Source organism: Tachyglossus aculeatus, chromosome X1, assembly GCF_015852505.1.
Source record: "Tachyglossus aculeatus isolate mTacAcu1 chromosome X1, mTacAcu1.pri, whole genome shotgun sequence".
Taxonomy (NCBI): domain Eukaryota; kingdom Metazoa; phylum Chordata; class Mammalia; order Monotremata; family Tachyglossidae; genus Tachyglossus; species Tachyglossus aculeatus.
The window spans coordinates 121,942,594-122,056,367 of record NC_052101.1 but is presented as its reverse complement, the minus strand read 5'-3'; the positions used below and the strand labels follow the sequence as shown (position 1 = coordinate 122,056,367).

At 47.4% G+C, this 113,774-nt stretch overlaps 3 protein-coding genes and 1 non-coding gene across 6 annotated transcripts; 2 read left to right on the top strand and 2 right to left on the bottom strand.

Moving 5' to 3' along the window:
- Positions 1-6,380: 6,380 nt before the first annotated feature.
- Positions 6,381-51,595, bottom strand: MAU2 (MAU2 sister chromatid cohesion factor). Its single transcript, XM_038740255.1, has 19 exons — positions 51,329-51,595; positions 41,709-41,726; positions 41,396-41,461; positions 36,235-36,330; positions 33,514-33,608; positions 31,278-31,305; positions 30,565-30,720; positions 28,651-28,797; positions 27,363-27,453; positions 27,060-27,163; positions 26,365-26,442; positions 21,554-21,619; positions 20,205-20,288; positions 18,774-18,823; positions 18,219-18,296; positions 17,026-17,137; positions 11,671-11,761; positions 8,656-8,783; positions 6,381-7,796 (listed from the first exon to the last, which is right to left on the bottom strand). The coding sequence occupies exons 1-19, from the start codon at positions 51,593-51,595 to the stop codon at positions 7,722-7,724; spliced, it is 1,830 nt and encodes a 609-aa protein (XP_038596183.1). The 3' UTR covers positions 6,381-7,721.
- A 291-nt stretch (positions 51,596-51,886) lies between these two features.
- On the top strand, positions 51,887-89,686 carry SUGP1 (SURP and G-patch domain containing 1). Of its 2 annotated transcripts, XM_038772563.1 has the most exons (15): positions 51,887-52,009; positions 53,431-53,602; positions 56,445-56,537; positions 58,806-58,909; positions 64,654-64,881; positions 65,900-66,023; positions 66,353-66,456; positions 67,447-67,570; positions 72,577-72,929; positions 83,926-84,032; positions 84,566-84,743; positions 84,973-85,079; positions 87,934-88,079; positions 88,815-88,944; positions 89,491-89,686. In XM_038772563.1, exons 1-15 carry the CDS (start codon positions 51,988-51,990, stop codon positions 89,515-89,517), a joined length of 2,019 nt encoding a protein of 672 aa, XP_038628491.1. In that variant the 5' UTR covers positions 51,887-51,987; the 3' UTR covers positions 89,518-89,686. The 2 variants fall into 2 exon arrangements, with proteins under 2 accessions (XP_038628491.1, XP_038628492.1); XM_038772564.1 differs by lacking the exon at positions 56,445-56,537 and having other exon boundaries at positions 51,985-52,009.
- LOC119920169 lies at positions 86,558-86,695 on the bottom strand. Its single transcript, XR_005447933.1, has one exon. It is a non-coding gene; the product is annotated as a small nucleolar RNA SNORA7 (small nucleolar RNA).
- Positions 89,687-101,929: 12,243 nt separating the features above from the next.
- Positions 101,930-113,559, top strand: TM6SF2 (transmembrane 6 superfamily member 2). 2 transcript variants are annotated; one of them, XM_038739864.1, is made up of 11 exons: positions 101,930-102,135; positions 103,215-103,292; positions 107,243-107,346; positions 108,159-108,253; positions 108,350-108,453; positions 109,274-109,356; positions 109,914-110,038; positions 110,532-110,633; positions 111,554-111,646; positions 111,820-111,939; positions 112,837-113,559. In XM_038739864.1, the coding sequence occupies exons 1-11, from the start codon at positions 102,044-102,046 to the stop codon at positions 113,044-113,046; spliced, it is 1,206 nt and encodes a 401-aa protein (XP_038595792.1). In that variant the 5' UTR covers positions 101,930-102,043; the 3' UTR covers positions 113,047-113,559. The 2 variants fall into 2 exon arrangements, with proteins under 2 accessions (XP_038595792.1, XP_038595793.1); XM_038739865.1 differs by lacking the exon at positions 103,215-103,292.
- The last annotated feature ends 215 nt before the right edge of the window (positions 113,560-113,774 follow it).

The window sequence follows — 113,774 nt, the reverse complement described above, 5'->3', positions numbered from 1 at the left end:
CCCTTCCCATCGCCCACTCCCTCCCTCTGCCCTACCCCCTTCCCCTCATCACTTGTGTATATTTGTACATATTTACTACCCTATTTTATTAATGTGTATATAGCTATAATTCTATTTATTCTGATGGTATTGACACCTGTTTACTTGTTTTGTTTTGTTGTCTGTCTCCCCCTTCTAGACTGTGAGCCTGTTGCTGGGTAGGGACCGTCTCTATATTTGGCCGATTTGTACTTCCCAAATGCTTAATACAGTGCTCTGCACACAGTAAGCACTCAATAAATACGTTTGATTGAATGAATTCCCATTTTACAGATGAGGTAACTGAGGCACAGAGAAGTGAAGTGGCTTGCCTGAGGTCAGTTCTGCCACTCATCTGCTGTGTGACCCTGGGCAAGTCGGTTGACTTCTCTGTGCCTCAGTTACCTCATCTGTAAAATGGGGACTAAGACTGAGCCCCATGTGGGCCATGAACTGAGTCCAACCTGATTCGCCTGTAGCTACCCCAGTACGTAGTACAGAGTCTGGCACATATTAAGCGCTTAACAAATACCATTAAAAAAAATGAGAACATCTTAATCTGGGGTTTCTCAGAGAGTAAGTGCTCCCACAGTCCTGGGTGGAGTGTGCTAGTTAATTCCTCTTTTTTAGTTCCTAGAAAATGAAGAAAGTCGAGAATCACCTCAATGGGGGAGGGGACCCCACCCCATCAGGTGAAATGACTCAGAGCCAAACTCAGGATGACTAATTTAAAGTAATTCACATTGGTTTGCCAAGTGGCTCCGTACAGCTCTGGTGGATGCCTTCCTCCCAGAATCCATCATGGGTAGAGTAATGGCAGAAAGGGAGAAGACAAAAATCTTTGAACTAAGTGACAAGGTTGTCCCTGCCCAGTGGCCGATGGATGGTCACTCAGATCCAAATGCCAGATGGCTTCTCCCAGGTCACGGAGTCGTGATGCTAGGACGTGACCACCTCTTAGCATTAGTGCCACAAATGCATTATGAAAGAGATCTCAGCATAGGCCTTGTCTACATGGGAAACATGCTACTTATTGTGGGCCCCGCTGCAGCTAGAGTGCGCTGAGTTAGGCACTGCTTCTCCCCAAGAGTAGGCCACAGGAACTCCTAAAGCAGCAGGAAGGTGGAGGGACGCTGGTCATCCTTCCTGTCTCACAAGCCTGCAACCTTGGTGTCATGGCTCAGTGGAAAGAGCATGGGCTTTGGAGTCAGAGGTCTCAGAGGTCATGGGTTCAAATCCCAGCTCTGCCAATTGTCAGCTGTGTGACTTTGGGCTTCAAGGCTCTCCATCACCTCGCCCCCTCCTACCTCACCTCCCTTCTCTCCTTCTACTGCCCAGCCCGCAACCTCCGCTCCTCCACTGCTAATCTCCTCACTGTACCTCGTTCTCGCCTGTCCAGCCGTCGACCCCCGGCCCACATCATCCCCCGGGCCTGGAATGCCCTCCCTCTGCCAAGCTAGCTCTCTTCCTCCCTTCAAGGCCCTGCTGAGAGCTCACCTCCTCCAGGCCTTCCCAGACTGAGCCCCTTCCCTCCTCTCCCCCTCGTCCCCCTCTCCATCCCCCCACCTTACCTCCTTCCCTTCCCCACATCACCTGTATATATGTATATATGGTTGTACATATTTATTACTCTATTTATTTATTTATTTATTTATTTTACTTGTACATTTCTATCCTATTTATTTTATTTTGTTGGTATGTTTGGTTCTGTTCTCTGTCTCCCCCTTTTAGACTGTGAGCCCACTGTTGGGTAGGGACTGTCTCTATGTGTTGCCAATTTGTACTTCCCAAGCGCTTAGTACAGTGCTCTGCACATAGTAAGCGCTCAATAAATACGATTGATTGATTGATTGACAAGTCACTTAACTTCTCTGTTCTTCAGTTACCTCATCTGTAAAATGGGGATTAAAACTGTAGCCCCCTGTGGGACAACCTTGTCACCTTATAACCTCCCCAGCGCTTAGAACAGTGCTTTGCATATAGTAAGCGCTTAATAAATGCCATTATTATTATTATTATCCTTGACCCCGCTCTCTCATTCACCTCACACATCCAATCCGTCACCAAAACCTGCTGGTCTCACCTTCACATCACCACCAAGATCTGCCCTTTCCTCTCCATCCAAACCGCTACTTAGTACATTCATCATATCCCGACGATGACTGCATCAGCATCTTTTCTGACCTCCCAACCTCCTGGCTCTCCCCAATTCAGTCTATACTTCACTCTGCTGCCTGAATTACCTTTCTACAGAAAAACCTCAGGGCATGTGACCGCCCGCCCCCCCCCCCAAAAAAAATCTCCAGTGGTTACCTATCAACCTTCGTATGAAGCAAAAAATCCTCAACATTATTGGTTTCAAAGCTTTCCATCACCTTGCCCCCTCCTACTTCACCTCCCTTCTCTCCTTCTACAGCCCAGCCCACACACTCTGCTCCTCTGCTGCTAACCTCCTCACTGGGCTTGTGAGACGGGAAGGATGGTAGTGACGTGTACAGTGATGGGAAAGTCAGGGAGAGGACAGGGTTTGGGAGGGAAGATAAGGAACTCAGTCTTGGACATATTGAGTTTTGGATGGCGGGCAGACATCCAGATGGAGATGTCCAGAAGGCAGGAGGAGATACAAGCCTGGAGGGAGGGAGAGAGAGCGGGACGGAGATGTAGATTTGGGTGTCATCAGCGTAGAGATGATAGTTGAAGCCGCGGGAGTGAATGAGTTCACCAAGGGAGTGAGTTTAGACAGAGAATAGAAGGGGACCAAGAATTGACCCTTCAGGAGCCCCTACAGAAAGGGGATGGGAGGGGAGGAGGACCCGCAAAGGAGACTGAGAATGAACGGCCAGAGAGATAAGAGGATTTGATACTGATGCTTAGTACAGTGCTCTGCACACAGTAAGCACTCAATAAATATGATTGAATGATGCTATTGATGCCTGTCTGCTTGTTTTGTTGTCTCCCCCTTCTAGACTGTAAGCCCATTGTTGGGTAGGGATTGTCTCTGTTGCCGAATTGTACTAAGTGCTTAGTACAGTGCTCTGCACACAGTAAGCGCTCAGTAAGTATGAATGAATGAATGAATTTATAACCTGGTTTGGTGAGGAGGTGAGGGTCTCAAGATTGGAAAGTGGGGTCAGAGGAGGTGACAGCAACGAGTTGCGATTGTACTCACTAAATACCATTCATTGCTTGATGGGATGAAAACACTGGGGGAAAGTAACTTGAATGAGGAAGCACAATGGAGATCCCACAAACTTAATTAAACAGTGGCAGGAAGGACAAACAAATTGGAAGGCCAACATTTACTTGGATGCTCAAAGCCAGAAAGTTTGGGGACTACTGGACGAGTCGTAGACGATACTAGAATTGACTTCTTCAACAGGCTCCCGTTTAAACTGCTTGTTCCCTGGACTCCAGAGCCCTAAAAACATGGGGATTTTTTTCCAGTTACTTCTAAGACACCAGAATCAAATTAACTTTTATTTTAAAATTCCACTTAACAGGAGAGAAACCAAATGCAAATGACAAGACGATGTTTAAGGTTATACCTTATTACATAATAACACTATTCTATTTACAAGTAGTTTTTCAGACTAAAAGCACTGACGAAGTTACAAGCACTGTCCGTTAACTATGGGATACCACAAACCTATAAAAATGCATTTTACTGAATACACTGACCATTAAAAACTCTTATTTTAGGAATTATGCAAGTGTACAAAGGCATCCACCATAACAGATAAAAGTTTTGATTTATCACTAAGGGTATGGTCTGAACTAACAAACGCTGAAGATACGCTTACTGCCCCCAAAGCATTAATAACATTCCTCCCAGCTTTCTGAATGCCGATGAAGATTCGGTCAACTGGTGGGAGAGTGATCAGCAAACCTTAAGGTTAAGTCAGTCAACAGTATTTACTGAGCACATCTTCTGTTCAGAGCACTGCGCTGCAGGCTTGGGAGCATAAAATACTAGATAATAATACTATGGTGGGGGCGGGGGGAACAACCAAACAAAACCTTGGTTGAATTCCAAGATCTATAACTCTAACCTCTGCTGGCTCCTGGCACTGTACATCACAGCTCTACTACTGTCTGTTAAAATGGAAATAAAAAAATGCAAGAGGTTCCATTGGAAGTGGGTTTTTTCCTGTGGAAAACAATTTAAAAATACACTTTAAAATACCATTTAATTTTGATAATTTTTTATGCTGAGCAGCTTGGCTCAGTGGAAAGGGCCCGGGCTTTGGAGTCAGAGGTCATGGGTTCAAATTCCAGCTCTGCCAATTGTCAGCTGTGTGACTTTGGGTAAGTCACTTAACTTCTCTGTGCCTGTTACCTCATCTGTAAAATGGGGATTAAAACTGTGAGCCCCCTGTGGGACAACCTTGTCACCTTATAACCTCCCCAGCGCTTAGAACAGTGCTTTGCATATAATAAGCACTTAATAAATGCCATTATTATTATTATTATTGTTATAAATGCAGAAGTACAGGAATCTATCCAGCTGGGAATGAAATTCAAGAGGGCAAACAGTACGTGCAAATGGCACATGTTCTGTACAAGTTTTTGTTTTTTTTTAACACTACATGACAGTGTATTAAATTCTTCCATGGAGATTCTGTTACTTAGAGAAGCAGCAGGGCTCAGTGGAAAGAGAACGGGCTTTGGAGTAAGAGGTCATGGGTTCAAGTCCCGGCTCCGCTGTCAGCTGTGTGACTTTGGGCAAGTCACTTCACTTCTCTGGGCCTCAGTTCCCTCATCTGTAAAATGGGGATTAAGACTGTGAGCCCCCCGTGGGACAACCTGATCACCTTGCAACCTTCTCAGCGCTTAGAACAGTGCTTTGCACATAGTAAGCGCTTAATAAATGTCATTATTATTATTATTGTTTAAAATGGTCAAGATGAAGACAAAAATGTACTTTCTAAGTGCTTAGTACAGTGCTCTGCACACAGTAAGTGCTCAGTAAGTACGAATGAATGAATGAATTTATAACCTGGTCTAGCTGGCCAAAAAATTAGGCCTCAAGAAATCTGTGAAAGAGTTTACATAAAATTTAAAGATGAAACTATGAGGAAATAGGAAGACCGTATATAGACACAAGATGTTGTTTAAATAAAGTGATGTGGCATATTAAATATGAGTACTGAATTTAACTGTAAACTTAAGCTTTTATCCTTACCGTTACATACTCATTGATAAGATAGGCCCTAAAAGCACTTTAACATTACGAAGACGGTATGAAGTCCTTATTTCAATCAGTATTACATACAAGATATACTAGAAGCAAATAAAAGCACAAATAAATATACATGCAGTCAAAAATGCTGTACAATGCAAAGTAGATATACACCGGGTTTCAGACAGGATAGTTCAACTCTTCCGGGTTTGAGTACAAACATTTCCAGGCAAGGAAGAGGAGTGAGATGGGAAGGGAGGGGAACTAATACTTCTGAATTGAAAGAGGACTTGTCTTCCAGTGAGTGACTCTAGGAGGGGAAACAGCTGGGGAACGTATGAGTCAGCTTGGCTGGAAACGCCTTGGACGTCCAGACCGAGTCTCAGCATCACTGTGGTGTTCCTCTCCCATATTTCAGAGCTGGTGGGAGGGAGGGAGGGGAATGCCTGGGAGGTTTGACAGGGTGAGGGTTTACAGAAAGCATTTCTGCAAAAGCCTTAGTCCTGAAGGTGGACAAAGACAGCAGGTATGATTCCCGGGGAGGGATCTCCACTGAGACTAGACCAGCGCAGAAACTGGACCCCACAGCAGCCTAGGAGAACGTACATACATGACACCAGCACCAAGTAAAGACCTGAGTGGAGACGGCCACTGTTCACATGGACTTGCTTCTTGGAGCCCGCAGAGGGGACTCCAGAAGACTGTCACCCTCCGTTCCAATGGGAGTAAACATGTCTCACCGTGAGTGAGACTCCTTAAGTTTCCAAGTAAAAATATACTTATTCCTACATCAGGTATTGTATAATATGGACAGAAAGGATGGGCCCAGGGGCGGGAGCCAGAACAGCCCCCAGGCCAAATCGTCCAAAAATCCAAACTGAATAAATTCCTATGGGAACAGCTGAAACAGAGATTGCAGGGAAAGTTCTCCCCAAGGAAAAAACTCTGCTTCTTCCAGCCCACACCATTCCTTCTGGTCAAAAGCCAGCATTTTACCAAACTCTCAGTTCCTAAAAACACAAGAGAAAAGTAGGCTTACATTCTCCTGACATCTTCTGATGCTCTCAAATATATACACATAAATATAAAATATATTTACATATATTTTAGAGTATCGGAAGGACCCAGGTTCTAATCCTGACTCTGCCAATTGCTTATGGTGTAATCTTGAGCAAGTCTCTTAACTTGTGCCTCAGTTTCCCAAACTCTAAAATGAGGACTAAACAGATGTTCTTGCTCCTACTTAGTCAACCATATTGACTGCCTGACTTATGACAAATTCAAATCCAGTCCTGACCAAGGACAGTTCACTCTGTGGTTGGGGAGGGCAGGTCTTCCGAAGACCTAGGGCCAGGCTGAGTTACTATACATGGGATATGTCCCTGCCCTCCTGCTGCCTTTGGGATGGTACGTCTCTGTTACCAGCTCCCCAGATCTCACCCCTGCAAGAAAACGTAAGTCTTCGTGCAACTACAGCAACTTGGGGAGCTGGCCAAGAACCCAAAGTCTGTGGGAACCAGGTTAACCTGAATTTTTACATCAGTGCGATTGAATGGCCCAGCCGCTGTCCTGGAAGCCAAAGAGTGAAGATGCCTCAAACCAGTCCCATCAGGCAGAGGCCGGCAAGCGCACACCGAGCTGTTTTCAGCCACTGCTCGGAATCTTTGATGGGTCTGGTAGAGGCCACACTGCAAACTAATCTGCATAGAAATAATCCAGAGTTCAGTTTGTGGACGCTAAGCTACCTTTTGCAAAGTGAAGCTTCTTCTTGGGCTGTTGAGTCTCTTGACCCAGACCAACCGAGGCCTGCTACTGCCCTCAGCACACTAGAAGGGCAGACCAGCGGGGGGGAGCCGGGAAACCGGGGGCTTCCCAACCTTTGTCCCCACAGCAACTTCTGGACCTTGGGCTTATTGAGAGCTTGAGAGTGCAGCCATCTGTCCTCTTATCTCCGGGGCTGACGGACGCTCGCCACTATTGTCCTGTGAATCCTTCGCGATGGCATTGGCCGAGGCCCAAACATCCGCAGGGCCAGGCACAAATTTGCTAAGACACAAGGGGAACGATTCAGATCTAGAGCAGAGTCCTTAGGTCTTCACACTTGGGAATAAATCCATCCATTTTCCAGGAGACATGCAATGGTACCAGAAAAACACCACCACACACAAGAAACCAAAAACAACCCAAAAGTCCCCACCCCTAGCTAGGTTGAAGAGCAGGTTAAATCAACTTTCTCGCTAACCTCCGCCACCTCCACTTCTCCCCACAAGTAGGGCATTGAGGGAGAACGACAGCCTGAGGACATAAGCTTCTTGCTAAGATTATATATGTTTATAATTAGAGAGCATAAAGGGGGGGAGCAATGGAGAAAGAGAGAGGTGAGGCAAGCAGAGAGAGAGAGAGTCCTCATATAAAAAACAGTTTAAAATATCCTGGTAGTTTATCGATCTATGAAATGTGTTGTCCTCATGAAAGCCCACCATGCATAGTCCTCCCTTCTCCATGCTTTCGCTGATATTCCTCCTCACAGGAGACTGGCTAGGCTGGTGGTAGGGCCATTCTGGGCCTGAAACTGTACAGGAGGTGGGCCGTCGGTCCACTGAAAAGCAACAAAACAAAAACAGGTTCTATTTTACTGTCTGTTGGTCTCCCCCATAGACTGTAGGCTCCTTGTAGGCAGATTTATTGTATTGTGCTTTTCCAAGTGCTTAGTACAGTGCTCTGCCCATTGATTGATACTACCCAGGGAGAGAAAGGAGAACTACAGGAAGGTCTTTCTGGGAGAAGAAAATAATACTAATAATAATGATAATAACTGTGGTATTTGCTAAGTGCTTACTATGTGCCAGGCACTGTATTAAGTGCTGGGGTGGATATAAGCAAATTGGGTTGGCTACAGTCCCTGTTCCACATGGGGCTCAAAGTCTCAATCCTCATTTTATAGATAAGGTAGCTGAGGCATAGAGAAGCGAAGTGACTTGCCCAAGGCCACACAAGTGGCAGAGCTGGGATTAGAATCCATGACCTTCTGACTTCCAGGCCTGTGCTCTATCCACTACGCCATGGACAAGGCCTCCGAACCAAAGGTTTTACTCCTCGACCACGTGGCGTGGCTCAGTGGAAAGAGCATGGGCTTGAGAGTCAGAGGTCATGGGTTCAAATCCCAGCTCCACCGCTTATCAGCTGTGTGACTTTGGGCAATCACTTCACTTCTCAGTGCCTCAGTCACCTCATCTGTAAAAACAGGGATTAAGATTGTGAGCCCCATATGGGACAACCTGATCACCTTGTATCTTCCCCAGTGCTTAGAACAGTGCTTTGCACATAGTAAGCGCTTAACAAATAACAAAATTATTATTATTATTATTATTATGAAAGCGTGGCATGGGACCCCAAGTTGAAGCCTACTCATCTTACAAAAAAAAAAAAAAAAAAAAAAAAGACGGAGCCCTGAGTACCGTAATGAGGTTGTGCTCTGGAAGGCTACATGCTTCAATGTGATCTTGGAGAAGCTGCTGGGAGAAGTTCTGATGCATTTGGGCAGCTTCGTGAGCATCCATGGCATTCCCACAGGCTTTGTTCAGATCTGAAAGAGAGAGGGACGTGGACACAACAGCAGCAGGATCTGTCAGTGGAGGTCAAGGTGGTCTGGCAGAAAATGAAAACCTCCCAAGTATTTTGAGGACCACTGGGGTTCACATGTGGCGGACGAGCAGCACAGCAGACCAATAAGGCAATGTGGCCTGGTGGAAAGAGCACAGGACCGGGAGCCAGGAGACCCAGGTTCTAGTCTCTGGTTTAGTGGCAAGAGTACAGGCTCAGGAGTCAGAGGTCGTGGGTTCTAATTCCGACTCTGCCACTTAGCTGTGTGACTTTGGGCAAGTCACTTAACTTCTCTGTGCCTCAGTTACCTCACCTGTAAAATGGGGATTAAGACTGTGAGCCCCACGTGGGACAATCGGATTACCTCGTATCTACCGCACTGCTTAGAACAGCGCTTGGCACATAATAAGCGCTTAACAAATAATAATAATAATAATGATAGTGATAATGGTCCCGGACCTGCCGCTTGCCTATTCATTTATTCAATCATATTTATTGAGTGCTTACTGTGTGCAGAGCATTGTACTAAGTGCTTGCTGTGTGACCTGCCTCAGTTTCCACATCTGCAAAATGGGGCTACCTCCTCTTCTGGGACCAGGAGCTCCATGGAGGACACGCTCTGTGCCCAATCTGATTATCTTGAATCTACCTTAGCACTTAGCACAGTTGCTGGCACACAGTGAGCCCTCCATCTTATTAGCTCTTTTGTGCTGACCTAGCTGTGCAAGCACTTCTGCCAGGTTCCAGGCTTTGAAACCCAAGGGCACCGTTGGGGTAAAGTCTACTGAGCATCGACACAACTGAAATGAGTTGGCAGCGTGGCCACTCCAGTCCAGTTCTAGTTTCAGACTCTTGCTGTGGTGAAATGTGAACATCCCAGACTGTGATTTTCCATTCTGTTGGTTCACTGGCTAATCAAAGGGTCTTAAAAGTTTAAAATCAAAAATAAAGTCACTCGGCATTTATAAAGTAAATTCTTCCAAGGCCCCCGACAGGCCACCAAACACCCCAAAGGAACAACACCACCCTGAAAATGTTGTTTCTCACAGGGAGAACACCTCAGGGGGGTGGAAAGCATTCTGAGTGGCCAAGGCTCTTCTTAACTTACTTGGTTGTTCTCGGGCCCTGGGGGCAACTGGCACGATTTCTGGTGCTTTCCCAAGGCCACTTTAGTTTTATGAGGACAAGGAGGGAAACGTTCCCTTTGGGAGGCTTGAGAAATAGGAACAATTTCCCAAAGCCGGCAGAGCAGATGGCCCAGCCCTAGCTCTTCAAGGCTCTGAAAATGGTGGCTGGCTGTTGGTGAGGACGCCTGGGTTTCTCTCGCACTCCAGTGAGGGGGCCAAATGCCAAAACCCCCAGGGGGCAAGATGGCCCCGCCAGAAATCAACTGTGGAGGGAAAACAAGGTACTGATCTCTTTGTAAACACTTACAGACCACAGACCAAACCAAAGCGCAGGGTTAAGATTTGGGCCAGAATGCATTCTGGATTGAACAGTTGGTAGGAGCACAGCAACTGAAACGTGCAGGTTGTCCACTAAGAAAACTTGCGTGGTTGGTTCCCTACAGGCCAGGGCTTTTACTAGGACAAAACTACATTTCCTGAGTGGTTGACTTTTCCATCTCGCTGCTCGAGTTTCTGAAGTTCACTCCCAGACTTGAAAATGAAGTGGAAAACAAAAATTGGTCAACAGGTTGAGTTAATCTGAGGCAAAGTGTTTACTATCTGCCAGGCACTGTTCTACACGCTGGGGTAGATACAAGCTCATCAGGTTGGGAACAGTCCGTGTCCCACATGGGGCTTACAGCCTTAATCCCCATTTTTACAGATAAGGTAACTGAAGCAGAGAGAAGTGAAGTGATTTGTCCGAGGTCACACGACAGATAAGTGGCGGAGCTGAAATTAGAACCCAGGTCCTTCTGACTCCCGGGCCTGCGCTCTATCCACTAAGACACACTGCTTCTCCGAACCTAGCATCCCTCTCCCCGCAGCCCTCGAAGGCCCTAAATGGACCTGTCGGGGAAATGACAGGCATGGCAACACTTCCTCCCACCCCCCCATCACCTATTTAATTTTTTTTATAATCCAGAGCCTCAAAACATGTATAACGTACTGTTGCCGTGTCCAAGTGCTTTGGAGGAAGCCAAAGATGATGACAGTGGCGTTTGTTAAGCCCTTACTATGTGCCAAGCACTGTTCTAAGCACTGGGGTAGATGGAAGGTAATCAGGTTGGACACAGTCCCTTGCCCACCTGGGGCTCACAGCCTCAATCATTATTTTCCAGATGAGGTAACCGAGGCCCAGAGAAGAGGAAGTGACTTGCCCAAGGTCACAGAGTAGATAATTGGCGGAGCCAGGATTAGAACTCACAACCTCTGACTCCCAGGGCCATGCTCTTTCCATTAGGCCACGCTGCTCCTCTGATAAATGGCAGCTCTAGCACGGAAAACAAGAAAGTACAGATCTCACCAGGCCCGAGCCCCACTGCTTCCTCTGAATACGTGGCTCAGTGGAAAGAGCCCGGGCTTGGGAATCAGAGGTCATGGATTCTAATCCCAGCTCCGCCACTTGTCAGCTGTGTGACTTTGGGCATGTCACTTCACTTCTCTGGGCCTCAGTGACCTCATCTGTAAAATGGGGATTAAGCCTGTGAGCCCCACGTGGGACAACCTGATTACCTTGTATCCCCCCAGCGCTTAGAACAGTGCTTGGCACATAGTAAGCACTTAAATACAATAATAATAATAATTATTATTATTATTATTACTACGACCCCTTCCTTTCCTGAGCCAGGGGAGCAAATTCCCACATCCAACGGGGTCCAGCTCCTAGCCGTTGCCTGACAAATGGTCACCGAGCAGACTCACCTCTCAGCAGCGCTGAAGACCACAACTGCACGGACATGTCCGGGATCTTGCTGGCAAGCTGCATGGCTGGCACCACCATGTTATTACTCTCCTGGCCAACGACAGTCAAAAGATCAAATGTTACTCCTTGAAGAGGACGACCATGTGCCCATACTCAGCACTGATCTTGTAGGTCAGACACATGCTCCAGAGAACAGTCTTTCATTCGACACAGTAAGACGCGACCGGCAGGGGCACTTCTGGACAATTACAGCCTGCCTTGGGGCAAGGGAAGAAACAGTCCTGAATCTGCTGGCGCATTTGAAATCCAACCGACAATACACACCAGAGCTATAACAGCATAAAGTGCAGCAAAGAGGGCACTAACTGCCCAAACCAAAACGTTAAGCAGTCAATTCAAAGCAAGATGGCTGTTCCAAGGCTCCCTCTCGATGGAGTTAAATTTTAGGTTACCCATTTATGGTAGGTAGATTAATTCATTCAATCGATTTATCGAGTGCTTAATGTGTGCAGAGCACTGTACTAAGCACCGGGAAAGTACAGTTCAGCTACAAATAAAGACAATCCCCACCCACAATGGGGCAGATGTCATCCAGGCATACTACTCCAGAAAAAGGTATTGGGGTACTTAGAAGTTGGAAGAAAAACACAAGTTAGAGAAGCACCGTGACTTAGTGGAGAGAGCATGGAAGTCAGAAGGATCTGGATTCTAATCCCAGCTCTGCCGCATGTCTGCTGTGTGAACTTGGGCATGTCATTTTACTTCCCTGGGCCTTGTGACCACATCTGTAAAATGGGGATTAAGAGTGAGAGTCCCCCGTGGGACAGGGACTATGTCCAAACCTGATTAACTTCTATCTACCCAGTGCTTAGAACAGGGCTTGGCACAGAGTAACTGCTTAATGAGTACCATACTAATTACTATGGCTAGCTTATTTCTGAAAAGAAATGCAAGTAAAAAATACCTGATGCCAAATTCTGAAGGCACAAGACAAAATAATCTCTTCCTTCTACAAATAGTTACCTTTTGAAAAAAAAATAGAACTTATCAGTGGTATTTATTGAGTGCTTACTGTGTGCAATGCACTGCTTTAAGCACTTGGAGAAGGACACTACAATGGAGTTGGTAGACACGATCCCTGTCTACAAGGAGCTTACAGTCTACAGGGGGAGATGAACATAAATTACAGATAGGGGAAAACAGAAGTGCTGAGGGGCTGGGGAGAGTGTCAAAGCACTTAAGTATATGTGATACAGAGGGGAGGGTGGATAGGGAAAATGAGGGCAGCCACTCTACAAAGCTCTACATCCTCTGGATCGAAAAAGTTTCAAATATAATAATAATAATAATGATGGCATTTATTAAGTGCTTTCTATGTGCATAGCACTGTTCTAAGCACTGGGGAGGCTACAAGGTGATCAGGTTGTCCCACGGGGGGCTCACAGTCTTAATCCCCATTTTACAGATGAGGTAACAGGCACAGAGAAGTTAAGTGACTTGCCCCAAACCACACAGCTGATAAGTGGCAGAGGCAGGACTAGAACCCATGACCTCTGACTCCCAAGCCTGTGCTCTTTCCACTGAGCCACGCTCCTTATAAGCACTGGGGTGGATACAAGCAAATCGAGTTGGACAGTCCCTGGCCCACGTGGGGCTCAGAGTCTCAATCCCTGTTATACAGATGAGGTAACTGAGGCCCAGAAGGTGAAGTGACTTGCCCGAGGTCACACAGCAGATAAGTGGCAGAGCCAGGATTAGAACTCATGACCTTCTGACTCCCAGGCCTGTGTTCTGTCGGTCCACCATGCCATGCTGCTTCTCTGGACTGTAAGCTCCCTGCGGGCAAGGAACATGTCCACGAATTCTGTTGTACTGTGCTCTCCCATTTGCTTAGTACAGAGCTCTGCACGTCGTAAGTGCTCAATAAATGATTGATTGAAGGCACTTAAAAAGAATTTCAAAAATTTCCTCTTTCCAGAATGGGGTGCTAGAAGGGAAAGTTAAACTACCCATAAAATTAGAAGTTATTCGATGGCATTAGACACATTACTCAGAGGAGATTTAATCAGAGAAAGCAAAAACAACAGAGCCCAAGTGCCAGGAGCTATTTCGGATAACTGTCATTTACCTTTCAAATGGTTGGGTAACCGGAAGAGGACACTGGGGCATGAGAAAACGTGCCTGGGGAGCTGGTAATTTCCCACAGCGCTTTGAGAGAGGGGGAAAAGTTGTAAAGACATGAAGTTTCAAATAGTGAGCCAATGGCTCTTGCATGGTGGTCTCCATACTGTGGGACCTCAGTCATCCTAGCCTGAATTGAGAAGCAGCATGGCCTAGAGGTTAAAGCATGGGCCTAGGAATCAGAGGACATGGGTTCTAATCCCGGCTCCACCACATGTCTGCTGTGTGACCCTGGGCAAGTCCTATAACTTCTCTGGGCCTCGGTTACCTCATCTGGGTAAAATGGGGATTAAGACTGTGAACTCCATGTAGGACACGGTTTGTGTCCAACCTGATTAGCTTGTATCTACCCCAGTGCTTAGTATATTGCCTGGCACACAGTAAGTGCTTAAACACCATAAAAAAAAAAAACCACACACACACACAAAAGTGGATTTAGAGTCTAATTGGGGCAGAGCTTTTCAGAACAGACGCAAGGAAATCATCCAAAGAACCAGACGCAAATGGGAGATAAACATAGCTCGGAGCCTGGCACCCTGATCTTGCACCTGCATATAGCGCTCATCTTCTGAACACACTGGCTCTGCTCAATCACTAAAACTGGCAGCCCCAGTGGACAAAAAGAGAGGTCTACCATGCCACATTCAATAGACAGTTGTCCTGCCAATCAGGCTATCATTGCACAACTGATGTGCTTTGGAGCTCGAGTTGTGCCAACAAGAGCTTATTTGGGGCATTTTGTTTTTTTTTTTTACATCTGGGTTAAGTTGTGCAGCTGCACTGGGGCCAGGACAGAACAAAGTCTGTCTGGGGGAACTGCTGCCTCCCGACTGCTCAGACTTCACTGCTGTTACTGAACTTGGAATTTCCACTGAAGACCCATCTCCTGGCCCTGCTGACATTTTCCAGAAGTGGATTAGGAAGTGGAGGTAGCAAACAAAGGGAATAATATTCGAGGGATTGATGTGAAGCTACGAGTTGCTGGAAGGCCACTTACTAACCAAGGAAAGGGTTTATTCGAAGGGTCTCCTGTAAAAGACATTTCAAGATCTTGCTGTTAAGGAAAAACAGGTTTAGTACATTTTTTGCCCCCCCACCCCCTCACCCCTGGAATAATGGAAACCATTTAAGATTGAATGCTCCCATAGCCATGCATTCCCTTATTTATTTCTGAGGTCCTTATAGGACTTGCAGAGGGCTGTGGAACCCATATGGGGTAAATATAGGTAGACTGCTATAAGGGAAGCAGCAAGGCCTGGTGGGTAGAGCATGAGCCTAGGAGTCAGAGGGACCTGGGTTCTAATTCTGACTTCACCACTTCTCTGCTGTTTGACCTTGGGCAAGTTGCTTAATTTTTCTGTGCCTGACTTCCCTCATCTGTAAAATGGGGATTAAGATTGTGAGCCCCATGTGGGACAGGGACTGTGTCCCAACCGATTTGCTTGTATCCACCCCAAAGCCTAGTACAGTACCTGGTATATAGCGTTTAACAAATGCGACCATTATTAGTGTAAAGAGCATGGGCTTGGAAATCAGGGCGTCTGGGTCCTAATCTGAGCTCTACCACTTGCCTGTTGTATGACCTTGGGCAAGTCACTTAACAGTTTGGGCCTCAGTTTCCTCATTTGTAAAATGGGAATTCAACACCCGTTCTCCCTCCAATTTAGACTGTGAACCCCATGTGAGACAGGGACCACGTCCAACCTGATTAGCTTGTATCTACCCCAGCACATAGTACAGTGCTTGGCACAAAGTAAGTGTTTAACAATTACCACAGTTATCATCGTCATCTGCAAAGGGCAAATCATGAATCGCATGGCTGTCCTTCACACTCCGCCAAAACGTTCCTGGCAGCAGCTGCGACTTCTTGCTGTGAGCCGCAAGAAGCCCCAAACCCTGCTCTTCTAACCGCAGTACGTCAGAGCTTTTGGTATTGTACTTTGCCCCGTCCTCGGCCTAATGTGAAGCAGTGTGGCTTAGTGGAAAGAGCACGCGTGGGCTTGGGAGTCAGAGGTCACAGGTTCTAATCCCAGCTCCGCCACTTGTCAGCTGTGTGATTTTGGGCAAGTCAGTTCACTTCTCTGTGCCTCAGTTACCTCATCTGTAAAATGGGGATTAAGACCGTGAGCCCCACATGGGACAACTTGATTACTTTGTATCTACCCCAGTGCTTAGAATAGTGTTTGGCACATAGTAAGCACTTAATACCATTATTATTATTATTAATAATAATGTTCTTAATTGTTCTATTTTTTCCCCCTCTACATCTGTTGCAATTTCCCTTTTATACTGGGATTGGGAGCCCCCCCAGGGCTGTGGACTGTATCGAATTCTCTTCTGTGCATTCTTTCCCACCTGTCCGTACAATGCTTTGCATCCAGTAAACGCTTAATAAATACCATTACTACTACTCTGATGTATCCAGTGACTTTCAAAACAAACAAATGTAAATGAACAATCTTTTCTTTTTTTTATAGTGTTTCTTAAGCACTTACTGGGTGCCAGGTACTGTATTAAGCACTGGGATAGATACAAGTTAATCAGGTTGGACACAGTCCCTGTCTCCCAGAGGGCTCACAGTCTTAGTCACCATTTTACAGGTGAGGGTCAGAGAAATGAAGTGACTTGCCCAAGGTCACACAGCAGACAAGAGGCAGAGCCGGGATTAGAACCCAGGCCCTTCTGTCTCCATGCTCTATCCACTAGACCACGCTGCTTCTTTACGATGGATTTCTATCAACATGTCAAGTGCAAATCCCACTGGGACTAAAAGCAAAATAAACAAAACAACAAAAAACCACATTAGCAACCAAGTGGATTTAGTTAGGAAAATAACCAAGAGGAAAAAATCTGCAGCCCACAGTGAGACTATGTTTTCCAGGGGACAAAATTTTTTCAAACACTATTAGGAAATGTTATTTGGGCACCGCTTTCCAGCATTTACTTAGGAAAATGGGCTAACATCTTATTAATAGTCAACCCAATTCTACTCAATCTGATTCTATTTTCAATAACAAACACAAGAGAGGTATGTTGTAAACATCTCAACGGTCAGAGCCATGTCTCCTACTCTTACTGGCGGCTCCCAAATGCCTAGTACAGGGCTCTGCCCACAACAGGCACTAAACAAATATTGATGAATGAATGCACGAACAACGTGAACAGTGGCTCACCCTGTGGTTTCCCAAAACGTAGAATATATGACCCAGGAGGACAAGAGAACAGGCGGTTAGTCTGTTCAAATCTTCTGCATTTGACATCTTCAGTGTCTCACGCAAAAAACGCCTGCATATGTTAAAAAAAGAAAAAAAAGGCAGATCCACCGTTATTGTGAGAAGATAGCATACAGTTTCATGCATTCACCATTGAGTTTAGATACCCAGAATCCTTTCACCTTATCATGCTGTAAGTGAAAGTAGCTAGTGAACAGGAGAAATGTGGCTTGTTACACATTCAGAATTAAATTCCAACAGAGCTTTCTGCTCTTGGGAATTAGCTGTAATATGGCATAGTGGAAAGTATATAGGGCTGGGAGTCAGAGGACTCGGGTTCTAATCCTGACTCCTCCACTTACCTGCTGCGTGACCTCGGGCAAGCCGCTTCACTTCTCTGGGCCTCAGTTCCCTCATCTATAAAATGGGGATTCAAAGCCTAAGCTCCCTCCTAATAATGGTATTTGTTAAAAGTTTACTATGTGCAAGGCACTGTACTAAGCACTGGAGTGAATACAAGCTAATTGGATTGGATACAGTCCCTGTTCTATGTGGGGCTCATGGTCCAAATCCCCATTTTATAGATGAGGTAACTGAGACATACAGAATTGAAGTGATTTGCCCAAGGTCATACAGCAGACAAGTGGCAGAGCCAGGATTAGAACCCATGACCTCCTACTTAGACTGAGAGACCCATGTGGGACCTGAAAGTCTTATATCTACCCCAGTGCTTAGTACAGTGCCTGGCTCATAGTAAGCACTTAAACACCATTATTATTATTATTATTATTACTACTATGTGTACATCGGTGTTTGGTTCCTGAATTTTGCACATGATTTTTACTGGTTGGCTTGCTTGACTGCAAAAATAATAATAAAATGCTACTGAATTTTTTCCTTACGCATATCATACCTGGAAGCCATTTTAAGCTACTGGCAGTATAATCTAAACTCTGGGAAGAAAAAGTGGGACACTTTTTCTTTCGATTTAATTAAAACCAAGTCTGAACTCTTGTGGAGAATCATTATCAGTACAGTGCTGAAGGGGGCTGAATTCCTCTAATTCCACATCTCTGCTCTACATTTTCTTGCAGAAAAGCACTTTGGGGACAGAATCTGTTCAACAGGGAATGAAACTCTTATTTGATACTCACTTTGCTTCATTGTATCTTCCTTGAAAGAAAGAGAAGAGCCCTCGGATGTAGAAAGCAGCTGCCCTGAGACAGTGAGAGCTGTAGACAAAAGCAACAAACTGAGCTGAAAGCTTTTTATAAAGCACATTATAAAAAGGAGAATGATAAATGGTTGTGTGTTGTTTTTTTCACAGCACATTTGAAAGTAAATACCAACATTAATCCACTGCTTATGTGCTTCTGCAACTAGGCAGTCCCACTGAAATCTGAGCATTACCACGGGAAAGGATGGAGAAAAATCAGGGATCAAAATTACCCAAGACATAGTCCACAAATGCCTCTTCTCAGCTTTCGTAATCAGCTTCTAAAAACAGGGTTTGTTCACAGTAATGGTTGAAAAATTTTTCTGCCGTATTTACAATAAAAGCCCATTTTACACCTTCCTAGTATATGACATCAATTCCATGTGTTGCCAGGGGCAGTTTGGCTTTTATACAATACAATATCTTGCACGGTGAGAGTCAGAAATCTTTAATACCCTTAAAATAGCATTCAATTACCATCCAGAGTTATTACCTTACAGGAAAGTTGTGGTCTGGATTTATCCTTTCCAATAAGCTGTACAGCTATGGGTGAAAAGCAGAAACAGAATCAATCCTGTGTTTTTTTAAACATCAGTCATTTCCCTTACTGGGGCAGCATTTTGGTCTCTGAAATGGAAACAGATAACTCTGCAGGCACCTATCTAACCCAGTAAAAAGCTTCCCAGAAAAGAAATGAAGAATTAATTAGCCATTATTTAGAAATCCTTTGTCATCCATCCTTTTATAGAGTTGTTCTCTGGTTCCAAGATAATGCTGCTGAGGGTGAGATTGCATCCATGGTGAGTAGGAAATGGGGGGGAGGTGACATCATCCAGGGCATCCCATGCCCTTGAAAATAAAGTTAATGCCCCTTGCTCTCTGGGGTGAACATTACCCAGGCACCAGTGGTTAAGACTGTATGCTCCTTGTGGGCAGGGAATCTATCTACCAAGACTCTGTTGACTTTGACTCTCCCAAGCACTTAGTACAGTACTCAATAAACACCATTCATTAATGACAGAATGAAAGGTATGTCCTACCACCAGCAAGACATGAGCTTGAATTGTTTTCCTTAGAAGCAGCATGGCTTAGTGGAAAGAGCCTGGGCTTGGGAGTCAGAGGTCGTGGGTTCTAATCCCAGCTCTGCCACTCATCAGCTATGTGACTTTGGACAAGTCATTAACTTCTCTATGCCTCAGTTACCTATTCTGTAAAATGGGGATTAAGTCTGTGAGCCCCACATGGGACAACCTGATTACCTTGTATCTACCCCAGCATTTAGAACAGTGTTTGGCGCATAGTAAGCACTTAAATACCATCATCATTATTGGGGAAGCAGCATGACATAGTGGACAGAGCACGGGCCTAGGAGTCAGAAGGTCATGGGTTCTAATCCTGGCTCCTCTACTTATCTGCTATGTGATTTGGGACAAGTCGCTTCATTTCTCTGTGCCTCACTTACCTCATCGGTAAAATGGGGATTGAGACTGTGAGCCCCACGTGGGATAGGGACTGTGTCCAACCTGACTTGCCTGTATCCACCCCAACGCTGCCTGGCACATAGTAAGTGCTTAACAAATACTACAACTGTTTCCCACATCCTGTAGCCCAACCTTGGGTTAGCACCTTCAGGACAGAGTTTAATTGTGGCACTGTTCTGAGACTAACACGATTAGAATTAACAAGAGCTGCCACCAAATCGTGCAGTTTACGCTTTGGGGCAGGGAATCCTTAAGAAATCCTCCAAAATTGCAATCCAACACGAGCCAATTGCTCTCTCTCTCCACCCCCCAGGATGCCATGGTAGCAGAGAATATACTTGGAAATTAATTAGAACATTTTCTTTTCACAGGGAAGACCGTCTTCCAAGGTTCCAGTAGTGAGGGAGGAGAAAAGGTTGGGAAAACAGAACCATGTCACGAACCTCTTGATGCCTGTTGCCTTCTCTGATGTATACACTGGCCAGGTTGGTCACGATAAACGCCCACAATTCCTGATGAGTGGTGAGCTACAAAAGGAAATCACAACTAAGCAACAGCAAAATCCAAAAAACAGGTAGCAGTACAGGCACCCAGTTTGTTCAGAGCTCGTTTCTTTTTACATAAAGTTCTCTGAGATACTAAGATCAAGGGATTTAGGGAAGCAGCGTGGCCTAGTGGAAAGAGCCCTGACCTGGGAGTCAAAGGACCTGAGTTCTAATCCCTGCTCCGCCACTTGTTCACTGTGTGACCTTGGGTAAGTCATGTCACTCCTCTGAGCCTCAGTTTCCTCATCTATAAAATGGGGATTAAATCCTACCCCCTCCCACTTAGAAGGTGAGCCCAGGGGCAGACAGGGGCTGTGTCCGACCTGATTATCTTGTATCTACCCCAGTGCTTACAACAGTGCATGGCACGTAGTAAGTACCATTATAAGGCACTTACCATTATAATGGACAGCAGTATGAATGACATTCAAAAACTCCACATTCATAGCAATCGCCATTGCTTTTTATTTAACCTCTACTATTACTCAGAGAAAAAACATGGTCTAGTGGAAAGAGCATGAGTCTAGGAGTCAGAGGACCTGGCTTCTAATCCCAGCTTTGACACTTGCCTGCTGTGTGACTTTGGGTAAATCACTTAACCTCTCTGTACCTCAGTTTCCTCATCTGTAGAATGGAGATTAGTACCTGTTTTCCCTCCTCAGACTATGAGCCCTACATGGGACACGGACTGTGCCTTACCTGATTATCTTATATCTATCCCAGTGTTTAAAACAGTGCTTGGCACACAGTAAGCACTTAAATACCACAATTATTAGTGTTATTATTACTTCCAGCATTAATTTTCCAAAGTGTAGAATACCGAATACGAATTTATAGGCAATTGAAGATACGAGCTTTTTCCTAGTGAGAAGCACACTTCAGGCACTTGACCTCACCCCCATTTTTTTGTGGGGGAAAGGGAAGAGGATGAGGCTATTTAGTATAGGACTCAAGACAGAACAAAAACTACACATCAGTAAGCACAAGATTAAAAGTTGTTCCAATGAGGAGTGAAGTGCTCAACAAAAATGCCTCAAGAAATCAAAATCATTCCTTTACAAATAAAGCCAAGAGTCCAAAAATAGTGTCACAAGGGTCATCTCACGAAACAACCCCTACTCCGAGAAAGTGGTACTAGGGCAGAGCAGAGTTCTTTGTCCCACTGAGTAAAACACTTCAGATGCCTCCAAGTTCTAAGAAGCGGTTGATTTCTCAGACCGAATGGGAAATACGAGACTTAATCTTACCCGCAGTGCGGTGGTGAATTGTGCCTCTGCATTGTCCATGCAATTAACAGATATACAGTAGAGACCCTAAAAGAGAGGGGGAGAAGAGACCCAATTTAATGCAAGTCATTCTATGGACTTCCAGGCAGAAGTATGTCTCCCAGAAGCTCAGAAGAAGAAGGGGAAAGGAGGGACGGATACATTCTCTGGGGGAGAGGGCGCAGCTACCACAAAGAATTTGACCAGTGTGACTCCAGGCATGTCCAAATCCTGGGAATTTACGGTACTCCCAAAGTGCACGCACTCTCTGTGGGAACATGAGTTCCAACTAAGGGCTCCGCTCTTGCTGTCACCAATTTCAGTCCAAGAGAAGGAGGGTGAAGGAGAAAGCTCTCTCTCCTTCCTATCTGCAAGTTATTTTATTGTCTTGTCTCCTCCTAGGTTGTCAGCTCTTTTCTTTAATAGTATTTATTAAGCACATCCTGTGTGCAGAGCACTGTACTGAGCACTGGGAAAGAGTATGCAGATGAAAATCAGACACAGTGGTCTAGGTCTTGCATTAGTTCCTTCTCATCCAACCGTTCCCTCTCAGCTGTTTTGTTTCTAGGCCTGTTTGATTGTTTCCTAACCACTTTGTCTAAGTGAACAAGAGTAGCTCCAGTAACTCCAGTCCCCAGGAGTGGTAGAATACCAAGAGATGGAATGAGACGGGCTTCTAGGACTGGACCCTGTCCTCTCCCAAACTTTCCCATCACTGTAGATAGCACAACTATCCTTCCCGTCTCACAAGCCCGTAATCTTGGTGTCATCCTTGACTCCGCTCTCTCATTCACACCACATATCCAATCCGTCACCAAAACCTGTCGGTCTCACCTTCACAACGTAACCAAGATCCGTCCTTTCCTCTCCATTCAAACCGCTACCACGTTAGTATAATCACTCATCCTATCCTGCCTAGATTACTTCATTAGGCTCTCTTCTGACCAACCAACCTCCTGTCTCTCCCCACCCCAGTCCATAGTTCACTCCGCTGCCCGGATTATCTTTTTACAGAAACATTCAGGGCATGTCACCCCCCTCAAAAATCTTCAGTGGTTGCCTATCCTTCTCCATATTAAACAAAAACTCCTCACTACTGTCTCTAAAGATCTCTGTCACCCTGTCCCCTCCTACCTCACCTCCCTTCTCTCCTTCTACATCCCAGCCTTCACTCTCCACTCCTCTGGTGCTAACCTCCTCATTGTGCCTCGATCTCGCCTGTCTTGCTGCCAACCCCTGGCCCTCATCCTGCCTCTGGCCTGGAACACCCTCCCTCCTCAAATCTGCCAATCAATCTCGCCCTCTTCAAAGAGGCCTCCTCCAGGAGGCCTTCCCAGACTAAGCCCCATTTTTCCTCAGCTCCCCCTCCCTTCCGCGTCACCCTGACTCACCCCCTGTACTCTTCCCCACTCTCCCTGCCCCACAGCACTTATGTATATATGTATATACCTATAATTCTATTTATTTGTATTGATGCCTGTTTACTTGCATTGATGCTTGTCTTCCCCTCGTCTAGACTGTGAGCCCATTGTGGGCAGGGATTGTCTCTACTTGCTGTATTGTACTTTCCAAGCTCTGCACACAGTAAGCACTCAGTAAATACGACTGAATGAATGAATTATTCAGAAATACTCTGGTCATGTTACTACCCTCCTCAAAAATCTCCAGTGGTTGCCTGTCAACCTATGAATCAAGCAAAAACTCCTCACTCTCGGCTTTGTCAAGGCTTTCTTTCACCTCGCCCCCTCCTACCTCACCTCCCTTCTCTCCTACAGCCCATCCCACACACTCTGCTGCTAACCTCCTCACTGTGTCTCGTTCTCGCCTGTCCTGCCATTGACCCCCGGCCCACGTCCTTCCCCTGGCCTGGAACGCGCTCCCTCCACACATCCGCCAAACTAGCTCTCTTCCTCCCTTCAAAGCCCTACTGAGAGCTCACCTCCTCCAGGAGGCCTTCCCAGACTGAGCCGCCCCCTTTTTCCTCTCCTCCTCCCCATCCTCCCCACCTTCCCCTCCCCACAGCACTTGTATATATTTGTACAGATTTATTACTCTTTATTTTACTTGTACATATTTACTAGTCTATTTATTTTGGTAATGATGTGCATATAGCTATAATTCTATTTGTTCTGACGATTTTGACCCCTCTCTACATGTTTGGTTTTGTTGTCTGTCTCCCCCTTCTAGACTGTAAGCCCGTTGTTGGGTATATATGTTGCCGACTTGTACTTCCAAAGCATTTAGTACACTGCTCTGCATGCAGTAAGCGCTCAATAAATACTATTGAATGAATGAATGAATGACTCCATTTTGTCTGGCCAAGCCGCCACTTAATGGAAGCGGGCGCATCAGTATCCTCTTCTCTCCTTTGTTCTGTCCTATCTAGCTGTCTATCAGGAAGTTTGGTTTGTTAAGCTCTTCAGATGGAAGAAGCCAGGTCAGGATTCCTAACCTGCTTATCAATAATGTTTGTCCACCAGATCCTTATAATGGAGAGAACCAGGCAGGGCCTAATAATTACCCCACGTAGAATTTACTGCTGTTTGTATTAAGGTATGGACAATGATTTCCGCTCCTCGATCATGTGTGAAGCTAGGATGCTGAACCAACTGTATATCAAGAAACTCTGTGTTGACTGAAGTTGAGCTGGCCTTGACTAGCAGGGGAAACTCTGCCCATCAACCACCACTTCCTACTAGTGCTAGAAGAAGTGCTAGCAGTAATACACTTGTCTCTGACACACCCTTATGAACACAAAGCAGAGTCCGTGAAATCTTCTTCCACAACACGGACCCTGTCCCTCAAGGGACTCGCAGTTGTGAATCCTTGTCTACTAACTCTAATGTCCTCTCCCCAGCACTCAGTCCTGTGATCTGCCCACAGGAGGCACTTGAAAACTCCTACTGATTGACTGAAGAGAGGAAGGGAGGAAATAACCCAGTGCAGAAACTTGCCCTACAGCCTTACACTACTTTGCTGCTGTGGTGATTCTGTCTAGCTGAAAATGCTAAGTAGTCACAATGGTATTTAGTGAGTTCCCAGTTGCTACTAAGTGCTTGGGGAGTACAAAAAAAAAAAAAAAATAAGAGGTAACATACAAGGGGCTCGTGGCCTGGCCTAATTCTATTAGGAATGAGAATAAAAATAACAGCATTCTCTCCATCTTCAATGTCCTACTGAAATTATATCTCCTCCAGGAAGCCTTCTCTGAACAAGCTCTCATCCCTCCCCATCCTATTTCCTTCCCTACTGCCTCTCCCATGCACTTAGTCCCATCCCCCTAAACATTTAGGTCCCCACCCCTCCAGCCTAGATGGAATTTAGGCTAGACTAAATTCCTTCTAGACTGTGAGAGCGTTCTTGGGTAGGGACCGTCTCTATATATTGCCGACTTGTACTTCCCAAGCACTTAGTACAGTGCTCTGCACACAGTAAGCGCTCAATAAATATGACTGACTGAATGAATTTACATACATAGCCTTATACTCATTTGCGTCCTTTACCTGTAATTTATTTTAATGTCTGTCTCCTCATTAGACTGTAAGCATTTTAAAGGTAAGGATCGGGTCAACCAACTCTATGATACTCTCTTGAGTCCTTAGTACAGTGCTCTGCACAAGTAAAGGCTCAAAAAATACCATCTGACTGACTGATTGAATGTGGGGGGCACCAGCCAGGGGGCCCACAATATGAGAAGCAGCGTGGCTCAGTAGAAAGAGCGTGGGCTTTGGAGTCAGAGGTCCTGGGTTCAAATCCCGGCTCCGCCAACTGCCAGCTGTGTGACTTTGGGCAAGTCACTTCTCTGTGCCTCAGTTACCTCACCTGTAAAATGGGGATTAAGACTGTGAGCCCCACGTGGGACAACCTGATCACCTTGGAACCTCCCCAGTGCTTAGAACAGGGCTTTGCACATGGTAAGCGCTTAATAAATGCCATCATTATTATTATTATTAATACCCCTTGCAACGGCCTGGCCAAACGCTGAAGACAGTTGCCCCTGACTCAGGTCCTACCTTTAATAACTTAGAACAACTGACAAAACCTTGTTTCAGAAGCACTTAAGCCCCTCCCACTCACACCACCCACACAATCACACTGCCACCTAGTGATCATTCAGCCCCCCAAAACCACGCTGCCCCGACGTGTACCTCTGAGTCGCCGTCAACTTCGATCCGGACTGAATCGCAACAGGCCAATGTGTTTCTAAATTCTAAATTTAGACCTTTCTAAATTCTACTTCTGTTTGAACTTGCCTCGTACATGGAGCAGACTTCCACAGCCCCCCGCCCCGCCAAAAAGAGTCATCGTCACAAAATCAAATTACAAACTGATTGAAGTTAGCGGGAAAGACCGTCTCGTCCACTTTAAAATGCTAGTCCTGTGAATTTCAGAAGAATTAAGTCTTATCTACCCTGTTCTCCTAGAAAGTTCTACTCCTGATGGACTGTGAGTTCAAGAGAACTCATGCTTTAAGCTAGCGCGCGCCATGCGCACAACTGTTTCTTCAGCCACTATACTGTATCCAGACAGAGGTGCATTGTCTGAAGAACATTCCCTAATTACGCCATCTGTTCTAGTTAAATCGCATAGAGAAAACACGTTCTCAAAGAACTGGATGTACTGTAAAGCGACAATGAAAACAAAGCAGTTCTCCATTTCCTTTGCAAATCATTCAGTTTAAGGAGCTAGAAGAGGAGGGAGTTAATCCTAAAGCTGTTAAGAAGCTGAAACGTAATATTTTCAGAATTGTTCTATTATACTTGAAACCCAAGTTGTTAATATCATGTACTCACTAGTAAAGTGTGTAACTGGGCAGCATGATTCGAAAACAGTCTGGGCGACTGCTGGCAGAGCTGACAGACTTGTGAGATCTGTTATGTAGAGGGGGGAAAAAAAATCCAAGTTCACTATCCCTTTCATAAGATCTTTAAAACCAGAATTAAGTTGGTGTTGAAAAAAAAATGGTTCAGGTCACAAAAGCCAATTTTGATGAGATTTATTTCCAAAGAGGCCAAACTGTAAAGGATTTTTCTGGTTCCTATTGATTTCTTTCAGTTAAGGCTCGATGGTCTTTTGTAACCCTCGCAATTTGTGGTAGAGTTCCACAGAAAGAGAATGAATTTCCCGAAACATCTACTTCAGCTAGAAGATGTAGTTTAACGTAAATAATATTATAATCCAATGACCTTTTGCTTCTACCTGAACACACAACGTAGCTCCGATGTTATTTCACGACAGGCAAGACACATTTGAAATTTCCCCCTAAAGTAAGCAAAAAGCACAATCCCGGGACATTTCAAGACCATTGCCTTTTTACAGTCTGCAGAAGCAGAGGAACTAAGAGAATCAAAACGATGGCTATTTGGGATATTGGATTTGATTTTCATTTTTGTGGTGTCAAGTGCTTGGGCCTCGTGAATATTTACACAAAATTAGCAGGGAAGTGACCAAGGTAGGGAATGAGCACAGTGAAGTGTTTTTAACCCACCTCCTGTAGTGCTGTAGCTTTGTGTCCCGTGACAAGCCGACACATGATAATATGCTCCAACAAAATAACTTGGAAAGACGATAAAATAGGACTGCAGTCTAACACTGAAAGCGTAAGAAAAGAGAGAAATGCAAATGTGAGTCTAGAAAAAGCGAACAAATGGAAATACCCGAAGAATTAGTATGCCACTAGAGGGGGCTATTGCCTCACAGATTTCGTTCTGAAATTTCCGCATTGACATCCCAGAAGGCAAAAATGGTTTTCTGCAGACATGCAGTCTGTGTTCAAATCCATCTTTCTTACTTTTTAGCTTTTCTAGCTGCATGAGTGCTTTATCTGTGTACTTCTGTGCCTTCTCCAAATAGCCTGCTTGCATGGAATGCATTACTGTGACCTGGCAAGAATGGGAGAAAGGAATTGTTAAAATCAACTAAGTAGTAGTTGAACGACTGTTCCTAGGAGCTGGATCTTCCAAGGAGAAACTTAATCCACTTGATTCTTGGAATCATGCAACACTCAGGAGCCTCTTTTACTATCCAAATTCTTTGCAGGACTGGAGAAGTGAGGAGGTGGCACAGATGCACATCAAGGGAGCCTCCCCAGGGGTGATACAAAACACAAGGAAACTACCTTAAAGTAGTGAAATATGAAAATAACAAGAGCAGCAGAGTACATGGCTAAAGGCTTAATAATAATAATAATAATGGCATTTGTTAAGCGCTTACTACGTGTAAAGCATTGCCCTAAGGGCTGGGGAGGATACAAGGTGATCAGGTTGTCCCAGGTGGGGCTCACAGTCTTAATCCCCATTTTACAGATGAGGTAACTGAGGCACAGAGAAGTGAAGTGACTTGCCCAAAGTCACACAGCTGACAATTGGTGGAGCTGGGGTTTGAACCCATGATCTCTGACTTCCAAGCCCGTGCTCCTTCCAAGGAGCCACGCTGCTTCTCCAAATCAATGCCAATATATGTCCCGGGACATGCTCCAACCCTCTGTTTCCAGACACTGGACTCCGTTTCCTCCTCCATAATCTTTTATCTAGTAACACTTAAAGCGTCTCCCTCCTGGTGTTTCTCAGGCCTGCTTTGTAAGGATAATAAAATGTAAACATCTGCTGCTTCGTGCCTGTTAAAGTCACATGAACAGAACTGATTATAATAATTATGGGATTTGTTAAGTGCTTACTATATGGTAAGCACTGTTCTAAGCTGGGGTAGATACAAGGTAATCAGGTTGGACACAGTCCCTGTGCCACAAGCAGCTCACACTCTTAATTCCCATTTTACAGATGAGGTCACTGCGGCCTAAAGAAGCAAAATGACTTGCTCAAGGTCACACAGCAGATGTGGGGCGGAGACAGGATTAGAACCCAGGTCTTTCTGACATCCAGGTCCGTGCTCAATCCACTACGCCACGCTTAGCTCCAAGATGCAGCTTGGGAACGTGTTAACTTTTAAGGAAATGAAGGAGGCACATAGCCCAGGGTGTTCAAGATACAGGGATAAGCCATGAACTCCTTTCATCCAGCAGCCAGCCAGATCATAACGGAAACTCTTCCGCGGTGCTCAAGATACAAAGAGCCACTCACCAGGTAGACCAGGACACACATATGCTCCTTGGGCAGCCAGTGGAAGAGATCAGCAGGGTTGCTGGGTAGAATCTCATCATCATGAAGAGTAGAAATAGTCTGAATGCACTGCTGGAGCTGCTTTAAACACGGCTTCACGCTCTTCACCTAGGAGAAGTTAACTCGTCAGAAACATTGCAATGCTGAGACGAACACAGTGAGGGGTTCTTTTCCAAAGGCACCTTATCGCTTGGCTCCTAAAGTCAACCTGGAGACCAGGTGAACCGGGCCCGTGGATTAAATGTGGCCTCAGTCCATCGTGAATTTTCCCAGGCTGCTAGCAAAGCACACTAGTACACAGGTCACTAGTCCCACTAGATTGGAAGCTAGAGTGTGGCCTAGTGAATTGGAGCACGGGCCTGCGAGTCAGAGGACCTGGGTTCTAATTCCAGCTCTGCCACTTGTCTGCTGTGTGATCTTGGGGAAGTCACTTAACTTCTCGGTGACTCAGTTACCTCATCTATAAAAAATGGGGATTACGAAAACTGAGCCCAATGTGGGACAAGGACTGTGTCCAACCTGACTAGCTTGTATCTACCCCAGCGCTTAGTACAGTGCCTGGGACAAAGTAAGCACTTAATACCACAAAAAAGGGGGGAGGGGCGCAGGGGGAATCATGCCTACCAATTCTATCATACTGTACTCTCCCAAGCACTTAATACAGTGCTCTGCACACACTCAGTGCTCAATAAAGACCTCTGAGACTGACTGATCAATGGAGCTGGCAGACCTCTGCAAATGAAGGCAGTTGGGCAGACCAGGATGAAACACTGCAGACTGGAACCTGAAGTCGTCAGGGAGTCACAACACTGCACGAAAACTTATGGCAGCTGCATCCAGCCCCACTTAAGCTCACTGTGGGCACTGAATGTGCGTTTATTGTTATAGTGTACTCTCCCAAGCGCTTAGTACAGTGCTTTTCACACAGTAAGCGCTCAATAAATACGACAATGAATGAATGAATGAAACGAAGTCGAGCCTTTGGGCTTGACAAGTTTCCCTGTGGCTGGTGGGTAGGTGAAGTCTGACCCTTACCCCAGCCTGAAAGTCGGCACTCCTAAACCCTGCTCTTTAATAATAATTATAATGGTATTTGTTGAGTGCTTACTATGTGCCAGGCACTCTAAGCGCTGCAGATCTGCTTGGACACAGTCCCTGTCCCGCATGGGGCTCACAGTCTTAATCCCCATTTTCCAAATGAGGTAACTGAGGCACAGAAGTGAAGTGACTTACCCAAGGCCACACAGCAGACAAGTGGTGGAACCAGGATTAGAACCTATGACCTTCGGACTCCCAGGCCCGTCTATCCACTACGCCATAGTTTCCCCAAGATCCCAGAGACCAATGCACAGGGAGGCAGGGGGCCGAGAGAACAAACCCTTTAGAAAATGGAAAGTTAGCTTCTCATTTTCAAGTTTCCTCCGAGCTGTCAGAATCCATCCACAACCTATAGCACATCACACCGTTCAACGAGCCGGCCGCGGAGACACAGCAATCTTTCAGATTTACTGTCCGTGGACCAATTGAAACACAGCAGGGTAAGTGGCACTCAACTGCTGTGCTGTTCCTAAATCAGGCTAGCTGCTCTGTTCCTACCTTCATTGAACATTGTTTCTTCACCTTTAAATGACCAAAATGCCTTTCAGCTCAAAGCCTCCAGCTCTAGTCGGGCTGAAGTAGCAGGTTGCAATTTTCATGCAGTCGCACTTATAATGTGATTAAATATCATAAGATGTGCCCGACGTGCATACTATCAAAAGTTCCACCTTGGGTGTCGTTACCGGTGGCAGGCCCTACCTCCAGATTTTCAATTGAAAAATTGCTACTTACAAGTTTCAAAGATGAATCCCCTCTGTGGTTAAAAACACCACTCACCTGCCCAGCATCCAGGTAGTGTGTCACCTGAAGGACTAAGAAGAAAACACGAAGGGACTCCTTCTGGATGGGATTTCCTTGCCAATTTTCTACTATTTGACCACAGAGCGTCAGAAGGGGATGTACTTCTTGCAATTTTCGTTCCATTAGGAGAAGCTGGACAAAAAGCGGGGGGGGGGGGGGGGGGGGGGGGGAAGGAGAGAGATTGATTTACTACTGAAAGACATAACTGGCCAAGTAAGTCTGACTGTGGGATCTGCACAAACCTATAACCATTAAAATCAGATTTTACATCTATCTTCAAAATCATGCCATTCCCAGTGTGTTGGAAAATGCCATCCTCTTCGTTTGATCAAAATAGACACTCGACTTCACTAACAATATGCATCCATATGGGCATTAAATTTAAGTTCTGTTTGACCTGAAATGAATCTGAGCTTTCTAAGAACCATGAGTCGCAAGTGCCTGTTATGCTTGCGTTGCCCGAAATACACATGGTTACCGAACCTCAAGCATTTTAGGCAGCCAAATATTTTTGTTATATTTGCCTCCATTTTTCAGTTTGGATAAGGGCAGGCAGGGTGGAGGAATGACACAGCAAGTTTTAATGATAATGTACAAGCCATGACAATCTCAAAGTTATATTCTCTAAATTGTCAAGTGGGCATTTATTGCACCTGAGGGTGAGGGGAAAAATATCAAACTTTACTTACCATTCCTTTACTCAGCAGGAACAGTGCCCTGAGAACAAGACAACAACGTCAGATTCAGAAAAGGGAATCAGGACCTGGTTGAGCATGAAGTTTAAAGGCTCACGGTAGGGATTCAAATGTACCCAAACCCTGAGCAGATGGATAGCTTTTGAGAGAAAAAAAAAATTCACCAGAGAATGCAGGCTAATCATATCTAAAAATCAATGGTATTTATTGAGCACTTACTGTGTGTAGAGCACTGTACTAAGCACTTGGGAGAATACTACAGAATTGGTACAAATGCCCCCTGCCCACCAGTTTACAGTATAGGAGGGGAGACAGACATTAAAATAAATTACAGATATTGTATCTTGGATCTAACCTAACACTTAGCACAGTGCCTGGCACATAGTAAGCACATATATATATCATTTAAAAAAACCACATATCTGGATAGAATGTGATGCACTGTCAGAAGAAATGGTTTGTGCAAATGATTATGGGTCAGTCAAGGCACGAGTACTTCAACGCGCATTTTCCTTAGCATGATGTTCTTAAAGAAGTAGCATGGTCTAGCGGATAAAGCACATGGCTGAAAGTCAGAAGGACCTGGGTTCTAATCCCATAAATCCGATAATCCCATTACAAAAAAAAAACACCAAAAAACACAGTCCCCTGCATTTCATGAGAACTCAGGTCTAACAGCCATGCTTATCTAGCAGAGAGGCTTGCCTTCAAAGTCTACTTCCAAGAAAATTAAAACAGACTTATGATATTTGGTCTATAAAACTAGAGTCTAGTGAACATTTGCATCAGCGTTGCTCAGTGGAAAGAGCATGGGCTTTGGAGTCAGAGTTCATGGGTTCAAATCCCGGCTCCACCAATTGTCAGCTGTGTGACTTTGGGCAAGTCACTTAACTTCTCTGGGCCTCAGTTACCTCATCTGTAAAATGGGGATTAAGACTTCCGTGGGACAACCTGATCACCTTGTAACCTCCCCAGCGCTTAGAACAGTGCTTTGCACATAGTAAGCGCTTAAGTGCCATCATTATTATTATTATTATCCACAACTGTTTACACCACACTGTTTTTGCAATACAAAGAATTTACTTAAAGGCAGGACATGTGCCCTGGGAGGAAGGGGGATATTTAAAGGGTAAATTTGATCTGGAAAAATGAGGCTTTCAAGTTTTTTGATCCCAGGGTGAATCCCTCAAAAGGACTTTTAAGTTACATGACCAATTCAGATAGGAATTTAAGAAGATATGCCAGTAGGTCCAAACTGACCTGGTGCCCCACACCCAACCAAATGGGACAAAAGAGGACATATAAACGGACTTGTAAATACCCATTTGCCTAGTAACAATTTACATCAGGAAAACTGTACAGAATGCTGGTCTTATTTTTGCTATCTATGCCCTTGGGGGAGGGGACACTGATAAATTCTGCACTTACTTGTTAGGTCAAAGTGCAAATGGAATTCTTCAGATATAGTCTTAGAGTAAGCAGTACTGTATGAGGCAAATTCACTGCTCAGAAAACTTGCAAAGGATTCTAACTGGTTTGCTGCACTGGACTGAGGTCAACCTCGAGCTCAGGAGAAGTAGAACAAGCTTGGGCCTGGCAATCAGGAGATTTGGGTTCTAATCCCAGTTCCATTACTTGCCTGCTGTGTGACTTTGGATGAGTCACGGGTTCCACATCTGTAAAATGGGGATTAAAAAAAATATTGGATCACCCTTCCCTTTAGACCGAGAACTCCATGTGGAACAGGGACTATGTCTGACCTGATTGATTGAGAAGCAGCATGAGGTGGTGGAAAGAGCATGGCCCTGGGAGTCAGAGGGCCTGGGTTCTAATCCTGGCTCTGCCACTTACCTGTTATATGACCTTGGGCAAGTCACTTGTCTTCTCTGTGCCTCTGTTACCGCATGTGTAAAATGGGGATTAAGACTATGGGCCTGGGACTGTGTCCAACCTGATTATCTTGTATCTACCCCAAGATAAGTACAGTGCTTAGTACAGTGCCTGCCACAAAGTACATGTTTAACAAATGCCATTAACCTCCCCGCAACCCCCGCCAAAAGAAAACCAAACGTATCTATCTCGGCACTTAGAACAATGCATGGCAAACAGTAAGTGCTTTACAAATTCTATAATTATTAATTACCAATCATCACTCACTACTGAACCATCATTTTGCAAGGGCAAGAGAGGCAATAATGGCTGAAAGAAAAGAGATCTGAGATGTGGATACCTGGTGTATTCTGATCCTACTACCCTGGCATACTCTGCTCCAACTCCCAGAAGGTCACATGCAGACACCAAATCTTTTTCAAGTGTGTGAAGTTGCTAAAAAGGAGAGAGGAAACACATACGATTCTTTAGCAAAACATTGCAATACACTACCTTTACCCATCCTGTTAAATTGTGCCCCACTGCTTTCAAACTATAGCAGTGTTGGTTTTGAGCTTAGTTATCTTCATAAACTTGAACTGCTTTTGGTACAAAAATTCTACTTCAACTACCGCGTACACGATCTAGGCTTAATGATGCATCAAACATGTTGCAAGCAATTTAACAGGCTGCAAGCGTATTGAGCACAAAAACCCGTTGGGCCTCTCAGTCTGCCAACCCCCTGGGTGCCTGCTCTACTTAGGAATTTCTCTTTTTCAGAGGGTCACACAATTATGCTTCAAATCCGAAGATGCCAGTTGTGTCAAAACAGACAAGGAATGGTGGGGCTTAGAGTAATCAAGTAAAGGAATGCAGAACACGAAGATAGCAGAGACAACCGGACCTCATGGTTAAGTCACTGCTGACAAATCTCCCAAAGCAGTTCCCAAATTGGGCCAAAGAGGAAAAGAGCCAGGAAAAGGAACCAAGATAGAATTGAAGGAAACACTTTTCACACAGCAGGGGGTTAACACATGGAATTCATTTCCACAAGAAATGGTGTAGGTTGAAAATATCAGTAGGGGAGGTTAGATGCATTCATTGTGGGCAGGGAATGTGTTTGTTTATTGTTGTATTGGACTCTCCCAAACGTTTAATACAGTGCTTCGCATACAGTAAATGCTCAACAAATATGACTATGTATAAAAGGAAAAGCGATTCATAATGAGATACCCAATGGAAAGTTAAGATGTTGGATCCTAATCACAAGGGTACACTGGGGTGGGGTGACCATCATTGCATGGTTCCTCCAAACATCCTGTTTCCCCTGTGGGGAGGCCCTTTTCACTTTGACAACAGCAGTGAATTTGAGGACAGGGAGGAAATGAGTGGGGAAGAAAAGAAGAGGCGAGGGAAGGAAAAGGAAGGAAGGGCAAGTGATGGAGGAGAAAGAAGAAGAAGAGAAAGGTATTCAGGGCTGCATCTCCTCTTCCTCCACTGCTGCTTTTGGGTCTTTGCTGGGCATCCCCAGCTAAAAAGCAGACAATTCTCGTGCCCTTGCTCCAAACTTCCTTGAGGAGGGGCTGTCTGTCTGCCAGGGGCCCATAGAAGCTGCTATGGTTACACGCGCCCCATCGAGTAGCACGAGCGCTGCTAGGCTGGGCGGCCTTTTGGCCGTGGCTCTGGGCCTTTTCCCCGGGCACGGTCTCCCCTGAGATCCCCAAGTGTCACTCAGGCAAGGGGTGAGGTGAACTGTCTGGGCCCAGTCACAGGGAGAAAAAAGAGCAGCAGCCCCTCCTCCGTCACCACCGCAGCTTAGTTCATCAAAGTCAGGCCAGAGTCCCATCTCCTTCCTGGTGCACCCCTCACCCATGGTGGCTCGGGTTTAGCCAGCCTGCAGGAGGGCAGGTTGCCCCCACGGGAGTGGCAAAGGGAGTGGCCCATCCCTACAAGTCCCCAGACAGGGGGCCGCATCTTGCTGGAAGAGGGCAAGGAGTACAGCCGCCGTGTTGGGGCTCCATCCGGCTCCAAGGGGAGGGACAAACTAGCGCGAATGCCATGGATTCCAACTCTGTGGCCTGTAAAAAGCTGTAATATTCTTCTGCACTGCAAGCGGAAATCACCCTGTGCCTTCTGAGCTAAAGAGATTATAACTTTGCGGGTTGCCTGGTTTAGCTTCAATAGCACTCAAGCATGTGACTCTTTGGAAAGTGAGCATTCAGGCCCCAACGGCTGGATGAACAAAGCTCAGAATCTCAGACCAAATCTGAAGAAACCCAGCAAACCTTTAGAAAGAAATTACTCATTCTTCAAGGAGGGAAGCTGTCCTTTTGCTTGAAATTTATGCAGACAACAGGAGACAAAGAAGGAGGTGAATGTTAAGACACCCTTCAAGGACAAGGCAGTTTGTCAAGCTCACTTGGTAAGAATCTCCATCTAGAGAGGCTTCTTCCATCAAGGATCCACCCTTTCGGCTCTGGAGAGCCTTCTGAGGCTTAACTAGTGGGGTGTCCGAGAAGTAGGCCCTCAGCGTGGCCTAGTGGATATAGCACAGGCCTGGGAGTCAGAAGGACCTGGGTTCGAATCCTCCCTCAGCCACTTGTCTGTTGTGACCTTAGGCAAGTCACTTCACTTCTCTGTGCCTCAGTCACCTCATCTGTAAAATGGGGATTAAGACTGTGAGCCCCATGTGGGACGGGGACTGTTTCCAACTTGATTAGCTTCTATCTACCCCAGCATTTAGTACGGTGCCTCGAACATAGTAAGACCTTGACAAATACCATAAGAAAAGTGACATTTCTGAATGCTTTCCTAGCACCATGCTCTACCCATCCATAACAGGCTCTCAAATACTGCTGCTTCTGAGGAGGAGGAAGATTTGCTTCTCCAGTGGCTCCATCTATTAACTCATTTATACGCAAACCTACCCCATTTCCAGAATCCTGAGGTCTCTGCAATAGCGGAGAAGTTCAAACTTAAAACCAAACCTAAGCCCTCCCTGACCATTTTTAGTTAAAAGGGGAATAAAAATGTAATTACACATCCTAGGCGTTTTTCATTTCTACATACAGATGATACTTACTGCAAGCTGAAAAAGTAGTCTACAGTGCCAGTAGGGCGTCTGCTGTGAAATCTGAATTGCTTTCCGCAAGAGTGGTTTTGCTGCATCCACTGAATTCTGAAAGGAAATATTTCAGTTTGAAAAAAGTCAACATTCAAATAAGATTCCTTACACAGCATCTCCAGAACCAGAAGGCTATTACTAGTCATGCTTATCAAGGGATTTTTGGATGCCAATTTACCATGTTAAAAACTGACTTTTCAAGGGGGGAGGAGGAGAGGGAGGTTAGTTTTTGTATTGCGCAGGGTTTTGCCTGCTTCTAAAGAATTTCTCATTAAACAAAACTGAAAGTAGCACATGGAAAGCCAACACCATCAAATCAAATGACTCGCTCTATTTAATACACAAAGTATCACATTCTTATCTCTCCTGCCTCTATTATGATTATGTTGTATCTACTATAGCACTTAGTACAGTGCTTGGCACATAGTAAGTGCTTGACAAATACAACAATTATTATTCTGACCAAAGTCATTTCCCATACCAGTAAGATCTTCTCAGGCCCCCGGTTCCTCCCCCTCCTCCTTCCCTCACCCCCAACGATCTGGCCTCCTACTTCATTAACAAAATTAAATCCATCAGGTCCGACCTCCCCTACTTCATTAACAAAATTAAATCCATCAGGTCTCTTCCCCCCTTTCTCCAACCCCCCGGCTCTCAACACTCTCTGCTACTCTCCCATCCTTCCCAGCGGTATCCTCAGAGGAACTCTCCTCCCTCCTCTCAAGTGCTACTCCGGCCACCTGTGCTTCTGACCCCATTCCCTCTCATCTTATGAAATCTCTCGCTCCATCCCTTCTCCCCTCCTTAACTTCCATCTTCAACCGCTCACTCTCCACTGGTTCCTTCCCCTCTGCCTTCAAACATGCCCATGTCTCTCCCATCCTAAAAAAACCCTCTCTTGACCCCACCTCACCTTCTAGTTATCGTCCCATATCCCTCCTACCATTCCTTTCCAAACTCCTTGAACGAGTTGTCTACACGCGCTGCCTAGAATTCCTCAACAACAACTCTCTCCTCGACCCCCTCCAGTCTGGCTTCCGTCCCCTTCATTCCACGGAAACTGCGCTCTCAAAGGTCACCAATGACCTCCTGCTTGCCAAATCCAACGGCTCATACTCTGTCCTAATCCTCCTCGACCTCTCAGCTGCCTTTGACACTGTGGACCACCCCCTTCTCCTCCACACGTTATCTGACCTTGGCTTCACAGACTCCGTCCTCTCCTGGTTCTCCTCTTATCTCTCCGGTCGTTCTTTCTCAGTCTCTTTTGCAGGCTCCTCCTCCCCCTCTCATCCTCTTACTGTGGGGGTTCCCCAAGGTTCAGTGCTTAGTCCCCTTCTGTTCTCAATATACACTCACTCCCTTGGTGACCTCATTCGCTCCCACGGCTTCAACTATCATCTCTACGCTGATGACACCCAGATCTACATCTCTGCCCCTGCTCTCTCCCCCTCCCTCCAGGCTCGCATCTCCTCCTGCCTTCAGGACATCTCCATCTGGATGTCCGCCCGCCACCTAAAGCTCAACATGTCGAAGACTGAGCTCCTTGTCTTCCCTCCCAAACCTTGTCCTCTCCCTGACTTTCCCATCTCTGTTGACGGCACTACCATCCTTCCCGTCTCACAAGCCCGCAACCTTGGTGTCATCCTCGACTCTGCTCTCTCATTCACCCCTCACATCCAAGCCGTCACCAAAACCTGCCGGTCTCAGCTCCGCAACATTGCCAAGATCCGCCCTTTCCTCTCCATCCAAACTGCTACCCTGCTCATTCAAGCTCTCATCCTATCCCGTCTGGACTACTGCACTAGCCTTCTCTCTGATCTCCCATCCTCGTGTCTCTCTCCACTTCAATCCATACTTCATGCTGCTGCCCGGATTATCTTTGTCCAGAAACGCTCTGGACATATTACTCCCCTCCTCAAAAACCTCCAATGGCTACCGATCAATCTGCGCATCAGGCAGAAACTCCTCACCCTGGGCTTCAAGGCTGTCCATCACCTCGCCCCCTCCTACCTCACCTCCCTTCTCTCCTTCTACTGCCCAGCCCGCACCCTCCGCTCCTCCACCACTAATCTCCTCACTGAACCTCGCTCTCGCCTGTCCCGCCATCGACCCCTGGCCCACGTCATCCCCCGGGCCTGGAATGCCCTCCCTCTGCCCATCCGCCAAGCTAGCTCTCTTCCTCCCTTCAAGGCCCTGCTGAGAGCTCACCTCCTCCAGGAGGCCTTCCCAGACTGAGCCCCTTCTTTCCTCTCCCCCTCGTCCCCCTCTCCATCCCCCCGTCTTACCTCCTTCCCTTCCCCACAGCACCTGTATATATGTATATATGGTTGTACATATTTATTACTCTATTTATTTATTTATTTATTTATTTTGCTTGTACATTTCTATCCTACTTATTTTATTTTGTTGGTATGTTTGGTTCTGTTCTCTGTCTCCCCCTTTTAGACTGTGAGCCCACTGTTGGGTAGGGACTGTCTCTATGTGATGCCAATTTGTACTTCCCAAGCGCTTAGTACAGTGCTCTGCACATAGTAAGCGCTCAATAAATACGATTGATTGATTGATTGATCTCCTGAGCAACTTGATTTAAAAAAAAGTTAATGGAATTACAGTGTCCGTACTAAAAATGTAATTTGGACGGAAATTTTTTAGGATTTATTTTCTTCTCTATGAATGCAGCTGGCCCCCACTGGAGTATTTGCTGAATGCTCACTGTGTGCAGAGCACTAAACTAAGCACTTTCAGAGGTATTTATTCTACCTAATAGCGATTAATTGAACATTCATGGATAAGGGGTTTTTAGAGAAGCAGCGTGGCTTAGTGGAAAGAGCACAGGCTTGGGAGTCAGAGGTCGTGGGTTCTAATCTCACCTCCGCCACTTGTCTGCTGTGTGACCTTGGGCAAGTCACTTAACTTCCCTGTGCCTCAGTTACCCCATCTGTAAAATGGGGACTAAAAGTGTGAGCCCCACGAGGCACAACCTGATGTCCTTGTATCTACCCCAGTGCTTACAACAGTGCTTGGCACATGGTAAGCACTTAAATACCTTAATAATAATAACAATAACATAATTACTGATAATTAACAGACTGTAATGCCCCATGTGGGACAGGAACTGTGTCTAACCTAATTAAGTTGTACCTACCCCAGCTCTTAGAACAGTGTCTGACACACAGTAAACACTTAAATACCATAAAAAAAAATTAGCTTGTATCTACCCCCAGTGCTTAGTACAGTGCCTGGCAAAGAGTAAACGCTTAACAAACACCTTTAAAAAAAATACTACTGTGCCAGCCTCCTTGCCTCCAGTCCATACCTTTTTTTTATGGCTCTTGTTAATCACTTCTTTTGGACCAAGCACTGTACTAAGCAATGGGGTAGATAGCAATAATAATTATGGTGTTTGTTAAGGGCTTACTATGTGTCACACATTGTTCTAATCACTGGAGTAGATACAAGATAATCAGGTTGGACATAATCCCTGACCCATATGAGGCTCACAATCTAAACAGGAAGGAGTAGGATTGACTCCTACTCCTAGGATTGCAGATGAGGACACTGAGGCACATAGAAGTTATGTGACTTGCCCAAAATCACACAGCAGACACGTAACAGAGCTGGAATTAGAACCCAGGTTCTCTGACTCCGATGCTCTTTTCACTAGGACATGTTACTTCCCTCTGTAGTCCAGGTCATTGTTCAAACAGTAAGTGCTCAATAAATACGACTGAATGAATGAATGAAGAACATTATTCTATATAAGTTTCATCAGTCCTCAAAAAACTTTTAATGGTTGTCCACTCCTCCTTGCATCAAACAGAAACTCCTGACCACTAGCTTTAATAATAATAATAATAATAATAATAATATGTGTTAAGTGCTTACTTTGTGCCAGAAACTGTTCTGAGCTCTGGGGATGAATACAAGCAAATCAGGTTGGACTCTGTCCCTGTCCCACATGGGGCTCACAGTCTCAATCTTCATTTTACAGATGAGGTTACTGAGGCCCAGAGAAGTGAAGTGACTTGCCCAAGGTCACACAGCAGACAAGTGGCAGATTAGAACCCATGACCTTCTGATTCCCAGGCCCGTACTCTAGCCACTATGCCATGCTGCGACACTCCATCAGCTCTTTTATCTACTCTCTTCTCATTATGCTCCTTAGCACTGTCTGTTCCTCTCAAAATAACCAAGTTGCCTCATTCTCATCTCTCCTGCCTCTATATTCATTCATTCAATCATATTTGAGCGCTGTGTGCAGAGCACTGTACCTTGCTCACATACTGTCTCCTGCCTGAAACTCCCTCCTCCCAATCAAATAAGCCAGAGGACCCCCACCCCCCCGACTTTCAAAGCCCTTCTGAAATTGTATTTCCTTCATGAAGCTTTCCCTGATTAATTTTTTCTTCTCCTCTGGTCATATCCTCCCAGCTACTCTCAGTACTTTTACGCAGGCTCTGCACTTATGCACCTATTACCCACCGATCCATCTTTTCATTCTTTTCTTCTTCCTATCTCTAAATTTTGCACCTGCCTCCCCCACTAGACTGTAATCATCTTGAGGGCAGGGATCATGTCTATTAAGTCTACTGAAGTCTTCCAAGTGTTTTGCAGACATTATGTGCTCAATAAATAACAATGATTGATAATGAAGGAAAGTTAAGAATGAAGAAGTTAGGGATGCCAGATGGTTCATCTCCACCTGCTAAGATGGATGTCCCCCTCCGAGTGATTCTGTCTGGGAAGATCTTGGGCCTGGGAGGTCAGGTTTGGCCCTGTCATTTGGGCAAGTCACTTAATTTCTCTGGGCCTGAGGTTCAATGTCTGCTCTCCCTCCAACTGTGAGCCCCATGTGGGCCAGGGACTGTGTCCAACCTGATTATCTTGTGTCTACCTCAGTGCTTATCATCGTGCTTGGCACAAAGTAAGCATTTAACAAATACCACAATTACTATTAATACTGGGCTGGATGCACCTCTAGTCTATCCCAGTGATGATATTGCTTATGTTCTTATGACACTAAAATAACTTAAAGAAAAAAAACACATTTTTAAGCCTTTCCTTTCATTTTATCACCTGTGAAGAGACTCATTTTTAGGTGAGACTAACACATTCTTACCTCTTGGCAATACAGTTCCGACAGAAGACTTGCCGCTTCAAATTTAACATCTTCAAACTGTGGAATCTAGTGACATCTAGTTAAGAAAACATTGAGACTTTTCCAACAGCGGTATTACACCACTTCTCAGAACAAAGGCCAGCATGCTAAGGCTGACATTTTAAAGGCAAAAAATAAAAAAGTAAACCCTATGTTGCAATCACTTGGTGGGCTGAATACATAGTCTATGTCCATTGAGAGTTGGTGACGAATGAATTTTCTTTTAATTGGATCACAGTTCTACTGAAACAAATTAAAACTGAAAAAAGGATACTTGCTGTGAGATCAACCACTGTAAGGGAAGAAAAAAAAAAAGAAAGATTAATTCTCAAACAACCAAGCAGCTTCTGATCACCATCCCACTTTTGGAATGCACGGGCGCCTCTGCCACCTGGTGCTGTCGAACAGATGACTAAACGTGGGAAGGAGAACTGCTCTCTGCAAAGGGCGCTTGTTTTCCCCAGATAGGATGAATGAATTGCAACCTCCCTGTCAACTGGGAAGTGAGAGAGACTAAAAATTTTCTCATTATGGAAAGGCAGACAATCATTCAAATTTACAGTTTCTCCCAGTCACCAGGAAAACGGCAGCAGAGGTGGTTTGAGAAGCTGCTGCTACAAACCATACCACTCCTCTCCATTTCTGCCATCACTGCTGCTTTCCTCTAAATTTAACAGATATGGTGGCAGGGTTCCCCCCTCCCCAACAATCTGTCCCCATTTCCCTGCCAGCCCGCGCTTCCCCGCCCCCAGCCTTCCCATTACTGGCTTCTGCAGTAGTTGGGAAAAGAAAGACATGAGCTTGGGACATTCATTTGAAATATGCACAATGGCTCCACAGTTTACAGGCTTGGGGGAAAAATACAAATCCATTCCATTTAAGTTAAATTGGTAGCTAAAATTCAATTAAAAAAAAAAACAGGCCCTGAAGTACCCACTACGGGAAAAATAAAATAGGAGGCAAAGTTACCAAGGTCTCTTCATGGGTACCCCACACAGGGCTCAATGAAATCATCTAATCCCAAATATGAAGGCTAAAGACAAGACCCCTGTGACAAGGTCCACATAAGTGCTTTGCACATAGTATGCGCTAAATAAATGCCATCATTACTATTATAAAAGAAAGGATCAAAATCTTTGGAAAGGATAGTCCGAGGAATTATCATAGACCTTAAAACGCATTCTTCCCTTCCCCTAGATTTATATGACAATCAAGTAATTTAATTTAATGGACTGCAATCTAGGTAGCCAAAAGATTTAGTAGATTATAATAAATCTTTCCCAACTACTGCTACATTTCAAAGCCAAACCTGACAGACACCTCATAGGATTTGTAATGCAAAGGGCCCCAATTTTTAGGCACTCTACTAAGTAAATGTACCTCTAGAAGAGACAAAAAATGTGACAAAAAAGACAGGGGAAAAAAAGGTGAAAACCCTGCATTTGGTCTCAAAAGGTTTCCTTTCAAGTTTGTGGCAAAGGGATCCTCTTCCCACATTTCACAATACAAGGCCTCTTTGGTGCCACAAAGAGGCATCTGTATCAGACTTCAATGGAACAAAGCCAATCATTCAGCTACCCAGGGAGTTTGGAGCAAAGTAGAAACTCTCCGCCATGGTCTACTTTTCAATTACAAAGGACAGATGGAAGCTAACAGCTATTATGCCTATGGTGACTTTAATTTCCTCTTACAGAAAAACTCCATTTTTATTCCTCTTTCCTCCAAGTACCTGTGCCATCAACCCAGCAGAAGAGAGCTACACCTAATTTCTTCCTAAGCCCACCAATACCTTTCACTAGTCAGAGGAGACTGCTTCTGAACAATGCAACATTTTCCTCCTCCATATTGCTTCCACAGCCCCTTCCATTCCCCCTCATAATGGTTAAGGAAGGAATCAGTCTCAATTAGGATCGCACTGCAGGGCACTTGCTGGCACTGTTCATCAGCATGTATGGCCCATATTGAGTCTCTTCCATCCCTTTTTCACCAAATGAAAAAAATAAACAGGGGAAAGGGAAGAAGAGGAGCTACAGGGGAAAGTTGGGGCGGGGGGAGAAGGTAGAAGGAAAGAAAACCTCTAGCCATTTTTCTACCTGTGGATTAAAAACACAAACCTTTAAATTAAAATGAATGATTGTTAGGAGAGGAGAATTCAATTAATCTTTCATAAGCAATAAAAGGAAGTACAACACAATGAGCTTATTTATTAAGGCTACACAGGTTCCCAATCAAAAAGACACAGATTCCTAACATCAGGAAAATCAATAATCTAAATTGTTCAGGCTAATGGATTTAGTTAGGGGGACCAAAAATTCTGCCTGCTGCAGAAAGAAAACTAATGGACAGTGTCTGAGAGAAGTCATTTGAAGAAAAGTTTTTTTTTAAAAAAGGAACAGGATGGAGATGGCTTCTGGTACTTGTCTAGGTTCTTTTTTGGCTTGGTGTTTTGTTTCATTTCTCCGTACGTGTCTGTCGCTAATTCCCACTTTCCCCTTTTCCCCAGAGATACGTCTAATTCCCACCTGTGAATACTTTCTCAACATTTGTACAATTCTCTGAGCACAGTAAGCGCATAATACTATTGCTACAACTATAGGATGTCAAAGGTGACTCATGGGGGAAACTGGATAATAACAACAAAAAAAATCAGAGAAAGAATAGCAATATTCTATCATAATAACAATAATAATTGTGGCATTTGTTAAGCACTTACTATATGCCAGGCACTGTACTAAGTGCTAGGGTGTGTACAAGCAAATTGAGTTCAACACGGTCCCTGCTCCACGTGGGGCTCACAGTCTCAATCCCCATTTTACAGATGAGGTAACTGAGGCCCAGAGAAGTGAAGTAACTTGCCCAAGAGTCACTGCAAATAAGTGGCAGAGTCAGGATTAGAACCCATGACCTTCTGACATTCTGACAGGTATGTGCTATCTACTACCCCATGTTGCTCTTCTACGAGGAAAGGGGGGTGGGTCACTGTGGATGGCCATTTCTACAGAAGCATCCAAACTTAGAAACTCCCAAACCCTGCCCTCTCCCTGACTATCCCATCACTGTTGACGGCACTACCATCCTTCCAGTCTCACAAGCCCGCAACCTTGGTGTCATCCTCGACTCCGCTCTCTCATTCACCCCTCACATCCAAGCCGTCACCAAAACCTGCAGGTCTCAGCTCCGCAACATTGCCAAGATCCACCCTTTCCTCTCCATCCAAACCGCTACCCTGCTCGTTCAAGCTCTCATCCTATCCCGTCTGGACTACTGCATCAGCCTCCTCTCTGATCTCCCTCCTCGTGTCTCTCCCCACTTCAATCCATACTTCATGCCGCTGCCCGGATTGTCTTTGTCCAGAAACGCTCTGGGCATGTTACTCCCCTCCTCAAAAATCTCCAGTGGCTACCAATCAATCTGCACATCAGGCAGAAACTCCTCACCCTCGGCTTCAAGCCTCTCCATCACCTCGCCCCCTTCTACCTCACCTCCCTTCTCTCCTTCTACAGCCCAGCCCGCACCCTCCGCTCCTCTGCCGCTAATCTCCTCACCGTGCCTCGCCTGTCCTGCCGACGACCCCCAGCCCACGTCATCCCCCTGGCCTGGAATGCCCTCCCTCTGCCCATCCGCCAAGCTAGCTCTCTTCCTCCCTTCAAGGCCCTACTGAGAGCTCACCTCCTCCAGGAGGCCTTCCCAGACTGAGCCCCCTCCTTCCTCTCCCCCTCTCCATCCCCACCGTTCTTACCTCCTTCCCTTCCCCACAGCACTTGTATATATGTATATATGTTTGTACATATTTATTACTCTATTTATTTTACTAGTACATATCTATTCTATTTATTTTATTTTGTTAATATGTTTGGTTTTGTTCTCTGTCTACCCCTTCTAGACTGTGAGCCCACTGTTGGGTAGGGACTGTCTCTATATGTTGCCAACTTGTACTTCCCAAGCGCTTAGTACAGTGCTTTGCACACAGTAAGCACTCAATAAATACGATTGATTGATTGATTGATTAGAACATCGGACAGTAGGTAGTTTTTATAGGGAAACTGTCAAGGATAAGAGAATTCAAGTCAGTCAGCTGGAGATAACGACTGAAGTTATGGAAGACAACTAAATGATAAGAATCAGACACAAACCAGGTCTTAAGGAAGGGCAAGAAAAAAATGTAACTGCTTTCTGGCAGGGCACTAGCTCTTAAAGTAACTTTTGATCATCAGGTGGTTGGAGATTTTGGCAATTAGAATCATTTTAAAAGATGACAAAGGTAAATGATGGAAGAAAAAAATGAATTGTTTAAAACAAGAAGTAGTGCAACATTGTGATCTGTACAGGCTAATATTCAAAGAGCACAGAACTGGTCTAAGAGTATCAGAGCAAGCCAATACACTCTCTGGTAAGTGCCAAAGGAGAAAAATTAGTGAGGTCATGAGCTGGAAAAAGTACTATAATAGTTTACGTCCCAGGGTAAGGGGCGTAAGCAATGACAGAACTACAGAACTGAACTGGGTCCTTCCTCTGGACTGGAATGCCCTCCCTCCAGACATCCGCCAAACTAGCTCTCTTCCTCCCTTCAAAGCCCTACTGAGAGCTCACCTCCTCCAGGAGGCCTTCCCAGACTGAACCCCCCCTTTTCCTCTCCCCCTCCCCATCGCCCCCCCGCCCTACCCCCTTCCCCTCCCCAAAGCACTTGTATACATTTGTACATATTCATTACTCTATTTTATTTGTACGTATTCACTCTTTTATTAATGATGTATACATAGCTATAATTCTATTTTTTTTAATGGTATTGACACCTGTCTACTTGTTTTGTTGTCTGTCTCTCCCTTCTAGACTGTGAGACCATTGTTGGGTAGGGACTGTCTCTATGTGTTGCCGATTTGTACTTCCCAAGCACTTAGTACAGTGCTCTGCACACAATAAGTGCTCAATAAATACGACTGGATGAATGAATGGGCTGCTTGTTTATCTAAAGGACAAATGTGAAATTAAAACACAAATGCTCCTAGACTCAAGAGAACCTGATAGAGCAAGCAGAGAAGTGATGGCATGAGAGAAAATACCAGACAGAAGAGTGATCCGCTGTCTGAGTCAGCAGATAATTTACCCTCAAATGGTAGCCAAGTGATTTGTGAATACTGAAGGACACACCTAAAAAATCATGAAGCATCTAACACAAAAGCCAAAAATTTGGATAACAAAACCAAGTCACTGTCAAAACAAAGAAACGCTAAACAAACAAAAAAAACCCAGAGGAAGGAGACTTCTCAAGAAAGTTATTGGCTCAAGGCCAATCCTCGGAGGTAAGCCAATAATTAGGTGGGCATTGGGGGTCCATAAGCATTCAAACAGAAGCAGAAACAGCATGTGTGAGAAGCAGCATGGCTCAGTGGAAAGAGTACAGGCTTTGGAGTCAGAGGTCATGGGTTCAAATCCCAGCCCCAATTGTCAGCTGTGTGACTTTGGGCAGGTCACAATTTCTGTGCCTCAGTTCCCTCATCTGTAAAATGGGGATTAAGACTGTGAGCCCCACGTGGGACAACCTGATCACCTTGTATCCCCCCCAGCACTTAGAACAGAGCTTTGCACATAGTAAGTGCTTAACAAATAGAGAATTTGCAATATTCAAATGCCCATGATCTCAGATACCAGAGGGAGCATCGCCAACAGTTTTGATTTCAAGAAAGCTGTCTGGGAGAATGAGAAATGTCCTGAACAGCATTAACGGGAATACCACTCCATATGACAAATGTGTTGGGGTTTGTTTTTTTTTTTAACGAAAGCTATGAGGCTTGATGAAACAATTGGAGTGACTAATTGGAATTCCCTTCTGATAACTTAAAATGGGCCAATGTGGTTAAGTAGCAGATGGAAACAGTAATATAAGCAGATAACTGAAAAACACCTATATAAACAATCTGATTAAAGAGGACAGAACACCTTGGAAAGGAAAGCGAAAGACAGGGAAAACAACAAATAGGGGTGTTGAAAGTAGCAACAACTAAATAGCTGAGAACTATTACATAAAGATTTTCAATTATAACACCTGTATATTTGAGAGAGAAAAATTTTTCCACTAAAAGCAGGGGGTTGGAAGAATTGTGTTGAAAATGGGTAAATAGTCTATTTTTGCAGAAAAAGACTAACAATGACACAGTGACTTGTGATTTGGTGAGATTTATTTTTGGTGTGTTGACAAAAAGAGTAATAAATCTGACAGAACGAACAACTTTCACGTGCCACTCACTGCTCCTCAGAACTAGAAACTAGCAAACAACTTTTTCAAACTAGTGCTGTTTTCACAAGAAGCTGAAGAATTATAATATTGGAGGGAGCACACTTGGGACCAAAAAGGTGTGACTAATGCCTTATGAATGAATAAAAGCTGATGGTGCTAAATATGGAGACTTCTGTGGAAAATCTTCACAACCAAAAAAGAACATGAAAGAAAGCCCACTGAATTTTATCAGAAAGGGGGATTAAGTAATAACTGCCTGATGCTCTCCGAAACCATCAACCTAATGGCAAAAAAAAAAAAAATGAGCTAACAACATCACTGTGGTTTGAACGTAGACAAATCCTTGATTAGGGAGGCTACTCACCTAGAGAAAGGGCTTGCCAAGTTTAGAACAAGTATTAACCATGAAAAGGGTTTTACAGATTGCCGCCAGAACAAACAAGATTTCGGGGTTTGATGAAGTTGGATGATAGTTTCATACATTTAATCGTATTTATTGAGTGCTTACTGTGTGCAAAGCACTGTGCTAAGCGCTTGGGAAGTACAAGTTGGCAACATATAGAGACGGTCCCTACCCAACAACAGGCTCACAGTCCAGAGGGGGGAGACAGACAACAAAACAAAACATGTGGACAGGTGTCAAGTCATCAGAATAAACAGAAGTAAAGCTAGATGTACATCATTAACAAAATAAATAGAATAGTAAATATATACAAGTAAAATAAATAGAGCAATAAATCTGTACAAACATATATACAGGTGCTGTGAGGAGGGGAAGGAGGTAGGGCGGGGGGGATGGGGAGGGGGAGAGGAAAGAGGGGGCTCAGTCTGGGAAGGCCTCCTGGAGGAGATGAGCTTTTAGTAGGGCTTTGAAGGAAGGGAGCTAGCTTGGCAGATGTGCAGAGGGAGGGCATTCCAGGCCAGGGGTAGGACGTGGGCCGGGGGTCGACGGTGGGAAAGGCGAGAATGAGGCACAGTGAGGAGGTTAGTGAAAGAGGAGCAGAGGGTGCGGGCTGGGCTGCAGAAGGAGAGAAGGGGGGTGAGGTAGGAAGGGGCGAGGTGATGGACAGCCTTGAAGCCGAGAGTGAGGAGTTTTTGCCTGATGCATAGGTTGACTGGTAGCCACTGGAGATTTTTGAGGAGGGGAGTAACATGCCCAGAGCGTTTCTGCACAAAGATGATTCGGGCAGCGGCATGAAGTATAGACTGAAGTGGGGAGAGACAGGAGGATGGGAGATCAGAGAGGAGGCTGATGCAGTAATCCAGTCGGGACAGGATGAGAGATTGAACCAGCAGGGTAGCAGTTTGGATGGAGAGGAAAGAGTGGATCTTGGCAATACTGCGGAGCTGAGACCGGCAGGTTTTGTTGACGGACTGGATGTGAGGGGTGAACGAGAGGGCGGAGTCGAGGATGACACCAAGGTTGCGGGCTTGTGAGACGGGAAGGATGGTAGTGCCATCTACAGTGATGGGAAAGTCAGGGAGAGGGCAGGGTTTGGGAGGGAAGATAAGGAGTTCAGTCTTGGACATACTGAGTTTTAGATGGAGGGCAGACATCCAGATGGAGATGTCCTGAAAGCAGGAGGAGACAAGAGCCTGAAGGGAGGGAGAGAGAGCAGGGGCAGAGATGTAGATTTGGGTGTCATCAGTGTAGAGATTATAGTTGAAGCCATGAGAGCAAATGAGTTCACCAAGGGAGTGAGTGTAGATAGAGAAAAGAAGGGGACCAAGAACTGACCCTTGAGGAACCCCTACAGTAACGGGATGGGAGGGGGAGAAGGAGCCCGTAAAGGAGACTGAGAATGAACAGCCGGAAAGATAAGAGGAGAATCAGGAGAGGACGGAGTCTGTGAAGCCAAGATTGGATAGCGTGTTGAGAAGAAGGGGGTGGTCCACAGTGTCGAAGGAAGCTGAGAGGTCGAGGAGGATTAGGATAGAGTATGAGCCGTTGGATTTGGCAAGCAGGAGGTCATTGGTGACCTTTGAGAGGGCAGTTTCAGCGGAATGTAGGGGACAGAAGCCAGATTGGAGGGGGTCAAGGAGAGAGTTGGTGTTGAAGAATTTGAGGCAGCGGGTGTAGATGACTCGTTCAAGGAGTTTGGAAAGGAATGGTAGGAGGGAGATAGGGTGACAACTAGAAGGGGAGGTGGGGTCAAGAGAGGGTTTTTTTAGGATGGGGGAGACGTGGGCATGTTTGAAGGCAGAGGGGAAGGAACCAGCGAAGACTGAGCGGTTGAAGATGGAAGTTAAGGAGGGGAGGAGGGAAGGGGCGAGAGACTTCATAAGATGAGAGGGAATGGGGTCAGAAGCACAGGTGGACGGAGTAGCATTTGAGAGGAAGGAGGAGATCTCATCTGAGGATACTGCTGGGAAGGATGGGAGAGTAGCGAAGGGGGTTGAGAGCAGGGGGGTTGGAGAAGGGGGAGGTGTGTCTTGGGGGAGCTCAGACCTGATGGAGTTAATTTTACTAATGAAGTAGGAGGCCAGATCGTTGGGGGTGAGGGAAGAAGCAGGGGGAGGAATAGGGGGGAATAGGGGGGCCTAAGAAGGGAGTTAAATGTACGGAAGAGCTGATGGGGATGATGGGCACGCGTGTCAATAAGGGAGGAGAAAACAGTTTTGTCCGGCAGAGGAGAGGGCAGAGTTAAGGCAGGAAAGGATAAACTTGAAACACTAAGAGTTCAAAATACAAGTCTAAAAACAAAAAAAAAAAACAAATTCAGGCATGACTTTTGCCCAAAGACCCTCTTCAGCAAATGCTAGAAATGAAATTATGAACATTTCTGAGAGAGGGCTGAAGAAAAGGTGGAATTGGCTATTATTCCATTGAAGTGAGGATGGCTAGCATTTATTGGATTACACCAAAGCTACTCGGCATTCCTGACCCAATACTGTAGCAGAAAAGGAGGCACAGGAAAGGAATGAGGCAGTAAGTAAATCCACAGTATTTCCATCTCCAACCAATCAATCGTATTTACTGAGCGCTTACTGTGTGCAGAGCACTGTACTAAGCGCTTGGGAAGTCCAAGTTGGCTCATCATCATCAATCGTATTTATTGAGCGCTGTGTGCAGAGCACTGTACTAAGCGCTTGGGAAGTCCAAGTTGGCAACATATAGAGACGGTCCCTACCCAACAGTGGGCTCACAGTCTAGAAGGGGGAGACAGAGAACAAAACAAAACGTATTAACAAAATAAAATACGTACAAGTAAAATAAATAGAGTAATAAATACGTGCAAACATATATACAGGTGATGTGGGGAAGGGAAGGAGGTAAGGCGGGGGGGATGGAGAGGGGGAGGAGGGGGCTAGTGGGGCGGTGGTGCCCACCATCGTGCAGGACCCCAGTTCCCCCTTCCTCCCCGATCTGGCCCACCTCGTTCGCCTTTCGCGGCTTTCCCTGGCCTCCTCTCCACAAGCTCATTAAGGGGAGGGCAGCGTCCCTTAATTCTGCCGTACCGTACCCGCCCGAGGCCTCAGCACAGTGCTCTACACGTAGTAAGTCCTCGATAAATACTCCTGATTGCGCGATTAACTGGGCCTGGGCTGATTTCTGGCCGGGCTCGGGCCTTCCGGGTCCGCCGGTCCCTGGCCCCAAATCCTCCCTTGGGCGGCGCCCCCAACCTTCCCGGGGGGTCCCGCCCGTTCCCCCCCCTCACCGCCTTCTCCAGGTGGCTCCGGGCCTGTTCGCTGTTCTTCGTGTGGTGGTAGAGCACCGAGCCGAGCTGCAGGTGGGTCCGGGCCTCGATCCGCTGCGGCGGCTTGAAGGGAAACACGGCCTGTAAGCAGTGGACGCAAAGTCGGATTTTCGGCGGACTGGACGTGCGGAAATGCTCGGCTAAGCCCAGCAGGGCCAGATACCAAGACTCCAGGCCTTCGCTCTGGGCCGCTTGCACCACAGCGCCCTGCGCCTGAGCTGCCGCCATCTTGGGCTCCACAACGAACAACCACCTCAGGGGGAGGGCGGGGGCCGGAGCGACAGCTCGATCTCGCGACACTTTACCGCTTTATTGCCTCCCTTCCCTTTTCTCCGCCTTCCCTATCCCACGCGGCGACTTGTGGGATTTGTAGTACGCGGCGAGAGGGTCAGCGGGCCCCCCCTTGGTAAATAGCGACCGTTCCCGGGTAGCTTAATTGGCGGACCTCCTTAGTTCCGAACGCGGGCCGCCATTTAGTGGAAAATCATTCCTTTCCCGGCTTTTCCTCAAGACCTGTGGAGGTGGCTGGGAATCGAGGACTACCATTACCCAGTTTTCCTCGCGCGAGATAATCCTCCCCGAGAGGAGCTCGGGCATTGTGGAACTGGGGAAACCTCAAGATGGATACCAGAGACGTTGCGGGTAACAGTCCACTTCTTCTCTCACCCCCTCTTGTCTCGGGTTTGCGTCCCTTTTAAATCCCTGGGCCCGGCGCCCCCTGGCGCGGGGTGAGGGTGGGAACGTGGACGACGGTTTCTTCCGTCTCCCGCCCTTTTTGCCCGTGGTTCTGGGGCCTCTGCAGAGACTCAAACCTCTCCTCCCGCTTCAGGTTAGTCAGGTCGGCGTGGGGGGATAATAGGTGAGGTTGCTCCCCTCAATTCCCCCTCCCTCCCCACCCCTACTAGCTCAGACATTTAACTTCACTTCTTCCTCACTCCCCACACCTCCCCCTTCCTTCCTCTCCCCCTCGTCCCCCGTCCATCCCCCCATCTTACCTCCTTCCCTTCCCCACAGCACCTGTATATATGTTTGTACATATTTATTACTCTATTTATTTTACTTGTCCATATCTATTCTATTTATTTTATTTTGTTAGTATGTTTGCTTTTGTTCTCTGTCTCCCCCTTTTAGACTGTGAGCCCACTGTTGGGTAGGGACTGTCTCTATATGTTGCCAAGTTGTACTTACCAAGCGCTTAGTACAGTGCTCTGCACATAGTAAGCGCTCAATAAATACGATTGACGATGATAATGACCTCCCGCCTGCCTTCCGGCTTTTCCTCCTCAAAATTCCCAATCAGCTCCCAACTTCGGAGTTCACTTTCCTTCCTAAAGTAACCGGGAGAGGCCCGGTTGCTTTGGATTCGGGGGCAGGGTGTTTTGCTGTTCTGGACCTATTTATGGACTTGGTGGTCCAACTTAATGGTTGAAGAACCAAAACATGAGGATCCTCCCCCCGCGCCCCGAAATCTCCCCTCTCGGAGGTCATGGGTTCAAGCCCCGGCTCCGCCAATTGTCCGCTGTGTGACTTTGGGCAAGTCACCTCACTTCTCTGTGCCTCAGTTACCTCATCTGTAAAATGGGGATTAAAACTGTGAGCCCCCCGTGGGACAACCTGATCACCTTGTAACCTCCCCAGCGCTTAGAACAGTGCTTGGCACATAGTAAGCGCTTAATAAATGCCTCATTATTATATTGTTATTATTAATTGTTGGAGATTTAGCAACATTCAGAAACACTCGGAAAGAGACGTTTTTATTGAGAGGAACTTGTCAGTTTGCCCCTGAAGATGCAAAATATTATTTCAGTTTCTATCGGAGGCACGCTAGAATTGAGACCCACCTCTTTAGCATCCGATTTAGGCTGTGAACCCCAACCTGATTATTTCGTATTCAATCTGATTACCTTGCATCTACCCCAGTGCTTAGAGCGGTGCTTTACACACCGTAAATGTTTCACAAATTCCTATTTAAAAAATGGAATTGTGTGGGGTTGGGGAAGCAAGGTCGGATGGAAGAGATTTGGGTTTTAATATGATCACGCTTTTATATATTTTTTCACCAGGAAAAGCTAATAGATGGTTTGGGGTTGCACCACCCAGATCCGGGAAGATGAATATGAATATTGTTCATCAAGAGGAGTTGATTGCTCAGAAGAAGAGAGAAATTGAAGCCAAAATGGAGCAGCAAGCCAAGCTGAATCACGTGGGAAATCCGCAACCTACACGGTCCAAGGAGTAAGTATCGGTCAGTTTTGGTCATTCCGGTGGCTAGTAAGAACATTTAAAATGAGCAGTTAAGCCCTTTCAAGACAATTGAGAGTAGTATAATTGATCTAATCTCGGCTCTACTGTGTGACGTTGGGCAAATCATTTTGCGCTTAGTACAGTGCTCTGCCCACAGTAAGGCTCAGTAAATACGGTTGAATGAAATACGATTGAATGTATCATTTCATTTCTCTGGGCCTGTTACCTCATCTGGAAAATGGGGATTCAAGCTGTGGGCCCCACTTGGGACAGGGACTGTGTCCAACCCGATTTGCTTGTGTCCATCCCAGTACTTAGTACAGTGCTTGGCACATAGTAAGCGCTTATCAATTCGATGATGATGATTATTATTAAAACACTCTTTTCTGCTCTAATACGGCAGTTGTGGTTTTGAATAACCTTAAGTAGAGGGTTGCATTATAGTACCTTGTTTCAAAGGTAATTAATGGATTCGGAGAAGCAGCGTGGCTTAGTGGCAAGAACCCAGGCTTGGGAGTCGGAGGACGTGGGTTCTAATCCTGGCTCCACCACTTGTCTTCTCTGTGACCTTGGGCAAGCCACTTCACTGATCTGGGCCTCAGTTACCTCATCTGTAAAATGGGGGTTAAGACTGTGAGCCCCACAGGGAATAACCTGATTACCTTGTGTCCACCCCAGCACTTAGAACAGTGTTTGGCACATAGTAAGCGCTTAACAAATACCATAATTATTTGGGGAGGGGTAGATGGTTCAGAGATACTACAATGTCTAACATTTTTCTTTATAAATTCCAATATTATATCCACCACTACATGACTCCTTTCCTGCCCTTTCCAATTTTTTATTTTTATTTTTTTTTGGTGCCAAGCACCATACTAAGTTAACCAGGTTGGATGCAATACACATCCCATGCAGGACTCACAGAATTTATTCTCATTTTACAGATGGGGTAACTGAGTTATGGTGTTAAATACTGTAAAGTATTCCCACAAGGCAGAGTCTGGGAAGTATAGCTGCATTATGTCTTAACTAATGCCGAGTAATAATTATTATAATAACTGTGATGTTGAGTACTTACTGTGTGCCAAACACTATTCTAAGTGCTGGGGTAGGTTCAAGATAATCAAGCTGGACACAGTCCCTGTCCCAAATGATGTTCACAGTCCGAGTTGGAGGGAGAACAGGTATGGAATCCCCTCTTTTCCATAAGGAAAATTATGGAAATAATTCCGTAAGGAATATTGTGGAAGTTGAGGCCCAGTGAAGTGACTTGCCCAGGGCCTCGCAGCAGGATTAGAATCCAGGTCCTCTGTCTCCCAGACCTGTGCTCTTTGCACTGGTTCATGCTGCATGTGCACAACAGTTTCTTCCTTGCCAGATGTTCTCTTACGCTGTCGAGTCGTTTCCAATCCATAGTGACACCATGGGCACATCTCTCTTAAAACGCCCCACCTCCACTTACAGTCATTCATTTATTCATTCAATCGTATTTATTGAGTGCTTACTGTGTGCAGAGCACTGTACTAAGCGCTTGGGAAGTACAAATCGGCAACATATAGAGATGATCCCTACCCAACAACAGGCTTACAATCAATCAATCAATCATATTTATTGAGCGCTTACTATGTGCAGAGCACTGTACTAAGTGCTTGGGAAGTACAAATTGGCAACATATAGAGACAGTCCCTACCCAACATTGGGCTCAGAGTCTAAAAGGGGGAGACAGAGAAAAAAAAACCAAACATACTAACAAAATAAAATAAATAGAATAGATATGTACAAGTAAAATAAATAAATAAATAAATAGAGTAATATGTACGAACATATATACATATATACAGGTGCTGTGGGGAAGGGAAGGAGGTAAGATGGGGGGAGACAGACAACAAAACAAAACAAGTAGACAGGTGTCAATACCATCAGAATAAATAGAATTATAGCTATATACACATTAATAAAGTAAATATAGTAAATATGTACAAATCAAATAAATAGAGCAATAAATACGTACAAGTATATACAAGTGCTGTGGGGAGAGGGGGAGGAGAGGAGAAAGGGGGGGCTCAGTCTGGGGAGGCCTCCTGGAGGAGGTGAGCTCTCAGTAGGGTTTTGAAGGGAGGAAGAGAGCTAGTTTGGCAGCTGTGTGGAGGGAGGGCATTCCAGGACAGAGGTAGGACGTGGGCCGGGGGTCGACGGCAGGACAGGCAAGAACGAGGCACGGAGAGGAGGTTAGCGGCAGAGGAGCGGAGTGTGTGGGCTGGGCTGGAGAAGGAGAGAAGGGAGGTGAGGTAGGAGGGGGCAAGGTGATGGAGAGCTTTGAAGCCGAAAGTGAGGAGTTTTTGCGTGATTTGAAGGTTGATAGGCAACCATTGGAGATTTTTGAGGAGGGGAGTGACATGCCCAGAGTGTTTCTGTAGAAAGATAATCTGGGCAGCAGAGTGAAATATAGACTGAAGCGGGGAGAGACTGGGGAATGGGAGATGTGTGAAGGGAGGACATTCCAGGCCAGAGGTAGGATATGGGCCAGGGGTCGACGGCAGGACAGGCAAGAACAAGGCCCAGTGAGGAGGTTAGAGGCAGAGGAGCGGAGTGTGTGGGCTGGGCTGTAAGAGGGGGCAAGGTGATGGAGAGCTTTGAAGCCGGTCGTGAGGAGTTTCTGCTTCATGTGAAGGTAAGAAATAAGAAAGTAAGCAGTGTATTTACATTAAATTGTGTAATTTGCATAGTCATATATAGGCTCTGCAGTTCATTTTAGGTAATTGTCAAGACAGTTATACTTTTACCCTAAAGAAATAACCATGTCCTGATTTTCCTCTCTATTGCTTATCACTAGTCCAGATCTCCTACCCCAGAGCTGTAGGTGCAGAGAGCAGGAAGAAGCACAGAACCAGGGAAAGAGAGAAAGACAAAGGAGGATCACACTTCGGTGAGGCTGATTATAGTTAAGGGACAGCTTTCTTGGAGGGAGAATACAGGATTTGTGGAACTGTGAATTCCTTTCGATTTCTTGAGTTTAGAAAATAGAAAATGCCAAAGCCCCTGATCCTCACTCCTGGTAAGGTTGTTTTGGGGGGGGTTTTATTACTATTATTATTATTATTATTTTGCTTCTCTGTTTTGGAGTGATCCTTGAGGTCAAGCCTGAAATGCTGTAATTGTGCCGTCAAGCCCAAAATAGAATCGTAATATTCCTTCTCTGCCCTTTCTCCTTCAGGTGCAAGTAATGTTAATAGCTTAACCATTCAGAAAGCCTTCATTTTTGCAATCCAGTGGGCTGGGAGTTGGGGTGGTGGGGTGTTTTGTGGGTGAGTTGTTCTGCTGACCCAGCCACATGATACTGTTTAAACTATACCGGCACTGTACAGCCAACAGTTGAGCTGTATTTGATTACATTCCTGGCTTTGGCAGTTTGGTTTCTACATTAATGCTGATTGGAACAATTTTTCTCTGTTGTTGCCTTTATGAAACTAGAGTTTTTGTTCAGGAGCAGTGTGGCTTAATGGAAAGAGCCCGAGCTTTGGAGTCAGAGGTCATGGGTTCTAATCTTTATCTGCTGTGTGACTTTGGGCAAATCACCCCACTTCTCTGTGCCTCAGTTCCCTCATCTGTAAAGTGGGTATTAAGTCTGTGAGCCCCATGTGGTACAACCTGATTACCTTGTACCTACCCCAGTGCTTGCTTAGAACAGTGCTTGGCACACAGTAAGCACTTAACAAATATCATTATCATCATTTTTTTTTTTAAAAAAAGGATTTCCACATTCCCAAACTTACGGATTAGCAGTGACTGCTGTCAAGGAGCCTAACGGCAGGTAAATGAAGGTAGGAAGATTTTTGTGCTCTTAGTGAAGTAATCCATCAACAGTGATATTTATTGAGCACTTACTGTGTGCAGAACACTGTACTAAGGACTTGGGAGAGTTTAGTACAACAGAATTAGCAAGCATGTTCACTGTCTGTAACATAATGATAGTCTCACCCATCTAAAATGATGGATGAGCTTCAGGACCAAGAGCTCATGCAGAGGAATTGATTGTAGTGCTAGTGGTTTGCTCAGGGCCCTTTGCACCCTCTCATCTCTTGCTGATCATGTGCCCTTTGGGGCATGCTGTCCAACAGGCCAGTAAGAGGGCAAGTGTGCAGCACATTGCCAAATGCTCATAAAGGTTTTCTTATGTACCAGACCCATAGATTGCCAAAGTGACCACAGTATCGTGCTGATACTTTGCCATAACACGATAACCTAGCCGGCGGTTGCCTTGGGAGCCGCCTGCGGTCTTTGACCTTTCCGTTTCTCTCCCCCCACCAGCCCCGATCCTACTCCTCCACAATTAGTCAGTTATTTTTTGAGATTCCTGTGGGCCCGTCCACTTCTAATAATAATAATTGTGGTATTTGTTAAGTGCTTACTATGTGCCATTCATTCATTCAATCATTTATTGAGCGCTTACTGTGTGGAGAGCACTGTACTAAGTGCTTGGGAAGTACAAGTTGGCAACATACAGAGATGGTCCCTACCCAATAATGGGCTCACAGTCTAGAGTGTGCCCGTGCCAGGCACTGTACTAAGCGCTGGGATGGATACAAGCAAATCAGGTTGGACATGACCCCTGTCCCATATGGGGCTCCCAGTCTTAATCCCCATTTTACAGATGAGTTAACTGAGGCCCAGAGAAGTGACTTGCCCAAGGTCATAGAGCAGGCAAATGGCAGAGCTAGGATTGGAATCCAGGACCTTCTGACTCCTGGGCCCGTGCTGTGCCCACTAGGCCACACTGCTTCTCATAGCAATGCCAAAGGTGTTTCATCAGTCAGAAACCTTCACCACTGATGGCATAGCTCCAGCAGTCATTCCCCTACCTGGAGAACCTGGCCTAAAACCCAGAAATTTTGATTCCCAGGTCTTTCCTCTCTCCACTGGACCAGTAGGGCTGAGAGGAGTCAGTCAGTGGTATTTATTGAGCGCATACTGTGTGCAGAGCACTGTACTAAACGCTTGGGAGAGTACAATACGACAGTGGAGTCCTAGAGCTATAGGAACACTGGAAATAGCAATTTTATTCTCCCCTTTCAGCATCTGCTGCTCCTTTAGCATTTTTGAAGCCCAATCCCTGCTGGTCTCTACTTCATCGTGTCTGTCTTTTTTTAGGGGTGTGTTTGATATGTGACATTTGTTTGTTTTGTTTTGGGTTTAGAGTTGCAAGTGCACAGAACACAGCATCTGTTTCTAACAAGTTTGCCAATGACGGCAGTTTCCTCCAGCAGTTTCTGAAGCTACAGAAAGAGCGATCCAGCTCTGGTAAGTTTCAAAACTGAGACCAATGCCATATGATTCTGGGAGGCCCTGTTTCAGAGGTACTTCAATCAGTGGTATTGTGCTTACTGTGTACTGAGTACTATACTAAGCACTTGGGAGCATACAGTATAACAGAGTTGGTAGACATGTTCCCTGTCCACAAGGAGCTTACGATGTAGCTACTTGAAGCCAACCAGCAACATAAACACTACAAGGTAGAAAAGAAGCTCAAATTCATTCATTCATATTTATATGAGTGCTTACTGTGAGCCGAGCACTGTACTAAGCGCTTGAATCCATCCATCCTGCTTCTGCTTTAACATCTTAGATATTGGCTGTGTGGAAAGAGGATGGAGAGCAAGGGGCAAAGATTTAATTTTCCATAGTCCTTGTTTTACACTAGTTCTTTTTACACTGATTCACATGTGCAGATTTTTGCGGAACTGGAACGAACCTAATCCTTCTCATGTCCATCTGGATTTATTTTCAACCAAATGGTTAGTGGAAAATGGAAGGATGCCAGAAAAATAATAATTGTGGTATTTTTTTTTAAGCATTTACTATGTGCCAAACACTGTTCTAAGCACTGGGGTAGATACAAAGTAATCAGGTTGGACACAGTCCCTGTCCCACATGGGCCTCACGATCTTAATCCCCATTATACAGATGAGATAACTGAGGCCCAGAGAAGTGAAGTGACTTGCCCAAGGTCACACACAGCAGGCACGCGGAGAGCGGGATTAGAACCCACATCCTCTGACTCCCAGGCCCATGTTCTTTCCACTAGACCATGCTGCTTATGCGTGAACTTGCAAACATCTCTTCACAATTCCTCGTCCAGAAAGAGGCGAAGGCATTTAAGGGCTAGAGGTTTAACTTCATATCCTTAGTTGTTGATCGACATTTCCTCGCGAATGGCTGTCTTCGACAACAGGGCGCAGCTCCATGGGGCGAGCTGCCATTGCTTGTATGGAATTGGTGCTCTGGGGACAAAGGCACTCACTTTGTCCCCACAGCTTTTGGGGCAGGGGCAGGCAGCTGCAGCTAGCCCGGCCTGCTCCTTGGAGCCAGTATGGTGGCTTTTATTTTTTGACTGCTGATGGCCAGCCAGGGCTCCCTAATTGGGCCTTAGAACCCGGTCTGTTTTCCCTTGCCCCTGCTGGGCCCCAGAGCCAAGCCAGAGGCGCTTCTCCTCCCTGGTCCATTCCCACAGCTTGATTTTGAGGGGGACCTTGGGAACAAGATCTGGGTCTGTTTCTCCTTCAACCTTACAGGTGCTCCAATAGTAATAGTTGTCTTCAATAAGCACTTAATATGTGCCAGGCGCTGGGGTAAAGATCATGAGATCGGGCACAGTCCCTGTGCCACTTGGAGCTCACAGTCTAAGTAAGAAGGAGAACAGGAAAGATTCTTCTCACCCACCCCAGGCTATGAGGCCAGACGAGGTTCCTTTCCCCTCAGACAGGCTCCAGAACTCAGCAGGGGCTCTGAAGGTAACCTGGAGACACCATCTCATCCCTGGCTCACGGGGTTCCACTCACACCCACCAGGCTACAAGACCAGTCTGGGGGCTAGCGGGGACCGCTTTGACATCCATTGGGCTATGGGGCCCAGCTGGGGGGCTCTTGGCACTTTATCACGCTCAGGTGCTGGCTGGACCTTTTTACATCCCTGTCAGGCCCCAGGGCCATGGCTCAGGCTTTCCTCTCACTTGGCTGGGGTTGGGGGAGGGGGCGGGGAGAGGCAGCCTTTGTCCACGGGAAGCCACGGCCCCTCAAAACTCCACCCTGAATTAGCTTCCCCATTCTGCAATAGAAATAGTGATAATAATTATGGTATTTGTTAAGTGCTTACTATGAGCCAGGCACTGTTCTAAGCACTGGGGTGGATCCAAGCAGATCGGGTTTGACATAGTTCCTGTCCCACTTAGGGCTCACAGTCTCAATCCTCATTTTACAGATAAGGTAACTGAGGCCCAGAGAAGTGAAATGACTAGCCCAAGGTCACACAGCAGACAGTTGGCGGAGCCCTGATTAGAACCAGCTGCTCACTTTATAAAGCCGTGTTCCGTTTACAGCAACCCCTTGTAAGACTCTTGTAGCAACTTCTCTGGGCTAGCACGAGAGAATTTTATTGCCGCTGTTCCTTATGGTGGCTTCGCCGAGAATGAATGTACAGACCGCCTTTTGTTTCCCTTGATGGTAGTTGACCTTCCAGTAGATCATCATCAATCGTATTTATTGAGCTCTTACTGTGTGCAGAGCACTGTACTAAGCGCTTGGGAAGTACAAGTTGGCAACATATAGAGACAGTCCCTACCCAACAGTGGGCTCACAGTCTAAAAGGGGGAGACAGAGAACAAAACCAAACATGCTAACAAAATAAAATAAATAGAATAGATATGTACAAGTAAAATAAATAGAGTAACAAATATGTACAAACATATATACATATAAACAGGTGCTGTGGGGAAGGGAAGAAGGTAAGATGGGGGGGATGGAGAGGGGGATGAGGGGGAGAGGAAGGAAGGGGCTCAGTCTGGGAAGGCCTCCTGGAGTAGGTGAGCTCTCAGTAGGGCCTTGAAGGGAGGAAGAGAGCTAGCTTGGCGGATGGGCAGAGGGAGGGCATTCCAGGCCAGTGGGAGGACGTGGGCCGGGGGTCGATGGCGGGACAGGCGAGAACGAGGTACGGTGAGGAGATTAGCGGCAGAGGAGCGGAGGGTGTGGGCTGGGCTGTAGAAGGAGAGAAGGGAGGTGAGGTAGGAGGGGGTGAGGTGATGAAGAGCCTTGAAGCCCAGGGTGAGGAGTTTCTGCCTGATGCGCAGATTGATTGGTAGCCACTGGAGATTTTTGAGGAGGGGAGTAACATGCCCAGAGCGTTTCTGGACAAAGACAATCCGGGCAGCAGCATGAAGTATGGATTGAAGTGGGGAGAGACACGAGGATGGGAGATCAGAGAGAAGGCTGATGCAGTAGTCCAGACGGGATAGGATGAGAGCTTGAATGAGAAGGGTAGTGGTGTGGATGGAGAGGAAAGGGCGGATCTTGGCAATGTTGCGGAGCTGAGACCGGCAGGATTTGGTGACGGCTTGGATGTGAGGGGTGAATGAGAGAGCAGAGTCGAGGATGACACCAAGGTTGCGGGCTTGTGAGACGGGAAGGATGGTAGTGCCGTCAACAGAGGTGGGAAAGTCAGGGAGAGGGCAGGGTTTGGGAGGGAAGACAAGGAGTTCAGTCTTGGACATGTTGAGTTAGGTGGCGGGCAGACATCCAGATGGAGATGTCCTGAAGGCAGGAGGGGATGCAAGCCTGGAGAGAGGGGGAGAGAGCAGGGGCAGAGATGTAGATCTGGGTGTCATCAGCATAGAGATGATAGTTGAAGCCGTGGGAGCGAATGAGGTCACCAAGGGAGTGAGTGTAGATCGAGAACAGAAGGGGACCAAGCACTGAACCTTGAGGAACCCCCACAGTAAGGGGATGGGAGGGGGAGGAGGAGCCTGCAAAAGAGGCTGAGAATGAACGACCGGAGAGATAAGAGGAAAACCAGGAGAGGACGGATTCTGTGAAACCAAGGTTGGATAGCGTGTTGAGGAGAAGGGGGTGGTCCACAGTGTCGAAGGCAGCTGAGAGGTTGAGGAGGATTAGGACAGAGTATGAGCCGTTGGATTTGGCAAGCAGGAGGTCATTGGTGACCTTTGAGAGGGCAGTTTCCGTGGAATGTAGGGGACAGAAGCCAGACTGGAGGGGGTCGAGGAGAGAGTTGGTGTTGAGGAATTCGAGGCAGCGGATGTAGACGACTCGTTCAAGGAGTTTGGAAAGGAATGGTAAGAGGGAGATGGGGCGATAACTAGAAGGTGAGGTGGGGTCAAGAGAGGGGTTTTTTTAGGATGGGAGAGACATGGGCATGTTTGAAGGCATGCAACATAGTATCCCTCTGCTGGGGCCAAAAATAAAGCGCCCTGCTGGGAAGTAAAAGGGAGAGAGAGCCTGGCACGTAGCAGTCGGGTAGCTCTGAGCAGAGACAGGTATTGCCAGGAGCACACAGCCTAAAAGTTTGTCTGGTAGTTAAATTAGATTTTTTTTTCAATGTCTGCATGGGTTAACATTTAATTGTTTAAATTCATAATCTTGTATGACTCTGACATGAGCTCGATTGAAACCACAGGAGACGTAGACAGATCGATAGTCGAGTGCCAAGAAACAGACATCATCATTGCCAGGTTTTGATCACAAAATTTCCTTCACTCAGTATAAATTATTCAAAACACACCCTGGAGGACTCCTAAGTGTTAAGGCCAGGCAGGAGCTCATTTTTCGGAAGACACAGTTGGTGGGGGTGTGGGTTGGAGTAATAATAATAATAATAATAGGTTGGGTAAAGGCCTCCGGTGCTCTGCACATTTATTCTGAGCCCAATATTTCTAAATATCCTAATGTCTCTCTCCCCTGTTTGATTGTAAGCTCCTTGTGGGTAGGAAACTTGTATTGTGCTTCTGAACTTTGCCAAGCTCTTAGTACAGTGCATTGCACTATGTGGGCCCTCAATAAATGCTATTTGTCATTTTACTTTTTGAAAATACATGTGGTTTTGGTCACTTTTTTTGGATCATAATTTAAAGAGTAGCAGCGTGGCTTAGTGGAAAGAGCCCGGGCTTTGGAGTCAATGGTCATGGGTTCAAATGCCGGCTCCACCAATTGTCAGCTGTGTGACTTTGGGCAAGTCACTTAACTTCTCTGTGCCTCAGTTACCTCATCTATAAAATGGGGATTAAGACTGTGAGCCCCCCGTGGGACAACCTGATCATCTTGTAACCTTCCCAGCACTTAGAACAGTGCTTTGCACATAGTAAGCACTTAATAAATTCCATTATTATTATTAAAGAACATGTCTGCATAATTGTTTCTCATGGAAAACTATACTTTGTAGTGCTCTTTCACTTAACACTAAGTTTTTCAAGGAACCAGCATTGCTTAGCAGAAAGAGCCTGGGAGTCAGAGGACCTGGGTTCTAATCCCAGCTCCACTACGTGTCAACTGTGGGACCTTGGGCAAGTCACATAACTTCTCTGGGCCTCAGTTTTCTCTTCTGTAAAATGGAGATTAAATCCTTCTCCCTCTTACTTAGACTGTGAGTCTTGTGTGGACTGTTGGACCATGTCCTACCTGATTATCTTATATTTACCCCATCGTTTAGTACAGGGCTTGACACGTAGAGCTTAGCAAATATCATTATTATTAGCATTGACCAAGGTTTAGAACTGTCGGTGACTTTGTCTAGATCAGCCGTTTCACAAAATGCATCTTTTGGGTAAAGCAAGGGCCACCCATATCACTCTATCTCCCAGGGGGCTCTCCTTTTAATTACAAACACGGCTTTGCACCTCCAAAACTTGCTTTTTGTGATTCTGTAGCAGACGGTGATTGGCTCTTTCCCTCATCTCCCTTAAGGACAAAGCAATTGGTGACGGGCTTAATCTGCAGCAGGTTGGAGTCTCGGAGAGACATAAGGAACACTTTTTTGGCAGTTTGAAACCCTGCAATGGGTTCCTGAGCGGAGTTATGGATTCTTCCTCACAGCACCTTCTTTACCACTCGAGTAGATTTCTATTTGTCCTGATTTAGTTGCGAGCGGTCCTGTCAGGAGGCAGGGGTGCAGACTAGATGACTCTTCCAGCCCTCTGACTCTGTGTAACTGCCTCTACTCAAAAATTACTGCTGTGATTCTGTCGTTCTCCCTGTCCTTTCAAGATGCTTCCCCAAGCTCTGCCAGTGGCTCCTCGAACATCTCCTCCTCAAGTGCTGGGAAGAGACCCATCTTGATTGGAAAACGTCCCAGCCTGGGAGTGAGCAGCTCTGTTAATCAAGTGAAGAACTACTCCCATGCTAAGCAAACACCCGTTGCTAACCGCCTGAGCGTGTTCCAATCCCCAGATGATGAGGAGGAGGAGGATTATGAACAATGGTTGGAAATAAAAAGTAAGTTACTTGTTTTTCTGTGGGCTGGCACACTTAGCTCTAGCGGTAGGAAGCCAGGTGTGTCTGGATTTTCCGGGGGGCCATTTTGAGAGGATTTATGGTAGGACTGTTGTGCATTCCTTCTTTGGGAGGACGATAACTTCTTCTGTCTCGAAATGGCAGGAGTTCCCAGTGACTCTCACTCTAGATTAATACTATTTAGTCCCCTCCTTGGTGGTCTCATTTGAACGCGGGGCTCTGTCCAAGGTTTAGGAGATTTAGATCTGGCCCGAGCGTTGAAAGAGAGGGATGGTGGGAAAGATTTGACCTGCTCTTGCTGTCCCTGTCGCTGTCCAATACAGTTTGTTTAGCGCCTTCTGTTGCTGTTCCTCTGGTGGGAGAGGAGGAACTGTGTGGGTCATTACACTTTTGTAGTAAGATTACCGCACACCAAATCCATAGAATGCTTTGAGGAGCAGGAGGAAGGAATGAGATGGGTCATTTCGGTACAAAGTGCACTGATAACAGTGCAGGCATGGGGATTGGAATCGTGGTCCTTTTCCTTCATTTCCGTGTTGGGTTCTCAGTAGGCAACGTCATTTAATCTTAGTGAAAAGTGACGATTACCTGGCTTTTATCAATTTTTCCCTTGTGATCCCTCTAAAAAGTGTTTACGGTCCTGCGTATTGTAAACTCCCTCTGAGAAGGGGCGAAAAGCAGAATTTACTCAACTGAGAATTCTTTTCCACCATATATGCAGCCAGCTACAGTTTTTGGTATCAATCTGATGGGCCTTTTTTTCATCTGGTCTGTTGAGAAATGGTGTTTGAATTTTTTTTTTGTGTTGTGGGGTGGCTTTTTGTTGTTGATGTTGTTTTTCATTGTGATTCTCATTGGGATTAACTCCCCCATTTCAACCTCTTTCCCCCTCCTTCCTCCCCCATCCCATTCTTGTCTGTTGTTATGGTTCTTACAAGTACTATGCCTGTTAACTGTTGGGTGTGTGAATTGAACCCCAGTACTGACATCCTGCTTAAAGTTTCACCCCCAGAGGATGCAGAGACCCGGAAAGTGGTAGAGAAATTGGCCAGGTTTGTGGCAGAGGGAGGCCCTGAATTAGAAAAAGTTGCTATGGAGGACTACAAGGATAATCCTGCTTTTTCGTAAGTGCATTATGGAGTTTTTTTTATGTCTTTGTGGAGTTGTGGCTTGCCTTTTTTATTATTATTATTGAAAGCAACATGTGGCCCTCAGGTGCTTTGTTTGGATCTAGAACACATTCTCCAGATATATTTTGGAAGATTATTAAACTTTCACTGGGAACTGTCAGGCTGTGTTCACTGCCGAAATGGCTTCAGCTCAGAAAATCTGCGATATATTAAAATGTTGCCCTTCGATTCACCGCCGGCTTGCTTTTAAAATGTGCCTATCAAAAGCTTTAGAATTCTGACATCCTAGTAACTTGTTTTGTACCTTATTTTTCCCCATCCAGGTTTTTACATGATAAGAACAGCAGAGAATTCCTTTACTATCGAAAAAAAGTTGCAGAGATGAAAAAGACAAATCAAAATTCACAGAATCTGTCTTCTCAGAAAGGTAAGTGCAAAAACCCTGACATGAACTGTCAGGAATCAGTTCTGTAAAATGAAAATAGAGTGCTCGTCAGCCACTACTGTGAGCTAGTTCCCAACACACTGACAAAGTGAGATAGAGAAATAAGCAGCAACTTTTATTTTTTGTCAGGATCAAGAAATCAGTTTTGAATATCAAAGTATGGTATGGTTTTGGTGTCATTTCTCATGAACCTGAGACTCTCAGAAATCCCATCTCTTCTTTTGAATGGAAAAAGTTGCCGAGTCAAAACATTTGTACTAAGGAGTAGAAAGTTTCAAGAGGTGAAAAAATTGCAGTTGTTGGCTCCATTCTAAACGATTAACGTGCCAACTGAGTGATGAAATGCTGGAGGGTGATAAGAAGCCAAAGGCAGTTGGAGGGGAAGAGTTCTGTTTTTAAGCAAAATGTTTCTTTTCCCCAAGGAGTAGGTTATTCCTCATTCCCTGTTTTCCATCCTCTTGTTGGCCCCAGGCAATTAGGGCTTCCCCATCTCTCCCAGGTACGGGTAAGCTCTGGGCTCTTCCCTCCCACAAACCCCGCTGTCGGAAGGAAAAGGCCGCCCAGGGGATCAAGCCCCAACCAATCCCAGGAGCCCAAATCCCAGGGTGGGAGGGCAGGGTCACTGAGAGTAGTCATGCTAGTTAGCAGTCAGTCAATCGATGGTATTTTTTTGAGGGCTTACTGTGTGCAGAGCACTGTACCCAGCACTTGGGAGTGTACAGTGCGATAGAATTGGTAGACATGATCCCTGACCACAAGGAGCTTCCAGTCTAGAGGGGGGAGAGAGGGCACTAGTCGCTGATTCCAAATGAAGTAATCTATTACCTTTTGCCTGTTTTTCTTTGCATCATCCCTAAAATAAACCCCTCCTCTTGCCCTTATTTCACCCTTGGGGTTCTTAGAACGTATTAGGCTTTTGACTGTTGGGTGTGGTGAGTTGAGCCCAGTACAGTACTGACAGCCTGCTTAAAGTTTCACCCCCAGAGGATGAAGAGACCAAGAACTTTGCCGAGAAGCTGGCCAGATTTATAGCAGACGGGGGGCCAGAGGTAGAAACAATCGCCTTGCAGAACAACCGGGAAAACCAAGCTTTCAGGTGAGAGGAGGTGCCTGAAGTTCATGGTAAGGGGAGGTGAGGCCCAGGTCTAAGGAGATGTACCACCCTGAGCAGGGCAGCCTGATCTCTCCTTGCTCCGGGGCACTCTGAAGACGTGGATGTGTCGGAACAGTCTGTAGGCATCCCGGGGTCCCATTGCATTGCCCATGTATGAGCTCGTTATGGGCAGGGAACGGGTCTACCAACTCTGTTGTGCTTGTACTCTCCGAAGCGCTTAGTAGTGCTCTACACACAGTTAAAAGCTCAATAAATGCCAGGGGTGATGATGAGCACCCTCAGAAGCAAATGTGTCTCATAAACCCCAGGTTTGCGGGGGGGCATTCCCAGGAGGCTTCCATTCAAACAACCAATGAATCAGTGGTATTTACTGAGAACTTACTGCGTATGGAGTGCTGTACTAAGTGCTTGGGAGAGTTCAGTACAAGAGTTGATGGACATGTTCCTTCCCACTGGGAGTTTACAGTCCCTATAGAGGGAGCCAGGTGTTTAAATAAATCCCAGATGTGTATGTTAAGTGCCGTGGGGCTGAGGGTGGGTGAATATCAAGTGTTTAAGGGGTACAGATTTAAGTGTATAGGTAATGGAGTTGGGGAAATGAGGGCTTAGCGGGGGAAGGCCTCTTGGAGGAGATGTGACCTTAATAAGGCTTCGAAGGTGGGGAGAGTGGTGCTGTGTCATGAAGTGGGAGGGCACTCCGAGACAGGGGTCGGTGGCGCGATGGACGAGATCGAGGTCACAGAGAGTAGGTTGACATTTAGAGGAGTGCAGTGTACGAGCTGGGTTGTAGTTGGAAAACAGCAAACTGAGCTAAGAGGGGGAGAGCCAATTGAATGCTTTAAAGCCGACGATAAGGAGTTTGATGTGGAGGTGGATGGGCGATGACTGGAGGTTCTTGAGTGGGGAGATGTGGATTGACTAGTTTTGTAGAAAAATGATCTGGGGAGCAGAGTGAAGTATGGACTGCAGAGGGGAGGGAAAGGAGTAAGGGTAGCCAGTGAGGAGGATGCAGTCAGTAGTCAAGGAGGGAAATAAGTGCTTGGATTAGCAGAGTGGCAGTTTGGAAGGGAAAGGGCGGATTTTACTGATGCTGTGAAGGTGGTAAAAATAACTGTGGTATTTAAGTGCTTACTATAAGCAAAGCACTCTAATAAGCACTGGTGTAGATACAGCATAATCAGGTCCCACATGGGACTCACAATCTAAGTTGCGGGGGGAGAAACATCAGGATTTGGGGACAGGTTGAATACATGGATTGAATGAGAGATGAATTGAGGATAATGCCAAGGTTAAGGGCTTGTAAAACAGGGAGCTTAATGGTGTTGCCTACAGTGATGGGAAAGATGGGGAGGGTGGAGTTTGAGATTTAGAAATGTTAAGTTTGAGGTGTCAGTGGGATATCCAAGTAGTGGTGTGGTGAAGGCAAGAGGAAATGTGAAGCTGCAGAGAAGGTGAGAGATCAGGGGTGAAAAGGTAGATTGGAGAACCATCTGCATAGAAAGGGTAGTTGAAGCTGTAGAAGTGAACGAGTTCTCCAAGGAAGTGGGTGTAGATGGAGAATAGAAAAGAGACCCAGTATTGAGCCTGAGTGAGGTAGAGCCAGGTAGAGGATGGGAGGCAGAAGAGGAGCCCGTGAAAGAGCCTGAGAAGGAGCGGTCAGAGAGATAGAAGATAGTGTATCCAGGAGAAGGGGGTGGTTCACAGTGTTGAAGGAAGCTTAGCAGTCAAGGAGGATTAGGATGGAATAGAGCTTATGGATTTTGCAAGAAGAAGGTCATAGTGACCTGAGAGAGGGCAGCTTTGGTGGAGTAAAAGTGGCAGAAACCAGATTGGAGGGAAGGAGAAAATTACGGGAGAGGAGGATGAGTCATCGGGCATAGACAACTCAAGAAGTTTGGAGAGGAATGGTAGGAGGGAGATGGGGTGATAACGGAAGGGAGTCATGGAGTCAAGGGAAGTTTGTTTTGTGGGGGGCGGTGGTTAGGCTAGGGGATACATGAGCGTGCTTGAAAGGGAAGAAGCCATTGGAAAGTGAAAGGTTGAAGATAGTAGTCAAAGAGGGAAGAATCAATTGATCGTATTGAGCACTCACCATGTGCAGAGCACTGTACTAAGTGATTGGGAGAGTACAGTACAACAGAGTTGGTAGATATGTTGCCAACTTGTACTTCCCAAGTGCTTAGTACAGTGCTCTGCACACAGTAAGTGCTCAATAAATACGATTGAATGAATGAATATGTTGCCTGCCCACAGGAGTTTACAGTCTCGAGGGGGAGGCAGACATTAATATAAATTACAGATATGCAATAATAATTTTTTTTATGGTCTTTAAGTGCTTACTATGTACCCGGCACGATATTAAGCACTGGGGAAGATATAAGCTAAGGAAGTTGGTGTGTCCAACAGCTTTAATCACCATTTTACAGATGAAGTACCTAAGACATAGAAGTTAAATGACTCGCCCAACGTCACACAACAAAGATATGGTGGAGTCAAGATTAGAACCCAGGTCCTCTGACTCCCAATCCCATGCTCTTTCCACTAGGCTGCGCTGCTTCTCAGCATGGCATGGTGTTTAAGTGCTTACTATGTGTTAAGCACTGGTCCCTGTCCCACATGGGGCTCACAGCCTAAGGCTCTCATAAGTGCCGTGTAGCTGAGGGAGGAGTGAATATAGGGTCCAAATCCAAGTGCAGGGGTGACGCAGAAGGGCGTGGGAGAAGAACATTGGGGGCAAGCATTGGGATGGGGTCGAAGGGGCCGGTGGAGAGGGTAGATTTTTGAGAGTGGGCGGGAGATCTCTTGAGGTACTGCTGGGAAAGTTGGGAGAGTTGAGGAGCAAGGGAGATTTTAGGGAGATTAGTCCTGGTGGTTTCAGTTTTATCAATTTTAAAAGTACGTGGCAAGGTCTTTAGGGTCAAGAGATGAGAGAAGTATGTGGGGGTGGAAAAGTTGATTTGAGGAAGGAAACAGCTGATGTGGGTAGTGGGCACGGGACTCAATAGGATGGAAAAGTAACGTTGCCGGGAGAAAGAGAGGGTAGAGTAAAAGCGGTGAGTTTGAATTTGAGATGGATGAAGTCAGCCTGGTGTCTGGATTTCCACCAGCAGCAGTCCGCAGCTCGGGCACAAGTGGAGGAAGTGTGCTGTGGAGGTGATCCAGGGTTGCGGGTTAGTGCTACAAGATTGACAGGAAGGGTGGTGTTGAGGGTGTCAATTTGTACATCAAGAGAAGGCGGTTTGAGTATGGAGACCAAATGGGGCACCATAACTAGAAAATTGGAGGGGGTCAAAAGATTGGAGGTCTCTGTGGGGAACATGATAGATTTGCGGGGAGTGTGTGGGTGAAGAAGTGGTGGTAGGATAGAGTTTCAGAGTTGATGAGGGTAGGGTTTGGGTAGAGATTGCACCAGTTGGGGGCCATGGCTATATACTGTCATGTGAATTGTTACTTTATGAATATGATTGATTTTTTTAACCCACAGGTGATTGACTCATCCAGAGGGGGCATTCCTGGCCTTTCTAAACATGCTGGGGGGAAGTTTCAATGATCATAACAAGCCAACTCTTAGTCATTTATCCCATAAAGAAACCGTCACCAGTCTGACTTGTCTTTAAGCCCTTCATATGTGTTTCTCCCCATCCCCTACCCATTATGCCTGGTTTGGGACATTTACAACTCTGGACACTCTTTCCTGCCACTCCTTCATTGGGGATGCCCACCTGGCTCAATTGCCACACTTTCAACTAGCTCTTTTGGTCCCAAAATCTTTCTGAGGACCAGGAGAGCCCCATCCCCTACGGCAGCACCTTTGGATGGATTCTCTACCAAGTTGCCCAGCAGAACCCAGTATTCATAAATTTGTATCAGAATGGCCACTGTGGTTCTTGAGAGAATTCTACCCTTGTCCAGGCTCCCCAGCATATAATTAGCTTGTTTTTCTCTTCAGTATGATAGTAGCCCATTTCCAAGCATTGGTTTGAATGACATAGCCAAGAAAAGTAATGGTGGTGTGTGAATTCATTCTCTCTGAGCCCCGGGGATAAATCCCATCTGGTCCTGCTGGGATCGGGCACTTGTGATAAACACAAGGTCCAGAATTTCCTAGAAAAAAATACGCTGCTCAGTTCAGGGGTGACCCATGAGTTAAGCCCAGCCTAAATGTGTAGGAGAGATGTGGGTAGGGCAGACTTTTTCTTACTGAGTCATTTTGATGAGAGGGCCATGGTATTTTGGCGCTGAAGATCCGTGGATCAGATGCCTGATTCATTCATTCAATCGTATTTATTGAGCACTTACTGTGCGCAGAGCACTGTACTAAGCGCTTGGGAAGTCCAAGTTGGCAACATATAGAGAAGGTCCCTATCCAACAGTGGGCTCACAGTCTAGAAGGGGGAGACAGAGAACAAAACAAAACATATTAACAAAATAAAATAAATAGACAAAATAAAATAAATAAATATAAAATAAATGATTCCCCTCCCAGTTTCTTCGACTGGATTCCTAAGCCCTGGGACGGTTCAGGGGCTTTGCCCAGAGCCGCCAAGGAAGTCTTTGGTTTTCAAGGAGTCCTTGAAAATACCCTTTCAGTCAGCATGAGGCCCGGCCCTGCTGTTTGTGGGGAGATGTATTACAGCTATGTGCTTATGATCATTAGGCTCCGAGATGGCTGTTCTGAACAGAGTTGGTCTTCAACCTGCCAGAACTGCAGTCAGCTAATGACCCAGAAGCTGAGCTTCTATCGTGAATTGGAATTGGCTGTGGGGGGTGGGGGGGAGGGCGGGGGGGCAGAGGGAGCTCGGTGGTTCCACCCGACCAAAATGATTGTGAGCAAGGCATCCAGCGGGCAGTTGAAGCTTAGGTACTGGCCAAGATATTCCCCTCCAGTACATTTTAACTAGCGCCCCTGAGCCGTAAGCTGGATGGAACCCCAGGTGCAGGTGGTCTTTCGGTTTGGCTTAGAAATCCATCTGTTCAACTTCTTTTAGATTTTTGTACGAACCTAACAGCAAAGGCTACAAGTACTACCGCCAGAAACTGGAGGAGTTCCGAAAAGCCAAGGTCAGCGCTGTAGGAGTAGTCCCAGGGCCCGAACCCAGCCTGAAGCGGAAGAGCCCACCCAAGGTACCACCTTCCACTTTGTTTCCTTCCCCTTCATCGTCCTCGGCCTTGCCAGCCTCCCAGGGCCTCGGAAAATCAGCCTCCACCTCCGCCGCCACCACCTCCGCTGCTACCAAGAAGAAGCGGAAGAGCAGGTGGGGCCCTGAAGAGGACAAGGTTGAGCTGCCTCCACCTGAGCTGACCCAGCAGAACGTGGACACCTCCCCCTCCCCTCTGTCAGGTAGCTATTACCTGTTTCTTCCTCCTCCCCCACCTCCCCCTGTAGGTTAATTGGACTTTTCTCTTCCCAGCTTGTTAGTCTCAGCACATTTGAGGTCAGCCAGGTCTGAAAGCTGGAGCCCACAGCTAGTTTGTCTCTTGCAATCTTCCCTTGTCAGCAGCCCTTTATCTGGGATCAGCCAAGCAGCTAACTCTCCTTGTGTGCAGGAGGAGATAAAACCACCTTATCTCCTTGACTCCGGGAATTGGATCTTATCATTTCTCAGGCTCTCTGGCCAACCTAACCAGGCTCCAGCCCCGATCCACCGTTTTAATGATGCTCTGCTCCAGGAGGTGCGGCGGGCAGAAAGGAGCACCTGTCCCCAGCGGAGCTCCCTTTCTCTTCCCACAGTACAGCCGTGATTGTTCCTTCGATAGGAACTGATCACAAAGAGAGTCAGTTGGGTATGAGGTCACAGGCACCGACTCTGCAGCCCAGGGTGGGGGCGGGCACTGAGTGGGATGAAGCTCAGGCCTTGGGGCAGGACGGGCCACCATAGCTAGCCCATCCCCCTGAGCCAGAAAGGGCCCAGCGGTGGACCTGGCAGGAGGAAGAATTTGATGAGGCGGCAGCATTCGCTTCTGGTCCTCTTGGGCCTTTGGGAGGTGGGTGGCTTCTTTCACCCCTGCCAAGGGAAGGAGCCGTCTGTCTCCCTTGTCCCAACCTGGGCAGTCTTGGGGATGGTGTCAATGGAGGGCAGAGCTCTTGGGCCACCAAGACACCGTGGGGATGCGTGGGTACTGGTACTGGCAAAGCAAGATTTGGGGCCGCAGCCCCAGAGCCAGGTGGACTGCACGGTGGCCACAGTCCCCGTTGGCTCCGCCAGATCCTGGCCGCAGTGTGGCGGGGGCTTGTGGGGCGCGTGCTCCCGTGATGGTGGTGGCCCCGGAGCTCTGACTCCCTCCTGTCCATCGTGGATTCCCCTAGGCAGATCGGGGGAATGAGGAAAGCTGGAGGCGGCTCCTTGTGCGCCCTCAGGGCCAAGGCCAGGGGAGCTGCTTGGTATTCAGTGAGGACCAAAGGAGTACACAGTGGAGAAAGGGGAAGCACACCTTCTGTCCTTTTTGCCTCCCCTGCCCTTTCTCCCATCCCTTCTCCATTCCCCCCTTCTCTTCCTCCCTTCTTTCCCATACTCAAAGTAAGAAGTTGGCTCCCTGTGTGAGATCACAACAAACGCGGATGCTTGGGCATCTGAACCACTATGCAAGTTTCAGGGTTGGGAATGAAACTTGCTCAGCCCACCAAGGATGATACTGTATATTAGCCTAGATCCATCCCAGGGCTCTGAATTGCTCGATGAAGTACCTAGATTGATGATGGGGCAGTGAACGAGGAAGCTTATGCTGCGGCTGCTCAATCTGTACCTGTTGTGAGGATAAATTAAGGGTTTATCCACTCAGCACCTTCGCCAGCAGGAAATTGGCTTGGGCTGGCAGGGGGCTCAGGAACCAGGAGGAGGGGAAAAAGCCTTAAGATTTTCTGCCAAAAGAAATCAGAGCTGAGCTATGGTGACATTCATAACATCCCATGTTATAAACTGCTCCTGTGGGCAAAATCTCATCACTAGGTTGATCGAGGGACTGGCAAAGAGGATCAAGGATGAATTGGACAGTAAATAGAAAACAAGTTAAACAGATCCCCCCCACCGCCAAGTTTCACAAGAATGTGAGGCCCTTTAGAGAAGCAGGGTGGCCTAGTGGAAAGTGGGCCTTGAAGTCAGAGGACCTGGGTTCTAATACTATCACTCTCACTTGTCTGCTGGGTCACCTTGGGCAAGTCACTTAACTTCTCTGAGCCTCAGTTTCTTCAGCTGTAAAATGGAGATCATCATTATCATCAACGGTGTTTATTGATCACTTACTTTGTGCAGAGCACCAAACTAAGCGCTTGGGAGAGTACAGTGTAACACATTTGGTAGACATGTTCCCTGCCCACAAGGAGCTCACAGTCTAGAGGCATTAGCCTAAGCAGGTCTAGCAACTGGCAAAGCCACGATTGGGAGGATGGGATCTAAAAGTCCAAACCATTTTGAACTTAACCACCCTGGATCCAGCCCTTTGAGGAGTCCCCACACCCAAGCACCTTCCTGGAGACTTGACTCCCACTTTTTTCTTGGTCAGCCATGAACTAAAAAGCAAAATCAATCAATCAATCAATTGTATTTATTGAGCTCTTACTGTGTGCAGAGCACTGTACTAAGTGCTTGGAAAGTAAAAGTTGGCAACATACAGGGACGGTCCCTACTCAACAGTGGGCTCACAGTCTAGAAGGGGGAGACAGAGAACAAAACCAAACATATTAACAAAATAAAATAAATAGAATAGATATGTGCAAGTAAAATAGAGTAGTAAATATGTACAAATATATACAGGTGCTGTGGGGAAGGGAAGGAGGTAAGGCTGGGGGGATGGAGAGGGGGAGGAGAAGGAGAGGAAGGAGGGGGCTGTCAGGGAAGGCCTCCTGGAGGAGGTGAGCTCTCTGTAGGGCCTTGAAGGGAGGAAGAGAGCTAGCTTGGCGGATGTGGGGAGGGAGGGCATTCCAGGCCAGGGGGATGACGTGGGCTGGTGGTCGACGGCCGGACAGGCGAGAACGAGGCACGGTGAGGAGATTAGTGACAGAGGAGCGGAGGGTGCGGGCTGGACTGTAGAAGGAGAGAAGGGGGGTGAGGTAGGAAGGGGCGAGGTGATGGAGAACCTTGAAGCTGAGAGTGAGGAGTTTTTGCCTGATGCGTAGGTTAACTGGTAGCCACTGGAGATTTTTGAGGCGGGGAGTAACATGCCCAGAGCGTTTCTGGACAAAGACAATCCGGGCAGCGGCGTGAAGTATGGATTGTAGTGGGGAGAGACAAGAGGATGGGAGATCGGAGAGGAGGCTGATACAGTAGTCCAGACGGATAGGATGAGAGCTTGAACGAGCAGGGTAGCGGTTTGGATGGAGAGGAAAGGGCGGATCTTGGCAATGTTGCGGAGCTGAGACCGGCAGGATTTGGTGATGGCTTGGATGTGAGGGGTGAACGAGAGAGCGGAGTCGAGGATCAATCAATCAATCAATCAATCAATCGTATTTATTGAGCGCTTACTATGTGCAGAGCACTGTACTAAGCGCTTGGGAAGTACAAATTGGCATCACATAGAGACAGTCCCTACCCAACAGTGGGCTCACAGTCTAAAAGGGGGAGACAGAGAACAGAACCAAACATACCAACAAAATAAAATAAGTAGGATAGAAATGTACAAGTAAAATAAATAAATAAATAAATAGAGTAATAAATATGTGCAACCATATATACATATATACAGGTGCTGTGGGGAAGGGAAGGAGGTAAGACGGGGGGATGGAGAGGGGGACGAGGGGGAGAGGAAAGAAAGGGCTCAGTCTGGGAAGGCCTCCTGGAGGAGGTGAGCTCTCAGCAGGGCCTTGAAGAGAGGAAGAGAGCTAGCTTGGCGGATGGGCAGAGGGAGGGCATTCCAGGCCCGGGGGATGACGTGGGCCGGGGGTCGATGGCGGGACAGGCGAGAGCGAGGTACAGTGAGGAGATTAGCGGTGGAGGAGCGGAGGTTGCGGGCTGGGCTGTAGAAGGAGAGAAGGGAGGTGAGGTAGGAGGGGGGCGAGGTGATGGAGAGCCTTGAAGCCCAGGGTGAGGAGTTTCTGCCTGATGCGCAGATTGATCGGTAGCCACTGGAGATTTTTGAGGAGGGGAGTAATATGTCCAGAGCGTTTCTGGACAAAGATAATCCGGGCAGCAGCATTAAGTATGGATTGAAGTGGAGAGAGACACGAGGATGGGAGATCAGAGAGAAGGCTAGTGCAGTAGTCCAGACGGGATAGGATGAGAGCTTGAATGAGCAGGGTAGCGGTTTGGATGGAGAGGAAAGGGCGGATCTTGGCAATACTGCGGAGCTGAGACCGGCAGGTTTTGGTGACGGCTTGGATGTGAGGGGTGAATGAGAGAGCGGAGTCGAGGATGACACCAAGGTTGCGGGCTTGTGAGACGGGAAGGATGGTAGTGCCGTCAACAGAGATGGGAAAGTCAGGGAGAGGACAAGGTTTGGGAGGGAAGACAAGGAGCTCAGTCTTCGACATGTTGAGCTTTAGGTGGCGGGCGGACATCCAGATGGAGATGTCCTGAAGGCAGGAGGAGATGCGAGCCTGGAGGGAGGGGGAGAGAGCAGGGGCAGGGATGTAGATCTGGGTGTCATCAGCGTAGAGATGATAGTTGAAGCCGTGGGAGCGAATGAGGTCACCAAGGGAGTGAGTGTAGATCGAGAACAGAAGGGGACCAAGCACTGAACCTTGGGGAACCCCCACAGTAAGGGGATGGGAGGGGGAGGAGGAGCCTGCAAAAGAGACTGAGAAAGAACGACCGGAGAGATAAGAGGAGAACCAGGAGAGGACGGAGTCTGTGAAGCCAAGGTCAGATAACGTGTTGAGGAGAAGGGGGTGGTCCACAGTGTCAAAGGCAGCTGAGAGGTCGAGGAGGATTAGGACAGAGTATGAGCCATTGGATTTGGCATGCAGAAGGTCATTGGTGACCTTTGAGAGCGCAGTTTCCGTGGAACGAAGGGGACGGAAGCCAGACTGGAGGGGGTTGAGGAGAGAGTTGGTGTTGAGGAATTTGAGGCAGCATGTGTAGATGACTCATTAAAGGAATTTGGAAAGGAATGGTAGGAGGGAGATGGGGCGATAACTAGAAGGTGAGGGGGGGTCAAGAGAGGGTTTTTTTAGGATGGGAGAGACATGGGCATGTTTGAAGGCAGAGGGGAAGGAACCAGTGGAGAGTGAGTGGTTGCAGATGGAAGTTAAGGAGGGGAGAAGGGATGGAGCGAGAGATATCATGAGATGAGAGGGAATGGGGTCAGAAGCACAGGTGGCTGGAGTAGCACTTGAGAGGAGGGAGGAGAGTTCCTCTGAGGATACCGCTGGGAAGGATGGGAGAGTAGCAGAGAGTGTTGAGAGCCGGGGGGTTGGAGAAAGGGGGGAAGAGACTTTGGGGAGGTCGGACCTGATGGATTCAATTTTGTTAATGAAGTAGGAGGCCAGATCGTTGGGGGTGAGGGAAGGAGGAGGGGGAGGAACCGGGGGCCTGAGAAGGGAGTTGAATGTACGGAAGAGAGCAGCATGGCCTTGTGGCAAGAGCACGGGCTTGGGAGTCAGAGGTCGTGGGTTCTAATCCTGGCCTGCCACTTATCTGCTATGTGACCTTGGGCAAGTCACTTAACTTCTCGGTACCTCAGTTACCTCATCTGTAAAATGGGGATTGAGACTGTGAGCCACACATGGGACAAGCTGATTACTTTGTATCTTCCCCAGCGCTTGCTTAGAACTGTGCTTGCCACACAGTAAGCGCTTAACAAATACCATAATTATTGTTATGTGCTTTTTTTTCATTAACCAGGTGGCATGCTAGCTTCATTTGCTCTTTCCTTTCATAGGGCACTGTGTCAAATAAGTAGAGTAGAGGGCAAACAGTCTATGTTCATTCCTGAGATCCCATCATAACTATATTAATGCTCACACTGGGGAGGCAGGAAGGATTTGAGTGTTCTTTTGTTCCACCCCTCCCATTGATGGGGCTGAAGTAACCCTCCCAAGTCAACGTTTCAAACCCAACAGCTGAGAAGCTTGCCAAATTACATTTTCGGGCCTCCCTCCAGGCAGTAGCCTTTTTTTTTTTTACCCCCTCCTTACTCCGTCTTGAGTTGAGTCGATTTGGAAACCAACATAATTAGTGTGGGCTCACCGTTCTTTTTCCTGGGTTCAGGGAAAGTCAGTAGTAATAGTGCTAAACTGTAAACCCAACTGTTGTGCTGAGAGTCATCTGGATCAGTGAAAACCCAACTCTGAATAAAGGCATCCAGTTTTGTCTGAGACTTGAGGAGGTGAACTCAAAATGCATCTGTTGACTCAAAATGGTGGCCCAATTTCTCATTCCTCTTTCCATCCCTGCAGTGATTCCCATTCTTTCCCATTCCCTTTTTGTAAGGTTTCTCTAGGCTTATAGATAAGGGAAAACTTGCTGTAGTGCCGCATCAGATCCCTTCAACGCTTTGGAGGTGCCATTAACCAATCTACCCAGAAGCTCCCTTATATGAATATGTTTCCTCAAGTAGAAACATCTCACCCCGCCACCCCCATAATCCTGAATCCTCAGTGTTTGTGGAGCATAACTTAATCCCCAACCCCCAGATGATCTAAACTGATTTCAGCCTAGATTTCAGCCCATTTCTAGGCCAGTTTAATCTCCTTCCCCTCCCCCTCCCAAACACACACTTCAGCAGGTTAACTTTTCTTCATGTTTGGCGGTCAGTAGCCCAGACAAGGTCAAATTTCACTCTGACAGTCCCCACCAGCAATCCTTGCCAATGTCAATTGTGCTTTCCGTGTTTGCGGTGGCCCTACCCCTCGGCAGACCTTGCTTTGTGGTGGCTCCCCCGGCAGCCTCCTTTAGGCTGAAAAAGGATTAGAATGGGATCACTCAGAAGCTGTACTCCACCCCTCCGTAAGCTTTTCAGGGAGGCCCTGCCTCATGGTTACTCGATCCTCTCTGAAGAGCAAGAGACCTAAACCCGGAAACTGTTCTTGTTCTGCTCCACCACGCTCACCAAAGGGATACCGGGAACAACGTTTTGCCGGCTCCGGCTGTTCCCTGCTCTAATGATTTAAGCTTAAAAGTCAACAGTCCATCTCTGTTTCATGTTCCAGTTGGAGGGTGGATATTCAGGAATTAAGGAAGCTGGTTCCCACTCTTGATGCACTTGGCCACAGCGGGAGCCTTGAACGCCTACGTTTAGGAGCTGTTAGGATGCTGGAGGAGAATGGCGAAGTCACTAGGAGCCTATTAAGATGCTCTTCACAGCACTTGATGTCCCAGTTGACGGATCTTGCTATTATAAAGCTTCATAATTAATGGAGCATCACTGGCGTCATCCTGGTTCCGCATTGAAAATGGAGGCAGCCCCAGGAAAACCACTTCTCTTCCCTCTCCCCACCTCTTCTGTTGGGGGGGAAACGAATGACTTTTTTTTTTGCAGGCCGGGTTATTGGGAGTGGGGTTTCTCTTACCATTTTGAAGCATTCTGATTGATTGGGATGCAGAGAACTCCATTCCCCAAGGGCTGGGCCAGAGATTGGAAAAAGCCAATTCTGACATCTGAGGTGAATGGAATGGGGAAAAAAAAATCCCATCTCAAGGGTATCCTAAGAGTATCTTATGGTCTAAGGTGCCCTCTCCAGAAGTTGAAAGGGGCAAGGTTTCACAGGTCTCCTTCTTGGGTAGGTAGAAGGCTGGGAAACACATTGGAACTGAGAACCTTGGGTTTCACTGTCTTCTCCTCCTCCTTTTGTTCCATTTATTTACTGGAGTCATTGTAGCCCTCAATTGAGCCCTCTAGAAAACTGTCCAGCTTCTCTGAGATTTTGCCCTATTCACGTCTACCTCTTGTATTTGCGAAGCATCAGATATTTGACGGCGTTGTGCGACTTGCCAATTTTGCTCTCACTTCAGTGGCTTCCTGATATTTGGGCAGCTCTGGTTTCTGGTGGAGGACAAGAAATAGAAAGCCATGCTTTCTATTTGAAAGGATGTGTGCCCACCCACTGTGGCTTTCATATTGCCTGGCAGTTAGCCACCCCCCTGCTCTCCTTGGGCAAGTAACAGTTGGGCCAAGGTTTCGTTGATTTTTGCCTACTCAGGTTTTCTCCTAGGAGAGGGCAGGTCAGGAAATGATTTTTTTCAAGGCAGGTAAAAATTTTTGTGTACAAAGATATCTAAAACAGACATAGAACAAATAGTGGCCTGTGAAACAACCCTTCAGGCTTCCATCAGTCAGTCAGTACCAGTATCCCTCAATCCTGATTAATGTGATCATCCGCTTCCTCCACTTGTGCTGCTGAGCGCTCTTGGTGGAAATCCTGGAACCAGGCCCGTTTCTGCCACTTCACATTGACCCTCACTTCCTATGCCTTCCCCCTCTTCCTCTCAGCAATATTGGTTCTTCTCCTTCGACTCCCACGTCCACTGCCCTCGCCAATGATTCCAGGCCTTTAGCCCCTTCCTGAAGGCCCCAGCGCTCCCACCACCCCACTGTCTTGCCCTGATGACTGCCAGCTACTTTGTGGACAAAAGCATGTGCATCCACTCTTTTCCCTCCCTGACTGATGGCTTTAACCACTCACTGTCTGGTGGCATCTTCCTCTCTACTTCAAATATGCTTTTGTCTTCCCCACAGTACAAAAGATTTTTCTGGACCCCTTGCATCCTCCTTCTGTCACTACCTTCCTGCTCCCATTCCTGGCCAAGCTCAAACAGGCTTTCTTATTTTTTAATTGTATTTAAGCACTTATGTGCCAAGCACTGTTCTAATTGCTGGGATGGATAGATATATGCAGACTCAAGACACAGTCCCTGTCCCACCTGGGCCTCATACTCTGAGGAGGAAGAACAGGTACTGAAACCCTATTTTACAGTTGAGGAAATGGAGACACAGAGAAGTGACTTGCCCATCGTCACCCAGCAGGCAAGGGGCAGAGCTGGGATTAGAACCCAGATCCTCTGACTCCCAGGCCTGTGCTCTTTCCACTAGGCCACACTGTTTCCCTTACCCCCTTCAGTTTGGTTTCTGCCTTCTTCACTCAGACTACTCTCTTCAAGATCACCCTAAAGCAGAAACTCCTGACTTTAAACAGACTCACTCAGCTCTCTCCCTACTTATCCACTCTCTCTTCTCCCACTAAACTCTAGTTTGTACACTCTGTACCTCCCAAGCCGATCTTCTCACACCTGCTTCGCTATTGACTTTCCCCCCCGACCCTTCACTCACACCTTTCCTCCTGCCTGGAACCCCCTCCCCCTTCAAGTCAGCTAGGTGCCACTATACCATCTTCAGAGCCCTCTGAAATCCCACCTTCCCCAATCGGTCTTCCTTCACCTTTAGGTCATATGCTCCCGACTATTACCTCAGCACTTTTGCTCCAGCCACCTCCACACTTAATGCGCTCAACTCCACATCGGCTTCTGTTTTGTACTATGTAAGCACTTCCTCATCCACATCTCCATATTTCCGTTCCCTTTTTCCACTTATCTGTCATTATTTGGTGTCCGTCTTTCTCCTACAGGGCAGGGGTTGTGTCTCCTAGCAGTAGGTGCTCAATAAATACCATTGCTCAATCGATTAGTTGGGGAGGGAAGCTGCCACACTGCCAACCCCACTCTCCACTGTCCTCCACCCTTGCCTCCCCTCAGCTCCTTCCTGCCGACCCATCGAAACGTCTAGCAGCCGGGTTACCGTCTGGCAACCCTGTCGCCCTCAGGTGATATGTGGAGATTCATCGTTGTGCGGGCAACCTAGAACCTTCCAAGTCCTCCCAGTCTCTCCCCGCACCTCCCCCTTCCAACTTCAGGCCCTTTCTCCCTGCCTCCTTTCCCAGAAATTGGTACCAAGGTTAATCTTCCTAACTTCAGCCCCGACTCTGGAATTCAGGCAACTTGTGAGATGGTGATGGCCACAAGGCTTCAGATAAATAGTTGCAGGACCTAAATAGGTTGGTGCATTTTTCATAATGCTAATCAGAAAGTAAGGACTACTTGCCTGGTTAACTTTCCCAGCTTTGGTGACGCTTCCTTCTCTTGCTCTCATTCTTGAACCTGTGCCGGCATATGTAAAACGTTTGGTTCATAATGCTGCACCTTTCTAAAACCCTGGGCTGGCTTTTAAGATAATGGCCCAATAGCTTTGAAAAGAGGGCTCAGATCCCCGAGGATTTTTTTGTGGAACGGCGAACCCATTCGCTTAACCCACTTTCAGACAGGTTTTTCCTTTCTCGTTTTTGACCGTGTTCATTTTCAAGTGGCCTGGAATGAGGCATGGTTATTATACAGCACAGATGTCACAGTTACTGCATCTCCAAATTGAACAAAGTGCTTCCATCCTAAACAGAGCTTACCAGTAAATGCCAAATTAAATGCCAGCTCCTTAGAGAGAGAGTGTGAGCTCTCCCTTGAAGGTAGCTAATGGAAGTTTTATGCTCAAGAGGTGGTAGGTTCAAACAAACAAAGGGAAAAATTTTTTCACCCAGCAGGGAGTAAGCATGTGGAATTTGTTACTGTGGAAGGTTGTGCAGGCAGAAAATATCAGTAGGCTCAAGCGAGTTTGAGATAAATTCATGAGTAAGCAGTTTCTAGAGAGAAAGTTAGGGATGTAAAGGTGCTAAATAACTCATTCTAACCTTGAGGATGTGGGTCTGGGAGGGCAATCGCCCCGGGGCTCCTCCAGGCATCCCATTGCCTTGGAGATGGTGCTGGGGCAGAGGGACCATTGGTCTAACTCCTGATGGGGTGATTACTGCTCAGTGGAAAGAGTTCAGGCTTTGGAGTCAGCAGTCATGGCTTCAAATCCCGGCTCTGCCAATTGTCAGCTGTGTGACTTTGGGCAAGTCACTTAACTTCTCTGGGCCTCAGTTACCTCATCTGTAAAATGGGAATTAAGACTGTGAGCCCCCCGTGGGACAACCTGATCACCTTGTAACCTCCCCAGCGCTTAGAACAGTGCTTTGTACATAGTGCTTAATAAATGCCATCATTATTATTATTATTATTACTGCGCTTTTAAATGTCCAGTGGTAGAAATTTAGTCACTGAAGAAAACAATGTAAAATGGTGTTCTTTCAGCTGAGGGAGGTTTCTGAAGACCCTTACTTCCCTCCTTCACTCTTTCCCCTACCCCTGTGGATCCTTTCCCCTTCCCCTCCCCTTTCCCTTCCCCTCTCTTCCCCCTCCCCTCGGCTGTAAGCTTCTGGCGCAAGGGATCAGGGTGGGTCAAAGTGGGTGGGTGGGAGAGAACAGAGGGAGAACATCTTGGTGGAGATGATGGATTTAAACGGCTCTGATCTCGGGATGAGCTTTTGCTGCCTTGAAGATGAAACCGACGCCTTTTTGAATGTCTCAATGTTTGCTCTATAGTTCAGGATCTCAAAGGGCTCGGGTATGAGAAGGGGAAGCCTGTCGGCTTAGTGGGAGTAACAGAACTCTCCGATGCTCAAAAGAAACAGCTGAAAGAGCAGCAGGAGGTAAGGCTGGGAAACAACTACTGGCATTATTTCTTCCTCCTCTCTTCCCAACATGGGGTTGGTGGTGGGCAGAGCCAGGTTTGGAATCAGGTTTGGACTTAGAGAGTCCCAGTTGAGGAATCTGGGGGAAGGAGGGGGTAGACAAATCACCGTTGGCCTTTCCGCCCTCATTTCCTTGACGGACTGCGGTTCCCAGGGAGCACCTCAGTTGGAAGCTAAGAATTGAAGCTGGCCCCCAGAAATGGTGGCTTCTCTGTGTCAATTTCCCCGCCTTTACTGTGGAATTTCCAGCATTGGCTTTCTTTTCCGTAAGGCTTTCACACCCGTTGTCTCGGTTCGCCTGACATTCTTGGGAGAGGTAGGGTGGTGCAGGGGTCTTCCTTCCTATTTTTCAGGCCAGGAAAGGGAGAGCCAGTGAGGTAAGGGACTCACCCAGGGTCCCACAGCTGGTGCTCAAACCTGGCTCTCTTGCCTCTCGGGCCCTTTTTCACCTGGACCCTTGGTGGGACCAACGGCCTCCCTCTGCCTTCCAGATGCAGCAGATGTACGACATGATCATGAAGCACAAGCGGGCCATGCAAGACATGCAGCTCATGTGGGAGAAGGCGATCCAGCAACACCAGCACGACTATGACAGCGACGAGGAGGTGGACAATGAGCTGGGGACGTGGGAGCACCAACTCCGGCGCATGGAGATGGACAAGACACGAGGTCAGTCTAGGTCAGGCAGCTGGAGGACTTGGCAGGCGGCGGTGGGCGGCGGCCCTTGCTGTTTTGGGGGAGCTAGCTTGGATCAGAACATCAGGGAACCCCGGCTGATTAAGGGTTACCCCAGGGAAACGAATGGGACTGTGGTAGCCTCAGAGCTGGGCTGAGCAGGTGCCTCAAGGGGGCTTCTCCCAGTTGGGTCCTTACGCCTTCTTTCCGTGCCCCCGGACAGAGTGGGCTGAGCAGCTGACAAAAATGGGCCGAGGGAAGCACTTCATTGGCGACTTCCTGCCCCCTGATGAGCTGGAGAAGTTCATGGAGACTTTCAAGGCATTAAAGGTAACAGGGGGCTAAGTAGAGGATCTGACTCATGGCGCCTCCTGGCAGGAAGCTGAGCTCCGGTTGAGATCATCTGTACATCTCACCTGAGCTTCGTCCCCAGCCAGGCTTGGACGGCTCCCGGTCCCATCAGCTGGGCCAGAGAAGGGCTCGGCCCTATTTAGCATTTGGGAAAAGAGCCAGTGCCCCGGGTTGCGCTGGGACAGAGGACTCTTGAAGAGCAAATTCAGGTCTTTTAAAAGACTATCCGAGTGTCAGTCAGTCAGTCGTTATTTATTGAGCGCCTGCTATGTGCAGAGCACTCTACCAAGCACTTGGGAGAGTACAGTATAACATATAACAGACACATTCTCTGCCGGCAACAAGCTTACAGTCATACATTCATTCGATTCATTCATTCAATCGTATTTGAGCGCTTATTGCCTGCAGAGCACTGTACTAAGCGCTTGGGAGAGTATAATACAGCAATAGAAACATTCCCTGCCCACAACGAGCTTACAGTCTGGGGGTGGGGAGACGGACATTAATATAAGTAAATAAATTACAGATAGGTACATAAGTGCCATGGGGCTGTGTTGGGGGAAGAGCAAAGGGAGCAAATCAGGGTGACACAAAAGGGAGAAGAGGAAAAGTGGGGTTTAGTCAGGGAAGTCCTGGAGGAGATGGGTTTTCAATAAGGCTTTGAAGAGGGGGAAGAGTGATTGTCAGATATGAAGAGAGGGCGTTTCAGGACGTGGACGAGAGGTCAGCGGCAAGATAGACAAGATCGAGGTATAGTGATAAGGTTAGCATTAGAGGAGCAAAGTGTGCGGGCTGGGTTGTAGTAGAGTAGCGAAGCGAGGTAGGAAGGGGCAAGGTGACAGAGCTTCAAAGCTGATGGTCAGGAGTTTCTGTTTGATGCAGAGGTGGATGGGCAACCACTGGAGGTTTTTCAGGAGTGGGGAAACATAGCCTGAACATTTTTGTAGAAAAATGATCTGGGCAGCAGAGTGAAGTGGGGAGTGGAGTGGGGAGAGACGGTTTGCAGGGAGGTCAGCAAGGAGGCCGATACAGCAATCAAGGTGGGATAGGGTAAGTGCTTGGACTAATGTGGTAGCAGTTTGGAGTGGATGGAGGGAGAGTGGCTCTCAAAGACTTGCTGCATCAAAAACACCTTTTGATCGTGAGTCCCCAGCTGGGCTGATACTTGGGAGAAGAACAATCATTGTGGCGGTATTTGTTAAGTACTTAAAATGAACTAAGCGATGGGGTCTTGCCTTATGCTGCCGAGTCATCTCTGATCCATAGCGACACCATGGGCACATCTCTCCCAGAACGCCTCACCTCCATCTGCAATCATTCTGGTAATGTATCCAAAGAATTTTCTTGGTAAAAATAAGGAAGTGGTGTACCATTGCCTCCTTCCGCACAGTAAACTCAAGTCTCCACCCTTGACTCTCTCCCATGCTGCTGCTGCTGCCCAGCATGGGTGAGTTTTGACTTGAAGCAGATTGCCTTCCACTCGCTAGCTACTGCCCAAGCTAGGAATGGAATGGATCTGCCTCTGCTTGGCTCTCCCTCCCATAGCTGAGACTGGTAGAGTACTGGAAACTCTTAGGATACGACTCTGAGAGGGGTAAGTGATGGGGTAGGTACAAGAGAATCAGGTCGGAGTCTTAAATTGGAGAAGGCAAGGGGTATTTTAGCTCGGTTTCTACCCATCCTCAGTAATAATAATGGTATTTGTTAAGCACTTACTATTTGTCAGGCACTGTACTAAGCGCTGGGGTACATATAAGTAAATCAGTCTCAATCCCCATTTTGCAGATGAAGTAACTGAGGCCCAGAGAAGTGGGCCTTTTTCCACCCTAGTGGAATCAGGTCTGAGGAATTATTGCCAATTAGATTTCCAAGTCCCACCCCCTGACAAGGTGACGAACACCCAGCCATCCCCTGTCCCTCATTAGCTCCCTGATTCTGGAGGGGAGGCTTTTTCCAAGGTCTCAGCTGCCATACGGTTGTGGGCAAGGTTTTCCTAGATCTTTTGTGGCCCCGGAATGGTCCCTGTAGGGAGTTGCAAAGTGGTATTTCAGTTGTGGTCACAGGAGCACAAGCCTCTAGGGATGCTTGGCACAAAGGGGAAACAAGGAGAGCAAGTCAGCTGTCATTCCCAGGTGGTGTCTTCTGAAAGGCCCCAGCCCCTGTGGCTCTCCTATTCCTGTCTCGTATTCTCTAGTCAGTTAGTCAGTTGTATTTATTGAGCACTTACTGTGTGCAGAGCACCATACTAAGCACTTGGGAGAGTACAATATAACACATATTCCCTGACCACAGTGAGCTTACAGTCTAGGGGGGGAGACTGACATTAATAGAAATAAATTAGAGATATATATAAGTGCTGTGGGGCCCCAAAGCACTTACGTACATATCTAAATTTTATTTATCTGTATTGCTGTCTGTTTCCCCCACTCTAGACTGTGAGCTCATTGTGGGCAGGGCATGTCACTGTTTATTGTAGTATTGTACTTTCCCAAGCGCTTAGTACAGTGCTGTGCACACAGTAAGCTCTCAGTACGATTGAATGAATGAGTGAATGGTGGGCAGGGGGGTGAATAAAAGGAGCAGGTCAGGGCAACACAGAAGGGAGTGGCAGAATTCTCTATCACTCCCCCTGTCTGTTTGTTCATAGTGTCTGCCAACCCCCACCCAGCTAGACTGTAGGAAGTGGAGGGCAGGGGTCATGTCTTCTACCTTTATCTTGTGCTTCCCAAGCTCACAATGCAGTGCTCTGCGACACAGGAAAGGGCTTAGTAGGTGCTATTGAGGAAGAGGGTGGTGACCCCAGGTAACCAATGACCCCACTCACCCCCCGCAGGAGGGCCGCGAGCCAGATTACTCGGAGTACAAAGAATTCAAGCTGACGGTGGAAAACATTGGCTACCAGATGTTGGTGAAGATGGGCTGGAAGGAGGGCGATGGGCTTGGTTCGGACGGGCAAGGAATCAAAAACCCGGTCAACAAGTAAGGAAACGGCTTTGGCCTGCCCCTCCCGGTGTTCATCCCTCTCTCTTTATTGGGCCTAAGCTGCTTTTTTCCGTCACCCCCTTCCTCCTCTCCCCAATCCCCGAACCGTATTTTATAAGGAGCAGAAGTGAATCCATTCACACTTGCGATATGAATGGAGGAGGAGGAAGGGAGTGATCCGGTGCCAAGCCGCGTGTTTGTCTAAGTGCGGCAGGGTTGATTTCAGACCCCAATTCCCACTTGCCCCTTCCCCCGGCTTCTCTGGATTCCTTGTGCGTGCCACATTGTCTCTGCAGCGGGGCCGCTGCCGTGCCCTGTGGAGAAGGCTCTTGCCTCCAGGTGGTGCTGCTAGAGCTGCCTTGGGGAGCCACCTCCCTCCCTTTTCCAGGCAGCTGAGCTCTCCCAGGGAATTTCCCTGGCAGCCTCACCCACCCCCCGCGATCCCCGGTCCCTCCCTCTGCCCCCTGGACCTCTGTCAGGTAGGTGTTGGCAGCGGGGTTCTAAGCTGTCATTGGCTGTGGAGCGGGACTCAAGAACAGTGCAGCCACGGGGAGCCCCCCAAAGTGGAAGCCAGCCTCAGGGGGTGCCCCAACTCCCTGAGACAGAGCAAGGGAAAGGACCAGTCCTTCTCTCCCTCCCGTTCCGGGGCTCTGTTCGGCCCCGAGCTGGGCTCCTTAGGAGGATCGCAGGCCCGTCTGCCCTCTCTCATCCTGCCGGCGGGTTTCCCACCAGGGGCACCACTGCCGTGGATGGGGCCGGATTTGGGATTGACCGACCAGCTGAGCTCTGCAAGGAAGATGACGAGTACGAGGCGTTCCGGAAAAGGATGATGCTGGCCTACAGGTTCCGGCCTAACCCCTTGGTACGGTGACCCAGGGAGGGGGGAATAAACCTACCCCCACCCTTCTTCCAGTACATGCTTCATCTTCCAGATCACGGGCAGCCAGGAGATGTGTACATACCCTCCTGCCGGGGGAGATTTTCTTTTTGATTCTGCTTTTGTTTAGAGATTGGATTGAACAGCCAAGCGCCAATTACTACAAAATAGATGGGCAACTTGCCTCGCTGTTATTTTAATACAAAAACTCTCCCATTAGGTTTGAACTTGAACATGCCAAGTAGAAATACCGTACACAAAGAGAACCAGCATGTTTGATTTTTAAATGTGTTTTAGAGTAACCAAAGCCCACCCTACTGCCTTTTCCCATAGTGCTTCTGCGCGTCTCTCTCAGTGTTTTCAAGTGTGATTTTGCAAGGAGGCAGAAACAGATTTCAGTCTCCCCTCCCAAAAAGGAAATCTTTTTGTCATTTTTTTATCATTAATTGATAAAAATTGGCATTGGGTGCAACTAATTTGATTAGACCCATAAACTTAACACCTTTTTTTCTCTCTCTCTCTCTCCTCCAGAACAATCCAAGACGACCTTACTACTGAGTGATTTCAGAAAAAGTATTTTCAGTACAATTTTAATTTTACTGTGAAATGTAACAAAATTGCTTTATTTCTCTGCCTCCTCTGCCTCCTCCCCCCAACTCCTTTTTTGTCTCCCCCTCGGTTGATGCAAATACTATGAAATGTATTAAAGTTACAATACTGTCCTTCACCTAGAGTGGCGTCATATACCCAGAAGAGGTCGAGGCACTCAGCACACTTCCATGACAACGGCACTTTGATGAAGGCTACGATGGTGGTAGGGATAGAGGGCATGGTTGGAGTGGAAGTTGCTTTCTAAAGCACCTTTGCAACACAAAGAGGAGCACCGAAAGAAATCACGAGTATCTCCCGTTCCTCTCATTTTCTCTGCTTCCCAACTGGGAGTAAGTCCAAAGTGAAACAGTGTGGCCTAGTGGAAAGAGCACAGGCCTGGATGTCAGAGGACCTGGGGTTGAAGTCCGGCTCTACCGCTTGTCTGCTGTGTGATCCTGGGCAAGTCACTTCACTTCTGGGCCTCAGTTATCTCATCTCTAAAATGGGGATTCATTTATTCATTCAGTCGTATTTGAGTGCTTACTGTGGGCCGAGCACTGTACTAAGTGCTTGGAAAGTACAATTCAGCAACAGAGACAGACCCTGCCCAGCGATGGACTCATAGTCTAGAAGGGGGGAGACAGACATCAAAACAAGTAAACAGGCAGCAGTAGCATCAATATAAATAAATAGAATTAGAGATATATACACATCATTAATAAATAGAATAATAAACGTACATATATGCACAAGTTCTGTGGGGTGTGGAAGGGGGTAGAGCAGAGGTAGTGAGTCAGGGTGAAGGGGGGGAAAGGAGGAGCAGAATAATTGCCCCCTCCTATTTAAACTGTGAGCCTCTTGTGGGACAGGACCTGTACCCAACCTGATTATCTTATCTACCCCAGCGCTTGGGACAGTATCTGGTGCATAGGTAAGTGCTTAACAAATGCCATAAAAAAAATAATACCACATTAAAATGTGGTATTTATGTGCCAAGCACTCTACTAAACTTGGTGGTACGTACAAGATAGAGCAGACACGGTCCCTAACCCACAAGGGGCTAATAGTGAATTCTATTTATTGAGCACTTACTGTGTGCAAGAGCACTGTAGTAAGCGCTTGGGAGAGTACAATATAACTCACATTCCCTGCCCACTAATAGTCCAAGTACATGGGGGAACAGGGTATGATCGCCATTTTACAGATGGAAACTGGGACACTGAGAAGTGAAGTGATTTGTCCAAGGTTACATAGCAGGCAAACAGCAGAGCTGGGAAAAAACCCAACCCAGGCCAACTCCCAGGCCCAAGCTCTTTCCATTAGGCCATACTGATAATGGCCCTGAAAATGCCCCCTTGAGCTTTTAAATCCTCTGTAAATCTATAAATCTCAAAGCCCATGTGCCTCTCTGTCTTTTCTCTGGTTTGATCGGGACACTGATGGCTCCCGGGGAGATGTCATCAGTAGAATAGCTAGAGTATCTACCTAGTAAGAGTCCCTTGATCTGTTTCCTTCCCTCCCCTTCTCCTCCCACAAAGGAATCTTGACCCTTAGCGAGCAATTTACTTTTATTAGCCTTTTCTAACAATAGAGGAGGGTTAGTGGCTTTGGTTTTCCATTTAGATTGACGTGACTAGAGGGGAGCTGAGAGGACGAGCGAAAGTTAATCAATCAATCAATCAATCGTATTTATTGAGCGCTTACTATGTGCAGAGCTCTGTACTAAGCGCTTGGGAAGTACAAATTGGCAACACATATAAATGAGAGGAATCAGTGAGCACTTACTGTGTGTAGGGCACTGTACTGAGCACATGGGACAGTACAGTATAGCAGAGTTAGTAGACACATTCCCTACCCACTATGCCCCCCCCCCCCAACACACATGCACACATGGGTACCACCCATGCTCCAGAGAGCACTAGGCATAGCAGCTAATCAGCAGCTGGATTATAATCTTGAAGCATTGGGCAATAAAAGGAGGAAATTTGGCAGGGAGCAGAGATGGGGCTAGGCACCTCCCTGAGCTATTAAGATCTTGGTGCCACTGGAACTCCACGAGGAGCTGATTTCATCAATCCCACAGCCCTTTGTGCACCCGAAACCGTGCGGAGCAAAAGCCACTGTTCCGAGCACGTTTTCCCCCGCCCTTGTGCGTGCTGGGAGCCCGGACTTTGGCTAGGACAAACAGGGATGCTTTTCCAGCTTGGGCCTGGCCCCGAAGAAAACGCTCTAGCAAAATTTGGCTGTCGTTGGTTGGAAAGGAGGCTTTAAAATGATTGACTCCTGTGCCGCTGACTTCATTATCATCAATCATCAATTGTATTTATTGAGCGCTTACTATGTGCAGAGCACTGTACTAAGCGCTTGGGAAGTACAAATTGGCAACATATAGAGACAGTCCCTACCCAACATTGGGTAGGGGCCTAAATCTAAAGGGGATTTTAGGGTGGTCGGAGTTCCTTGCACAATTTCTTATTGGTGAGCAGGAAGTGCAAAACTAATAATAATAATGATGATAGTGTTTGTTAAGTGCTTACTATGTGCCAAGCCCTGTTCTAAGCGCTGGCGTAGATACAAGGTTATCAGGTTGTCCCACGTGTGGCTCACAGTCTTAATCTCCATTTTACAGATGAGGTAACTGAAGCACAGGGAAGTTAAGTGACTTTCCCAAAGTCACACAGTCGACAAGTGGCAGGGGCTGGATTAGAACCTATGACCTCTGACTCCCAAGCCCATGCTCTTTCCACTGTGCCACGCTTGTTAAGGGCCTGATGTCGTTGGTTGGGCTTCAGAGCAGAAGACTTCCCAAAACCTCCATCGCTGCAAGCTTCCCTCCCTGGAGCCACCAAGTCCCACTTTGATTGTTTTTTTGTCCCTTGGAGAATGGCACAGGGCAGATAGCAGAGTGGCCCATCGAAGCGGAGCCGCAACTAGGGAAGGTCGGCACCTGCCAGAAAGCAGAGGAGGCTGTGTGCCTGAAAGGACGGGCACAGCCATGTGCTGGTGAAATTCCTGGAGTTGTCCATGGAGAACGCGCCAGAGGAGATCGAACCTGGGACCCCTGGGCTCCGTTTCAAAGCTGAGCCTCCTGGGGCTTAGCCTGTCTAAGGGACAAAGGTCCCATCTCCTGGAAATGGAAGACAGGGCCCTCCTGGGCCATACCTGATGCCAGTCTCTCCATGTGGGAAGGGGAGGTGGAGAAGAGGTCGCGGGAGAACGGAACAGCTTTGCCAGCCTGATCGGAGTCCAGGTTTGGAAAACAGCTCAAGGTGTTGGAAAATTCCTTGTTGGCCTTGGAAGGATTTTTCACCCCCGCCATCCAGGAGGAGAGAAGCAAATTATATTCCCTTCGTCCCTTTGGAGAGGAAGAAGCAGATGCTTGTGGATGTTGCTGTGCCAACTAAGAGTCCCAGTTGTTGGGAAGAATATGATTTTCCAGGGTTTCATATCTGTCCGTTGGGTAGGGTGGGCTGGAGGAAATTAGAGGGGAAAAAAGCCCAGCAGATTATGCTGTTGGGAAGTGGTAATGGCACAAACAGGATTCTGGCCAAAACAGTTGTTTGTTCAATCACTGGTATTTGTTGAGCGCTACAGGGCACTGTTCTAAGCACTTGGGAGAGTACAATACAAGAAACATTAGCAAACACATTCTCTGCCCATAATAAGCTTACAGTCTGGGGGTGGGGGGCATACATTAGTATGAATAATTGATAATTAAAGATATGTACATAAGTGATGTGGGGTTGGGGTGAATATCAAATGTCCGAAGGTCACAGATCTAAATGCAAAAACGATACAGAAGGGAGAGGGAGCTGGGGAAAAGAGGGCTTAATCAGGGAGTAGATGTGACCTTAATTGTCCTTCGAAGGGGGAGAGAGTGGGGGTCTAGTGTATATGGAGGGGAAGGGAGTTCCAGGCTAGGGGGAGGAAAGGGGTTGGCAGTGAGCTAGACAAGATTGGAGCACACTGAGTAAGCTGGCACCAGAGGAGCAGAGTGTGCCAACTGGGCTGTAGTAGGAGACTTGGTGAGGTAGGATGGGGGAGCTGATCGAGTGCTTTGGTGTTGAATTGGGTTTATCATCGAAGTAGGTAGTTGGAAATTCTGTGGGAAAGGTAACACGCCTGGTGGCAAGTGACAAGACCCGGATTTGAGGCCTGGTGCTGCCGCTGGCTGTTAGGGCAAGTCGCTCGACCTCTGTGTCATTGCCCACATCTCTAAAATGGGGGAGAAAAAGCCTTTCCCCTCCTTGGGAGAACAAGTGAAATCATTGATGTGAATGTGCTTTGGAAAAAATGAGCTCTATATAAATTCTAAGAGTGAGTCTGACTCTCCCTTCTGACATGCTTCCCATGGAGAAGTAGAGTAGCCTAGTGGAGACATGGACCTGTCAGAGGACTTGGGTTCTACTTCTGACTGCCACTTCATACAATCGTATTTACTGAGTGCTTACTGTGTGCAGAGCACTGTACTAAGCGCTTGGGAAAGTACAACACAACAAGAAACAGTGACATTCCCTGCCCACAACAAGCTTACAGTCTAGGATGGGGAGACAGACATCAATACAAATAAAATTACAGATCTGTACATAAGTGCTGTGGGGCTGGGACGAGGGAAGAACAAAGGGAGTAAGGGTGACAAGGAAGTGGGAGATGAGGAAAAGTGGGACAGTTGGAAAGTATTGGCTGTTGAATTTGAGGGAGGGCATTCCAGGCCAGAGGCAGCACTTGTCTGCTGCGTGACCTTGGGCAAGTCACTCCACTCATTTGTAAATTGGGGATTAAATACCTGTTCTCCCTCTTACTTAGACTGTGAGCCCCGTGTGGGACAGGGACTGTGTCCAACCTGATTACCTTGTATCTACTTCAGCTCTTAGAACAGTGCTTGATGCTTACTAAGTGCTTAACAAATATAGCCATCAGAGGTTGGTAAGATTAGAGTCTATTGAGCAAACTGCCCCCTTTTCCTCTTCCAACTAAAGACTTCAAATGGAAAATTGCTAAAATTTATGCTACCTCTTCCCAGTCTCCTCTTCACCCCCAATTTGCTTCTTCTGGGCTCTGTAATCTATGTTGAGGAGAAGAGAGTGAATACCCACAAAGCAATATCACACGCTCTTGATGGTACACCATGTCCAAGGACTTCCCATAATGCCCCTTTAGGTTGGAGAAGAAGAAATGCAACTCCCCCCAGCACTTACTATGTGCCAGGTGCTGTACTAAGCACTGGTATAGATACAAGATAATTGGTTTGTACAGTCCCTACCCCACATGGGGTTCACAGTCTTAACCCCCATTTTATAGATGAGGTAACAGGCCCAGAGAAGTTGTGAGGTACCCAAGGTCACACAGCAGACAAGTGGCAGAGTCAGGATTAGAATCCAAGTCCTGACTCCCAAGCCCATGCACTGTCCATTAGGCCATTCTGCTTACTTGCGTATGTCAAAATGCCTGTGACATAAACATCTCAACTGGAGGGAGTGAGCCTCAGATTTCTCATTTCTTAAGGTTTGCAGACAAGAAAATCAACAGCATGGCCAAGTGGAAAGAACCCTGGATTGAGAGGGAACTTGGTTTCTAATCCTTGCTCTCCCACTTCCCTGTTGTGTGACTTTGGGTAAGTCACTTAACTTCCCTGTGCCTCATTATCCTCATCTGTAAAATAGGCATTAAAGACCTGTTCTTTCTTCCCCAGAGACTGAGGGGACTGTATAGGAGACTGTAAGCTCATTTGGGTGGGAAATGTGTCTGTTATATTGTACTCTCCCAAGTGCTTAATATAGTGCTCTGCACACAGCACTCAATAAATATGATTAACAGGAACTGTATCTGACCTGATTATCTCATATCTATCCTAGTGCTTAGTACAGCACTTAGAACAGCGCTTAGAACAGTGCTTTGCACATAGTAAGCGCTTAGCAAATGCCATCATTATTATTATTATTACAGTGCTTGGCACACAGTAAGTGTTTAACAAGCACCATAATTATTATTATTCAGCCCGAAAGGCAAAAACACTGTCCAGAGAGCCCCTGTGTTATATCCAGTAGGGGACTTGAATATAATAGTTCTCCAAGCTATTTACCTCTTCTTGCAAGTAATTATTGTATTTAAATACTTGCTATGTACTAAGTACAGGGTTAGGTACAATATAATCAGATCAGATCCAATCCCTGTCCCAAACAGCTTACAGTCTAAGGAGGAGAGAGAGCGGGTATTTAATAGTCCCTTGAGAGACAGCAAAGTCAAGCAATTTGCCTGAAGTCACACAGCACGTATGCGGCCAAGCCGGTCTAGGAACCCAGTGCTGTGCTCTTCCCACTTGGCTACGCTGCTTCCTCCTTTCTTGGTGAAATGCAACTGGGGTAAATAGAAAGGACAGAGACCCAGTGGGTGGGTCAGAGCCTCCTCAGAGGAAATGGGGCTGGGGTTTAGTGAACACACTGATCCGGGAACCAGTTCTAATAATAATAATAATAATATAATAATAATAATTATATTTGTTAAGCACTCACTATGTGTCAAGCACTGTTCTAAGCGCTGGGGTAGATACAAGGTAATCAGGCTGTCCCATGTGGGGCTCACAGACTTAATCCCCATTTTACAGATGAGGTAACTGAGGCACAGAGAAGTTAAGTGATTGGCCCAAAGTCACACAGCTGATAAGTGGCGGAGCTGGGATTGGAACCCCCCAACCTCTGACTCCCAAGCCCCTGCTCTTTCCACTAAGCCACGCTGCTTCTCCAAGCCCCCTTCCTACTCTGAGGGATTCCAGTCCCATCCCTGAGCCCCCATGTTTGGGGCCCCCATCTCAGGTCGGGGTGATTAGGGCCCCTAGCCCCCAAAATAATGATGGTACTTGTTAAGTGCTTACTCTGTGCCAGGCACTGTTCTATGCGCTGGGGGAGATCAAGCTAATCAGGTTGGACACAGTCCCTGTCCCACAAGGGGCTCATAGTCTTAATCCCCATTTTACAGATGACGTAACTGAGGCCCAGAGAAGTGAAAGTGACTTGCCCAGGGTCACACAGTAGACCAGCAGCAGAGCTGGGATTAGAACGGTAGTCCTGACTCCCAGGCCTGTGCTCTGTCCAGTAGCCCATGCTGCTTCTCCCAGGACTCTAGCCACTAAGGGGCTGCCAGAATGCAGATCTCAGGTCTGGGTTCATTCAATCGTATTTATTGAGCACTTACTGTGTGCAAAGCACTGAACTAAGCACCTGGGAGAGCACAAACAGACATATTCCTGTGCACAACGAGCTCACACGGAACATGTACTTCACTGTTGTGTCACTACCCTCCAACTGTCCCTGCAGCATGGAAAACTGGGATGCTCCTTGCCTCTCCCACTTCACCAAGGCCCTCGGCTTCATTCAGTGTTATTTACGTATCCTGCTGCCCTGTCCGGCCAGCTGGGCCCTTGGAGAAATGGGGCTTTGGGAGAGGCAGCCATTTCTCTGTGTTCGCTTGGGAGTCCTGCTTTGGACATTGTGCCAATTTGTCTCCCTGTTCTTCATGGTAACTGAAATACCAATTAGCCCAGAGACTGGAAGAAATTAGGCCTGCCCACCCAGACATCGGAGGGATTTTCATAAAACACAAAGCATGACTCTTGGCTCTGATACTCTCCTCCCTTGGGCTCGTTGCCACAGGATACATAGTTGCTATGACACTTGAAGGTGTGGGAAGGGCTAAATTTGCAGGCTGGCACCATTTTGGTGGGGGAGAGGGGAGAGCCTCATGTATATCTTTGGACCTGGTTTTCAGGCTGATAGTAATGGGTGACTTGACTTTTGAAGTTTCTCTGGGGGCAGGAATTTGCTCAGTGTCTTCTAGGGGAAAAATCACAGGTTTGGAAGTCAGAAACTCTGAGTTCTAGTATCAACTCTGCCCCTGGCCTGCTCTCATCTTGAGTAAGTAACTTAACCTTTTTGGGCCTCAGTTTTGTCACCTTTCAAATGGGGCAAATGATAGCTGTCTCTCCCTACTTCAGGGGATGTTGTGAGGATGAAATAGTATTATAATAATAATAATTGTGTTTTAAGTACTTACTGTGTACCAAGCACTATACTAAGCGCTGGGGGAGGAGTGTGAGAGGTGCTGGCTGGGTTGTAGGAAATCAGCGAGGTAAAGGTAGAAGGGGTGAGCTGATAGAGTGCTTTTAAAGCCGATAAGGAGTTTCTTTTTGATATGGAGGTGGATTGGTAACCACTCTAGGTTCTTTATTAAGGAGACATAGGGGCTCATGGTCTAAGAGGGAGGAGAGAGGGCATTTAAACCCCTTTTTATATAGATGACAAAACTGAGGCAGAGAGAGGCTAAGTGACTTGTCCAAGTTGTTGTTGTTAATAGTATTTATTAAGCGCTTACTATGAGCCAGGGACTGTACTAAGCACTGGAGTAGATGCAAGTTAATCAGATCGGACACAGTCCATGAGCCATATGGAGCTCACATTATTAATCCCCATTTTACAGATGAGGCAACTGAGGCACAGAGAAGTTAAGTGACTTGACCCCCACAGCAGGCAAGTGGCAAAGGCGAAATTAGAACCCAGGTCGCCTGACTCCCAATCCTGTGCCTTTTCCATTAGGCCTTGCAGATGTGATAGCTCCGTGCAAATTCCAAGTATTATTATAATTATCATTGGTTACTGGTATGCTGAGTCCAGCCCAAACCCAAACCTACATCATCCCTCCTCTTTTCAATTTCTCTGTTATACTAGTCTACACTGCTCCCTGTTTCAATGAAGGGCTAGGATTTCAGCCAGATCCAGCTCTTTGGGGCAGGTGTAACATCTTAGTCTTTCACAGGAAACTTCTGATTTCTGCTTTAAGAAAATTCCAGAAGGGAGTACTCACCAATACCAGCAAGTCCGTGGATACTGCTTTGTTGTTAGTAATAATAATAATAGTTATTAAATGCTTCTTTGTGCCAAGCTCTGGGCTAGGTGCTGGGGTTACCCCACTCCGACAACATTTATGTCCAGTTCTTTATACTCTGTGGCTTCCGCTATCTGTCATTTATTTTAACATCTGTTTCCCCCACAAGGCTGTTAGCTCCTTGTGGTTGAGATGGGGGCGGGGGTGTCTGCCAACGCTATTGTATTGTGCTTCCCCAACCGTTTAGTACACTGCTCTACACAACAATCAGTGCTCAGTAAATACCATTGATCAATTCAGGAAACCTCACCCATCTGTTCTCTTGTACTCTCCCTTCTGGTTCAAGAGCTGCTACTGGCCATCCCCATCCCACCCCATACCCTCAGACTGCCAGCTTCAGGCATGATCTTTCAGCCGTCTGATAGGCAATTATGGTCATTTTGATCTGTGAGGTTTGGGGAGACACTTTTTATCTACTGTTTATAGAACCAGGAGTGTATGATCTGGCAGCCACCCCTTTATTAACATTTGTACAGATTTATTACTCTATTTATGTTACTTGTACATATTTACTATTCTATTTATTTTGTTAATGATGTGCATATAGCTTTAATTCTATTTGTTCTGACGATTTTGACACCTGTCTCCATGCTTTGTTTTGTTGTCTGTCTCCCCCTTCTAGACTGTGAGCCCGTTGTTGGGTAGGGACTTGTCTCTAAATGTTGCCGACTTGTACTTCCCAAGCGCTTAGTACAGTGCCCTGCACACAGTAAGCGCTCAATAAATACGATTGAATGAATGAAATAAGATCAATTCTCAGCCTGATGAGGGGAGATTAGGACCTCTCTGCCCTGTTCTTCAGATCATACCTGCACTCCCAGTTCTAGAAACTGTAAATGAAAGTGTCTCCCAGGTCAGCGAGTGTGCAGAAAAAGGATGAAATGGGGCAGGACAAAGAGCACTCTGCAGCTCCATTGCCCTGCTGAAGTAAGAAACTTCCTCAAGGAATGACTCACTGGCTCAGTTACGGAGCTGTGGTGAGCAGAATGAAAGTGTCTCCCTCCTAGACTGTAAGATCGTTGTGGACAGAGAATGTATCTACCAACTCTGATGTATTGTATAATACTAGTAATAATAACTGTGGTATTTGTTAAGCATGTACTATATGCCAGGCATTGTACTAAGTGCTGGGGTAGATATAATCAAATCGGGTTGAACACAGTCCCTGTCCCACATTGTGCATACAGTCGTAATCCCCATTTTCCAGATGAGGTAACTGAGGCACAGAGAAGTGAAGTGACTTGCCCAAAGCCACACAGCAGACAAGTGGCAGAGCCGAGATTAGAACCCAAGTCCTCCTGACTCCCAGGCCCATGCTCCAACCACTAGACCACTCTGCTTCTCTCCCAACCGCTTAGTACAGTGAAACTCCCCACAATTCATTCATTCATTCATTCTATTGTATTTATTGAGCGCTTACTGTGTGCAGAGCACTGTACTAAGTGCTTGGGAAGTATAAATCGGCAACATATAGAGGTGGTCCCTACCCAACAACGGGCTCACAGTTTAGAAGGGGGAGACAGACAACAAAACAAAACAAGCAGACAGGTATCAATACCATCAGAATACATAGAATTATAGCTATATACACATCATTAATAAAATATATAGAGTAATAAATATGTACAAATATACACAAGTGATGTGGGGAGGGGAAAGGGGTAGGGCAGAGGGAGGGAGGGTTGCAATGGGGAGGGGAGGAGGAGAGGAAAAGGGGGGGGGGCTCAGTCTGGGAAGGCCTCCTGGAGGAGGTGAGCTCCCAGTAGGGCTTTGAAGGGAGGAAGAGAGCTAGTTTGGTGGATGTGTGGAGGGAGGGCATTCCAGGCCAGTGGTAGGACGTGGGCCAGGGGTCGATGGCGGGACAGGTGAGAACGAGGCACAGTGAAGAGGTTAGCAGCAGAGGAGCTGAGTGTGAGGGCTGGGCTGTAGAAGGAGATAAGGGAGGTGTGGTAAGAAGGGGTAAGGTGATGGAGAGCTTTGAAGCCGAGTTGACTTCAATTGACTTCAAGGCTCTCCATCAATCCCCCCTCCCATTTTAAAAATTCATTCATTCAGTCAGTCGTGTTTATTGAGCTCTTACTGTGTGCAGAGCCTTGTACTAAATCTGGTCTTTTCACCAGTAACCCCCCAGCCCGTTCTCTTTGTTCCTCCCAAGCCAATCTCTAACCGTCCCTCCGCTCTGTACAGTCTCTCCACTCCTCAAGTACCTCCGATGGATGCCCAAGCCGAAATGCCTCACCCTGATTAAGCACCTCAAAGTGCTTAATCAGCTCTCTTCCCCTTATCATCATCAATGATATTTGTTGAGTGCTTATTGGGTGCAGAGCACTGTACTAAGTGCTTATCCTAAGGCCTCTCCCACTACAACGAAACTTGCACACTTTGCTCTTTGAACGCCGACTTTGCACTTAGTCCTCCCTGTTACCAATGGGGGTTAATATAATGATGGTATTTGTTTAGCATTTACTATATGCTCCTTCCCCTCCCCACAGCACCTGTATATATGTATATATGTTTGTACGTATTTATTATTCTATTTATTTATTTATTTTATTTGTACATATTTATTCTATTTATTTTATTGTGTTAATTTGTTTTGTTTTCTCCTCTGTCTCCCCCTTCTAGACTGTGAGCCCACTGTTGGGTAGGGACCGTCTCTATAGGTTGCCAACTTGGACTTCCCAAGCGCTTAGTACAGTGCTCTGCACACAGTAAGCGCTCAATAAATAGGATTGAATGTATATATGCCAAGCACTGTTTTAAGCGCTGGGATAGATACAGGGTTATCAGGTTGTCCCACGTGGGGCTCACAGTCTTAATCTCCATTTTATGAGGCACAAAGAAGTGAAGTGACTTGCCCCAAGTCACACAGCTGACAAGTGACAGAGCTGGGATTAGTACCCACGTCCTGTGACTCCCAAACTGTGAGCCCCACGTGGGACAGGGACTGTGTCCAATCTAACTAGCCATGCATCTACCCCAGCGCTTAAGCACTTAACAAATGCCATAATAAATTTAAAAAATGGGGATAATACTACCTGCACCTCCCTCCTTAATAAAGATAAAACAACAACATCCATTCTCAGCAGGTCGACAGAAATATGGGAAATGAGAAAAGTGAGGTGAAAGGGCTTGGGGAAAAATCATCTACCCGATTGAAGGAATTGATTATAGTGGAAGGGTTGAGCCACAGGACTGAGGAGGGTAATGAGGAAAAGGAGCCTCTGTCTCTTTAACAGTCTCTCAATGTTATCTTTCTCCTGCAGAGTGTTGAAATTGCTGGGCGGGACGGGGGTGGGGGTGGGGGGGGGGGGTGCTAAAGTCTGCGACCTTTGCATAGAACTGGGAGGGACATAGGGAGGAAGGCAGAGGTGCAGGGGGGCAGGTGGGTGGTCTGGGGGATGTGAATAGGCCGTCAGCTTCCAGGAGGTACTGAACCCTCCAGATCAGGAAAACCAGAGCAGGCCAGAAGACAACTATCCAGGAAAGCTTCTGCCCGACGAGAAGGTATCTGCAAAGACTGCTTCAGACTCCCAGCTGCTCCCACACTCCCACCATGGAAATCCCTCCAATCTCAGAGAAAGCCACCACCTTCTCTCTCCTAGCCTTGCCGGTCTCTTATGGCCTGACCCTCATCTCTACCTCACAGTGAGTACCCAGGGGCTCTGGGTTAGGTTCCTCCAGGTCACACCAGGGGTTTTAGGTCACGTTCAACCGGATTTGCCTGTATTCACCCCAGCGCTTAGTACAGTGCCTGGCACATAAGGGCTTAACAAATACAAATAATCATTATGCCTGTTGGTATGTTTGGTTCTGTTCTCTGTCTCCCCCTTTTAGACTGTGAGCCCACTGTTGGGTAGGGACTGTCTCTATGTGATGCCAATTTGTACTTCCCAAGCGCTTAGTACAGTGCTCTGCACATAGTAAGCGCTCAATAAATACGATTGATTGATTGATTGATTGATTGAGCAGGCCCACAGTGCCAGGCAGGAGCCTCAAGGCCGGTAGAAACAGGGAAAACACCCAGCGGTTTCCCCCGGTCCCCTCCGCTTCCTGCCTTCTTGGCTCAGCTGGGAGGAAAATCAGTCAATGGTATTTATTGAGTGCATAGTGTGTGCATGGCACTGTACTAGGCGCTTGGGAAAATACGGTATAACAGAGCCGTAGATTGAGTATCTTTAACCAAATGTTTTTCTTTGATCCTGTTTGATTCCGGGAGGACAGGAACTATTCACCCAGGTTTGGGAGGCCTAGAGCAAGCCCTCAGGGCTGGGCCTTTTTCCACCAGCCTTTGGCCTCTACCCAGCAGACTGGTGTAAACTGGGGTGGTGGTTTGCCCTCCTACAGCCTCCATCCCACTGGGATGGGGGCTGGGGCTAACCGGTCTTCCTTCCCTTTGGGGAATCTTCTCTTCCAGCCCCACCCCACCCTCCCAAGCTCTATTTTCAGGAAGCTGCTGGGACCCTGAGCCATCTTTCCAGGCCACAGAGTCAGGCAGGGCTGGAGATATATCCAAGAAATCAGCCCCTCCCTGTATAGAGGAGCTATGGATGGCTGTGGCCCGGTGACATTAACTGACTGCTGGACTGACTGCTCTGCTTCGTCCCCTGTCCCCTTTCTTTGGACTCTGGACCCATGCATATCCTTAGCCTAATTGGCTGAGCAACCCAACCCTTCTGCTGAGTTGCTGTAACTTAGTGGATCTTTCTCTCCCCCTGATTGCAAAGGGCCCGGGGTCAGGTGGAGGAGAAGGATGATGATGATGGCCTTGGAGAGGGATCAGGGTCTCCACCCCCACGCCCTGGGTGAGTCATCAGGAATTGTTTGCATATCTGAACTACATCAGATTCCTGATCCCAGGGGTTCATTTAGAGTCTTACTTTCATTCATTCATTCAATCGTATTTATTGAGCGCTTACTGTGTGCAGAGCACTGTACTAAGCGCTTGGGAAGTACAAGGTGGCAACTACATCATTGCCCCTGCTCTCTCTCCCTCCCTCCAGGTTCGCATCTCCTCCTGCCTTCAGGACATCTCCTTCAGGACATCTCCATCTGGATGTCTGCCCACCATCTAAAACTCAACATGTCCAAGACTGAACTCCTTATCTTCCCTCCCAAACCCTGCCCTCTCCCTGACTTTCCCATCACTGTTGACGGCACTACCATCCTTCCCCTCTCACAAGCCCACAACCCTGGTGTCATCCTCAACTTCTCTCTCTCGTTCACCCCTCATATCCAATCCGTCACCAAAACCTGTTGGTCTCACCTCTGCAACATTGCCAAGATCCGCCCTTTCCTCTCCATCCAAACCTCTACCCTACTAGTTGAATCTCTCATCTTATCCCGACTGGATTACTGCATCAGCCTCCTCTCCGATCTCCCATCCTCCTGTCTCTCCCCACTTCAATCCATACTTCACGCCGCTGCCCGGATCGTCTCTGTGCAGAAACGCTCTGGGCATGTTACTCCTCTCCTCAAAAATCTCCAGTGGCTGCCTGTCAACCTACAAATCAAGCAAAAACTCCTCACTCTCAGCTTCAAGGCTCTCCATCACCTCGCCCCCTCCTACCTCACCTCCCTTCTCTCCTTTTACAGCCCATCCCATACCCTCCACTCCTCTGCCACTAATCTCCTCACTGTGCCTCATTCTCGCTTGTCCCCCCATCAGCCCCCGGCCCACGTTATCCCCCTGGCCTGGAATGCCCTCCCTCTGCACATCCGCCAAGCTAGCTCTCTTCCTCCATTCAAAGCCCTACTGAGAGCTCACTTCCTCCAGGAGGCCTTCCCAGACTGAGCCCCCTTCTTCCTCTCCCCCTCTTCCCCCTCCCCATCCCCCCGCCTTACCTCCTTCCCCTGCCCACAGCTCCTGTATATATGTATATATGTTTGTACATATTTATTACTCTATTTTATTTGTACATATTTATTCTATTTATTTTATTTGGTTTATATGTTTTGTTTTGTTGTCTGTCTCCCCCTTCTAGACTGTGAGCCCGCTGCTGGGTAGGGACCGTCTCTATATGTTGCCAACTTGTACTTCTCAAGCGCTTAGTACAGTGCTCTGCACACAGTAAGTGCTCAATAAATATGATTGAATGAATGAATACAGAGACGGTCCCTACCCAACAACGGGCTCACAGTCTAGAAGGGGGAGACAGACAACTAAACAAAACATGTGGACAGATGTCAAGTCATCAGAACAAATAGAATTAAAGCTAAATGCACATCTTTAACAAAATAAATAGAATAGTAAATATGTACAAGTAAAATAAGTAGAGTAATAAATCTGTACAAACATATATACAGGTGCTGTGGGGAGGGGAAGGAGGTAGGGCCGGGGGGATGGGGAGGAGGAGACGAAAAAGGGGGCTCAGTCTGGGAAGGCTTCTTGGAGGAGGTGAGCTCTCAGTAGGGCTTTGAAGGGAGGAAGAGAGCTAGTTTGGCGGATGTGTGGAGGGAGGGCATTCCAGGCCAGAGGGAGGACGTGGGCCGGGGGTCGATGGGAGACAGGTGAGAATGAGGTACAGTGAGGAGGTTAGCGGCAGAGGAGTGGAGGGTGCAGGCTGGGCTGTAGAAGGAGAGAAGGGAGGTGAGGTAGGAGGGGGCGCGGTGATGGAGAGCCTTGAAGCTGAGAGTGAGGAGTTTTTGCTTGATTTGTAGGTTGACAGGCAGCCACTGGAGATTTTTGAGGAGAGGAGTAACATGCCCAGAGCGTTTCAGCACAAAGATGATCCGGGCAGCAGCGTGAAATATAGACTGAAGTGGGTAGAGACAGGAGGATGGGAGATCAGAGAGGAGGCTGATGCAGTAATCCAGTCGGGATAGGATGAGAGATTGAACCAGCATGGTAGCAGTTTGGATGGAGAGGAAAGGGCAAGTCTTGGCAATGTTGCGGAGGTGAGACTGGCAGGTTTTGGTGACAGATTGGATGTGAGGGATGAATGAGAGAGCGGAGTCGAGGATGACACCAAGGTTGCAGGCTTGTGAGATGGGAAGGATGGTAGTGCCGTCTACAGTGACGGGAAAGTCAGGGAGAGGGCAGGGTTTGGGAGGGAAGATAAGGAGTTCAGTCTGGGACATATTGAGTTTTAGATTCATTCATTCATTCAATCGTATTTATTGAGCGCTTACTGTGTGCAGAGCACTGTACTAAGCACTTGGGAAGTACAAGTTGGCAACATATAGACATGGTCCCTACCCAACAGTGGGCTCACAATCTAGAAGGGGGAGACAGAGAACAAAACAAAACATATTAACAAAATAAAATAAATAGAATAAATATGTACAAATAAAATAGAGTAATAAATGTGTACAAACATATATACATATATACAGGTGCTGTGGGGAGGGGAAGGAGGAAGGTGGGGGGGTGGGGAGGGTGAGGAGGGGGAGAGGAAGGAGGGGGCTCAGTCTGGGAAGGGCTCCTGGAGGAGGTGAGCTCTCAGTAGGGCTTTGAATGGAGGAAGAGAGCTAGCTTGGCAGATGTGCAGAGGGAGGGCATTCCAGGCCAGGGGGATGACATGGGCCGGGGGTCGATGGCGGGACAGGTGAGAATGAGGCACGGTGAGGAGATTAGCAGCAGAGGAGCAGAGGATGTGGGCTGGGCTGTAGAAGGAGAGAAGGGAGGTGAGGTAGGAGGGGGCGAGGTGATGGAGAGCCTTGAAGCCGAGGGTGAGGAGTTTTTGCCTGATGCGTAGGTTGATTGGTAGCCAAGATGGCGGGCAGACATCCAGATGGAGATGTCCTGAAGGCAGGAGGAGACAGGAGCCTGAAGGGAGGGAGAGAGAGCAGGGGCAGAGATGTAGATTTGGGTGTCATCTGCATGGAGATGATAGTTGAAGCTGTGGAAGCGAATGAGTTCACCAAGGGAGTGAGTGTAGATAGAGAACAGAAGGGGACCAAGAACTGACCCTTAAGGAACTCCAACAGTAAGGGGATGGGAGGGGGAGGAGGAGCCCGCAAAGGAGACTGAGAATGAAGGGCTGGAGAGATAAGAGGAGAACCAGGTGAGGACGGAGTCTGTGAAGCCAAGGTTGGATAGCGTGTTGAGAAGAAGGGGGTGGTCCGCAGTGTCGAAGGCAGCTGAGAGGTCGAGGAGGATTAGGATAGAGTAGGAGCCATTGGATTTGGCAAGCAGGAGGTCATTGGTGACCTTTGAGAGGGCAGTTTAGACAGGACGTCTCAGCTCTGGGGTCCCCATTTCAGAGGCAGAATTGGGAGGAGATTTGGCCTAGTGGAAAGAGCACGGGGCTGGGAGTCAAGGAGACTGGGGTTCAGTCTAGTGTATGATGTCGGGCAGGTCACTAAACCTCTCTTTGCCTCAGTTTTCTCCTCCGTAAAATGGAGATAAAGTCGACTGGGAGCCTTGGGTGGGACAGGGACCGTGTCCGATCTCATAACCTTGGCTCTATCCCAGCACTTAGCACACAGTAAGGGCTTATGCACTTTAATAAATGTCATGATTAATTACAGAAGTGCCTCTTCTTGCCAGTAAATCCTTACTCTCTAGGGCTCAATTTCTCCACCTGAGAAATGGGTATAGTCTTGCTTCTGTCCCCCTAAAGGTGCTGACTGACAGTCAGCCATCCAGTCAGACTGGAACTTTATTACCGGTGCCAATCACAGCAGGGAATGGTCCAGAAATAGCTTCTACCAGCAACCCTAGACCCACTGCTCCCTCTGGTGAGGGCCCCATCCTGGACCAGCCCTGACTAACTATAACCCACTTCTGAGCCCTGTATTCTGTGTTCCCCAGCCCCGTGATTATCGCCCTAGTGAACAGCCTTGTCCTGCTGGTCCTGTTTTGGGCTGCCTATCAAGTGGCCAGAGGAGAGCTCTCCCATGACCCTCTTTTTGGTGGTAAGTCCTTTTGGAGGGTGGGGAGATGGGCTTGGTCCTGTAAGAGCAGAACAAGCTCTTAATGGACAGGCACCTTTGGAGCATATGCACCCAGCAGAGGGGCAACATGCTCAAGAACAGAGCCAGAGGGTAGTTTTCTTGGTGGAGGCAGGGAGGGGGTATAGATTACAGCTCTCCCAAATTCTTTCCGGAGGCAGAGCCATGCCAGAGGGCGGGTAGGAGGAGCCATTTTGCTGGCCTGGAAGCCCAGGCCATGTAAGGGAGGGAGTGGAAGAGAGGATCTGGGTAAGGTGGGAACTTTTCAAACATGAATCCCCATGCATGAGAAGTGGCATTGCCTAGTGGATAGAGCACGGGACTGGGAGTCAGAAGGTCATGGGTTCTAATCCCTGCTCTGCCATTTGTCTGCTGTGTGACCTTGGGCAAGTCTCTTAACTCCTCTGTGCCTGAGTTCCCTCATTTGTAAAATGGGGATTAAGACTGTGAGCCCCACGTGGGACGGAGGCTGTGTCCAACCCAATTATAGTGTATCTACCCCAGCTCTTAGAACAGTGCAAGACACATAGTGAGCGCTTATCAAATACCGTAATTATCATTATTATTATGATTCATGTCAGGGCAGTGCTTAGAGATTGGGTCTGGAGAGATTCGATTGGCTCAGGGTTGATCAGCCCTAGGGCAGGGAACGTGTCCATTTATTGTTATAGTGTACTCACCCAAGCACTTAGTACAGGGCTTTACACACAGTAAGCGCTCAATAAATATGATTGAATGAATGAATAAATAAACCGTTTGCACGTTCTCTTACCTAGTGTTCACAGTCTTTGCCTTCACCTCTGTCATCAACCTGCTCATCTCGCTGGAGGAGGATGGCTACATCAGTGGCTTCATGGAGTTCTACGTGAAGGTATCCAGGCCGTTCCCCTCTGTCCCCAAACTACTGCCCCATCCTAGTAGCTCCTGGCCTCCAGGCCTGATTCCGTCCCCTTCACTCTGCCTTCAGGGGGAGCCGTTCCTGCACACAGCCTATGGCCTCTTCATCTGTTACTGGGATGGCATAGTTCACTACCTGCTTTACCTCCTCATGACTGGAGCTATCGTGCACAGGTGTGTGTGTGGTGGGGGGTGAGGGGAGCAGGTTAAATAATAAGAAATAATGATGGTATTTGTTAATCGCTTACTATGTGCCAAGCACTGTTCTAAGCGCTGGGGTTGATACAAGGTAATGAGGTTGTCCCAGTCTTAATCCCCATTTTACAGATGAGGTAACTGAGGCACAGAGAATTTAAGTGACTTGCCCAAAGTCACACAGCCGATAAGTGGAAGAGCCGGGATTAGTACCCACGACCTCTGGCTCCCAAGCCCCTGCTCTTTCCGCTAAGCCACGCTGCTTCTCAAGAGCCCAGGTATTTCTCCTGACAATCAGGCCAGGAGAAATACCATTGATGGACTGATTGATTGAGGAGGTTTAAAGATCTCTTTTGAGCTGAAGGCTCAATGATAATAACTGTGGTATTTGTTCCAAGCTTATTATGTGCCAAGCAGCACTGAGAAGCAGCATAGTGTAGTGGATAGAGGACAGGCCTGGGAGTCAGAAGGTCATAGGTTTTAATCCTAGCTCCACCACTTGTCTGCTGTGTGATCTTGGGCAAATCACTTAACTTCTCTGGGCCTCAGTTATATCATCTATAATATGGGGATTAAGAGTGTGAGCCCCATTAGGGACAGGGACTGTGTCCAACCTGATTAACTTGTATCTACTCCAGTACTTAGAACAGTGCTTGGCATATAATAAGTGCTTAACAAGTACCATTATTATTATTATTATTTTTGTCCTGGTGATGGTGGTGGTGGTGGAGGGACAGGATGGATTCAGGGCCCTACAGTCCAAGAAATGAACTCTCTCATCCATCTCCTCCCTCTTCAGGAAGAGTTATAGGAACCTGGGACTCTATTGGCTGGGCTCCCTGGCCATGAGCATCTTGGTCTTTTTACCGGGAAACTTATTAGGTAAGAGCCTTTGGTCGGTCCCTCAGGCCTGAGGGAGCAGCAGCCAGTTCCACTGTGCTGTCCCGGCCAGACTTCGCCGTTACCCCAGGGACGGTTTCAAATCCTGGGAGGGAGGGAGGGAGGGAGGGGGATCCTTTCTTGCCAGTTGCCCTCTCCCTCACATTTCCCAGTCTGAACCGTTGAAGCTTCCGTACCCGGCTCTGGGGCAGCCCAGATGACCCTTGGGGTGGGGGAAGCAGGAGGGTGATGCCCAGTTCCAAGGCCACCACCACCACAACTCTGCCCCCAGTGGGAACCGAGCTCACATTGGGGATTGGGGGGGGAATAGGCTCCCCCAGCCTATGCCTTCTTTTCTTTGACCTGCTTTCCGGGACAGAGTTGCAGAGGGCTCAGCAGAAGCCAGGCTGGGCAAGAAATCTCCCCCACGAATGGAGCATGGCGGGATCTCCTGTCTGCCTCCTGGGCTGTTGTATTCTTCCAGGCCGCAGCCTCCCTGGGGGCTGAGCCTCATAGGGGGCTGCCCTCTCCGTCTCTCCCCCCTCCCACCTCCCCACCAGGCAAGTATGGCTCTGAAATCCACCCCACCTTCCTGCTCAACATCCCCTACATCCTCATCCCTTGCTGGGCTGGAATGAGGATCTTCAGCCAGCCCCGGGCTCTGCCCTGCTGTTTCCCAGAGAGGGTAAGTGGCCCAGGCCTTGGGAGGAGGTTAGTGCCAGACTGCAGCCCACACGCCCAGCCCCTGCCCGTTTCTCCCGCCCTCCATGTGTGTGGCTTGTGGTTCCAAGTGAAATGGAGGGGTGAGTGAGCCTGACACAGTCTAGCCCACTCTGTCACCACCCCACCCTACCTCAGCCCCCAGAAGAAGAGGCCACCTGCCCTTCTGGGTCTACCTTTCCCCTCGCCTCCGCCATTCCTGGCCATGGTGACCAGGGCGACCCACGGAAGCAGGGCGCCCCACTTAACTCCCTGTTTCACAGGACAAAGGGACCGGCCACCCTAAATTTGCAGATCTGTGGGTCATCATTCCTCCTGATGGCTTCTGGAGGAGGATCAGGGTTGGGACGTGATCGTTCCAGAGACTCTCAGGGTGTCAGGGGCAGAGCTGGGACTGGAGCTCAAGACTCCTAGCCCTGGGACCCAATGCATAACCCACCTCTGCCTTCTGTGTGCAGGTTGTGGAGGAGCAGAAGAAGGGATTGCACCAGCGGCCCCTCGACCTGGCCTTGGTTCTGTATCTGCTGCTGGCCATGGCCTTCACCCTCTTCCGGGGCCTGGTGAGTAGCCAGGGGTGCAGGCCGTCTGGGATCGGAGCTCAGCGAAGCTGACTGTGGGCTCCCCCCACCCCCTCCCTCACAGTCCCTTCAGTAGCCCATTATTATCTGGGAAAGTGGGATTGCTCATCTCCTGTCTGGGTGGAGGAGTCATGACTCCTTTACCATTTCCCACTGCTCTTGTTCTCCAACCCTAGAGTCCTCTGGGCTCCTGCTTCACCTTGTCTCTTTACTCAGAGCAGCCTGGCACCAAGACAGGGAGAGGAAAAGGGCTCTGAGTTGGGCCCTGGGCCAGGTCAGGGACAGAGAATAAAAATAATTGTGGTACTTGTTAAGTGCTTACTACGTGCCAGGCAATGTACTAAACCCTGGGGTAGATACAAGATCATCAGGTTGGAAACAGTCCATGCCCGATGTGGGGCTCACAGTCTTAATCCCCGTTTTAAAGATGAGGTAACTGAGACCCAGAGAAGTGAAGTGACTTGCCCAAGGTCATGCAGCAGACAAGTGGCAGAGCTGGGATTAGAACCCATGAACTTCTGACTCCCAGGCCCGGGCTCTATCCACTATGCCATGCTACTTATATGCCAGGAAGAATGACCACCTTCCCTTACTAAGCTCCCACTTCCACTACTCACCCTCCCATCTGCATCACCAATGTACTTGGGGCTGTGCCCCCTAGGCACTCTGTTACCCCACCCCCAGCCCTATAGCTCTTAGATCCAGGTCCTTGTACTGCTTCCCCTATCTGTCACTGATTTTAATGTCTGTCTCTCTCTCTAGACTGTCAGCTCCTTGTGAGCAAGTGACACGTCCACCAACTCTGTTGTATTGCCCTCATCCAAGTGCTTAGCCCAGTGCTCTGCACACAGTAAGCGCTCAGTAAATATCATTGATTGGGTGCATGGTCTCTGTATTCCTAGGTGGCCCTGGACTGCCCAGCAGACTCCTGTTTCTTCTACATCTACCAGTATGAGCCGTATCTGCGAGATCCAGTTGCTTATCCCAAAGTCCAGGTGCCTTGGTGTCTTGGCCCCCCACCTGCATGGTGGTGGGAGAATGTTGGCTCATAAAGTCATCCCAGCTTGACCCTGGGGAGGGGAGGCTGCCTTGGGAGAGGGCGGAGGAGAGGTGGCTGGGGTCTGGATCCCCGTGGGCCTCACACTGGTTCCTGTTGGCCTGCCTCCAGATGTTGGTGTACATGTACTACGCCTTGCCCTTCTTCTGCCTGGCTGTCTACGGCCTCTTCCGACCAGGTTGTAGCTGGCTGCCCGACTGGGCCTTGGTGTTCGCTGGAGCCATTGGCCAGGTAAAGGGGAAGTGAGGGAGTGGCAGAAGGGAACCAGGGAGAAGGGTGGGAGAGGAGTTTCTTTTCCCTCCCTTTTCTTTTTTTTTCTTTTTAAATAATGGTACTTGTTAAGCTCTTACTATGTACCAAGCACTGTGCTGAAGCAGCATGGCGTTGTGGATAGAGCACAGGTCGGGGAGTCAGAAGGTCGTAGGTTCTAATCCCTGCTCTGCCACTTGCCTGCTGTGTGACCTTGGGGAAGTCACTTCTTTTTGCCTCAGTTCCCTCACATGTAAAGTGGGGATTAAGACTGTGAACCCCATGTGGGACAAGGACTGTGCCCAACCTGATTTGCTTGTACTCACTCCAGTGCTTAGTACAGTACTTGGCACACAGTAAGCGCTTAATAAATGCCAGAATTATTATTATTATTACTAAGCACTGGAGGAGACACAGGATAATCAGGCTGGACATAGTCTCTGTCCCACGTGGAGCTCATAGTAATCTAGAGAAGCAGTGTGGCCTGGTGGAAAGAGCTTGGGCCTGGGAGTCAGAGGACCTGGGTTCTAATTCCAGCTCTGCCATTTATCTGCTGTGTGACCTTGGGCAAGTCACTGCACTTCCCTGTGCCACAGTTTCCTCATTGATCAGATGGGGATTCAATACTTTTTCTCCCTCCCCTTAGACTGTGGGGGCAGAGACTGTGTCTGACCTGATTATTTTGTCTCTTCCCCAGCACTTAGCACAGTGCTTAGCACTTAATAAATACCACCATTATTATCTGCACGTTCGGAGTTGGGGGTGACCCTTGACACATCTAGGAGATTTTAGCCCCGACTGATCCCCTTCTGATAGTCCTTGCCCGCCTTCCCCTCTCCCTCCCATTCCCTGACTCTCCCTCCCCTATCCACACCTCAGGCCCAGTTCTCCCACATCGGTTCTTCGCTCCACCACCGCACCTCCTACACGTACCGCACCCCAGAAGACGCCCGGACCAGCTTCTTCTTCTCAAACCTCCTCTACGTCCTGGGCCCCCACATTCTTGCCTTCCGCTGTCTCCGGAGACCCAACTTCTTCTTAAATCCTGGACCCCACCACCAGGAGGGAAAAGACAAGAAGCGGCAGTGAAGAGGGGCGGTGGGAAAGGAGCCCCATCTCCACCCAGGACCTTGTTTGGGCCAGGTAGTAAGGTCCCAGAGTCCCCCTGCATCCCAGTGGAGAGATGGTACTGTCCAGTGAAGCCAGACAGAGTCTAGGCTGGGGTTTTGATCAATCAATCAGTGACTGATGGGTTAAGGACTCTGCCTGGAGGTGGTTCAGTTCCCATAGATCAGATGGCAGGGCCTCCTGCCAGTGCTGGTGGTTCTGCCCCGTTTCCTCCTGAGGGAGCTTCTCCCCAACCCCATCCTTTCTGACCTCCCTCCCCCCAAGAACTGTTCCCCAAGTTCTCTTGAGCCTCCCAATGGGGAGGCCAGGAAAGGGACCAGCAGTCTAAAGCTGCCCCAGAGTCCCCTTGTCTGATAGATGATCTTGTTCACCCAAAACAAGGACAGACTTGGGTGATGGAGGGAGGGAGAGGAGGAGGCAAATGAACACGGGAGACCCTACCGTAACAACTTATTTGTTTACAAAATAAAATCACATGAGGATGCTATCTTTTTCTAACCCCCACTCCCCCCCCCCCCCCCCGACACCCCACACTGCTGTGACTCAGGGGGATTCCTTGGGAAGCAAGCCCCCTTGTCGGGGGCTTGTGGTGTTTGTTAAATGCTTACTATATGCCAAGCACCGAACTAAGCACTGGAGTAAATATGAGGTAATCAGGGTCATAGTCTAAGTAGGAGGGGGAACAGGAA

Bases quoted from the DNA above. Each gene is read 5' to 3' on its own strand.
- MAU2 (XM_038740255.1), bottom strand. From the start codon at position 51,595: ATGGCGGCAGCTCAGGCGCAGGGCGCTGTGGTGCAAGCGGCCCAGAGC. The intron at 17,138-18,218 runs GTGAGTATCAAA...TAACATATGCAG, and splicing joins GGAAGATACAATGAAGCAAA to GCGTTTTTTGCGTGAGACAC. The intron at 8,784-11,670 runs GTGAGTCTGCTC...TCTCTCTTTCAG, and splicing joins GTCTTCAGCGCTGCTGAGAG to ATCTGAACAAAGCCTGTGGG.
- SUGP1 (XM_038772563.1), top strand. From the start codon at position 51,988: ATGGATACCAGAGACGTTGCGG. The intron at 66,024-66,352 runs GTAAGTGCATTA...TTCCCCATCCAG, and splicing joins AAGGATAATCCTGCTTTTTC to GTTTTTACATGATAAGAACA. The intron at 84,033-84,565 runs GTAAGGCTGGGA...TCTGCCTTCCAG, and splicing joins AGCTGAAAGAGCAGCAGGAG to ATGCAGCAGATGTACGACAT.
- TM6SF2 (XM_038739864.1), top strand. From the start codon at position 102,044: ATGGAAATCCCTCCAATCTCAGAGAAAGCCACCACCTTCTCTCTCCTA. The intron at 108,454-109,273 runs GTGTGTGTGTGG...CTCCCTCTTCAG, and splicing joins ACTGGAGCTATCGTGCACAG to GAAGAGTTATAGGAACCTGG. The intron at 110,634-111,553 runs GTGAGTAGCCAG...CTGTATTCCTAG, and splicing joins TCACCCTCTTCCGGGGCCTG to GTGGCCCTGGACTGCCCAGC.